Below are 144,179 nucleotides of genomic sequence, written 5' to 3'. Positions count from 1 at the left end.
AATTTACACAATATGTGAAAATTTTAAGAAAATCGGTTCAGCCGTTCTTGATTCTACGGAACAAACAAACCGAGTCCCATTTGGTCATGATGGGTGATATGCCCCTGAATACCTTTTATTGGGTAATACTTTTGGGGTAAGGGGGGGCGTCCGCACCCCTTCCGATATCAACAAATTATAAAGCCTATTCCTCCTTCCCGACCATTTTCGCAATCTAATCTTGAATACCTTTAATGTGAGTCCCATATTGTAATGATGGTCTAATCAACCTTTTTTAGGGGACTTTGGGGCTGGGCGGGCTCCCAATTACTTGGACCCAATATCTAATAGGAAATTTGTACTCTACTCCTGAATACCTTTCGTTTGAGTCCCATATTGCCCTGATCGGTATACTTTTATTATTGGGTAGTACTTTTGGGGCAAGATGGAGGGTCCGCCCCCCTTCCGATATAAACAAATTATAAAGCCTATCCCTCCTTCCTGACCACTTTCGTAATCTATTCCTGAATACCTTTAATGTGAGTCCCATGTTGTAATGATGGTCTAATAAACCTTTTTTAGGGGGCTTTGGGGCTGGGGCGGTCTCCCAGTTATTTGGACCCAATTTTTTATAAGAAATTCGTACTCTACTCCTGAACACCTTTCGTTTGAGTTCCATATTGCCCTGATCGGTACACTTTTATTTTTGGGTAGTACTTTTAGGGTAAGGGGGAAGGTCCGCCCCCTTCCGATATCAATAAATTATAAAGCCTATTCCTCCTTACTGACCATTTTCGCAATCTACTCCTGAATACCTTTAATTTAAGTCCCATATTGTAATGATGGTCCAATAAACCTATTTTAGGGGGTTTTGGGTCTGGGGCGGTCCCCCAGTTACTTGGACCCGATTTATAATATAAAATTCTTACTCTACTCCTGAATACCTTTCATTTGTGTCCCATATTGTCATGATCGGTACAATTTTATTTTTGGGTAGTACTTTTAGGGTAAGGGGGAGGGTCCGGCCCCCTTCCGATATCAAAAAAATTATATAGCCTATGTTTTCTTCTAGTCCAACATACACAATCTGTGAAAATTTCTAGGTAATCGGATCAGCCACAAATACAAATTCATTTTAATATATAAGAAGATATGCGACCTTAGATACCCCGATAAGATATCTTAAGACCATAGAAGTCTCAATCGATTCCCGATTTGACTGTTAGGTTGAAATGAGGGTAAGCCAGTAATCGGCTTCTTGTGCGCCCTAATTACTGAAAACTAACCTCGAAAAATAAATCTAATTCAGGAATTCCGTGCTTCTTACAAAATCCCTAATGGTTCTCTATACTACGCTCCTAAGTTGGTTCATGTCTGATATTGTGTCCACACTTAAGAGCCGGTGCCTGTACCTGTTAGCCGCGAAAGCGGGGCAATGACATAGGAAATGCTCCAACGTCTCATCATCTTCCCCACATGCTCTGCACATGCTTTCACTAGCCGCACCGTTGAGAGCTAGTAGTCCTGTGTGTTCCGTTATGATACCGAAAGCTATACTGACCTCCTGCTTACTTTCTTTCAAATAGTCTCTTCTTCTAACAATCCGGATCTACTCATAGGATTTTCGTCGTCTTAGCGACCATTTCGCTGTTCCATAAGGTTACATGCGCATTCATCGCCCACGCCCTTAACTCGGACTGCGTCGATCCGAAAGCCTTCGGGTTAACCAAGTTTACTAGAGGCAGTCCTCTGGTTTTCACCGCCAAATCATCTGCCCTTTCATTTCCCCTTACTCCGTTATGATCCGGCACCCAAACGATGCGGATTTTGCCATCCTCAGAGAAGGCATTAATCTGCTTTTTACACTGCAAGACTGTTCGTGATCTTACCGTCCTGGATGTTATTGCCCTTATGGCAATTTTACTGTCGGTAAAGATGTTCACACTCGATGTCCTCACGTTAGCACCACACCACCTCACGCATTCCGTGATCAAGCAGTCTAAAACAGATCTTAGTTCCTGGGTTCTCAATATAAACCCCCAGACCCACTCTAGCTTTGATCCATCCGTGTGAAATGATCATCCAGATGGCAATACTAGGGTTCCGTCAATCGAAGACTGTGCCGATGGCAGCAGTGCCTCGCACTCGACTTCAAGGTTCATCTCAGGTATCCGATCGGAACCCTCCTCCCTTCTTTCCAGGTTTCCTATCGTCGCCCCGATTATACCGCGATGGTATGAGCTGCTCCTATCCTCAATCCATTCTCCCATCGCTTTAAGTCTCATAGCCGCAATGGCTGCCTCACACTTAATCTGAATGTCAATGGGCCGGATATCTAGAATAGTCTGCAATGCCCTAGTGGGCGTGGTGCTTATCGCTACGGCTATGCCAAGACAACATGTTCTCTGAACCTGTTGTATGATCATTATGTTACACTTTTTCTCCATAGCAGTCCACCAAACTACTGAGGCGTAAGTATTGGTCTAATCACGCTCCTGTAGAGCCAGTGGACTATCCTCGGATTCAGGTCCCATTTCGAGCCTACGGGCCATCTACGGGATTTGAACCCGTCTGCGTAGTGGTGGTCATTCATAGGATTGGCGATAAAATGTCCCCCTGTAACGTGCCTTGTGCCACTTTCTCCCTTATGTGTATACATAGTGCCCAACATTTGTGAGCCTTCTCAGTACGCTCCTGAATGTGACACTTCTAATTCAAATTCCTGTCCACGATCACACCTAAGTATTTGACCTTGTCAGATATCGAAATGGTCTTATTGAGGAAACGTGGTGCGTTAAATTCGCCCACCTTCGTCTTCCTCGTGAACAGGCATATTTCAGTCTTCTCTGGGTTAACATTGAGCGCACTGGGTCTAGCCCAGTCATATGCCATATGCAAGACCATTTCGGCCCTTCTGCATAGCTCGTTCGGATCCTTAGCCCTTAGAAGTATTATAACATTGTCTGCATAGCAGACGGGTTCAAATCCCTCCTCAGTTAGCATCTGTAATAGGTCATTAATTGTGGTCATCCATAGGATTGGCGGGGACATTTTATCGCCAATCCTATGGCTGACCACAATAAATGACCTATTACGGATGCTAACTGAGGAGGGATTTGAACCCGTCTGCTGTGACGTACCTTGTGCCACTTTCTCCCTTATATTTATGCCATGGGACACACAATTTATCCACCATATGGCATATGGTTTATCCAGTCTCTAAGGACCGGATCCACCCGGTACTGGTCTAAGGATTGGATCAGTGTGTCGGTCCACACATAGTTAAAAGCCCCCTCGATGTCAATGCATACCGCCAGGGTGTACGTTTTGGCATCGAAGGATTCTTCTATTTTATGCACAACCTAGTGCAGGGCAGTCTCCACCGACCTTCCCTTGACATAGGCATGCTGTTTATATTTGAGCAGTTCTCTGAATATCCCATCATTGTGTCCACAATACCTTCCATGGTTTTGAGTAGAAAGGACGTAAGGCTTATGGCTCTGTAGGCCTTTGGTTTCGCATAACTGCCCTTGCCGGGTTTGCGTATAAACACCACCCGTGCCTCTTGCCAGACTTTCGGAGTATATGCAAGTCCTATTCGTAAAGATAGATAGAGTGTGAACTCTATGTCTTCGCGTTAACACCACACAACCTCACGCGTTCCGTGATCGTCCGGATCTCCGCTTGCAGGACCGTATTATGGTCAGGTAGTCGAAAACAGATCTCAATCCCGGGGTTCTCAATGTAGACCCCCAGGCCCACTCTTTTCTCTAGCTTTGATTCATCTGTGTAGCTTGATCTTCCCGTTTTGATCGTTACAAAATAATTCAAATATAAACCAAGCTAATAAGGATACATGGGTTGCCCAAAAAGTAATTGTGGATTTTTCATATAGTCGGCGTTGACAAATTTTTTCACAGCTTGTGACTCTGTAATTGCATTCTTTCTTCTGTCAGTTATCAGCTGTTACCTCAAGCTTGCTTTAGAAAAAAAGTGTAAAAAAGTATATTTGATTAAAGTTCATTCTAAGTTTTATTAAAAATGCATTTACTTTCTTTTAAAAAATCCGCAATTACTTTTTGGGCAACCCAATATTTTTATCCGAATCTATTGTGATTGGTACCCAAGCGTGGACCCAGCTAAACTTAGCACGTCTTTACATGTTTTTCTTCTTCTCATGTCTTTGTTCCTCTTTCATCGTTGGTTTACAGCATTGCACTTTTCTTGAAGAAAAAATAATTTCTTTTCTTACATGTACTTGATATTTGAAGGCTAGATTTCCCTTGCATTATTTGCTACTCAATGACAAGTGGCATTAGTTGTTCATTCATACTCCTCATTGTAATGTATTACAATTTTTTCTTTTGCCAAGACCAAATAAGGGTCAAGTAACATACACACACACACACACACAAACGATAACGTCATTCAGTTTCACTTCGAAGTTGTTCTTACATACAGCGGAACTAACTGAGACGAACACAGTCTAACTCATATCTATTCCATTCACTTCATTCTGATGATGGTTAGAGTAATTTTGTTATGCATGAAATGAAACACGGGGTTTGGTCATTTAGTTTGGTGTTTAAATGCAGGCAGGTACATATGGTTCATCTTTCGACCATAGTCATCAGCATTTTTAAGTGGTTATGAGTGATAGAGGAGTGAAGTTTTGATACGCTTCTTAGTTAATGTGCCTAACAAAAACAGCTGACGTCTGACTCAGTTTAGACAAAGAGTCAAAGAAACGCAATACCAACTTGTTTTTGTTTTAAAGTACGTTATGGTAGAGTATGTGAATTTTTTATATGCAAGTGTATCGGATTGCTTTATTGTTTTTTTTTTTTTGAATCACGCAAATTAGTAAACATTTTTTTTTGTCAAAACATCACCTGCAGATATCGGTGTTTTAAATTACCATACTTCAAACTCACTTTGGAGATTAGGAAAGAAGTTAACATGCCTAATTTTATTACAAGTCAAGGCGGATGAGGCTTCTAAGGCTAAGGATTCGCATCAGCTGCCCAGAAGCGCCGAAAGGGTCTTGCAGATGGCATATGACTGGACTAGACCTAGGGGTCTCACTGTTAGTCCAGAGACGACTAAAACCTGCCTGTCCACAAGAAAAACGAAGGTGGGCCAATTCGACACATCACGATTCTTCAATAGAACGATTTCGATATATGACAAGGCCAAATACTTAGGAGTAAGCTTGGGCAGGAAACTGAATTGGAAGTGTCACATTCCGGAGCGTACATGTTGGGCAGTATGTTCTCGGGACATAGGCTCTAAATGGAGCCTGAGTCCGAGAATAGACCACTGGCTCTACAGGAGTATGAATAGACCAATACTTGTTTACCTTGGCATAGGCAAATGCGAAGTTGCTCATGAACATTCCATTAAAGAACAGGGGCAAACTGCTCACATATCAATGCAGTACAGTCCTAATCAAGTTTAAGCGCAATGTTAAGGGTTCTCCTTTTAATCAATCCCATGGCAGCCGGTTGTATGTACCGGATTGACCCGATGGAGTTCTTCATCGGCAAGGGCTGCCGCCCCAGTGTATAAAACACTGTTACAACAACAACCTCCTTTTAATAGCCGAGTCAGAACGGCGTGCCGTAGTGCCACACGCCTTTGGGGAGAAGTTTTACGGGGCAAAGTACCACACAAATGTCCCCGCAAAATTTTGATACCCTCCACCATAGGATGGGGGTAAACTACTGGGTTGCCCAAAAAGTAATTGCGGATTTTTATACCCTCCACCATAAGATGGGGGGTATACTAATATCGTCATTCTGTTTGTAACTACTCGAAATATTCGTCTGAGACCCCATAAAGTATATATATTCTTGATCGTCGCGACATTTTATGTCGATCTAGCCATGTCCGTCCGTCTGTCCGTCTGTCCGTCCGTCTGTCCGTCCGTCCGTCCGTCTGTCTGTCGAAAGCACGCTAACTTCCGAAGGAGTAAAGCTAGCCGTTTGAAATTTTGCACAAATACTTTTTATTAGTGTAGGTCGGTTGGTATTGTAAATGGGCCATATCGGTACATGTTTTGATATAGCTGCCATATAAACCGATCTTGGGTCTTGACTTCTTGAGCCTCTAGAGTACGCAATTCTTATCCGATTGGAATGAAATTTTGCACGACGTGTTTTGTCATGATATCCAACAAGTTTGCTGAGTATGATTCAAATCGGTCCATAACCTGATATAGCTGCCATATAAACGGATCTTGGGTCTTGACTTCTTGAGCCTCTAGAGTGCGCAATTCTTATCCGATTGGGATGAAATTTTGCACGACGTGTTTTGTTATGATATCCAACAACTGTGCAAAGTATGGTTCAAATCGATTCATAACCTGATATAGCCGCCATTTAAACCGATCTTGGGTCTTGACTTCTTGAGCCTCTGGAGTGCTCAATTCTTATCCGATTGGAATGAAATTTTGCACGACGTGTTTTGTTATGCTATTCAACAACTGTGCCAAGTATGGTTCAAATCGGTTAATAATCTGATATAGCTGCCATATAAACCGATCTGGGATCTTGACTTCTTGAGCCTCTAGAGGTCGCAATTATTATCCGATTTGCCTGAAATTATGTACTACGGATCCTCTCATGACCATCAACATAGGTGATTATTATGATCTAAATCGGTCTATAGCCCGATACATCTCCCATTTTTTATTTTATTCTATTTTACTTCTTGAGCCCCCAAACGGCGCAATTCTTATTCGAATTGGCTGACATTTTACACAGGTCTCCAACATGTAATAATATAATAATAGCAGAGCAAATCTTTTCTTATATCCTTTTTTGCCTAAGAAGAGATGCCGGGAGAAGAACTCGGCAAATGCGATCCATGGTGGAGGGTATGTAAGATTCGGCCCGGCCGAACTTAGCACGCTTTTACTTGTTCATATAGTCGGCGTTGACAAATTTTTTCACAGCTTGTGACTCTGTAATTGCATTCTTTCTTCTGTCAGTTATCAGCTGTTACTTTTAGCTTGCTTTAGAAAAAAAGTGTAAAAAAAGTATATTTGATTAAAATTCATTCTAAGTTTTATTAAAAATGCATTTATTTTCTTTTAAAAAAATCCGCAGTTACTTTTTGGGCAACCAATAATTTCGTCATTCTGTTTGTGACACCTCGAAATATGCGTCTAGGTCCCCATAATGTGTATATATTCCTGATCGTCATGACATTTTAAGTCGATCTAGCCATGTCCGCCCGTCTGTCAGTCCGTCAGTCTGTCGGCCGAAAGCACGCTAACTTTCGAAGGAGTAAAGCTAGACTCTTGAAATTCTACACAAATACTTCTTATTAGTGTAGGTCGGTTGGGATTGTAAATGGGCTATATCGGTCCATGTTTTGATATATCTGCGGTCTTGACTTCTTGAGCCACTAGAGGGCGCAATTATTATCCGATTTTGCTGAAATTTTCCATGAGGTGTTTTGTCATGACTTCCAACAACTGTGTTAAGAATGATTCTCATCGGTCCATAACCTGATAAAATCTATCTGCGGTCTTGACTTCTTGAGCCGCTAGAGGGCGCAATTCTAATCCGATTTGGCTAAAATTTTGTACGAAGTGTTTTGTTATGACTTCCAACAACCGTGTTAAGAATAGTTCAAATCTGTCCATAACCTGATATAGCTGCCATATAAACCTATCTTGAATTTTGACTTATTCAGCCACTAGAGGGCGTAATACTTATTCGATTTGGCTGAAATTTTGCATGAGATGTTTTATTATGACTTCCAACAACTGTGCTAAGTACAGTTTAAATCGGTCCATAACCTGATATAGCTGCCATATAAACCGATCTTGAATTTTGACTTATTCAGCCACTAGAGGGCGTAATACATATTCGATTTGGCTGAAATTTTGCATGAGGTTGTTTTGTTATGGCTTCTAGCAACTGTGCTAAACATGGTTCAAATTGATCCATAACCTGATATAGCTGCCATATAAACCTATCTTGAATTTTGACTTCTTGAGCCACTAGAGGGCGTAATTATTATCCGATTTGGCTGAAATTTTGTAGAACGGCTTCTTCAATGACCTTCAACATACGTGTCAAATATGGTATTAGCTCCCATATGAACGGTTCTCTCTATTTTACTTCTTGAGCCCCTAAAAGGCGCAATTCTTACTCGAATTGTTTGAAATTTTACACAATGACTTCTACTATGGTCTTCAACATTCAATTCAATTATGGTCCGAATAGGACCAAAACTTGATATAGCTCCAATAATATAGCAATTCTTTCCTTTTATCCATTGTTTGCCTAAAAAGAGATATCGGGAAAAGAACTCGACCAATGCGATCTATGGTGGAGTGTATATAAGTGGTAGTCATCGAGGAAAGCGTTGTGCAAAATTTTGGCAAGATGGGTCAATAAATGTGCTTGCAGTGGCTCTTGGAGTTAAAATCGGGTGAGATAGATATATGGCAGCTATATCTAAATCTGAACCGATTTCTTTGAAGTTCGCAGTTAATGAAAAGAAATCGAAAAGAGTGAAGAGAAAATCCTTCATACCGAATTTTAAGAGAATTTGTTAACAAATGACCATTTTATTGCATTATTACTGCAAATCGGACGAACATATATATGGGAGCTTTATCCAAATCCGCACTGATTTTTTTTTTCAATTTCAAGAGACTTCGTCTCTAGGTTTAGGAAAACATGCCTGTACCAAATTTGAAGACGATCGGATGAAAATTGCGACCTGTAGTTTGTACACAAATTAACATGGACAGACGGACGAACATAGCCAAATCGAATCAGAAAGTGATTCTGAGTCGATCGGTGGACTTATCAATGGGTCTATCTCTCTTCCTTTTGGGTGTTACCAACAAATGCATCAAGTTGATCGGTGGACTTATCAATGGGTCTATCTCTCTTCCTTTTGGGTGTTACCAACAAATGCATCAAGTTAATAATACCCTGTACCACAATAGTGGTGTAGGGTATAAATATGCCATTTGAGAAACGATGGAGATAAATCTAGAAAATTGTAAATGGTTAGAGCTGAGGTGCTATCGAAATTACGTGTAAAATTTCAAGACCCGAGATGGTACGGGCGCCTTTTGGCAGGCCTCGGATTTTCGAAAAATTGTTCGGGTTGCCAAATCTTAATTTATGGTCAACTTGAGTTATACAATATCTTGAGTTATACAATACAATATCTCGGGGATATCCCCGATATGCGCCAAAAGGCGCCCGAACAACCTAGGGCCTTGAAATTGTTATACTAGTATCCATCCGTTCTCAAGTGGCATAGCCTATTGTTTTTCTATTCTCTCCCACTGTGCGATGGCAGAAAGTAGAGATGATAAAAGCTGATCACACCTTCGCGCTAAAATCGAGGCGACGATGAGAAGCCTGAAAGGAATGGAAGATGTTTCCAATCGAATGTCTGAGACGATAATTTAGGTCGACTGCGAAGCACTGCTGCCAGCGGTACAGTCTAGGAATGATGGAATTCTGATATTGCCATCTGAAATTTCACGCTACACGAACGAATCAAAGCTAGAGGACAGAGTGGGCCTGGGGTTGTATATTGAGAACCCATGGACTGAGATCTTCGACATCCTTCTTTAATTTGACCCAGATCGGTTCAGATTTGGATATAGCTGTCATATAGACCGATCGGCCGATTTAGGGTCTTAGGCCCACAAAAGCCACATTTATTATCCGATTTTGATGAAATTTGGAACAGTGAGTTGTGTTAGACCCTTAGACATATATCTTTAATCTGGCCCAGATCGGTCCAGATTTGGATATAGCTGCCACATAGACCGATCTTTCGATTTAAGGACTTGCCCCCATAAAAGGCGCATTTATTGTCCGATTATGCCAAAATTTGGAATATTGAATTGTGTTAGGCCCTTCGACATATTTCTTCAATTTGGCCAGGATCGGTCCAGATTTGGATATAACTGTTATATAGACCGATCCGCGGAGTTGGGGTCTTAGCCCCATAAAAGCCACATTTATTATCCGATTTAGCTGAAATTTGGAACAATGAGTTGTGTTAGGCCCTTCGACATCCTTCTTTAATTTGGCCCAGATCGGTTCAGATTTGGATATAGCTCTCATATAGACCGATCCGCCGATTTAGGTTCTTAGGCCCATAAAAATCACATTTTTATCCGATTTTGATGAAATTTGGGACAGTGAGTTGTGTTAGGTCCTTAGACATCTTTCTTCAATTTGACCCAGATCGGTCCAGATTTGGATATAACTGTCATATAAACCGATCCGCCGATTTAGGGTCTTAGGCCCATAAAAAACACATTTTTTATCCGATTTTGATGAAATTTGGGACAGTGAGTTGTGTTAGGTCCTTAGACATCTTTCTTCAATTTGGCCCAGATCGGTCCAGATTTGATTATAGCTGCCATATAGACCGATCTCTCGATTTAAGGTCTTGCGCCCATAAGAGGCGCATTTAATGTCCGATTTCGCCAAAAATTGGGACAGTGAGTTGTGTTTGGCACTTAGACAACTTTCTTCAATTTGGCCCAGATCGGGTCAGATTTGATTATAGCTGCCGTATAGACCGATTTCTCGATTTAAGGTCTTGCACCCATTAAAGGCGCATTTATTGTCTGATGTCGCCGAAATTTGGGACAGTGAGTTAAGTTGTGACCCTCGACGTATTTCTGCTATGTGACCTAGTTCGATCAAGATTTACATATAGCTGCCATATATACCGATCTCTCGATTTTCCCAAAATTTGGAACAGTGAGTTGTGTTAGGCCCTTCGACATCCTTCTTCAATTTGGCCCAGATCGGTCCAGATTTGGATATAGCTGCCACATAGACCGATCTCTCGATTTAAGGTTTTGGGCCCATAAAAGGCGCAGTTATGCAACACATCGAAATATCAATTTCCGAAGAAGTTTGCCCTTGTTCCTTAGTTCAATGTTCGTGGGAAGAATTTGCATTTTACGGTACAAATCGGTCTTTAATCTGATAAAGCTCACATATAAACCGATCTCTCGATTATCTTTGTTCGGTTCCTAGAAGCTTCAATATTTGCCTGGTTTGCCAGAAATTTGGTATATAGGGTAAAATTATGCCCTTCTACTACATTTACGTTGTGTACATTTTTAGCAGCATCCATGGTGGTGGGTTCCCAAGAATCGGCCAGGACGAACTTAGCACAACAAGCCGATTACTGGCTTAGGTTTATGTCCATGGTGAAATGGGGCAGATTAATACCCTCACGCTATTTTCAACCAAACCCAACCTACTCATAGACTGTCTAAGTCATCTCAAATAACCCTTTCAACAAACAGGCTGGGATCTCTTTCCCGGTGGGGTAAGAGGTCACATTTTCCAATTAAATATACAGGGTGGCTGATGAAAGCCGCTACCAAAAAAAAATGTAATAACTTTTTTTCTATTTAATAATAATAATTTAATAATTAATTTAATTAATTAATTAATTAATTTAATTAATAATAATTTAATAATTAATTTAATAATTTAATTTAACATGAATAAAAGAAAAATGTATTCCATACACCGAAAAAAAAATGTAGCAATATTCATCATTGTAGCAATATTCATCAGCCACCCTGTACTTCTCTTATTAAAACAAAAGATCCCATAACCTACAGTGTTTTTCTTATGAAATATTCTTTTCCAGTCTTCGTATAAAAACATTTGCAATGACAAAATACTTGGGGTAATGTGTAATTATAATTGCTGCAGAGTTTATTTTCTTTTGTTAAATGACTTTTCAAATGAAATCATCGTCACTTGGGGGGCCATTTGCTCTGTCAGCCTAACTAAAAGTATGGCCTGAAATCATGAAAGCCGCCCTTTTGTTGGTCATGGTGGAATATCTAAAGGCAGTGAATGTGAAGAAGAGAGGAAAAAAGTGACAAATGATCAAAGCGAAAATCTCATTAGGAAAATTGAGGAAAAAAAAAATAAACACACGCATTGTCTCTAAACGAACAAAGGCAAAGACATGTTGAGTTGCAATTGAAAAAAATTAAGTATGTGATGAAATAATACTTAAAGATTTGTTATTCATCCATTAATTGAGTAATAACATAAAAAATATTAAATAATTAAAGCTGTAGATAATTAGAAAAAACAAAACTTGGAATAACAAATGAAAGAAAAACAAGTAAAAACGCGTTATGTTAGGCTCTATTGAATGTGGAACCACATTAACATGGATATGTTGCCAAGTCTTTACAAATATATGTAAGTGATTATTGTTGCATAGTATCAACTATAACCAAGTATGACAGCTAAAACAGAACTCCTTTTTCCAAACTCCAACGAAATCGTCCTCTTGTAGCGTAAGAAATTGCTTAAGAGATTTGGAACAACTGTTGTGCACTTTATTTTGACGCTTAATGTATATGGCGTACAAAACAGAGTTGTTCAGTGAATTTTACAGTTAAGCAATCGGTATTTTAAGCCAATTTCATATGGAGGTACAAGCAAATGTCGCCATCATTGGGATTGGCTAGGTTAGGTTAGGTTGAAAAGAGGGTGCAGATATTAATCCGCCCCATGACACTATGGACATACACCTAACCCCGTAATCGGCTTGTTGTGCGCTCTAAAAACTATTAAGTAACCTCTAACCTCTAAACAGGTGTAAGTTCGGCGGGGACGAACTTTGTATACCCACCACCTCGGGTATATATGTAAACCACCTTTTGCCAAAAAAATCTGGACCGATCTGGGCCGAATGGAAGAAGAATGTCGAAGGGCCCAACACAACTCACTGTCACAAATTTTGGCAAAAACGGACAATAAATGCGCCTTTTATAGGCCCAAAACCTTAAATCGAGAGATCGGTCTATATGGCAGCTATATCCAAATTTGAACCGATATGTGCCATATTGCAGAAGTATATCGAGGGGCTTAACTTAACCCACTGTCCCAAATTTCGGCGACATCGGACAATAAATGCGCCTTTTATGGGGGCAAGACCTTAAATCGAGAGATCGTTCTATATGGCAGCTATATTAAAACCTGGACCGAATTGAAAAAGGATGTTGAGTAGCCAAACACAATTCACTGTCACAAATTCCAGCAAAATCGTATAATAAATGTGCCTTTTATGGGCCTAAGACCCTAAATCGGCGAATCGGTCTATAAGACAGCTATATCCAAATCTGGACCGATCTGGACCAAACACAACTCACGGCCACAAATTTCAGCAAAATCGAATGATAAATGTGGCTTTTATTGGAATATTGCCTATAGACCTATATATAGGTCTATTAATCCTAAATCGGCGGATCGGTCTATATGACAGCTATATCCAAATCTGGACCGATCGAGGCCAAATTGAAAAAGGATGTCGAAGGGCTTAGCACAAACCTGTATCCCAAATTCTGTATCCAATCCGATGATAAATGTGGCTTTTATGGGCCCTAATAAATCGGCGGATCGGTCTATATGGGGGCTGTATCAAGATATAGTCCGATATAGCCCTACTTCGAACTAAACCTGCTTATGGACATAAAAGGATCTGTGCAAAGCTTCAGCTCAATATCTCTATTTTCTAAAGACTTAATTGTTTTCAATACCACTCCCCTAATTTGGTTCATGTCTGGTATTGTGTCCCCACCTAAGTGCCGGTATCTGTTAGACGCGAAAGCCGGGCAATGACAAAGGAAATGCTCTAACGTCTCGGCATCTTCCCCGCATGCCCTACACATGCTATCACTTGCCGCACCGATTTTACATAAGTGAGCTCGTAGTCCTATGTGTCCCGTTATGATGCCAATAGCTATACTGACCTCCTTCTTGCTTCCTTTCAGTAATAGCCTCGTCTTCTCACGATCTGGGATCATAGGATCTTCGCCGTCCTACCCACTGTTTCGCTGTTTCCCAATGTTGAATGCGCATTATTCGCCCACTCCCTTAACTCGGACTGCGTCGACCCGAAAGGCTTCGGGTTCACCAAGATTATTGTGTAATCCTCTCGCCTTCACTGCCAAATCGTCTGCTCTTTCAGTTCCTCTTGCTCCGTTGGGGCCCGGCACCCAATCGATTCGGATTTTGCCATCCTCAGAGAAGGCGTTAATCTCCTTCTTACACTGCAAGACTGTTCGTGACCTTACTTTTCTGGTTGTTATTGCCCTTATGGTACTTCACGAATTCCGTGATCGCCCGGATCTTCGCCTGCAGGACCGTATTATGGTCAGACAGTCTAAAACAGATCTCAGTCCCTAAATTCTCAATGTAAACCCCCAGGCCCATTCTGTCCTCTAGCTTTGATCCATCCATGTTACATGATCTTCCAGATGTCAATACTAGGGTTCCATCAATCCAAGACTGTGCCTATGGCTGCAGTTCCTCGCACTCAACTTCAAGGTTCATCTCAGGTGTTGAGTCACCTGCCGCTGCACGGCCTGATGTCTCAAAATGAGAATGTCTGCCTATCCTAGACTTCCCAATATTGAAAAAGACTGCTTTGCTCCCGTAGTGCGCCATGCCTTTAGTCTTAGCCAATCTCGGCACGGAGACTTGATCAATACCAACCACAAAGAGAGTTCCTACCTCCTTCTACTCCCTGCAGAAGACCTCCCACTTCTCAGCGACCAAACCTTAGATTTGCTTGCCCGAGAATCCCAACATGCGTTCCGTCACAAATTTACTGCCCCATCCCTTGATGAAGACCGTCACCTTTGTGAGCTGGGAGATATCCATCTTTCTCACCAGGTCGAACTTTGCGCCCTCCCAGAGAGCTTGAATATCTCTGACGAGCTGTTTGACGGTATCAATACATTCCACCGACGCAAAACGCAGCGCAAAGATGTCGCCTCTAAACTCGCAGCTCATCATTTATATGGCTGGACCCTTTGCAGAGTTCCACACATGTTCAAAAATCCGATCGTTAACCAGATCCTCCACTTGGGACCTATGATCTGGTGGAATCCTACCGGATGCACTGCTGATATTAAAGACTGCATAAGTCGTTGTTGTGCTTTCTTGCCACTCTGGCGTAAGAGGGCGGCTCCGCACCATTCTCAGCAACCATCTTCCCCTTTCGTGATGGCTATGGCCTCAGTTTGGAAGTCATGAAGTCTCAGGGTCCGTGCGCGCTTCCTTCGTTCCTGTTCCGACTTTGTATACCTCCGCAGGACACTGTCTGGGGTCTCCATTGCGGGATGGCTGGCTTGGTTTTCCCAGTGTACTTGAAAGCGGTGAGCTCTTTCACTTCTTCAGTATTTTAGCAGCGTTATACTCTTCGGGAGATCTCATTCTTTTTCAAGCTTCCGAAGAAGTGCTTGGAATGTCAGTTCTATCCCTTTCAGCATCCTGCGTTTTCGCCCGGTTGCGCTGCCGATACATACACCTCTGTCACCTTCGTCGTGCACCGGATCGCTTTCACGGTTTGCTTTCGACCTTAACAAAGCCATCGCTCACTTCTGCCGTCATCCCGATGACCTCATCTCTCGATTCGGCTGCGATGACTGTTTCATTGACACCATCGCTGTCTGAATCCGAGTCAGAAACAACACCTTAACTTACAGGCTGGGGACGAACTGTGCATCCCTCTGGTTTATCCGTCTCTACCTGACGACTAGTTGTGCGCTTGAAGCATTACTCTCGACCACAGGTGTCAAGGCACCCACACCTATAGGAGGGGAAGACAACACGCTACGATCTGACGCCACCACTGCAGATGTTGAGTCTTTGGAGTGAGTCCATTTCTAGCCTACTCCAAAAGGCTTTACATTTTTTCGTAATGGGTAGTACCTATTCCGAGATACGGATATATATTTTTATACCCTCCACCATAGGATGGGGGTATACTAATTTCGTCATTCTGTTGGTAACACCTCAAACTATGCGTCTGAGACCTCATTCTTGATCGTCATGCCATTTAAAGTTGATCTAGCCATGTCCGTCTGTCTGTCGAAATCACGCTAACTTTCGAGGAGTAAAGCTAGGCGCTTGAAATTTTGCACAAATACTTTTTATTATTGTAGGTCAGTTGGGATTGTAAATGGGCCAAATCGGTCCATGCTTTCATATAGCTGCCGTTTAAACCGATCTTGGGTCTTGACTTCTTGAGCCTCTAGAGGGCGCAATTCTCGTCCGACTAGACTGAAATTTTGCACGTAGTGTTTTGGTATCACTTCCAACAACTGTGCACAATATGGTTAAAATCGATCCATGTTTTAATATAGCTGCCATATAAACCGCAATTCTCGTCCGACTTGACTGAAATTTTGCATGAGGTGTTTCGTTATGACTTGCAACAACTGTGCTAAGTATGTTTCAAATCGGTTCATGTGTTGATATAGCTACCATATAAACCGATCTTGGGTCTTGAATTCTTGAGCCTCTAGAGGGGGCAATTCTCGTCCGACTTGACTGAAATTTTGCACGAGTGTTTTGTTATGACTCCCAACAACTGTGCTAGGTATGATTCAAATTGGATCATAATCTGGTATAGTTGTCATATAAACAGATCATGGATCTTGACTTCTTGAGCCTCTAGAGGGCGCAATTCTCGTCCGATTTGACTTAAATTTTGCACGTGGTGTTTTGGTATCATTTCCAACAATTGTGCACAGAATGGTTAAAATCGGTTCATGCTTTGATATAGCTGCCATATAAACCGATCTTGGGTCTTGACTTCTTGAGCCTCTAGAGGGCGCAATTCTCGTCCGACTTGACTGAAATTTTGCACGTAGTGTTTTGGTATCACTTCCAATAACTGTGCCAAGTATGATTCAAATTGGATCATAATCTGGTATAGCTGCCATATAAACCGATCTTGTGTCTTGACTTCTTGAGCCTCTAGAGGGCGTAATTCTCGTCCGACTTGACTGAAATTTTGCATGAGGTGTTTTGGTATCACTTCCAACAACTGTGCTATATATGGTTCAAATCGGTCCATGTCTTGATATAGCTGCCATATAAACCGATCCTGGGTCTTGACTTCTTGAGCCTCTAGAGGGCGCAATTCTCGTCCGACTTGACTGAAATTTTGCAAGAGGTGTTTTGTTATGGCTTCCAACAACAGTGCTAAATATGATTTAAATCGGATCATAATTTGGTATAGCTGCCATATAAACCGATCTGAGATCTTGACTTCTTGAGCCTCTAGAGGTCTTTTGGAGTCTCTATAGGGCGCAATTCTCATCCGATTTGGATAAAATTTTGCCTGAGGTGTTTTGTTATGACTTCCAACAGCTGTGCTTAGTGTGGCGCAAATTGGTACATAACCTGGTATAGCTGCCACATAAACCGATCTGGGATCTTGATTTCTTAAGCCTCTTGAGGGCCAAATTCTTAATTTTATACAACGGCTTCTCTCATGACCTTCAACAGACGTGTCTAATATGGTCTGAATCGATCAATAGCTTGACACAGCTCCCATATAAACCAATCTCCCAATGTTTCTTCTTGAGTCCCTATAAGGCCCAATTCTTATCCGAATGGACTGAAATATTACACAATAACTTCTACAATGTTCAGCATTCATTTATGGTCCGAATCGGACTACAACTTGATATAGCTCCAATAGCATAACAGTTCTTATTTAATATTCTTTGTTTGCCTAAAAGGAGATACCGCGCAAAGAACTCTACAAATGCGTTCCAAGGTGGAGGGTATATAAGATTCGGCCCGGCACTCTCTTATTGGTTTTTTCTTTGAGGAGCGAAATAAAAACACGTTCGCTCCACTCAACGGCTACAGTAATTGGTGTTTTGAACCAATTTCATATGGAATGCAGCTGAGGTACTACCAATTAACGCAATCATTGCTTTTGTGCACTTTAATTTGACGCTCACTGTATATGAATATATATAGGCAACTGAGTTACTACGAAATGTGGTCATCATCTAAAAAAATTTTTTGTAGTTCTCTCCTCTATTTGCTACTAGGTATTCTGCGAACATGTGAATATTTGAATTTGTGATCACTTCAAGTTAGTTGGGACATTGACATTTATATTTCTTAGTAACAGAGAAAAATGTTTATCTTGGAGTTATTAGGGTTGGTAACTTTACAACAGTTACGGTTATAAAAAATCATTAAGAAAATCCTGAATTTCATCCCATATTTCTACTCCTTTAGATTTGATTGTTATAGAATCCCATTCTTAGGTAATCCTGGCTCTTTATACCACCATGATTATGATTTAAAAACCACCCCTGTTTGGTTTTTAGGTCCTTCATACTTTGTTCACTCTTTTATTTTCTTCAGCTCAAGTTCAGGGCTAATATGGTGTTGCGTCCGTTCCGAATATCGCAATATGGGGGTTCAGTAACATTTTTTCATTTCTTTGCAAAAGAAAACAAAAAAAAAGTATTCAAAATAAAGACGTAATTTGCTGTTGTTGTTGTTGATTATGATGACGTGTTATTTCATCAACAAGCGTTCCCATTATTTCCTGAATATATTTTTTTTGGGGATATCTTTTATTACGTCGTCTTGCGACTATGGCGTTTTGGTCGAGACCATGACACACTTGTAAAATTTGTAAGCAACGCATTATCATCAACTAGTACTACGTTGGAAAATCATACAGTGTGAGTTTAAAGAATATGGGGCAGAAAAGACTTTATATGCATAGCTGTACGGGCTATTGAACTCCATATGGAATATGCGTTATTTCGAAAAGAATACAAAATTTATGGAATTGTTGATTTGAAATATTTTTAAAGGAAACGCAAAAGATTTTGCCTTTGTATTTATTTGGGAGATTTCTAATGAAAGAGTTTTAAGACAATTTGAAAAGAAATTTTTATTTGAAATATTTGTTTGCGTTTTTTGTTGTTTGGTTCTAAACTCTTTGTGGAATTTCATACTGAATGTGGTTCAATTGTTTTATTCAAAGAATGGCACATCAAAGAACTCGTGGGCAAGTAGGTGTTGTTGTTAAAGAATTTGATATATTTCTCCAATCGAAATTTCTTGTCAACCAAATTGTTTCCAACTAGTGCATACAAGTACACAGAAAGCAAGTAAAAAGGCGTTAAGTTCGGCCAGGCCGAACTTTGGATACCCACCACCTCCTGTATATGTGTAAACCACCTTTCGTCATAATCCGGTGAAAAATGCATAATTTATGTCCCATAGCAGCTACATCAAAATATGGTCCGCTTTGGCCCAAATTCGATCGATCTGAACCATATACGACACGGATGTCGAAAAGCCTAACATAAGTCACTGTGTCAAATTTTACCGAAATCGGATTATAAATGCGCCTTTTATGGGCCCAAGACACTAAATCGAGAGATCGGTCTATATGGCAAATATACCCAAATCTGGACCGATCTGGGCTAAATTGAAGAAGTATGTCGAAGAGCCTAAAGCAACTCACTGTCCCAAATTTCCGCGATATTGAACAATAAATGCGCCTTTTAATGGGCCCACAATCGTAAATCGAGAGATCGCTTTATATGGCAGCTATATCCAAATCTGCACCGATCGGGGCCAAATTGAAGAAGGATGTCGAAGGGCCTAACGCATCTCACTGTTCCAAATTTCAGCAAAATCGGATCTTAAATGTGGCTTTTATGGATGACTTTAATGTGTCTTAGACCCTAAATCGGCGGATCGATCTATATGACAGCTATATCCAAATCTGGATCGGTCTAACGCAACTCACTATCCCAAATTTCGGCGACATCGGACAATAAATGTGCATTTTATGTGCCCACAACCTTAAATCGAGAGATCGGACTATATGGCCTCTATATTTAAATCTGGACCGATCTGGGCCAAATTGGAAAAAAGATGCCGTTGAGCCTAACACAACTCACTGTCCCAAATTTTGGTAAAACCAGACAATAAATGCGCCTTTAATGGGCCCAAGACCTTAAATCGAGGGTCGGTCTATATGGCAGATATATCCAAAACTGAACCGATCGGAGCCAAATTGAAGAAGGATGTCGACTGACCTAACACAACTCACTGTCCCAGATTTTGGCGAAATCGGACAATAAATGCGATTTTTATGGGCCCAAAATGTTCAATCGAAGGTCGGTCTATATGGCAGCTATATCCAAATCTGAACCGATCTGGGCCAAGTTGAAGAAGGATGTCGATCGGTCTAACACAACTCACTGTCTCAAATTTTTGCGAAATCGGCTAATAAATGCTTCTTTTATGGGTCCAACACCATATCCAAATCTGAACCGATCTAGGCCAAATTGAAGAATGATGTGTGAAGGGCCTAACAAACTCTCTGTCCCACATTTCGGCGAAATCGAATAATATATGCGCCTTTTATGGGTCCAAGACCTTAAATCGAGACATCGGTCGATATGGCAGCTATATCCAAATCGAGACCGATCTGGGCCAAATTCAAGAAGGATGTCAAAGGGCCTTACACAATTCACTGTCCCAAATTTTGGCAAAATCGGACAATAAATGCGTCTTTTATGGGGCCAAGACCTTAAATCGAGAGATCGGTCTATATGGCAGCTATATCCAAATCTGGACCGATCTGTGTCATATTGCAGAAGTATGTCGAGGGGCTTATTTTAACTCATTGTCCCAAATTTCGGCGACATCGGGCAAGAAATGCGCCTTTTAGGGGCTCAAAACCTTAAATCGAGAGATCGGTCTATATGGCAGCTATATCCAAATATGGATCCGATTTCGTCGAAATTTGGGACAGTGAGTTGTGTTAGGGCCTTTGACAGCCCTCTTCAATTTTGCCCAGATCGTTTCAGATTTGGATATAGCTGTCATATAGACTGATCCCTCGATTTGAAATCTTAGCCCCATAAAAAGCACATTCATAATCCGATTTCGCTGAAATTTGGGATAGTGGCTTATGTTTGGCTTTTCGACATCCGTGACGTATTTCGTCCAAATCGAACCCTATTTGGATAAAGCTGCTATGGGGGCATAAATGATGCATTTTTCACCGGATTATGACGAGGGGTGGTTTACATATATACCCGGGGTGGTGGGTATACAAAGTTCGGCCCGGCCGAACTTAACGCCTTTTTACATTGTTTTTTTTTTTATCAAATTAGTACTCCACTCCCGAATACCTCTCATTTGGGTCCCATTGGTACACTTTTTGTTTTGGGTGGTGCTTTTGGGGTAAGGGAAAAAGAGAGTCCGCCCGCTTATGATATCAACAAATTCTATAGCCGACTGCTCCTTCCAGACCGTATTCGAAATATTCTCTCCATTAACATTCATTTGAGTCCCATATTGTCCCGGCCGGTCCACTTCTATGTTTGGTTTGTGCTTTCGGGGCAAGGGGGAAGTTCTGCCCCCCTTCCGATATCAACAAATTATATAACCTTTTGCTGCTTCTACACCATATTCGTAATCTATTCCCTAATACCTTTCACCTTTGAATCCCATATTGTCATTATCGTCCGCAATATTGTCTATTTGAGGGGGTTTTCGGTCTGATCGGCCCTTTAGGTACCTGGACCAAATGTTTTTTTTTTCGAATTAGTACTCTAATCCCAAATACCTTTCATTTGAGTCCCATATTGTCCCGATCGGTCCACTTTTATTTTTGGGTGGTGCTTTTGGGGTAAGGGAAAGAGAGAGTCCGCCCGCTTATGATATCAACAAATTCTATAGGCTACTGTTCCTTCCAGACCGTATTCGAAATATTTTCTCCATTAACATTCATTTGAGTCCCATATTGTCCCGGCCGGTCCACTTTTATTTTTATGCGGTGCTTTTGGGGTAAGAGGGAGGGTCCGCCCCCTTCCGATATTAACAAATTATATAACCCATTGCTGCTTCTAGACCATATTCGTAATCTATTCCCTAATATATTCCATTTGAATCCCATATTGTCATTATCGTCTAATATGTCTATTTGAGGCGGTTTTGGGTCGGGTCGGCCCTCTAGGTACCTGGACCCAACGTTTTTTTTTTTCCAAATTTGTACTCCACTCCCGAATACCTTTCATATGAGTCCCATATTGTCCCGATCGGTCAACTTTTATTTTTGGATGGTGCTTTTGGGGTACGCGAGAGAAGAGAGTCCGCCCCCTTATGATATCAACAAATTCTATAGCCTACTGCTCTTTCCAGATGACATTCGAAGGAGACTCCCCAATAACTTTCAATTGAGTCCCATATTGTCCCGATCGCTCCACTTTTATTTTTGTGTGGTGTTTCTGGGGTCAGAGGGAGGGTCCGTCCCCTTCCGATATTAACAAATTATATAGCCAATTGATCTTTGCAGTTCATTTTCGTAATCTACTCCCTAATACCTTTCATTTGAGTCTGGTGTTGATATTATTGCCCTCAATGTACCTGGATCCAATGTTTGTTTTTATCAGTTTAGTACTTCCGAATACCTTTCATTTGAGTCCCATATTGTCCCCATCGGTCCACTTCTTTTGGGGTAAGGGAGAGAGTCCGTCCCCTTAAGATATCATCAAATTCTATATCTTACTGCTCCTTCCAGATCATATTCGTAATCTTCTTCCTAATACCTTTCATTTGAGCCCCGTGTTGATATTATCGCCCAATATGCCCATTTGAGGGGGTTTTGGGGTTGGTGTCAGGTACCTAGGGGCCGTACCTGGACCCAATTTTTAATATCAAGTTTGTCTACTACTCTCTCGAGGCCATCGTATCGCAGAGGTAAGCATATCTGCCTATGACGCTGAACGTCTGGGTTCGAATCCTGCCGAGAACATCAGAAAAGAATTTCTCGGCAGTGGTTATCCACTCCTAATGCTGGTGACATTTGTGAGATACTATGCCATGTGAAAACTTCTCCTTAAAAGGGGTATTGCACTGCGGCACGCCGTTTGGACTTGGCTATAAAAAAGAGGTACTTGAATCGGCCTGCACTCATTGATATGTGAGAAGTTTGCCCCTGTTCCTTAATGGCATGCATCATGGGAAAATTGCCCATGATACATTCCTACACCTATCCGCACACGGCATATTTTTTTTTCGCACTGTGCAATGTCTCATCATCTTCGCCACATTCCGTCTACATAGGCTTGTCAGATGGCCGGAACTGGTCGGGATTATCTTGACTTTCTGTGGCTGTTATGGCAAAGTCTCGACCTTTGGTCTACACAAATATTGCACGATTTGGAAGTTCAGATATGATGGCGCATTGTCAGTTACAGTTCATGCTATGAAGTGCAAGTGCAAGCAATTTCGAATATCTTGAAGCAGCTAAGTAAGATTTGTCTGTCCATCAGTGTGCCTATCTGACCTCCGTCCGTCTGCCTGTCTGTTTGCTTTCAGAACACTACTGCTTTCACAAATAATGCTATCCGATTACGAAGTTTGGAATGGTGAGTTGTATTAGCCGCTTGTAAATAAGGAAGCATGGGACACTTCGGCAGTACGGGATACATAGATTTAACTTTCGGTATGGTTTCGGATATAGAGTCTTTTCCAGATGTTAACCCTTCATTATATTGGGTAGTCCAAAAAGTAATTTTTCATATAGTCGGCGTTGACAAATTTTTTCACAACTTGTGACTATGTAATTGCATTCTTTCTTCTGTCAGTTATCAGCTGTTACTTTTAGCTTGCTTCAGAAAAAAAGTGTAAAAAAAGTATATTTGATTAGAGTTCATTCTAAGTTTTATTAAAAATGTATTTACTTTCTTTTAAAAATCCGCAATTACTTTTTAGGCAACCCAATAGATTTAATCTTGAGTTGTTTTCCATACACTTTTCTTCGCTTTTCTACGCTTATATAAATCGAATTTTTTAAACCCAAAAATACTTTAGCCCCAAGCCAAGAAGCACATTTATTTTAATGAAAAAATAAATCCCAATTTATTATTATGATAGTCTAAAGTGGAAAAAAATGATTGACAGATATCCTTTGTTTTCAAAAAATCTCCTCCTTTAAGTCTACTTTATGGTTTAAAGGCTTAAAAACTCAATGAAAATGGTAGACAGCTATAATTTCTGCTCATACATCATCTCAACGCAATCATTGTACATTTTTAGCCAATCGCTCGTACTGCCCTTTCCCCCCCTCCCCCGGCCCCTCTTCCCCACAGCAAAAGAAAGAAAAAAAGATTTTTGTTTAACTTCCTGTTGAAATGTATGCTGCTACTATACCTCCCACTTTGCAAGTTCACACACAAACAAGTTGAGTGACCCTTCTTTCACCTCCAAGTGGGGAAGAAAACATAAAGAAAGTAAAACAAGAAAACATCCCCTATACGCTCGATTAACACAGAACAAAACCCAAGTTATGCAAAAGTTACAAAATTCTGCATTTAATTTCCTGGATCATAAAACGAAAAAATGAGCAAAAAAAAAACATAAGAATAGACCCAAAATGTGTGTTATGATGTAAAACTCTACAAAAAGTACTTGCTGCTCACCTCGAAGACTCTCTCAGTAAGGATACTCAGCTGTTTGGTGTGGTGACTTGCATTCGTGTAGACTGAGAAACCTTACAAAGAGAAATTACCACTGCGCAGAGACTGCGTGAGAGTTGAAGGGACATTAGAATGAGTAACTGAAGAAAAGAGAAATGTGAATAAAGAAAATAAACCTTACGATGGAGAGTTGAGCATTAAAATGGAAATAGGGTATAAAAAGAAATGAGGGTTACATCGTTGCCCAAATGGCCTCTGTACAGGGAAGCAATGAAACACAACCGGAGTAGGACGATAAGAAAATGAAAATGTTAATGTAGAAATTAAATTTGATATCGTTAATATTTAGGTTCTCACATATGCATTGAAGTACCTACCTAACACACAGTCCTTGAGTTGAATTGTTTCCAAAGGTGCTATAATTTTTCACATTTAGAATGTCCAATTTCTACAACTCCAGCCTTATTATTGTATCAATATGCAGGCAATGATGATGACTCACGTCATAATTCCCAACAAAAAACAAATGAACTCACATTTAGGAAATTCCCAATGGAGGTGTTTTTTCTCTCTCTCTCAGTGTTTACAAATCGAATATAATAAAGAACTAATTTATGGTATGCAATGTCATACACATTCAGACAGGATATTAATTATCCTTAAGCATGTAATGCCACCGACAAAGGATGCAATACATCTACACTAGATTGCATGCAACAGAAATCGCGTGAATGGTTTTATCACCATGTAGTACAAGAGATTTATTGGAGGGAAAACAGTGGATAATATCGGCGAGAAAATTTCATTTCCATATAAATTTGTAGAAAATTCGAGTATAGCTTGATTTTAATAAAAACATAGAAAGGAGAAACAAACAATAAAATTTGAAATTTAATGATCTTCGCCCTAAAAAAAGGCAAAACAATTGAAATGAAAAAAAATTCGGGATTTGAACCTAGGCACACGGAGCTACAGCAAGAGACATTGACGTTATCTAGCGTTCGAAGCCATCAATACAACTTCCAAAAGATGCATTAAATCATTTGCTACCATGGAAGTGGTGTAATTGTAGCAGACAAAAAATCTGTCATTATGCGAACACATGCATTGGGAAAAGTACAGCTAATAGGGGTTATGGAGCGTGGTTAATGGGGTATTTGTATCATAGAGGCGTTTTCGCAATAAATACGATACAAATGCAACATATCAACGTACGGCCCTTGAAGACATCACACCTAATATGGTTGAAAAGTCTTCTAACCAAAGACGAAACGCGTCTCAGAGTGGTTGGTGTGTGTGTTGTTATCTCTGGCTTTCCTTTTCCATTTTCAAAGAAAATCTCTGATCATTGAACACGTCGCGAAAGAAAAACCAACAAAAAATTTAAATTTAATAATCTTCGTCCTAACAGGCAAAAACTTGAAATGAGAAAAAAAATAATTATCAGAAATTTGCCCTTTTGAAAGAATTCTCTATAGAATCGAGAAGTAAATTCAGGAGATTGGGTTATATGGGAGCTTTATCTAAAGATGCACCGATCCGGCCTATTTACAATAACAACATACCTATTATACGAGCACATCAGTCATACTGGATAGACGAATGAATTGACATGGCTTAAACAACTTAAAATGAGAATCAACAAGTAAACGCGCGCTAAGTTCGGCCGGGCTTGGATTCCTGGGAACCCACCACCTTGGAAAATTTACACAAAATGAAAGTCATAATTTTTCTCAGCGTACCAAATGACTGTCTTACCTTTACTTTGCTTTGCTGTGTGTTGCGATCTCTGGCTTTCCATTTGCAAAGAAAATCATTGAGATCGCCTCGAAAGACGTACAAACAAAAAATTGTGAAATTAAATGATCTTCGCCCTAACAGGCAAAAAAAATTGAAATGAGAAAAAAAAAATAAATATTCGATTTTTGTCCTTTTTAAAGAATTCATTAATCCTTTCCTTTCCTTTCCTTTCCTTTCTTTCCTTTCCTTTCCTTTCCTTTCCTTTCCTTTCCTTTCCTTTCCTTTCCTTTCCTTTCCTTTCCTTTCCTTTCCTTTCCTTTCCTTTCCTTTCCTTTCCTTTCCTTTCCTTTCCTTTCCTTTCCTTTCCTTTCCTTTCCTTTCCTTTTCCTTTCCTTTCCTTTCCTTTTCCTTTCCTTTCCTTTCCTTTCCTTTCCTTTCCTTTCCTTTCCTTTTCCTTTCCTTTCCTTTCCTTTCCTTTCCTTTCCTTTCCTTTCCTTTCCTTTCCTTTCCTTTCCTTTCCTTACCTTTCCTTTCCTTTCCTTTCCTTTCCTTTCCTTTGCTTTCCTTACCTTTCCTTTCCTTTCCTGGAAGGAAGGGAAGAGGTTTCCTGGAAGGAAGGGAAGAGGTTTCCGAACGGATACCTGTGATGAAACTAGAAGTCGAGTGCGAGGCACGGATAGATCAAAGCTAGAGGACAGAGCGGGCCTGGGGTTTACATTGAGAATACAGAGACTGAGATCTGTTTTAGACTGCCTGACCATAATACGGTCCTGCAGGCGGAGATCCGGGCGATCACGGAATGCGTGAAGTGGTGTGGTGCCATACGGGCAATTACAACCAGGACGGTAAGGTCACGAACGGTCCTGCAGTGTAAGAAGGAGATTAACGCCTTCTCTGAGGATGGCGGGCCATAACGGAGTAAGGGGAAATGAATGGACAGACGATTTGACGGTGAAAGCCAGAGGACTGCCGTCAATAAACTTGGTTAACCCGAAGCCTTTCGGGTCGACGCACTCCGAGTTAAGGGAGTGGGCGAAGAATGCGCATAAAACATTGTGGATATTCGCCGTCCTACCGAAACGGTCGGTAGGACGGCGAAAATCCTATGGGGGGATCCAGATCGTGAGAAGACGAGGCTATTACTGAAAAGAAGCAAGGAGGAGGTCAGTATAGCTATTGGTATTATAAAATCGGTGCAGCAAGTGATAGCATGTGTTGGGCATGCGGGGAAGATGATGAGACGTTGGAGCATTTCCGTTGTCATTGCCCGGCTTTCGCGGCTAACAGATACCGGCACTTAGGTGGAGACACAATATCAGACATAAACCCGCCAAGGGGAGTGGTATTGAAAACAATTAGGGATTTTGTCAGCAGCACGGAATTCCTAACTTAAAATTTTCTTTTTAGATGTTAGGCTTAGGTGTATGTCCACAGTGTCATGGGACGGATTAATATCTGCACCCTCTTTTCAAACTAACCTAGCCTAACCATATCTGTATCTGAACCGATTTCTATCAAATTCACCAGTAATGACGAGACTCAAAGGAGACTTTCTTGTGTCAAATTTCGTGAGAATCGGTTCACAAATGAATTCCAAATCGAAATCGACGAATATGTATATGTTTCTAGGTCAAAAAAGGTGCACGTGCCAAATTTGAAGACGATCGGATGAAAATTACGAACTGTATTTTGCACACAAATTAAAGTAGACAGACAAAAGGACATAGCTGAAGCGAATCCTGATTCGATCGGTATACTTATCTTATAGACTTCAAGTCTATAAGTCCAAAAGTTATCTATCTTACTAAAATGCAATTCGAATTTTATAGCTTTTTAGTACAAAATTCCTTAATAACACCTTGCACTTTTCAAAAACACATCAATGCTTGTCTCTCACCAGTTTAATGAACTTTTCTAACCAATCTCTAGCAATTCCAATATCAAGGCCTTAGGCAATAACAATTTTATTATGTGCAAAAAACAAAAAAAAAAAAACGGCGACCAAACATAAGAAAATAATGCCGCTGTCTAACACCGACACCCTCTGGTAGGGGTCTTCGACAAAATTTTGATTTTCAAAACAAAGAAAGGTGCAACGCTCGTACAAACTCAAGAATTATTTTCTAAATGCCAAACGAAACTTGTATAAAAATAAAAATTTGTCATTAAAAAAGAAAGAAAAAACACCGAACAGGCCAAACACAACAAGACCAAATTTCTAGATAAGAAGTAAAATATTCATACTATTGTGTTGCCCAAAAAGTAATTGCGGATTTTTCATATAATCGGCGTTGACAAATTTTTTCACAGCTTGTGACTTTGTAATTGCATTCTTTCTTCTGTCAGTTATCAGCTGGTACTTTTAGCTTGCTTTAGAAAAAAAATGTAAAAAAAGTATATTTGATTAAAGTTCATTCTAAGTTTTATTAAAAATGCATTTACTTTCTTTTAAAAAATCCGCAATTACTTTTTGGGCAACCCAATACATGTGTATATCGGCCATAGGCTGACTGCACTACGTCAGAGGCGGGCAATTATTTGTGCCATTCGCTCATCTTTAGATTTTGTTTTGAATTTTTGTTTGGCTTTTTTGGGATAAACAAAATGTTCTTTTTTTTCTTAGAATTTTAATGCGCAGTTAATTGTTATGAAAGAAAAATTTTGTCCAATTTTCTTTACAAAAACAACAAAAGAGAAATTAAATCAACAAATAGAATTTTTAAAATCTGCCAACTAACTGAAAGACAAGGTTATGTAATTTTGGGGAAGATAAAAGATTTTCCTTCTCTTGCCAGCATTTTCTTTATTTTTTTTTTTTTTGACCAGAAAGAACATTTGTTTTTGCTAGAAAATTAAGTAATTTTGCAATTCTTGTTAAAAATAAATTATTTAATTTTTTTTAGTTCATTAACAATAACAAAGAAAAAAGAAAATCCAGCTGATGATGTGCAGATTCAGTTGCCAAAACAGTTATTAACATGTTGGGGGAGGGTTTATAAAATGTTTTTATATATATTTTTAGTAATAGGTAAAAAATAAAGATTAAAAAAGTCTGGAGCAAAGTTAAAGGTTATTGGCTTACGGGGTTGCTTCGCAAGACAGATTTTGTGATTTTTTGTTTAGGGGCCCCATATTGTAATCAGATTCGCAATCAACTTCCAAAGACATTTTATTTAGGTCTCATTTTGTATTGGAAGACTCACATGTAGAGCGAGCAAACTATCGATAATCACAACATTCGATATTTCTAATAATAAATATCGGTAATATCGATACTATCGATTATTTGCCATCACCTATATTTCAAACGAAAATGAGAAGTAACCAGTAAGGAAAGGCAAGAGTCGGGCGGTGCCGACTTTATAATACCCTACACCTACCCTATAAACACAAAAGGGGGGCTACAACTAATTTCGAAACAATATTGATGAACCTCGTCGAATGTTCCAGATAGATTCTTAAAATTCCTGTATCAAATTTCGAGCAAAGCAAATATGTTCAAAAAGGAATAACTACGGTTGACAAATGACAACAAATTACCCAAAATCTGACGAACATATACATGGGAGCTATATCTAAATTTGAACCGATTTCGATCAAACTTTACGGATATTGTGGAATACGTCCAGAAAAGCGTTATACAAAATTTTGGGAAGATTGAGCAATAAAAGCGCTTGCAGTGGGTCAAGGAGGGAAAATCCGGTTATATATATATATATGAGAGCTATATCCAAATCTGAACCGATTTCTATGAAATTCACTAGTTATATCGAGAGGCATAAGAAAATCCTTCCTGCCAAATTTCGAAAGAATCGGTTAACAAATGACCATTTTATTGCTGTATTACTGCAAATCGGACGAAGATATATATGGGAGCTATATCCAAATCTGAACCGATTTCTATGAAATTCACTAGTTATATCGAGAGGCATAAGAAAATCCTTCCTGCCAAATTTCGAAAGAATCGGTTAACAAATGACCATTTTATTGCTGTATTACTGCAAATCGGACGAAAGTATATATGGGAGCTATATCCAAATCTGAACCGATTTCTATGAAATTCACTAGTTATATCGAGAGTCATAAGGAAATCCTTCCTGTCAAATTTCAAGAGAATCGGGTAACAAATGACCATTTTATTGCTGTAGTACTGCAAATCGGACGAACATATAGGTGGGAGCTATAGCCAAATCTGAACCGATTTCTATGAAATTCACTAGTTATATCGAGAGTCATAAGGAAATCCCTCCTGTCAAATTTCAAGAGAATCGGGTAACAAATAACCATTTTATTGCATTATAACTGCAAATCGGACGAAGATATATATGGGAGCTATATCCAAATCTGAACCGATTTCTATGAAATTCACTAGTTATATCGAGAGTCATAAGGAAATCCCTCCTGTCAAATTTCAAGAGAATCGGGTAACAAATGACCATTTTATTGCTGTATTACTGCAAATCGGACGAACATATAGGTGGGAGCTATAGCCAAATCTGAACCGATTTTTATGAAATACACAAATAATATTGAAAGTCATAAGAAAATCCTTCCTGCCAATTTTAGAGAGAATCGATTAACAAATGACCATTTTATTGCGGTATTACTGCAACTCGGACGAACATATATATGGGAGCTATATCGAAATCTGAACCGATTTTTTCCAATTTCAATAGGCTTCGTCTCTAGTTCGAAAAACTTGCCCATACCAAATTTGCAGACGATCGGATGAAAATTGCAACCTGTAGTTTGTACACAAATTATCATGGACAGACGGACAGACAGACGGACGGACAGACAGACAGACGGACGGACGGACAGACAGACGGACGGACAGACAGACGGACGGACGGACAGACAGACGGACATAGCTAAATCGAATCAGAAAGTGGGTCTATCTCTCTTCCTTTTGGGTGTTACAAACAAATGCACTAAGTTATAATACCCTGCACCACAGTAACCGTGTAGGGTATAACAAGTAAAAGCGTGCTAAATTCGGCCGGCCCGAATCTTATATACCCTCCACCATGAATCGCATTTGTCGAGTTCTTTTCCCGGCATCTCTTCTTAGGCAAACAAGGAAATAGGAAAAGATTTGATCTGCTATTAGAGCGATATCAAGATATGGTCCGGTTTGGACCACAATTAAATTATATGTTGGAGATCTGTGTAAAATGTCAGCCAATTCGGTTAAAAAAGTAAAATAGAGAGATCGATTTATATGGGAGCTGCATCGGGCTATAGACCGATTCAGACCATAATAAACACGTATGTTGATGGTCATGAGAGGATCCGTCGTACAAAATTTCAAGCAAATCGTATAATAATTACGATCTCTAGAGGCTCAAGAAGTCAAGATCCCAGATCGGTTTATATGGCAGCTATATCAAGTTATGAACCGATTTGAACCTTATTTGACACAGTTGTTGAAAGTAAGAATAAAATACGTCGTGCAAAATTTCAGCCAAATCAGATAGGAATTGCGCCCTCTAGAAGCTCAAGAAGTCAAGTCCGCAGATCTTTTTATATGACAGCTATATCAGATTATGGACCGATTTGAACCATACTTAGCACAGTTGTTGGATATCATAACAAAACACGTCGTGCAAAATTTCATTCCAATCGGATAAGAATTGCGCACTCTAGAGGCTCAAGAAGTCAAGACCCAAGATCGGTTTATATGGCAGCTATATCAAAACATGGACCGATATGGCCCATTTACAATACCAACCGACCTACACTAATAAGAAGTATTTGTGCAAAATTTCAAGCGGCTAGCGTTACTCCTTCGGAAATTAGCGTGCTTTCGACAGACAAACGGACGGACGGACGGACATGGCTAGATCGACATAAAATGTGGCGACGATCAAGAATATACAATATATACTTTATGGGGTCTCAGACGAATATTTCGAGTAGTTACAAACAGAATGACGAAATTAGTATACCCCCCATTCTATGGTGTAGGGTATAAAAATCAGGAGTTCGATTAAGGTTGCACCAATATCAATACAAAGACCGAATAAAACCAAGTCAGCTGGAAGCTATGAGAAAACATCATTGTACAAAATGTTAGCACAATCGGTTGATAATTGCGTCCCTCTATGAGCACAATGTATCTTATGGTATACATTTAGTGTAAAATCAATAAGAGAATACCCACCACGGTAGAATAGGGGGTATATTAATTTAGTCATTCCGTTTGCAACACATCCCATCCCACCCAGCATAATATAAAATTTCGGATAGTCGTAAAATTCTAAGACGATTTAACGATGCCCAATGTCCGTGTATTCGTCTATCTGTTGTACTCACTCTACAGGCTTCAAAAATTGAGATATTGAGTTGAAATTTGGCGCAGATATGTCTTTTTGATGCACGCTGGCTTAGTTCTTGAACGGTCCAAATCGGACCATACTTGGATATAGATGCTATATAGACCGATCTGCCGATAAGAGATCTGAAGCCCATAAAAGCTTTAATTTTTATCCGATTTCGCTTTAATTTAAATCGGTAAGTTGTTTTGAGCATCTCAATATCCGACCTTAATATGGTTCAAATCGGACTATATTTAGATATAGCTGCCATATGGACCGATCTGCCGATAAGGGGTCTGAAGCCCATAAAAGCTTCATTTATGTTCCGATTTCGCTGAAATTTTGAACAGTAAGGTTTTTTGAGCCTCGCAATATCGGGCTCTAATTTGCTTCAGATCGGACTATATTTAGATATAGCTGTCATATAGACCGATCTGCCGATAAGGGGTCTGAAGCCCATAAAAGCTTCATTTATGTTCCGATTTCTCTAAAATTTTAAACAATAAGTTTTTTTTTGAGCCTCCCATTATCCGACCCTAATATACTTCAGATCGGACTATATTTAGATATAGCTGTCAATTAGTCCGATCTGCCGATAAGGGGTCTGAAGCCCATAAAAGCTTTATTTTTTACCCGATTTCGCTGAAATTTGAATCAGTGAATTGTTTTTGACCCAAATATAGTAAATATCGGAATGTAGTTAGATATAGCTGTCATATAGACCGATATGCTGAGTAAGGGTCTGAAGCTCATAAAAGCTTTATTAATTACCCGATTTCGTCGAAATTTTAAATAGCGAGTTGGTTTAAGCCATGCCGAATTTTTTGTGCCGTTCGGCTGAAAATTGTAGTTACTGCGGCCATTTTAGTGCAAATCGGGCGATAAATATAGATGGGAGCTATATCCATATCTGAACTGATATTGATGAAATCTTGCAGATATGTTGAGATCAGTAACAAAACAATCCGTGCCAAATTTTGTGCAGATCGGTTGAAAATTGTAGCTACTACGGCCATTTATGTGCAAAACGGGCGTACATATATATGGGAGCTATATCTAAATCTGAACCGATTTTTACCAAAATCAACAGCATTTGTTCTCTAGCCAAATAAGTGGCATGTGCAAAATTTCGTGACGATTGCACCTGTAACTTGATTGCAAGAATACATGGAGGGACAGACGAAACAGAAAGTGATTCTGAGTCGATCGGTATACTTATCAATGGGCCTAGCTCTTCTCCTTTTTAGCGTCGCAAGCAAATGCAGAAACTTATAATACCCTGTATAAGAGTGATGGTGTAGGGTATAAAGATTTGAATTGCGTTTAGAAAGTTAACAAATAAAAGCGTGTAAAGTTCGGCCGGGCCGAATCTTGGAAACCCACCTCCATGGATTCTGCAAAAAATTTACACAAAATGAATTCAAGGGCATTAGTTTTTCCTACATACCAAACTTTTGTCAAATCAGCAAAAATTAAAGCTTCTAGGAACCGATTAAGGATAATCGAGAGATGACCGGGAGCCATATCAGTATATGGACTGATTTGGACTGTACTTGGAGCTGTTGGAAGTCGCAACAGAACACCGCATGAAAAGTTTCAGCCAAATCGGAAAAACACTGCGGCTTGCAAGGACTCAGGAAGACAAATCGGGAGATCGGTTTATATGGGGGCTATATTAGGTTATAGACCGATTCGGACCAAAAATGCAAATGCAAATTTTGTCCATGAACATTCCACTAAGGAACAGGGGTAAACTTCTCTCATATCCATGAGTGCAGTCCGATTCAAGTTTAAGCTCAATGATAAGGGGCCTCCTTTTTATTGCCGAGTCCGAACGGCGTGCCGCAGTGCGACACCTCTGTGGAGAGAAGTTTTACATGGCATATTACCTCACAAATGTTGCCAGCACAAGGAGGGGAAAGCCACCGCTGAAAAATTTTTCTGATTGTCTAGCCAGAATTCGAACCCAGGCGTTCAGCGTCATAGGCGGACATGCTAACCTCTGCGCTACGGTGGCCTCCGATTCGGACCATACTTGTCACGATTGTTGGATGTCGTAACAGAATATTACATGCACAATTTCAACTGAATCGAACAACAATTGCGGCTTCTTGGCGCTCATGAAATCAAATCAGGAGATCAGTTTATATGGGATTTGGACTGTACTTGGACAGAATACTATGTGCATAGTTTCAGCCAAATCGGACAAAAATCGCTGCTTGCAAGGGCTAAAGATGTTAAATCGGGAGAACGGTTTATATGGGAGCTGTATCAGGTTCTTCACCGATTTTCAGCGTACTTGGCACAGCGTACGACGGCTTCCAGGGGCTCAAGATGTCAAATCAGGAGATCGGTTTATATGGGAGCTATATCCAAAACTGAACCGATATGGCCCATTTGCAATCCCCAATGAACTACAGCAATAGAAAGTATCTGTGCAAAATTTCAAGCGTCTAGCTTTAAGCGTTCTATAGCTACCAACCAAATTGGATAAACTTTGCACCCTCCAAAAGCTCTAGAAGTCTAATCGGAAGATCGGTTTATATAACGGCTATATCAGGTTATGAGCCGATTTGAATCATACTTAACACAGTTGTTGGAAGTCATAACAAAAGAACTCGTGCAAAATTTCAGCTAAATCGGATAATAATTGCGCCCTCTAGAAGCTCAAGAAGTCAAGACCCAAGATCGTTTTATATGGCAGCTATATCAACACATGGGCCGATATGGTCCATTTACAATCCCAACCGACCTACACTAATAAGAAGTATGCGTGCAAAATTTCAAGCGGCTAGCTGTACTTCTTCGAAAGTTTGCGTGCTTTCGACAGACGGATGGACGGACAGAAGGACGGACGGACAGACGGGCGGACGGACTTGGCTAGTTCGACTTACAATGTTATGACATTCAAGAATATATATACTTTATGGGGTCTTAGACGAATATTTCAAGGTGTTACAAAGGGAATGACTAGATTAGTATACCCCCATCCCATGGTGGAGGGTATAAAAAATAGCATTTTTCTATTGTCTTTTATTTATGAATGCCAATCAAAAATAAAACGAATCAAATCACAAAGAAAATTGACGCTTCTTTTTTCATCTTTGCTTTGTCTTTCAACAAAGACAGCCAAGTATATTCTGTAAAAAAAAAAAAACAATAAAACCCACAAATGACTAACTAATTTAGTAGTTCGATTGTGGTGGGGGCTTTTTTAATTCTTCTTTGATTGTCTTTAGAAAATAAGACAACAAATTTTAAAAACAATATTTAAATTAGCACTAAATCGTGTTTTTGTTTTTTTTTGGGGGGAAGGAGGTATCTTCTCTATTCGCTCCATTAAGACCAATGACGTAGACAACCAAATTTCGTTGAAATACAAAATAAAGTTGTTTATCTTGGCTATCTATTGAATTTGTATACTTATCACACTTATCTGTCTGTCCGTCCGTCTGTCTGACTGGTTCCTTGCCTGCCATTCAATGTGTCTACTTATTCATCTCTTTGGCAGAGGTACAAAGTCCAATTCAAGTTTAGTTTTGTATTTTTGTGTGCGATTTTTATTGAGCACTAAAAAAAAAACAAAACAAGAAAGAGCGTTCTAAGTTTGGCCGGGCCGAATCTTATATGCCCTCCACCATGGATGGCATTTGTCGAGTTGTTTGCGCAGCAAGCAATGCTTTAGGCAAACAATTGAATGCTGAACATTATAGAAGTCACTAGCCAAACCGGGCCCGCTCCGCTGCGCCTTCTTTAACTCTCAAATATCTTTTTAGGGTGTGGATACTGCGCCCTGAATGCGGATATTCGTGCTATGGTAGCCTATGATGCTGAACGCGTTCGAATGCTGGCGAGAACATTGGACAAAGCGGTGTTTATCCCCTTCTAATGTTGGCGACATTAGGAGGCCACCGTAGCGCAGAGGTTAGCATGTCCGTCTATGACGATGAACGTCTGGGTTCGAATCCTGGCGAGACCATCAGAAAAAATTTTCAGCGGTGGTTTTCCCCTCCTAATGCTGGCAACGTTTGTGAGGTACTATGTCATGTAAAACTTTTCTCCAAAGAGGTGTCGCACTGCGGCATGCCGTACGGACTCGGCTATAAAAAGGAGGCCCCTTTATCATTGAGCTTAAACTTGAATCGGACACCACTCATTGATTTGTGAGAAGTTTGCCCCTGTTCCTTAGTGGAATGTTCATGGGCAAAGTTTGCAGTTTGCAATGTTGGCGACATTTGTGAGGTACAATGACATGCATGGTCATTTAAAAAATGTTCCCCAAAGAGGTGCCACACTGCGGGATGCCGTTCGGACTCGGCTATAAAAAAAGGTCCCTCATCATTGAGTTTAAACTTGAATTGAAAAACACTCATTGATGTGTGAGAATTTGCCCCCTCTCGGTTCCCGGTGGTACCGGATGTTCCTCCTTAGGGGAGGGATGGCATCTCAAACATTTCGACTCAAATATGGATATAAAATTCGTGATGCTCTTGCAAATCCCTTTAATTTGAGACCCATATTGCCATGGCCGGTTAAAATGAAGGGTGTTTTGGGGATGGGGCGGCCACCAGCACTTTGCACTGAAAATAGATTTCAAATTTGTTCTTTATTCCCAACGAAAATGAAGTTCAGTTTACGGGGGTGCTTTAGGGCGTACCCCAAAACACTTGGCTCCAAAATTGGATATCAAATTCGTTTTCTACTCTCAAATACCTTTCATTTGAGTCCTATATTGCCATAATGGGTCAAACAACCCATTTGACGTATCTTTAGGAGGAAAAGCACCACCTAGACTTGAACGCAATGTCATATTCGTAATCCACTCCCATATACCTTTCATTTGAGTCCCATATAGCCATGGTCGGCTAATATGCCCATTTGGAGTTATTTGGGGCTGGGCGACCTCCCATTACTTGGACCTAATGTTTTATGCCATATTTGTAATCTACTGCCTAATACTTTTCATTTGAGTCCCATATTGACATGAACTTCGAATATATCTGTTTAGAAGAGTTTTGGGGTTGGGGATGGCCCAGGTATTTGAACCCAAATTTTAATTCCATATTCGTTTTCTGGTCTCCAATACTTTTCATTTGATACCCATATTGTGCCCACCGGACCACTTTCAGATACGGGTGGCGTTTTGGGGGTAAGGGGGAGGGTTCGCCTCCACCCGAAATCTAAAAATTATATAGCCTATGTTTTCTTCCAGACAAACGTACATAACCTATGCAAATTTTAAGAAAATCGGTTCAGCCAAGTATCATATACTTATAATGGGTCTAATGGTGGGGGTGGCGTAATACCCTATACCCCCTATAAAGGGGTGGCGTAACCCTCTATACTTCGAAATGATTTTGTATGCCAGATTCGAAATCTATTCCCGAATACGTTTCATTTAAGCCCCATATTGAAATGAACGTCGAATATGTCCATTTGGGGGAGTTTTGGGGTTGGGGGGGGCCGATGGGTTCTTATACTCAAATTTTAATACCATATTCGTATTCTACTCTCCAATACCTTTCATTTGATACCTATATTGTCCCTATGATTTTGGGTTGTGTATTTGGCATAAGGGGGAGCGTCCGTCCCCCTTCCGATATGGAAAAATTATATAGCCTGTGTTTCCTTCCACAACAACCTACACAATATGCGAAAATTTCGAGAAAATCAGTTCAGCCTTTTCAGTCTATACGGAACAAACAAACCGAGTCCCATATATCCGTGATTGGCTAATGTACCCATTTTGGGCGTTTTGTGGGTGTGGGTTATACTTTGACATGGATTTATATGCCAGATTCGGTATCTACTCCCGCATACTTTTCATTTGATACCCATATTATCCTTATCGGTCCACTTTTGATTTTGGGTTGTGTTTTTGGCATAAGGGGGAGCGTCCGTCCCCCTTCCGTTATTAATAAATTATAAAACCTATTCCTACTTCCTGACCATATTCGTTATCTACTCCCGAATACCTTTCATTTGAGTCCCATATTGTCATGATCGTCAAATAAACCTATGTTAAGGTGTTTTGGGGCTGGGGCGGGCCCCCAGGTACTTGGACCCAACTTTTATTATGAAATTCGTATTCTACGCTTGAATACCTTTCATTTGAATCCCATATTGTCCCGATCGGTCCACTTTAATTTTTGTGTAGTACTTTTGTGGTAAGGGGGAGGGTCCGCCCCCCTTCCGATACCAAAAAATATATAGCCTATGTTTCCTTCCACAATCTCTGAAAATTTCAAGGTAATCGGTTCAACCGTTTTTCAGTCTATACGGAACAAACAAACCGAGTCCCATATATCCGTGATTGGTCAATGTGCCCATTTTGGGCGTTTTTGTGGGGTGACCCCCTATACTTCAACATGGATTTGCATGCCAGATTCGTTATCTACTCCCGCATACTTTTCATTTGATACCCATATTGTCCTTATCGGTCCACTTTTGATTGTGGGTTATGTTTTTGGGGTGGAGGGCCCGCCCCCTTGCGTTATTAATAAATTATAAAACCTATTCCTACTTCCTGACCATATTCGTTGTCTACTCCCGAATACCTTTCATTTGAGTCCCATATTGTCATGATCGTCAAATAAACCTATGTTAAGGTGTTGTGGGGCTGGGGCGGTCCCCCAGGTACTTGGACCCAACTTTTATTATGTAATTCGTACTCTACTCTTGAATACCTTTCATTTGAATCCCATATTGTCCCGATCGGTCCATTTTTATTTTTGGGTAGTACTTTTGGGGTAAGGGGGAGGGTCCGCCCCCCTCCCGATATCAAAAAAATATAGCCTACGTTTCCTTCCACAATCTTTGAAAATTTCAAGTTAATCGTTTCAACCGTTTTTCAGTCTATACGGAACAAACAAACCGAGTACCATATATCCGTGATTGGGCGTTTTTGTGGGGTGACCCCCTATACTTCAACATGGATTTGTATGCCAGATGCGGGAGTAGCACACTTTTCATTTGATACCCCTGTTGACCTTATCGGTCCACTTTTGATTTTGGGTTATGTTTTTGGGATGGAGGGAAATAATATAAACCGGGAGATCGGTTTATATGGGAGCTGTATCAAGCTATGGATCGATTCACACCATATTAGACACGTATGTTGAAAGTCATGGAAGAAGCCATTATACAAAATTTCAGCCAAATCGAATGAAAATCGCGCCCTCTAGAGGCTCAAGAAGTCAAGATCCCAGATCCATTTAAAAGGCAGCTATATCAGGTTATGCACGATTTGCATCATACTTAACACAGTTGTTGGACGTTTTAACAAAACACCTCATGCAGCCAAATCGGTTGAGAATTACGCTCTCTAGCGGCTCAAGAAGTCAAGACGCAAGATCGGTTTATGTGGCAGCTATACCAGGTTTTAGACCGATTTGAACCACACTTAGCATAGTTGTTGGGAGTGATACCAAAACACCACGTGCAAAATTACAGTCAAATCGGACGAGAATTGTGCCCTCTAGAGGCTAAAGAAGTCAAGACCCAAGATCGGTTTATATGGCAGCTGTATCAAAACATGGAGCAGTCTGGGCCATTTACAAGCCCAACCGACATATTCTAAAAGAAAGTATTTGAGGAAAATTTCAAGCGCCTAGCTTTCCTCCTTCGAAAGTTAGCGTGCCTTCGACAGACAGACGGACGGACGGACAGAATTCAGCCCTCTAGAGGCTGAAGAAGTCAAGACCCAAGATTGGTTTATGTGGCAGCTATACCAGGTTTTAGACCGATTTGAACCATACCTAGCACAGTTGTTGGAAGTGCTATCAAAACACCACATGCATAATTTCAGTCAAATCGGACGAGAATTACGTCCTCCAGAGGCTAAAGAAGTCAAGACCCAAGATCGGTTTATATGGCAGCTATATCAAAACATGGACCGATTTGGCCCATTTACAATCCTAACTGACCTATGCTAATAGAGAGTATTTGTGCGCCTGGCTTTACTCCTTCGAAAGTTAGCGTGCTTTCGACAGACAGACGGACCGACGGACAGAATTCAGCCCTCTAGAGGCTGAAGAAGTCAAGACCCAAGATTGGTTTATGTGGCAGCTATACCAGGTTTAAGACCGATTTGAACCACACTTAGCACAGTTGTTGGAAGTGCCACCATAACACCACGTGCAAAATTTAAGTCAAATCGGACGAGAATTACGTCCTCCAGAGGCTAAAGAAGTCAAGACCCAAGATCGGTTAATATGGCAGCTTTATTAAAACATGGACCGATTTGGCCCAATTACAATCTCAACTGACCTATGCTAATAGGAAGTAAAATTTCAAACGCCTAGCTTTACTCCTTCGAAAGTTAGAGTGCTTTCGACAGATAGACGGACGGGCGAGACGTACGGACAGATTGACGGACGGACAGGTGGACGGATTAACAGGCGGACGGACGGATGGATGGATCGACGGACGGACACGGCTTATGGGGTCTTAGACACATATTTCGAGGTATTACAAACAGCATGACGAAATTAGTATACGCCCATCCTATAGTGGAGAGTATAACAACAACACTTTCTTCCAGACGGACGGACGGACAACAGACGGACGGACAGACGGATGGACAGACGGTTTGGACGGACGGATGGACGGACAGATGGACGGATTGACAGACGGATGGACAGATGGAAGGATCGACGGACGGACGGACAGACGGACAGACGGACAGACAGATGGACGTACGGACACGGCTTATGGGTCTTAGACCCATATTTCGAGGTGTTACAAACAGCATGACGAAATTAGTATACCCCCATCCTATGGTGGAGGGTATAACAACAACACTTCTTTCCAGTACTTAAGCCATTTGATTATGGGTTGTTAATGAATTTCTTAATGTGTCGTTTTGCAGATTTTCAATTTCTTCAAAGTTAGGCAAATAATTTTTTTTTTTACTTTATGTATGATTAACGTTTGTTTGTAGTTATTTTTAACTTTAATTGGCTGTTTTTTTTTTGCATTGTCATTCCATTTTTGTTTTCAATTTTGTGAAAATTCTAAAATAGTTTGGTCTACAATTCGTAGGAATTTTATTACGGGGCATTGTTGTTGTATTGTTTGTGAATTTTTGAAAACATGTTTAGAGTATTTACGAATTATTTGGACGTGTGTTTTGTTGTCAAACTTTTGCGTAAATATTTTGATATTTTCGTATACGTAATTAATTTCGAAACGACGAATTTCATTCGAAATTTATAAACAGGACTGGCAACACGTGCCCCAGATTTTTAAGGCGTATAAGCGGAAATTGTCATACATTTATCCATAATTTATTGTCAAATGTCGAATAACCTATGAAAAAGTCGCAATACCCTACATTAGGGGGCCTACTGGAGGTATCAGATTCAAATTGTGACTACCATGGCCTGAACCGATTTCTTTCAAAGTACATAAATTTCCTACTTAGCCCAAAAAGTCGATACTGCAAAGCTTGATGACAATGGTATCACAAGAATGCATGGACAGGCAAATAGAAAGACGGACATGGTTTATTTGATTCACAAAGTGAATATAGATGGATCGGTTTATATACTTAAGATACATGGGCCCAGATTTTCTTCTCGCATTGCAAACATAAGTAAGTTGCCTATAAGTAAATGCAAATTTTGGCCATGAACATTCCACTAAGGAACAGGGGCAAACTTCTCACATATCAATGAGTGCAGTGTCCGATTCAAGTTTAAGCTCAATGCTAAGGGGCCTCCTTTTAAAAGCCCAGTCCGAACGGCGTGCCGCAGTGAGACACCTCTTTGGAGAGATGTTTTACATGGCATAGTACCTCACAAATGGTGCCAACATTAGGAGGGGAAAACCACCGCTGACAATTTTTTCTGATGGTCTCGCCAGGATTCGAACTCAGGCGTTCTGCGTCATAGGAGGACTTGCTAACCTCTGTGCTACGCTAGCCTCCCATATAAGTACTTTTTCAAAAACAAGTTGAATGCGCCCCCGCTGCACTGCGCCTTCGTTAACTCCACGAGAAAAATAGGTTTTTTATACCAATCATCGAAGAATGGGGGTATATTCATTTTATCACTCCGTTTGCAACACATCGAAATATCCATTTCCGACCCTATAAAGTAGGGTAAAAATCTAATACCATCTAGCCATGTCCGTCCATCTGTCTGTTGACATCAAGCTGCAGTCTTTAAAAATAGAGATATTGAGCTGAAACCTTGCACAGATTATTTTTTTGCCCTTAAGCAGTCAAGTTCGAAGATGGGCTTTATCGGATTATATCTTGATATGGCCCCCATATAGACCGATCCGCCGATTTAGGGTCTTGGGCCCTAAAAATGCCACTTTGATTATACGATTCTGCTGAAATTTGGGAAAGTGAATTAAGTTAAGCCCATCGACATACTTCTGCAATATGGCACAGATCGGTCCAGATTTGAATATAACTGCCATATAGACCGATCCGCCGATTTAGGGTCTTTGGCCCATAAAAGGAGCATTTATTGTCCGATGTGGCCAAAATTTGGGACAATGAGTTATGTTAAGCCCAACGACATATTTCTGCAATATGGCACAGATCGGTCCATATTTGAATATAGCTGCCATATAGACCGATCTCTCGATTTAAGGTTTTGAGCCCATAAAAGCCCTTTTATTGTCCGATTTTGCCAATATTTGAGACAGTGAGTTAAGTTAAGCCCAACGACATATTTCTGCAATATGGCACAGATCAGTCCAGATTTGGATATAGCTGCCATATAGACCGATCCGCCGATTTAGGGTCTTTGGCCCATTACAGGCGCTTTTATTGTCCGATGTCGCCGAAGTTTGGGTCAGTGAGTTAAGTTAAGCCCCTCGATCTCCCAATTTAAGGTTTTGAGCCCATTACAGGCGCTTTTATTGTCCGACGTCGCCGAAATTTGGGTCAGTGAGTTAAGTTAAGCCCTTCGACATCCTTCTGCAATATGGCACAGATCGGTCCAGATTTGGATATAGCTGCCATATAGACCGATCCGCCGATTTAGGGTCTTTGGCCCATTACAGGCGCTTTTATTGTCCGATGTCGCCGAAGTTTGGGTCAGTGAGTTAAGTTAAGCCCCTCGATATACTATTATAATATGACACAGATCAGTCCAGATTTGGATATAGCTGCCATATAGCCCGATCTCTCGATTTAAGGTCTTAGGTCCATAAAACGCACATTTATTGTCCGATTTTGCCAAAACTTGGGACAGTGAGTTAAGTTAAGCCCCTCGACATCCTTCTGCAATATGGCACAGATCAGTCCAGATTTGGATATAGCTGCCATATAGACCGATCTCCCAATTTAAGGTTTTGAGCCCATTACAGGCGCTTTTATTGTCCGATGTCGCCGAAATTTGGGTCAGTGAGTTAAGTTAAGACCTTCGGCATACTGATGTAATATGGCACAGATCGGTCCAGATTTCGATATAGCTGCCATATAGACCGATCTCTCGATTTAAGGTCTTAGGTGCATAAAAGGCCCATTTATTGTCCGATGTCGCCGAAATTTGGGTCAGTGAGTTAAGTTAAGACCCTCGACATACTGCTGTAATATGGCACAGATCGGTCCATATTTGAATATAGCCGCCATATAGACCGATCTCTCGATTTAAGGTTTTGAGCCCATAAAACGCGCATTTATTGTCCGATTTTTCCTAAACTTGGGACAGTGAGTTAATTTAAGCCCCTCGACATACTTCTGCAATATGGCACAGATCGGTCCATATTTGAATATAGCTGCCATATAGACCGATATCCCGATTTAAGGTTTTGAGCCCATAAAAAGCGCATTTAATATCCGATGGTGACGAAATTTGGGATAGTGAGCTGTGTTAGGCTAGTCTACATCCTTCTTCAATTTGGCCTAGATCGGTTAAGATTTGAATATAGGTGACATATAGACCGATCTCTCGATTTAGGGTCTTGGGCCCAAAAAAAACGCATTTATTGTCCGATGTCGCCGAAATTTGGGACAGTGAGTTAGGTTAAACCCGTCGACATACTTCTGCAATATGGCACAGATCGGTCCAGCTTTGGATATAGCTGCCATATAGACCGATCTCTCGATTTAAAGTCTTAGGCCCATAAAAGGCGCATTTATTATCCGATTTTGCCAAGCTTTGTGATAAGGAGTTGCGTTAGTTCCCTTGACACTTTTTTGCAATTTGGCCCAGATCGGTCCAGATTTGGATATAGCTGCCATATAGACAGATCTCTCGATTTAAGGTTTTGGGCCGTTAATTTATTAACTCCACAGAAACGAAATTTCTATACTCAACTTTGGCATGTTATGTTAGTGCATTTTGAAAAACAAATTTCTTCTTTGTTTTAACATTGTTTAAGAATTTCATCACATTAAAAAAAATTGCTTTTATTTTTGTTTTTACTTTCACACTTTTGTATTTACCAATCTGTTGTGGTTATATAATAAAGATTGGTGCAACCACAAACAAATATGGGTTACTTATTCTTGTGAAATACTGGGCAATGAAGTCAGTCAGTGTAGTGTTTCATTGCAAGTAATATTTCACAACAAAATTAAATTCTCATTTCATTTTTAATGCAGTTATTTCACATTAAGTTTAACGACATCGGTATAGGCAAAAATTTAAGAATTTTTAGATAGTTTAATGACAATAGAGACTTTGGGGTTTAAAAATTGTTTTATTTCAAATCGGGAAGCCGGTTTATATGGGAGCTATATGAGGTTCTTGACCGACTTGGACCGTACTTAACGCAGTTGTTGGTAGTCATAGCAAAAGACTATGTGCAAAATTTCAGCCAAATCGGACATAAATTGAGGTTTCAAGGGGCTCAAGAAGTCAAATCGGGAGATCGGTTTATATGGGAGCTATATCAGGTTCTTAACCGATTTGGACCGTACTTAACGCAGTTGTTGGAAGTCATAACCGAACACTACGTACAAAATTTCAGTCAAATCGGATGGAAAGTGAGGCTTGCAGGGGCTCAAGAAGTCCAATCATGAGATCGGTTTATATGGGAGCTATATCAGGTTCTTGACCGACTGGCACCGTACTTGGCACTGTTGTTGGTAGTAACAACAGAACACAATGTGCAAAATTTCAGCCAAATCCGATGAAAATTGCGGTTTCCAGGGACTCAAGAAGTCAAATCGGAAGATCGGTTTATATGGGAGCTATATCCAAATCTGAGCCGATATGGCCCATATGCAATCCCCAACGACCTACATCAATGTTAATTATCTGGCCGAAATTTCAAGTGGCTAGTTTTACGCGTTCAATCGCTAACGTGATTTCGAACGACGGACGGACGGACATGGCTAGTTCGACTCCGAATGTCGAGACAATCAAGAATATATATATATTGTACTTTATGGAGTCCTAGATCAATATTTCGAGATGTTACAAACGGAATGACTAGATTAGTATACACCCCTCCTATGGTGGTGGGTATTAAAATGGAGCTGTTGAGCTGAAACTTTGCACAGATTCTATTTTTGTTCATAAGAAGGTTAAGTTCGATGATGGGCTATAGCAGACTATATCTAGATGTAACCCCCATATAGACCGATCCTCCGATTTAGGGTCTTAGGCCCAGAAAAGCCACATTTATTATCCGATTTTGCTCAAATTTGAGGGTGAGTTGGCCCTTCGACATCCTGATGGCCCAGATCGGTGCAGATTGTGATATAGCCACATATAGACCGATCTCTCGATATAAGATTTTGGGCCCTTAAAAGGCTCATTTATTGTCCGATTTCGCCGAAATTTGGGACAGTGAGTTGTGTTAGGCCCTTCGTCACCTGTCTTTAATTTGGCTCAAATCGGTTCTGACTTGGATATAGCTGCCATATAGACCGGTCTCTCGATATAAGATTTTGGGCCCTTAAAAGGCGCATTTATTGTCCGATTTCGCCGAAATTTGGGATAGTGAGTTGTGTTAGGCCCTTCGACTGCCCTCTTTAATTTGGCCTATATTGGTCCAGATTTGGATATAGCAGCTATATAGACCGATCTCTCGATTTAAGGTTTTTGGCCCTTAAAAGGCGGGCCCGATTTCGCCAAAATTTGGGACAGTGAGTTTTGTTAGGCTCTTTGACACCCCTCTTTAATTTGGCCCAGAACGGTTCTGATTTGGATATAGCTACTATTTAGACCGATCTCTCGATTTAAAGTCTTGGTGCCATAAAAGGCGCATTTGTTGTCGGATGTCGCCAAAATTTGGAACAGTGAGTCAGCTTCGATGTTCTTTTCCTAAATCAGATTTTCGTTCGAGGTTACTTTTTAGTGTTTAGAGCGCACAACAAGCCGATTACTGGTTTAGGTGTCCGTCCATTAGATGTCCATCGAGGCATGCGGCAGATTAATATCCGCACCCTCTTTTTAACCTAACCTAACCTAGCTCTACTCTTCGTTTATAAGTGTCATGTGCGTGTCTCTGCTACTAATGCCGAAACAAAATTAGCGCGTTGAGGAGCGTCGCGTTGAAAAATGCAACTCTGCCAACAAATGTCAAAAAATCGCATCGCAAGAGTTAAACAGTTTTTAACGTTGACCACCAAAAACACTACTTCACGTGTGACAGCACAGAATGACGCTGGCTTCCAAGCGTCAAGTTGAAAATGTTTCCACTTTTCCGACTTGTTTTTGTGGGTTTGTTGTACAGAGTTGCATTTTTGCAACGCAACCCTCAAAAACAAAGCACAATGCGTTCCAAGAGCACGTTTCCATGAATTAGTTAACCTTTTCTGTTGTTGTTGTTGTTGTATCTGGGTGTTGTGCACTGAGGCGGAAGCTCTTGCCAATGAAAGACTCAATCAGGTCAATCCGGTACATACAACCGGCTGCCATGGTACGTACAACTGGCTGCCATGCCTTTTCTTAATACCGGTTTGCCCGCCCCTTTCATTTTTTCCTATCCCACTGTAGCTCAGCATCCAGATGATGCGGACTGTACCATTTGTAGTGTAAGCATATATCGCTTGCTTTCCAACCAGCACAGTCTGTGACTTTAGTGTCCTGCTTGTCTTCCCCCTTCTAGAATTTTCATTATTCGTGAGCACGTTCACAATTGCAGGTTTCATGCTAGCGCTATAAAAGTTCATGTACTCCGTTATCACTGGGATCTTTGCCCCGAAGGACCATTTTATGATCAGGCAGGAGATAAAGGAGCTCGATCCCAGGATCTTTAATGTAGACACCCATACTTATCCCTCGTGTGCGACACTCGACATCAACCGTCGTTTCAGGTATCCAGTTTGAAATCTTTACGGTTTTATTCAGTTCTCCTACGGACACATCGAGCTTATTCCACTATAAGACTTGGAAGTACTTGAGTATGAATACTTCTTCTTGCCAGCCTTTGGATGTATATGCTGGTCTTAGACGTGCCGTCAATATCATGTAAATCTATCGTAATTTCGGCAGACGGACGGATGGACATCGCAAGAACAAATTTGCCCATACACTTTCCAATTAGGAATAGGGGGGAACTTGTCACATATCAATGAGTGCAGTGCGATTCAAGTTTAAGCTCAATGGTAATATAGCCGAGTCTGAACGGCGTGCAGCAGTGCGACACGTCTTTGGAGAGAAGTTTTTACATGACATGGAACCTCACAAATGTCGACAGCCTAATCCTCTAGAAGGCACAATCTGTTCATATCTTTGTTTCAAACCGAAGATTTTGAAAGATTTACATGAATTATCGTCAATTAAGAAATATCTTTCAAAGCAGCAATCCAATGCTTAAGCGGACATTGAGATAAAGCCTCTCAATGTGGCCAACAGATATTGGAAAGCACAAACTCCATGCACAATATAAACATTCTGGTGAACATATTAAAAGACCGCTAACCCTTTTGTAGCTTTACAATAAACAACAGAAAGAGTCATTCGATTTCTTTGTTGTTTACAAAAAACAGCTGTTTTCTAGTTAAGACACACTCTTCAGTTGTATCTTTGGGATTTAAATTGTAGTCTATGTCATTGTTGTTTTTGTTTTCTATTCTACAACATTCAACTGACTAACGTTGTGGCTTGGCTGTGCGATTGTGAGTACCTCCTCCATATGTTCAACAACCACACACGCAGTAACCCAGTGCGAGGCAAAGACCAACTAACCAATGTGAATGTGTGAATGTGTGTCATAAGCCTCATCCGTTGGATTCCGTCATTTTGCTGTTTAGTCGCTTGGTTAGTCGGTCGAATTGTCGTCTGCTTTGTTGTTGTTGTTAGCGAGCCAGTGATGATGAGCGACGATGGTGCTAATGTCGAAAGCGCTAGCACACATATGCATACATATCTACCCCCACTCCGTGAACACACACACATACGCGTACACGCAGGCTGCTACACTTCATAGGTGTCAGACAGATACTTTTCGTTTGTTTACAAACAAAAACTGCCAGTAAAAACAAAAGATGAAACGACAAACACAAAAAAAATCAAAACGAAAATGAAAACAAAAAGATTAGATAGATGACAGAGAGAGGTAGCAAGAATATGAGGTATAAACTGTTTCAAGTGAAAAAGAAGATATAAAATAAAAACAAAATCAGAGACTGGTTGATCAGTGGCTTGAAGAGCTAAAAAAAAAAAACAAAAAACTCTGTTGGAGATACGCATTCGCACAGAGAGAGAGAGGGAGATGAGAGAGATGTCGTTAAATGCAGGGTTGCCGTTTCAACAAAAAAAAAGCTATATATATAGAAATGAGTCGTTAAAAAGTGGAATAAAACGCCTTTTAACTTGTTATGTTTAGCCATCGACATATTTTTGATGGTCATGATATTTTAAGTCAATTTCGCCTTTACCGTCAGTCAGTAGTTCGTTGGGATTGTAAATGGGCCAAATCGGATAATGTTTACATATAGCTCCCATATAAATCGATTAGCCAATTATATAACTTAAGCCTATAGAGGGCGCAGAAAGTTTGCACGATGACTTCGTCTGCGACCTCCAATATCGAAATTGTTTGGGGTTGGGACGGTTCCCCAGATCTTAGATTCTTTATAAGGGAGGGTTCGCCAACATTGAAAATCGAGTGTGTCTCGCTGCACCCTTAAATTATTTGTAGACATTGACGGTTTTTAATCACTTCATTAACCATGAGTTGTTTCCGGACTTCCCGTCAGGGGATTAGGGGCTTTGGGCGGCTTACTCTATTCACTTGAGCATTAATGCCAAATTTGTTTTGTACCCCCAAATGAGTTTTATTTGAGTCCTATATTGCACTGGCCAGTGAAATTATCCACAAGCGAAAATGACTCCCAGTTTGATTGTCAGATTCGCACTCTACTCCCAAATACCTTTATTGATCGATCGTCCTATTATGGTCTGATCGATTGTCATATTATCTATTCTTACAGGTTTAGGGGTGGGGCGACCCCAGTTTACTTGGATATTTAAATTTCATATGATCCCGATCTATTTAAGTGTGTCCTTCGGAGGATTTTATGCGAAAGGAGGACCTTTCTGCCGTTTGAATTCAAAGTTTGATGTCAGATCGGTTCTCTGCTGCTAAATATTTTCCACTGAAATTCCGTATTGTACCGCTAAGTCTACATTTCTGTTCATGAGTAAGTGAAGTGGTGTGGCACATATTTGGCTCCAATTTGTGTCAGATTCGTAGTCAACGCCCCAATATTATCTCGAGCGGTCGACAGGCTGGATTGTAAGGAAAGGAAGTTTTTTTTTTCATTTAAATAACCCCAATTTTGGATAGTACCTTTGACCGTTTGCCCCTTTTACACAAAATTTTGATGTAAGATTCATCCTGTATTGCCAAATTCTCTGTACATAAGTTTTTTTTAGCGCCTCCTGGGGTATGGTATGTCGATTATGTAAACCACATCTTCTCACTGTCGATTTATCTGAGGTGGTTACCAAATGATACACACACGAGGTCAACCATGCTAGAGAAATACCGACTCGCAGCTTGTAAAGCTTAAAGTATTTTCAGTGAAAACCCATGACAGAGATATAAGGTTTTTCTCATACCTTGCAACTGAATCATAATATATTATGTTGATGTGTCAGAACTCGTTGTGATTTAGCTGCCATATAAACCAATGTCCCGATTTGACGCGATTTTAGCTAATTTTTATATCCTACTAGCCGAACCGTGCCCACTCCGCTGCGCCTTCTTTAACTCTCTAATAACTTTTTAGGATTATGCGGACATCGAATTCGTGCCATTGTAACCTATGACGCTTTAAAACTTGAATCGGAAAGCACTCATTGATGTGTGAGAATTTACCCCTTCTCGATTCTTGGTGGTAATGTTCTTCTATAGGGTAATGTTCACATTAAGGGAGGAGATCGCACCTCAGACATTTCGACTCAAATATGGATATCACATTCGTTCTTTATTCCAACGGAAATTAATTTCAGTTTAGGGGGTGCACTTGGCTTCAAATTTGGATATCAAATTCGTTTTCTACTCTCAAATATCTTTCATTTGAGTCCCATATTGTCCTAATGGCTCAAATAACCCATTTGACGTATCTTTAGGAGGAAAAGCGCCACATAGAACGCAAATTTTAATGTCATATTCGTAATCTACTCCCTAATACCTTTCATTTGAGTCCCATAAAGCCATGGTCGGCTAATGTGCCCATTTAGGGGTATGGGCAACCTCCGATTACTTGGACCTATTGTTTTATGCCATATTTGTAATCCACTGCCAAATATTTTTAATTTGAGTCCCATATTGACATGCACTTCCAATATATCTGCTTGGTGGACCGCAGGGTACTTGGACCCAAATGTTAATACCATATTCATTTTCTGGTCTCCAAAACCTTTTATTTGATACCCCTTTTGTGCCCATCGGACCACTTTCGGATATGGGTGGCGTTTTTGGGGTAAGGGGGAGGGTTCGCCTCCACCCGATATCTAAAAATGATGTAGCCTATGTTTCCTTCCAGGCAAACGTACACATTCTATGAAAATTTTAATAAAATCGGTTCAGCCTTACCATCGGTTTTCGAGGGTTAGCGTGACCCCCATACTTCGATCTGATTTTGCATGCCAGATTCGAAATCTACTCCCGAATACCTTTGATTTAACCCCCATATTGAAATGAACGTCCAATATGTCTGTTTGGGGAAGTTTTGGTTTGGGGTTGGGGCGGTCCGATGGGTACTTAGACTCAAATTTCAATACCATATTCGTATTCTTCCCTCCAATACTCTCCTCTCTCTCCTCCTCTTTTGATTTTGTGTTGTGTTTTTCCCTAAGGGGGAAGGTCCATCCCCCTTCCGATATCGAAAAAATATATAGCCTATGTTTCCTTCCAGACCAATGCGAAAATTTCGAGAAAATCGTTTCTACCGTTTTTGAGTCTATACGGAACAAACAAACCGAGTCCCATATATCCGAGATTGGCTAATGTGACTATTTTGGGCGCTTTTGGTGGGGGTGGATGATCCCCTTTACTTCGACATAAATTTTTAAGCCAGATTCGTTATCTACTCCTTCATACTTTTCATTTGTCGTAATCGGTCCACTTTTGATTTTGGGTGGTGTTTTTGGGGTAACGGTGGAGAGTCCGCCCCTTCTGTTATCAACAAATTATTAAACCTATTCCTACTTCCTGACCATATTCGTAATCTACTCCCGAATATCTTTCATTTGAGTCCCATATTGATCGTCAAATAAACCTCTTTTAAGGGGTTTTGGGGCTGGGGCGGTCCCCCAGGTACTTGGACCCAACTTTTATTATGAAATTCAAACTCTACTCTTGAATACCTTTCATTAGAATCCCATATTGTCGCGATGGGTCCACCTTTAATTTTTTGGTAGTACTTTTGGGGTAAGGGGGAGGGTCCGCCCCCCTCCAGATATAAAAATATTATATAGCCTATGTTTCCTTTCAGACCAACCTACACAATCTGTGAAAATTTCAAGGTAATCGGTTAAGCTGTTTGTGAGTCTATGCGGAACAAACAAACACAAATTGAATTTTATGTGGTACAATTTCATTGAAATCGGCGCAGATTTAGATATAGCTCTCAATTTCCACTTATAGGGTAGATGTAGGGTATTATATTTTCGGCACCACAAGAGCCTTTCCTTATTTATTAATAGCAACTTGTAAGAAACTCGGCAACAGGCATTCAATTAAACGGATAAGGCTATATTGCTAATAATAAATGCCTTTGGCAACCCTATTCCTATGGTTATTGTTTTGTTGAGAAGAGCCAGTGGTGAATTAACAGCTGTGTAGAGTTAACGCTACTCTCTCTCACAACTCTTTGTTTTGAACTCTACTCTCGCTTTTGGCTATTGGTTTTCTTGTTCGTTTTGGCTTTAGTTTCTGTTTTGCTTATTGCTTCCTTACCAATTACGTTTTACCACATCTATATATGTTTATGTATTATACATACATACAGATGTATGTTTGAAAATGTGTTGCTGTGTTGCTTCTTCTTCTTTGAGTATACATTTGTGTGTAAGTCGGTATGTCGTCGTCTATAGGCAGTGCTGTGCTGGTAAATATGTATGTAGCATTATAATGCTAGCTACATTGTGTGTATAGATTCATTTTGTACGCTTGCCAGCTTAGAGATACTGGCAAAACCATTCCCCTTGACATTCATAAACAAAACTTTGTAAAGCATACAACACTCGCATTGAAAAAGGAAGCAGGAACCGCTGGCCTGAACAAGGAAAATACAAATTATTAAAGGATATAACACAAAAAGTACGTTCACAATGAAAATTAAACGGGGAAAACAGAATTCTAATGTAAAAAGAGTATATATTATTCATAAAAAATTAATAGAACAGTGCAAGTGCAAAGAGATGAAAATGAAAAAAAAAAACAATTTTTATTTTTACAAAAAAAAAAAAGAAAATAAACAGAAATTTAAGTGAAAATCAAAACAAAAGCAAGATTAGAAGTGTTTTGAAAAAAAAAAACAAATAGAAACTAAAAGACAAAAAAAAGTGAAAAACTATAATTATTTTAAATTTCACTAACAAAAGTTCAAAGCTCGAAAAATTATATGATATAGCAGAAAAAGTTTAATAACCAAATTTAAAAAAAAAAATATGCTAATCTTTGTATAAAAAAATTTGCAACTATGGGACATTAAAAAATTCAAATAATATAAAACAAGTCAATTTTATTTTTTAATAATAATTATGAAAACAAATTATAAAATTTTTTTCCGCAATTCTCTTTGATTTTTTTTTTATAAAAAAAAATATTTTTTTTTTTGTAACACTAAAACTTTTTGGGAAAAGTTTCTGCCAATTAATTTTTTTTTATTTAATTTGTTTTCTTACGCATCTCAGTACTTAAATTTTATAATACTATTTAAATAAACACCCTTATATTGCTTGGAAACTCACCCCAACAGAATGTAGAAGAGCAACTCCCCCCCAAAAAATCTCATTGGCCCTTGCTCCACCTTATGAGGTTAACAAAAAGGATATAAGATTAACTTTTGTGTTTTGGAGCCAAAAGAAAAAAACACTGGCTAATAATATAGAATTACAGTGTGCCTTGCAAAAACAACAAAAATAGTGTAGGGGCATTGATTATAGCCACTATGAAAAAATATACACTTACCAAAAAAATTCTTGAAAAATTTTTGGCTAATAGGAGTGGACTGAAGTGAAGTTTACGGGGAAAATCGCAAGAAAATCAAAATTTTACCAAAAATTCTTGAAAAATTTTTGGCTAATAGAAATTTTGGGCTTAAGTGAAGTTTACGGGAAAAATCGCAAAAATATCAAAATTTTTTAATACACCCCTCAAAAGGCCCCAGTTATACGAATATGAAGTCCATTTGTTGGGCTCGGGCCTGGGGTGCCCCCAAACGGGCTTTCCCCCCCTTCAAGCGAATTGACGACGAATATAGGCAATACGGTATTCAAATTAAAGGAATTTGGGCATAGAATACGAATATGAAAAGATGTCGGGAGCCTTAAAATAACCCACTGTTGCAAATTTCAGCAAAATCGGATAAAAAATAAAGCTCTTATGGTCTTCAGACCCTTCATCGGGAGATCGGTCTATATGGCAGCTATATCTAAATATGGACCGATCTAATCCATATGTAGGTCGGATGTTAGGAGGTCTTAAAATACTTACTGTTTCAAATTTCATCGAAATCGGGGAATAAATAAAGCTTTTATGGACTTCAGACCCTTTATCGGAAGATCTGTCTATATGACAGCTATATCTAAATATGGACCGATCCAACCCATATTTAGGTCAGATGTCGGAAACCTTAAAATAACCCACTGTTGCAAATTTCAGCAAAATCGGATAAAAAATAAAGTTCTTATGGTCTTCAGACCCTTCATCGGGAGATCGGTCTATATGGCAGCTATATCTAAATATGGACCGATCTAATCCATATTTAGGTCGGATGTTAGGAGGTCTTAAAATACTTACTGTTTCAAATTTCATCGAAATCGGGGAATAAATAAAGCTTTTATGGACTTCAGACCCTTTATCGGAAGATCTGTCTATATGACAGCTATATCTAAATATGGACCGATCCAACCCATATTTAGATCAGATGTCGGGAACCTTAAAATAACCCACTGTTGCAAATTTCAGCAAAATCGGATAAAAAATAAAGTTCTTATGGTCTTCAGACCCTTCATCGGGAGATCGGTCTATATGGCAGCTATATCTAAATATAATCCGATCTGTACCATATTTGGGTCGGATGTTGGGAGGCTTAAAACTGCGCACTATTTCAAATTTCAGCGAAATCGGGCAATAAATAAAGTTTTTATGGTCTTCAGACCCTTCATCGGGAGATCGGTTTATATGGCAGCTATATCTAAATATGGACCGATCTAATCCATATTTAGGTCAGATATCGGGAGCCTTAAAATAACCCACTGTTGCAAATTTCAGCAAAATCGGGTAATAAATAATATTGGCTTCAGACTTCTTATCGGCAGATCGGTTTATATGGCAGCTATATCTAAATATGGACCGATATAAATCATATTTAGGTCAGATATCGGGAGCCTTAAAATAACCCACTGTTGCAAATTTCAGCAAAATTGGGTAATAAATAAAGCTCTTATTATCTTCAGACCCTTTATCGGGAGATCGGGAGATGGCAAACAAATTACAAATTCTCACCTATCAATGAGTGCAGTCCGATTCAAGTTTAAGTTCAATGATAAGGGGCCTCCTTTTTATAGTCGAGTCCGAACGGCGTGCCACTGTGCGACATCACTTTGGAGAGAAGTTTTACATGGCATAGTAGCCCCACAAATGTTGCCAGCATTAGGAGGGGAAAACCACCGCTGAAAATTTTTTCTGATGGTCTCGCCAGGATTCGAAGCCAGGCATTCAGCGTCATTCACTTTGAAAATTTTTAAATGGCTTTATCTCCTTAACTTTGCGATATAGAGGGAAATGGACCATAATTCGTGACTCCACCAAAATTTAAAAATTTCATTGAATATCCATCAAAAATCGATTTTTCACTTTGAAAATTTTTAAATGGCTGTATCTCCTAAACTTTGCGATATAGAGGGAAATGGGCCATAATACGTGACTCCACCAAAAATTTCAAAATTTCATCGAAAATCTATAAAAAATCGAACTTTCGCTTTGAAAAATTTTAAATGGCTGTATCTCCTAAACTATGCGTGTTAGAGGGAAATGGACCAAATTTTCACTTTGAAAACTTTAAAATGGCTGTATCTCCTAAACTATGCGTCCTAAAGGGGAAATGGGCCATAATTCGTGACTCCACCAAAAATTTCAAAATATCATTGCAAATCCATCAAAAATCGAATTTTCAATATGAAAAATTTAAAATAACTGCATCTCCTAAACTATGCGTCATAGAGGAAAATGGAGCAAAACTCGTGACGACACCAAAAATTTAAACAGAATCAGAAAGTGATTCTAAGTCGATCGGTATGTAGGGTATAAAAATGTTTAATGGAAAATTGGCTTGTCGGAGTCAGCAATTTTTGTACCCATCACCGAAGGATGGGGGTAAATTCATTTCTTTTCAAAATATCCATTTCCTACGCTATTGGGTATATATATTCTTGATCGTCGTAAAAACCTAGGCTAGATCCATGTCCGTCCGTCTGACCGTCTGTGGTCTGTTGAAATTACGCTACAGTCTTTAGAAATGGAGATTTTTAGCTAAAACTTTGCACAGATTCTTTTTTTTCTCCATAGGTTCGAAGATAGGCTATTTCGGACTTTATCTTAATATTGCCCCTGATCTTTCGATTTAAGATCTTAAGCCCATCAAAGCCACATTTCGCTGAAATTTGGGACAGTGAGTTGTGTTAGGACTCTCAACATCCTTGTTCAATACGGCCCGGATTGGTTCAGGTTTGATCATAGCTGCCATATATACCGATCTCTCGTTTAAGGGCCTTGGGCCCATTAAAGGCGCATTTTCTATACTCCCTCCTGAGGAATTAGGTTAAAAATTTTATAAAGTCTTTGGTTAGAAGACTTTCAACCATATAAGCTGTGATAGCTACAAGGGCCGTGCGTTGATATGTTGTATTTGAATCGTATTAATAGCGAAAATGCATCTATGATACAATTACCACATTGATCACGCTCGACAACCCCGTCTATCAGCTGTACATTTTCCCAATGCATGTGTTTTTGTGTAATGACAGATCTTTTTTTCTGTGGCAATTACACTTCTACCGTAGTTCACATGATTTTGTGCATCTGTTGGAAGTTGTATTGATGGCTTCGAATGCTAGACAACGGTAACGGCTCTCGCTGTTGCTCAGGTTCGAATCCCGGTCGGGCTCTGTCGAATTTTTCATTTTTCAAGTTTTTTGCCTGTTTGTTTTTGTTTCTTTCTCTTTTGAGACGAGCTCAATGATCGCAGATTGCAAATGGAAAAGTAAAGCTAAAGAGAGCAACACACACCAGCCACTTTCGTCCTTGGTTAGAAGACTTTTCTTTTGAAAATTTTCATTTAAATTCATTTTCATATGTATTTTCTTTTTGGTAAACTAGTTTGGTTTCCATATCGAAACATGTCGTTATTTATTTCCTACCATTTTGGGAAATATTTTACACATGCCGCAAAAAGGGATGTAAAACTTAACACATATATCATTAGTTATGGTATTGAAATGTATAAAATCACCTCCACAATTTCAAAAAAAACGCCAACAAAATTCAAATTTAACCCTTATATGTACTACAAATATAACATACACTTCATCATAGTATGGCACTTGTAAAACCATTTTATACACTCATACATACCTACCTATATTATATCCATAAGGGTGGTGAAAAAAACCTCCCATACGACCACAATTGTTCTCTAAAATTCATACCAGGGGGGTAAATGAACCTGGTGTGATACAACGCAACGTTACACAGAAACAGGTCACTGGAACACGATTCAATTACCAAGAGTGATAATCAATTGGCGTTAATAAAATCCACAAAAAAAAAAAAAACACAAACCATAAAAATGTTCCCGGAAAGTGGGGATGGATTAAAGAAATTAATCGATGTAAATGTAACGCTGTTGTTGAACAACAAACCCATGTTAAGGAAATAAGTAACGAAAGACTTAAAGACCGAAGATTAAAAACTGGCTGATATGGGACTTGCTATTAAGCGAATTGGAAGGGTGGCAAAGAAATTGTTCTTTAAAGCTTAAGAAATTCCCATTGCCACATTTTATTAATAGTTTGGAGAAAAGAAAAGCTATGTAGAATAATAATTTGTGAAAATAATTGGTTTATAATCCGAGAAAAAATTACTAACTTCAAAGAAATTGTAAACTTAATTTAAAGATACCAAATTTTACAACTTTATGATTATTTTCAATAAATTGGTTTCTGATCCGAGAAAAATTTACTAACTTCAAAGAAATTGTGAACTTTATTTAAAGCAAAATTTTACAACTTTTGAGGAAACATTTCTTTTGGAGAAAGATTTTTTTCTTAATATTAAGACATTTTAAACTTCAATTGTAGTTGAATAGCTCCCTATAAATTGGTTTATAATCCGAGAAAAAATTACTAACTTCAAAGAAATTGTGAACTTAATTTAAAGATACCAAATTTTACAACCTTATGATTATTTTCAATAAATTGGTTTCTGATCCGAGAAAAATTTACTAACTTCAAAGAAATTGTGAACTTTATTTAAAGCAAAATTTTACAACTTTTGAGGAAACATTTCTTTTGGAGAAAGATTTTTTTCTTAATATTAAGGCCTCTTTAACTAAAAGTTTAGTTGAATAGCTCCCTAACTTTACGTCTCATTACTAAGTGAAGATCAAAATATCGCTGAAGGCTGGGGAATTAGCGTAAGAAAAGAAACAGAAAAGCCTTAACAGGTAAAAGCGTGCAAAGTTCGACCGAGCCGAATCTTGGGGAACCCACCACCACGGATTCTACTAAAAATTTATACAAAATAAATTTGATTGAAGGGCATAATTTTATACTACCGGCCAAACTTCTGTCAAACCAGCAAAAAATAAAGCTTCTAGAAATCGAACAAGAATGATCGAGAGACCGTTATAAAAGAGCACTACATGCCTAATTTCCGCAAAATCGGACAAAAATTGCGGCTTGTAAAAGCTCAAGATCGGGAGATCGCTTTATAAGGGAGCTATATCAGGTTCTTGACCGATTTCGACCGCACTTGGCACCGATGTTGCAAGTCATAACAGAACACTATATGCAAAATTTCTGACAAATCGGACAAAAATTGCGGCTTTCAGGGGTTCAAAAAGTCTAATCGGGAGATCGGTTTATATGGGAGCTATATCAGGTTATAGAACGATTTGGCAGAGTCGTTGAAAGTCTTAAAAGAACACCACATGATGAATTACAGCCAAATCGGACAAAAATTGCGGCTTGTAAGGGCTCAAGAAGTCTAATCGGGTGATCGGTTTATATGGGAGCTATATCAGGTTATAGAACGATTTGGACCGTAGTTATAGGAAGTCGTAATAGAACATCGCATGAACAATTTTAGCTACATCGGACAAAAATTGCGGCTTATAAAGACTCAAGGAGTCAAATAGGGAGATCGTTTTATATGGGAACTATATTAGGTTATAGACCGATTTGAACCGTACTTGGCACAGTTTTTGGAAGTCACAACAGACAATGATCGGTCTAGATTTGTATACAAGTGCAATATATACCGATCCTCCGATTTGGAGTCTTAGGCCCATAGAAGCGACATTTATTACCCGATTTTGCTGAATTTTTGGACAGTGAGTTGTGTTAGGCCCTCCGACATCCTTCATCAATTTGACCCAAATCGGTCCAGATTTGGATAAAGCTGACCGATCTCTCGATTTAAGGTTTTGGCCCCATAAAAAACGCATTTATTGTCCGATGTGCCCGAAATTCGGGACAGAGAGTTGTGTTGGGCCCTTCGACATCCTTCGTTAATTTGGCCCAGATCGGATCAGATTTGGATATAGCTGCCATATAGACCGATCTCTCGATTTACGGTTTTGGCCCCATAAAAAACGCATTTATTGTCCGATGTGTCCGAAATTCGGGACAGAGAGTTGTGTTGGGCCCTTCGACATCCTTCTATAATTTGGCCCAGATCGGTTCAGACTTGGATATAGCTGTCATATAGACCGATTCGCCGATTTAGGGTCTTAGGCCCATATAAGCCACATTTATTATCCGATTTTGCTGCATTTTGAGACAGTGAGTTGTGTTAGGCCCTTAAACATTTTTCTTCAAGTTGGCCCACATTGGTCCAAATGTGGATATAGCTGTCATATAGACCGATTCGCCGATTTAGGGTCTTAGGCCCATAAAAGCCATATTTCTTATCCGATTTTGCTGAAATTTGCGACAGTGGATTGTGTTAGGCCCTTCGACGTCCTACTTCAATTTGGCACAGATCGGTTCAGATTTGGATATAGGTGCCATATAGACAGATCTCTCGATTAAAGGTTTTGGGCCCATAAAAGACGCATTTATTGTCTGATTTTGCCAAAATTTGGAAAAGTGAGCTGTGTTAGGCCGTTCGACATCCTTCGTCAATTTGGCTCAGATCGGTCCAGATTTGGATATAGGCGCCATATAGACCGATCCTCCGATTTAGGGTCTTAGGCCCATAAAAGCCACATTTATTACCCGATTTTGTTGAATATTGGGACAGTGAGTTGTGTTAGGCCCTTCGGCATCCTTCTTCCATTAGGTCCAGATAGTTCCAGACTTGGATATAGCTGTCATATAGACCGATTCGCCGATTTAGGGTCTTAGGCCCATAAAAGCCACATTTCTTACCAGATTTTGCTGAAATTTGGGACCGTGGGTTGTGTTAGGCCTTTCGACATTATTCGTCAATTTGACCCAGATCGGTCCAGATTTGGATATAGCTGCCATAACCGATCCTCCGATTTGGGGTCTTAGGCCCATAAAAGCGACATTTAATACCCGATTTTGCTGACAGCGAGTTGTGTTAGGCCCTTCGACGTCCTTCATCAATTTGACCCAGATCCGTCCAGATTTGGATATAGCTGCCATATAGACCGATCCTTCGATTTAGGGTCTTAGGCCCATAAAAGCCACATTTATTATCCGATTTTGCTGAAATTTGGGACAGTGAGTTAAGTTAAGTCCCTCGACATATTTCTGCAATTTGGCCTAGATCGATCAAGATTTGTATATAGCTGCCATATAGACAGATCTCTCGATTTAAGGTTTTGGGTCCATAAAAGGTGCATTTATTGTCCGATTTCGCCGAAATTTGGGGCAGTGAGTTGCGTGAGGCTCTTCGACATTTTTCTGCAACTTGGTCCAAATCGATATAGATTTGGTTACAGCTGCCATATAGACCAAAATCTCGATTTAAAGTCTTGGCCCCATAAAAGGCGCATTTATCATCCGATTTCACTGAAATTTGACACAGTGACTTATGTTAGGCTTATCGACATCCGTCTCGTACATGGTTCAGATCGGTTTCTTTTTAGATATACCTACTTAAAAGACGAATATTTCGTTATATACTGGTGAAGAATGACTTGTACTTTTAAGTATTTGGTCCAAATCGGAACATATTTCGATATAGCTGCTATGGGGTATGAGGTATGCATTTTTCACTGGATTTTGACGAAAGGTGGTTTACATATGTACCCGGGTTGGTGGGTGTCCAAAGTTCGGCCCGGCCAAACTTAACGCTTTTTTACTTGTTTTATATTGGTGATCTTTGTATGCGATCAATAGATGTATAAACAAATCTCATGACTACATCCAATTAGCAACTATTTCCTTAGTTAGGAGTATTTAAAAAAAGAGGATTTTTAAGTATTTTAATAAATATTCCGTTGAGATTTAATCACAAGTCAATCCTTAATAACAATGCTAATAGTAAAATCTCTGATTTTCAGTACTACCTTCTCGAAAGCTACTAATGTTTTCAATCTATAAATTGTTGAACTGTGAATGACGTTATTAAAATGTCATTTTAAGTATTTATTTTTAAATAAACTTTCATTTTTTTTTTTTAGAAATATTGTAAACAACTTTTAGCAAAACAAAGAAATTTTGTTAGAATATCAACGTTTTGCAAACAATTGAATACCTTCATAAATTTCAATTATATTAAATACCTAAAAAAATGATTAATCAAAAATCAGCACAGTCAGTGAACTTAAGCCCCTACTGATCAGCTGAGAGTACACAAATTATAAAAACAATAGCTGTTTTTTTTTTAACTGCATTCATAACAATAGAGAGCTGATAAACCATTATATGAGTGAGGAGATTACATTCATATACTAACTGATATACAGGTATTGCTTGATAGCAAAGAGTACCATGGGGTACTCACCGGACCATAGGCAGGCCATTTGAAAATTCTTCATGTGGGACAATGACTTTTTGGGTTTATGGCAAAATAATAACATTGTAACTTATCGATCGCATGAAAATGCATGTCAAAATGTCAAAATTTATCCCAAAAGATTTATTTGGAATCAGATAATTGTTGATAACATTCAATGACCCCATGAGTTAAGTTTGACCTGGAAGAATTTTATATAGCCTTCCTAGAAATAGAATGGTCAAAATTATTGATATGAGTGCTCCTTCAAGAATGCTCCTTCAAGATTTTTTGAAAAAAAAGAAGTTCGAAGTTTTATATACAGTTTAACGATATTCAGTAACCAAGTAAAAGTCGAAGTTAAAGGTTGTGACCCTTAAATATACAAGCAAGTGTTTCAAGATGAGATCTTTTATTTTGAAATCTTGCTTCATAACCCAAATCTTTGGGCGATATTCAACATACAGTTGCAGAGGTCTATCAAAACTCAATGTTTCAAATTTCATCAAAATCGGATGAAAAATGCTCGTTTAATAGGCTCAATACTCCATATCGGGAGATCGGTCTATATGGCAGCTATATCCAAATATGGTACGATTTGGACGATATTCAACAAAAAGGTTTAGAGGGGTACCGGAACTCGCCGTGCCAAATTTCATTGAAATGGGATGAAAAATTCTCCTTTTATAGGCTCAATACTCCATATCGAGAGATCGGTCTATATGGCAGCTATATCCAAATATGGTCCAATCTGGACGATATTCAACAAAAAGGTTTAGAGGGGTACCGGAACTCGCTGTGCCAAATTTCATTGAAATAGGATGAAAAATGCTCCCTTTATGAGAACAATACTCCATATCGGGACATCGGTCTATATGGCAGCTATATCCAAATATGGTCCAATCTGGACGATATTCAACAAAAAGGTGTAGAGGGGTACCGGAACTCACTGTGCCAAATTTCATTGAAATGGGATAAAAAGTGCTCCTTTTATAAGATCTATACTCCATATGGGGAGACCGGTCTATATGGCAGCTATATCCAAATATGGTCCAATCTGGACGATATTCAACAAAAAGGTTTAAAAGGGTACCGGAACTCATTGTGCCAAATTTCATCAAAATCGGATGAAAAATGCTTGTTTTATAGGCTCAATACTCCATGTCGGGAGATCGGTCTATATGGCAGATATATCCAAATATAGTCCAATCAGGACGATATTCCACAAATAGGTTTAGAGGGGTACCGAAACTCGCTGTGCCAAATTTCATCGAAATAGGATGAAAAATGCTTTTATGAGATCAATACTCCATATCGGGAGATCGCATATTTCAGTCTTCTCTGGATTAACATTGAGACCCCTGGGTCTAGCCCAGTCATATGCCATATGCAAGAGCCTTTCGGCCCTTCTGCATAGCTCGTTCGGATCCTTAGCCCTTAGAAGTATTATAACATCGTCTACATAGCAGACGGGTTCAAATCCCTCCTCAGTCAGCATCCGTAATAGGTCATTTATAGTGGTTACCCATAGCAGTGGCGATAAAATGCCTCCCTGTGGCGTGCCCTGTCCACACAATTTATCCACCTGCTCCTTAGCATATGGTTTATCCAGTCTCTAAGGACCGGGTCCACCCAGTACTGGTCTTTTTGTGAGTAACTATGCCATATGTTAACCCAATACACATTATTAACTTGTATACCCAATACCTATAAACCCTATAAAAACCGACAAGCCCTAATGACCTGCTTTATAAAGAAGTAACTGCGCAAAATTCTAAACGAATTAGTCTACACGTTCGTATTCGTAATCATAGATCGATTTTAGACATCAATATTTTTAGTGATTAACTTTCGCATGTCATATGTATCAAGTACTAAGTTATAATGGATAGTTATCGATATTATGCGATAACAACCGATAATACTATTAGGAATGTATGTATTTATTAGGATCATATAACACGTTTACATTGATTTTTTTTTTAAATCTGGATTTAGCTAAATCCAAAAACAAACCTTTTCCGTTAACACTGCGTTTGTGGTATGCACATTCATGCGTATACATGAATGTGCATACCACACACAACCATACACAAACAGTTGCATAATTTGGCACTTTTATCGATTATTCAGCCATGAAATCGTGTCTGCAACAACAAGTCTGCAACAAAACACAGGATTTAGCAGTTAAATCTCGGAAAGGCCATAAATCCGGATTTAGTGGCGAATGTAAACATAAAGGGTGATTTTTTTGAGGTTAGGATTTTCATGCATTAGTATTTGACAGATCACGTGGGATTTCAGACATGGTGTCAAAGAGAAAGATGCTCAGTATGCTTTGACATTTCATCATGAATAGACTTACTAACGAGCAACGCTTGCAAATCATTGAATTTTATTACCAAAATCAGTGTTCGGTTCGAAATGTGTTCATTCACCGTAACGTTGCGTCCAACAGCATCTTTGAAAAAATACGGTCCAATGATTCCACCAGCGTACAAACCACACCAAACAGTGAATTTTTCGGGATGCATGGGCAGTTCTTGAACGGCTTCTGGTTGCTCTTCACTCCAAATGCGGCAATTTTGCTTATTTACGTAGCCATTCAACCAGAAATGAGCCTCATCGCTGAACGGTGAATGAACACATTTCGAACCGAACACTGATTTTGGTAATAAAATTCAATGATTTGCAAGCGTTGCTCGTTAGTAAGTCTATTCATGATGAAATGTCAAAGCATACTGAGCATCTTTCTCTTTGACACCATGTCTGAAATCCCACGTGATCTGTCAAATACTAATGCATGAAAATCCTAACCTCAAAAAAATCACCCTTTACTTATAGATCAATACTTTGAGTTGATACAAAAATATTGAAGAAATTAGTTCACCATCGTCTATGGTGTTCTTTCTGTAGTACGCAACATATTATGAACCTTATAGTTCGCAGTTAGCTTTCAATAAAGATATGGTTTAACGGTTTAAATCGGGTTTTAGCTTTTGATAGTTTAAATAAAAAGTTGTTAGCTTTTGATTGCTATCCATTTCGACTTTCTGCTGGATATCTAAGTATACAGCTTATATGAGTGAGGCCCATGGTAGTATGGGAAGAAAATCTCTAATTACTGTCATTCAGTACAACCTAAGGTACTATAATTTGTTACATGTAACCATTAGTATAAATATATACACACACATTTGTGTACATACATATGTATAAATGTTGGCATGTATGTATGTTCATATATCGTTGCCATCATCACACACTTTACACAAATTATTTCTATACATACAGATATATTTCGTTCTTTTGTTTAACTCGGGAGCAACAGCAATAGCAAAAGCAACAACCATCTAAAAGCAAAACCCCTACCAACAAACAATTGATAATTTCGCTGCTTGCGTACATATGTGTGTTTGAGTGTGTGTGCCCGACGATGGACGATGATGATGATGATGATTGCTTGCATTTTCTGTTTGGTGTGTTTACATTTTCTTGTATTTGTTGTGTGTAGTTGTTATTGTTTTTGCTGTGTTTGCTTGCTATTGTATTTGGGATTTCATTATTTTATTTTGTTTTGTTTTTGTTGCTTGACTTGAATAATTCTGCTGTGGCTGATGTCAATTTAGTTGGCAACTTAGTGTCGACTTTGCAATATCGCTTGTGATATTTTCATTCTTGCTCGTGCTCTCTCGTACTCTTTCTCCGCGTGTGTGTTTCTTTTGTGTGTGGTGTAGCTACTCCAACAAAAAAAAAAAATTGTCAGAATTTTTGGTTCTCATCATCTTGATATTGAAGAGTTATTTATCCCAGAAGTTACAACAATAACAACATCATCTGTTCTCATCTCAACTACGTTTTGTTTGCAGTTAGAAACAAATTGTGTGATTTTGTGTGGCAATTAGATAGAGATAAAGTAGGTACATAGTGAAATAGAACTGACTACCTATCTACCTAACTACAAAATTAAAGAAAAGAGGAAAATAAAGACTGACTCTGTGATATGGATTTTGTAATAAGAGAAGAAATTTGTAAAATTTATTTACTCCTAAAAAAAAGAAAGCAATAATTTATAAAAATATGTGATATGCACAACTGAAATAAATTTGTCAAATATTGACAACGGAGGCCACCGTAGCGCAGAGGTTAGCATGTCCGCCTATGACGCTGAACGCCTGGGTTCGAGGTGATCAGAAAAAAATGATCAGTGGTGGTTATCCCCTCCTAAGCTGGCAACGTTTCTGAGGTACTACGCCATGTAAAACTTCTCTCCAAAGATGTGTCGCACCGCGGCATGCCGTTCGGACTCGGCTATAAAAAGGAGGCTACTTATCACTGAGCTTAAGCTTGAATCGGATTGCACTCATTGATATTTGAGAAGTTAGCCCTGTTCCTTAGTGGAATGTTCATGGGCAAAATTTGCATTTTAAAGGAATTCTTTAAAATGAACCTATTTGGTGTTAATAAAGATTTGAAATAGGTTTAAATGACAAATTTCCTTTATAGAACTGTCAAATAAACCAATTCTAAGGTCTCATTAATTTTTGTGAATATGGCCGTAAATAGGTTTCTAACTTGGTTTTTATCGAAAACCATTATCAATTTTTTGGAAAACCCAATCTTTAACTTCAAAGTTTAAAATACCAAAATTTTAAAACTTGAGCACAGTGGTCCTGTTTGAAAAAAATATAATCACAATGAAAAAAGTGTTGATCTGAGCACTATAATGTGGCTAAAACATTTGAAGAGTAGGGCACAGAACATTAGGCAACGACATTTAATGGCTACCCCACTCAATACAGGGAGCTAAAGTTGATTTCTATTGACCTCTTCCGCCTATAGCAGCTATAACTTGTAAACTATTGAGACGACTTATCCAATTTTTATACTCACCACCGAAGAATGGGGGTTTATTCGTTCCGTTTGCAACACATCAAAATATCCATTTCCAACCCTATAAAGTTTATAAATTCTTGATCAGCGTAAAAATCTAAGACCATCTAGGCATGTCCGTCCGTCTGTCTGTTGAAATCACTCTACAATCTTTAAACATAGAGATATTGAGCTGAAACTTTGCACAGACTCGTTTTAAGTTCATAAGCAGTTTAAGGTCGAAGATGGGCTATATGGGACTATATCTTGTTATAGCCCCCATATAGACCGATCCGCTGATTTAGGGGCATAGGCCCATAAAAGCCACATTTATTATCCGATTTTGCTGAAATTTGGAACAGTGAGTTGTGTTAGACCAGCCGACATTCTTCTTCAAATTGGCCCAGATCGGTATAGATTTGGATATAGCTGCCATATAGATCGTTCCGCCGATTTAGGGTCTTGAGCCCATAAAAGCCACATTTATTATACGATTTTGCTGAAAATGGGGACAGTGAGTTGTGTAAGGCCAGTCAACATTCTTTTCCAATTTGGCTCAGATCGGTACAGATTTGGATATAGTTATCATATAGACCGATCTCTCGATTTGAGGTTTTGGGCCCATAAAAGGCCCATTTATTGTCCGATGTCGCTGAAATTTGGTACATTGAGTTAAGTTAGGCCCCTCGACATCTTTCTGCAATATGGCCCAGATAGGTCTAGATTAGGATTTAGCTTCCATATAGACCGATCCGCCGATTTAGGGTCTTGGGCCCATAAAAGCCAAATTTATTATCCGATTTTGCTGAAATTTTTGACAGTGAGTTGCGTTAGGCCAGTCAACATCCTTTCCAATTTGGCCCAGATCGGTCCAGATTTGAATATAGCTGCCATATAGACCAATCTCTCGATTTAAGGCTGTGGGCCCAAAAAAAGGCGCACTCATTGTTCGATATCGCTGTAATTTGGGACAGTGAGTTAAGTTAGGCCCCCCGACATCTTTCTGCAATATGGTCTAGATCGGTTCAGATTTGAATATAGCTGCCATATAGACCGATCTCTCGATTAAAGGTTTTGGGACCATAAAAGCCAAACTTATTATCTGATTTTGCTGAAATTGTTGGCAGTGAGTTGCGTTAGGCCAGTCAACATTATTTTCCAATTTGGCCCAGATCGGTCCAGATTTGGATATAGCTGCCATATAGACCGATATCTCGATTTAAGGCTATGGGCCCATAAAAGGCGCATTTATTGTTCGATGTCGACGAAATTCGGTACATTGAGTTAAGTTAGGCCCCCCGACATCTTTCTGCAATATGGCCCAGATTGGTTCAGATTTGAATATAGTTTCCATATAGACCGATCTCTCGATTAAAGGTTTTGGGACCATAAAACCCAAACTTATTATCCGATTTTGCTGAAATTTGTGACAGTGAGTTGTGTTAGGTCCCTCGACATCTTTCTGCAATATGGTCAGGATCGGTCCAGATTTGGATATAGCTGCCATATATACCGATCTCCCGATTCGAATTCTTGAGCTCCTGGAAGTCCCAATTTTTATACGATTTGGCTGAAATTTTGCACATAGTGTTCTGTTATGACTTCCAAAAACTGTGCACGGTACGATCCAAATCGGTCAATCACCGACCGATATAAACCGATCTCCAGGTTTGACTTCTTGAGCCCTTACAAGCCGCAATTTTTGTCCGATTTGGCTGAAATTTTGCATGTAGTGTTCTGTTATGACTTCCAATAACTGTGCCAAGTACAATTGCAATCGGTCTATAACCTGATATAGCTCCCATATAAACAGATCTCCCGATTTTAATTCTAGAGCCTTTAAAAAGCCGCAATTCTTGTCTGATTTGGGTGAAATTGAACATGTAGTGTTTTGTTGTGAGTTTCAATAATTGTGCCAAGTACCGTTTAAATCGGTCTATAACCTGATATAGCTCCCATATAAACCGATCTCCAGATTTGACTTTTTGAGCCCCTGGGTGCCACAATTTGTGTACGATTTGGCTGAAATTTTACATGAAGTGTTCTGATATGACTTCCAACATCTGTGCCAAGTTGAAAATTTGTTAACTTTTGCGAGATAATTTTTTAACATTTATTTGCAAGGTTGCATTTTTCAATGCAACACTCCTTAACTCGCTCATTCTGTTGAGTCCTTTAGGGCGAATATCATTTTATTTCACAATTTTTCGTTTGTTTTGTCTTTTGAGACGAGCTTAATGATCGAAGATTACGAAAAACAAAAAAAAAACTAAAAAGATGTACCAATTTTGTTATTTCTTAAAATTACAATACCTTCCCAACGAGTTATTTCATTTTATTTCGGACTATTACTTAAGTGTACCAACCACTTGTTCAGTGAATAACTATAGCTTCCACCAAAACTATTTTGTAATCCATCCTATCTTCTACACCTTTTATGAAGCTTTCCACTCAATAATAACACTGCAATACAATTGTACCACAAAATCCTTTCTTCACGGGTGTTGAATGTTGGTCTCTGGTTAAAAGCCTTCCCATTAAATCTCCAAGCAACCTGTTGTTGTTTTCAACAGTCGATAAGCGACAGAGTAGGCATTACTTCACGGTCCAAAGGATTTTACCTACTCCAGCTCCAAAGAACTTTCTGTTTATACGTTGCCAATGACAACGAAGAAATTATTTATAGATGATTTGCCAGCAAAGAAGAAACACCTTCTCATCATCACCAACTTCATCATTGTTAGCTTTGTGTTTAGATTTGAACTCAATGATTAAACCGCTATCCATTAAGGCTTAATGGGAAGCGTTTCGTTGGTCTCGTAGGTAGCTGTTGTGTTTAACCGCTCGGTTGGTTGGTTGATTGCATTTCTATTCTGCTATTCTTGGATATGAAGGCGAGGATTACTTTGTTATTTTTTTGTTTTTGTTTTATTTGGTTTTGTGGAAGGTGCATCACACACTCTTACACACTCACACATGAATTCATATTTAAACATTTTTGATATCATCCATATATAAACAATTTTGCACTCTTGCATATCGTACACATGTCCTCAGGCCAAAAACAACTACAGCAACAACAACTACAAATGGCCATACAAGCGAAACAGATGCTTTTTTTTTTGGGGGGCTTTAAAAATTAATTTTGTTTTAGCTAAAGCTGATGTGATGGTTCTTTTAGTTGGTGTTGTTGTTGTTGTTGTTGGTAGTAGTATTGTGAATGGTCTCTTGTTTCAAGGTTAATATTGACGTAAGCATTAGAGAAGAATACTCTATGCTGAGCAACGACACGTGCACACACACATACTCACATTTATACACTCTACCCATCATATGGCCATTAACACTAGCATTCCCATTGACAGCAATAGCAACAACAACAGCAGCAGCAGCAGCAACACATTCTTTTAAGGCATAAATTTATTATTTTTGTTCTTGTTGTTGCTGAATTGTTTTTGGGTTTTTCTGTTTGCCTTGTTACATAATTTGAACGAATCTTTCTACTGTTGCTGGTTTTGTTTTGTTTATGTCTGACAACGGCAACAATAACAAACAAACAAACAATCCAACAAAACATTGACCACAAACATAACAGCCAAAGGCAAAATGTCATTCAAGAAATGATGCATTCGCTCATAAAGTACCTACCTACTAAAAAAATAAACCAAAGACTTAATATCTTACTACCTAGTAAATCTGTTGTGTATATGCATCGTATGTTTGATTATGTATTCTATTTATTAAAGAATTTGTAAAGAGTGGAGATGGTGTACAGTAGTTAACAAAAGTACGGAACATTGTTATAATAAATTTGAAAAAAAAAAAAATAAAATAATAAATTAAAATAAAAATAACTATTTTAAATAAAAACAAGTAAAATTTCGGTCGGGCCGAATTTTGGGTACCCACCACCATGAATTCCGCTAAAAATGTTCCCATATTAACTTGTTTGCATTTCAATTATCTTGGTCTCAAGAAGTCATATCGGGTTATCGGTACTTAGGGGAGCCCATATCACCATACTGACCGATTCGGATAATACTTGGTACTGATGTTGTAAGTCATATGATGGGGGTTGTAAGTCATATGATGGGGGTTTTTGGCCAAATCAGGTGAAAATGTGGACTTCCATAGGCTGAAGAAGTCAAATCAAGGGATCGGTTTATAGGGAGGCTATATCTGTTTATAGACCGATTCGGATCATAATTTGCAGGGATATTGAAAGTCATAACTCAAGACTTTTTCCCGAATTTCAGCCAAATCGGATGAAAATTAAAGCTTCAAAGAGCTCAAGAAGTCAAATCAGGGTATCGGTTTATATGGAGGCTATATCTGTTTATAGACCGATTCGGATCATAATTGGCAGGGATATTGAAAGTCATAACTTAAGTCTTTTTTTCCGAATTTCAGCCAAAGCGGATGAAAATTAAAGCTTCAAAGAGCTCAAGAAGTCAAATACGGTGATCGGTTTATATGGGGGCTATATCTGTTTATAGACCGATTCGAATCATACCCGGCAGGGATGTTGGAAATTTTAACACAAGTCTTTATTCCAAATTTCAGCCAAATCCGATGAACATTGAGGCTTCTAAGGGCTCAAGAAGTCAACTCCGCGGATCGGTTTATATGGGGGCTTTATCTGTTTATGGACCGATTTGGATCATACTTGGCAGGAATGTAGGAAGTCTTAACACCAGTCCTTGTTCCAAATTTCACCCAGATCGGATGAAAATTGAGTGCTCAAGAAGTTAAATCCGGGGATCGGTTTATTTGGGGGCTTTATCTGCTTATGGACCGATTTGGATCATACATTGCATGGATGTTGGAAGTCTTAATACCAGACCTTGTTGCAAATTTCAGCCAGATCGGAGGAAAATTGAGACTTCTAAGGGCTCAAGAAGTCAAATCCGGTGATCGGTTTATATGGGGGCTTTATCTGTTTATGGACCGATTTGGATCATACTTTGCATGGATGCTGGACGGTCTTTTAGGCAAAGGTCTGTGCGATTGCAGTAGCCGCAAGAGAAATTCTGGCAAGGAGCTTACCGCTCTCGAAACTCGGAATTATTTGGACAGTATGGTGGCGCCAATAAAAACCACATTTATTATCCGATTCTGCTGAAATTTGGTACAGTGAGTTGGGTTAGGCCAATCGAAATCCTTGTTTGATTTGGCCCAGATCGGTCCAGATTTGAATATGGCTGCCATATAGACCGATCTCTCGATTTAAGGTTTTGGGCCCATAAAGGGCGCATTTATTGTCCGATGTCGCCGAAATTTGGGACAGTGAGTTAAGTTAAACCCCTCGACATATTTTCGCAATATGGCACAGATCGGTCTAGATTTGGATGTAGCTACCATATAGACCGATCTCTAGATTTAAGGTTTTGGGCCCATAAAAGGAGCATTTGTTGTCCGAAGTCGCTAAAATTTGCGGCAGTAAAATGTGTAAGGCCCTTCGACATTTCCCTTCAATTTGGCTCAGATCGGTTAAGATTAGGATATAGCTGCCATATAGACCGATCCGGCGATTTAGGGTCTTAGGCCCATAAAAGCCACATTTATTATCCGATTTTGCTGAAATTTTTTACAGGGTGTTGTATAAGGCCCTTCGACATCCTTCTTTAGTTTGGTTTAGATCGGTGCAGATTTGGATATAGCTGCCATATAAACCGATTTCTCGATGTAAGGTTTTGGGCCCATAAAGGGCGTATTTATTGTCCGATGTCGCCGAAATTTGGAACAGTGGGATATGATAGGCCTTTCAACATTCTTATTTAATTTGGCCAAGATCGGTTCAGATTTGGATATAGCTGCCATATAGATCTTTCTCTCGATTAAAGGTTTTGGGCTCATAAAAGCCGCATTTATTATCCGATTTTGCTGAAATTTTGTATAGTGAGTTGTGTTAGGCCAATCGACATCCTTGTTTAATTTGGCCTGGATCGGTTCAGATTTGCATATAGCTGCCATATAGATCGATCTCTCGATTTAAGGTTTTGAGCCCATAAAAGGCACATTTATTGTCGGATTTTGCTAAAATTTGGTACAGTGAGTTGTGTTAGGTCCTTCGACATACTTTTTCAATTTGGTCCAGATCGGTTCAGTTTTGGATATAGCTACCATATAGACCGTTCTCTCGATTTAAGGTTTTGGGCCCATAAAAGGCGCATTTATTGTCCGAATTCGCCGAAATTTGGGAAAGCGACTTGTGTAAGGCCCCTCGACATCCTTCTTCGATTTGGTCCAGATCGGTTCAGATTTGGATATAGCTGCCATATAGACCGATATCTCGATTTAAGGTCTTGAGCCCATAAAAGGCGCATTTATTGTCCGATTTCGCCGAAGATATGTTAGGCTTTTCGACATCCGTGTCCCTGCCGAACTTAACGCCTTTTTACTTGTTCGAAGTTTGTTTAGAATAAGGGAAAAGGGAGTAGGGAAAAAAAATCGCAGGCAATTGTTATTCAGAATAGGGCTAAATGTAGTAGGGAAAAAACTCGCAGGCAATTGTTATTCAGAATAGGGCTGTATTTCTAATCCATAACTCTCTCCATAGGCTGCATCGATTCTCCCAAGTTTAATTAACATAAAGAACAAATATTACACCACCTTATCTTTTCTCCAGTAATTTTCTTTGTTTACCATTGTATATAGGACATTAAAATTGTTTATTTAGTTCTAAAAACTACATTAACAATTGACTTTTAATAATGCAAACTGTTGTGTCACATACCTATCGTGCAACACCTTTGTTCATGCAATCTTATCTCTATGATTTAATTTCACAATAAGACCTTAGACACTTGAATAAAATAAAATCCACTCTGGCATATAAGTTGAATTTTAAACAAGTGTGAACTTCACAATAACAATGGAAATGCAATAACAATATTAAAAGTTGTCTCGACATAATGTCTAGCTGTTTAGCCTTATCACTATAAATGAAACTACAAGTAGTTAAGGCAAATGTAATAATTTCTATTTATATATTTTTTATATGTGCAATATTCTAATCATTTGTTTATTTTCTTTACTTGTCTCATTTTAGGTAAGTCCAAGTCCAAGTAAAGAGGAGGATTATTTTTTCAACTTAAAGTGATATGTGACAGTAAGTTGAGTAATTGATAGTACCTAGAGCGGAAAGGAAAGTCCATAGAGATACAAGGAATATTCAAATTTTGGTTACCATGGGGATAGATAGGATGGATTACAATAGAGATATATATCAAATGTTCCGTAAATCTGAAACATTAACTGGTACAACCCGTGGCCTTAGCGGACTTTACGCCTATACTTGTTAGTGTGTCTTGAAAGCAGAATTGAATGGTCTTGCGCGGGCCTTTGGTTGCGACCCGTACTATGGTATATGATATTGTGCTCTGGTGGACGGTGCTTCAAAAATCCGCCTTATATTCAATACTAAGGCCAATTTAAGCAATGGGTTGTTTGTGCTTCACAGCCGCAAGTTATTAGATTGATAATTGATAATGATTGGAACTTAGGTCATCACTGTTACCAACACCGTCTATAATGGCTTTATAGACAAAGAAGTCTAATAGATCTGGGATAGCGAAAAACATGTGTTTTCAATACAGTTTTGTATTGAAATTAATACCGTAATACAGCTGTTATTTGAGGTTAATCTGATTAATAACATCAACTGCTTTTGAAAAAGCAATGTCTAATGATTTTTTTTATACCCACCACCGTAGGATAGGGGGTATATTCATGTAGTCATTGCGTTTGCAACACATCCAAATATCTATTCCCGACCCTACAAGTATATATATTTCGGATCGTCGTAAAACTCTAAGGCGTTGTACGAGTGTCTGTCCGTCCGTCTGTTGTAATCACTCTACAGGCTTCAAAAATTGAGATATTGAGCTGAAATTTGGCACAGATACGTCTTTTTGATGAACGCTGGTTAAGTTCTTGAACGGGCCACATCGGACCATATATGGATATAGCTGCTATATGGACCGATCTCCCGATAAAGTGTCTGAAGGCCTTTAAAAACTTTATTTTTCATCGGATTTCATCCGATAAGGCTTCCCGACAACTGACCCAAATATAATTCAGATCGGACTATATTTATATATAGCTTCCATATATACCGATCTCCCGATAAAGGGTCTGAGGACAATAAAAGCTTTATTTTTTATCCGATTTCGCTGAAATTTAAAACTTAAGGTTTCCCGGCAACTGACCCAAATATGGTTCAGATCGGACAATATTTAGACCGATCTGCCGATAAAGGGTGTGAAGACAATAAAAGCTTTATTTTTTATCCGATTTTGCTGAAATTTGAAACAGTGAGTAGTTTAAGGCTTCTCGACAACTAACCCAAATATGGTTCAGATCGGACTATATTTAGGAATGGCTGCCATATAGACCGATCTCCCGATAAAGGGTCTGAGGCCCATAAAAGCTTTACTTATTACCCGATTTCGCTGAAATTTGGAATAGAGCGCGGTTTTAGGCCTCCCAACATCCGACCCAAATATGGTACAGATCGGACTATATTTAGATATAGCTGTCATATAGAACGATCTGCCGATAAAGGGTCTGAAGCCCATAGAAGCTTTATTTAGTACCCGATTTCGCTGAAATATAAAACATTGACTATTTTAAGGCTTCTCGACAACTAACCCAAATATGGTTCAGATCTGACTATAGTTAGATATAGCTGTCATATAAACCGATCTCCCGATAAAGGGTCTGAAGCCCATAAAAGCTTTATTGATTACCCGATTTCGCTGAAATTTGCAACAGTGGGTTATTTTAAGCCTCCCGACATCTGACGTATTTATGGTACAGATCGGACTATAGTTAGATATAGCTGTCATATACACCGATCTCCCAATAAAGGGTCTGAAGCCCATAAAAGCTTTATTTTTTAACCGATTTCGCTGAAATTTGCAACAGTGGGTTATTTTAAGCCTCTCGACATCTGACCTAAATATGATTCAGATCGGACTATGTTTAGATATAGCTGCCATATAGACCGATTTTCCGATAAATGGTCTGAAGGCCATAAAAGCTTTATTTTTTAACCGATTTCGCTGAAATTTGGAATAGTGCGCAGTTTTAGGCCTCTCAACATCTGACCTAAATATGGTTCAGATCGGACTATATTTAGATATAGCTGCCATATAAACTGATCTCCCGATAAAGGGTCTAATGGCCATAAAAGCTTTATTTATTATCCGATTTCGCTGAAATTTGCAACAATGGGTTATTTTAAGCCTCACGATATCCGACCTTAATATGGTTCAGATCGGTTTATAATTGGATAAGTCTGCCAAAAAGACCTATATTTTGTTCTACAAAATTGAACAGTGACTTATGTATTAGACCACTCAATGCAACGTGCCGAATTGGGGTGCTTAAGTTATCCAATTTTCACCGGATTGTGACGAAATGGGGTTTACACATATACCCGAGGTGGTGGGTATCCAAAGTTCGGTCCGGCCGAACTTTAAGCCTTTTTACTTGTTTTTCTTCAAAATAATTGCCATATATTAAATTAATCTGTAGTGTAAACTTTTGAAAAATGATATTGGTTATCGTTATTATTCGAATTACAGCAGCTTAATGAGTCACTTACACCAGCAACACAATTGAGTGCTTTTGCTCTGGGGGCGATTATAGCGCCAATGTTAAATCTTAATTTTCTCAGTAATTGACAACAATGTTATGTGATTTCGTTTTCTTGCTAAAATCTTTGTGGTTTACACATCACAAATAAAAAAAAACAGAAAAAAGTGATACACGTATGCCAAGTTTATTTATTTTTTGTTTGCCCCCCCCAAGAACACAACCACAACCAGTTGTAATTATTCTTGATCAACAATATGCAAAGTCATATAATGCATATAATACTGTCGCCCCTTGTCTTCTCACACGTCTAATTGGTTGAACAAAAAAAGAAGAAAAAAAAAATGGAAAAGACAACAATACAAAAAACAACAGCAATACACGTAAAAGCGAATGATTATTACAATGCAAAATCGAAACGAGTTTCTTATTATGGCCCAAGAATGGCCAATAAATTTCAATGTGAACAGATTTAGATTTAGTTAAGAATAGTATAAAAATCTAAAGTAAACAAAAAAATTAATTAAAATTCAAAACATACGGTGGCAGAATTAATGGCACTGAAGGTAATAAAATATGATAATAATTAAGTATTGTTATCGCTGATTGTTGTGGTTGTTTTCAAACCAAATAAACAGAAGGTGGTATAATAACTTGGAGAAAAAACAAGTAAAAAGGCGTTAAGTTCGGCCGGGCCGAACTTAACATCTGTCCCAAATTTCGGCGACATCGGACAATAAATGCGCCGTTTATGGGCCCAAATCCTTTAATAGAGAGATCGGTCTATATGGCAGCTATACTCAAATTTAGACCGATCTGGGCCAAATTGCAGAACGATGTTGAGGGGCTTAACTTTACTCACTGTCCCAAATTTCAGCGAAATCGGACAATAAATGTGCCTTTTCTGGGCGCAAGACCTTAAATCGAGAGATCGGTCTATATGGCAGCTATATCCAAATCTGGACCGATCTGAGCCAAATTGTAGAAGGATGTCGAAGAGCCTAACACAACTCACTGTCCCAAATTTCAGCGAAATCGGACAATAAATGCGTCTTTTATGGCCCCAAGACCTTAAATCGAGAGATCGGTCTATGTGGCAGCTATATCCAAATCTGGACCGATCTGTGCCAAATTGCAGAAGCATGTGCAGGGGCTTAACTTAACTCACTGTACCAAATTTCGGCGACATTGGACAATAAATGGGCCTTTTATGGGCCCAAGACCTTATACCGAGAGATCGGTATATATGGCAGCTACATCCAAATCTGAACCGATCTGGGCCATATTGCAGAAGGCTTAACTTGACTCACTCCCCCAAATTTCGTCGAAATCGGACAATAAATGCGCCTTTTATGGGCCCAAAATCTTAAATCGAAAGATCGGTCTATATAGCAGCTATATCCAAATCTGGACCTATTTGTGCCATATTGCAGAATTATGTCGAGGGGCTTAACTTAACTCACTGTCCTAAATTTCGGCGACATCGGACAATAAGTGGGCCTTTTATAGGCCCAAGACATTAAATCGAGAGATCGTTCCATATGGCAGCTATATGCAAATCTGGACCGATCTGGGTCAAATTGCAGAAATATGTCGAAGAGCCTTACAAAACTCACTGTCCCAAATTTCAGCAAAATCGGATCGTAAATGTGTCCCAAATTTCAGCAAAATCGAATGATAAATGTGGCTTTTATGGGCCTAAGACCCCAAATAAGCGGATCGGTCTATATGGGGGCTATATCAACATATAGTCCGATATAGCTCTTCTTTGAACTTAACCTGCTTATGGACAAAAAAAGAATCTGTGCAAAGTTTCAGCTCAATATCTCTATTTTTTAATACTGTAGCGTGTTGTCAACAGAGAGACGGACGGACATGGCTAGATCGTCTTAGATTTTTACGCTGATCAAGAATATATATACTTAAGGGTCGGAAATGGATATTTCAATGTGTTGCAAACGGAATGACAAAATGAATATATCCCCCTCCTTCGGTGGTGGGTATAAAAAAATAAGGTTGAATATATAAAAGAAAGATTTAGCTTGCTGGAATGAGTATGGAGCATTTTTGGCAAGGTCTTCAAATGAGTTTTTCCAAAGGATAGGTTTATTAAGGCCATAACTGTAACTGTTTGAAAGATTTTTAAACTAAATTTAAACATTCTTTGTTCTCCAACTTTCTTTTTAAGGGGAAATATAGGTTTATTAAAGCCATAACTGGAACAATTTTTTCTTAATTATAAAGATTTTTGAAACTAAATTTAAATATTTTCAGTTCTTCATTTTTTTTAAGGAAAACTTCCGCCTGCTGAAAATTTTTTTACTTGATTTAAAGAATCTTTTTCTCAAACGTTAGTAAAACAGATTTTCAACTATGTGTCCTCTTATTATTTAAGACGGAAATCATTTAATCGAGGTTAACAAATATCGTTGAAAGTAAGAAAATGTACTTTGAGAGAAGTACAATATTGTACCGTAAGCTATAGAAACCGGAAAGCCTTACAACAAGTTCCCTAGCGATTTTTCCATGCGGCCCTATTTAAACCATATGCTGAAGAGCATTGGTGCTTTAACTTAAAAGGATTGCTTCGCTAATCTGAAAGATTTGGTGAACAACGTTTACTTAATATTAGGGAATTTTCGTCTTGAATGGTAGTATTATAGATCTTTAACTCTGCGTCATCCTATTATTAAAACCCAAAATCATTTCAGCAAAATCAACATACCGTTGACCCGATGAAGTCCTTCATTGGCAAGGGCTGCCGCCTCAGTGTACAACACACTGCTACAACAAAAACCGTTGAAAGTAAGAAAATTTACTTTCGAACAAGTGCAACATGGTACCTTAGTTAAAGCCTAAAAAACTATTTTTTCAGTTTTTTTTTTGTTAGAACAAAGATCATTAATCAATTTAACAAGTTTTGTTTGTTTCTCTTTCGAGACGAGAGATTTCTAAACATTGAGCATGTTTAGAAATTTTCTTTGTAATTGTAAAAGGAAAGCCAGAGATGGCAACACACACCAACCACTATGGGACGCGTTTCGTTTTTGGTTAGAAGACTTTTCAACCATATTAGGTGTGATGGCTTCAAGGGCCGTGCGTTGGTATGTTGTATTTGAATCGTAATTATTGCACCGTATTGGAGGTCACTGTAGCGCAGGGTTGGGTTCGAATCTTGGCGAGACCATCAGAAAAAATTTTCAGCGGTGGTTTTCCCCTCCTAATGCTGGCAATATTTGTGAGGTACTATGCCATGTAAAACTTCTCTCCAAAGAATTGTCGCACTGCGGCACGCCGTTCGGACTCGGCTATAAAAAGGAGGCCCCTTATCATTGAGCTTTAACTTGAATCGGACTGCACTCATTGATATGTGAGAAGTTTGTCCCTGTTCCTTAGCGGAATGTTCATGGGCAAAATTTGCAATTTGCAATTATTGCGAAAACGCCTCTATGATACATTAACCACGCTCGACAACCCCGTCTATTAGCTGTACTTTTCCCAATGCATGTATTTTTGTGTAATGACAGACTTTTTTTCTGCGACAATTACACTACTTCCATGGTACACATGATTCTGTGCATCTGTTGATGGCTTCGAGCGTTAGACAACTGCAACGGCTCTCGGCCAGATTTGATGACGTCATTGTGGTCATATACTAAGAAATGTTTCTTAAGTTTAACAATTTGTTAAACTAAATTTAAAGATGCCCAAATTTCCATGTTCTGCGCTAAATGTTAAGGAAACTTTCCCTTGTAAGTAAGTTTTAACTGATATTAAGGAACATTAAACTGAAAAGGTAGTATAATGTATTGTCTGCTTATTATTAAAAAAAAGCTCAAGATATTGCTGAAAGTCAGAAAACAAGCAAATGGGAGACAGACAACGAAATGAACCAAATATTAACTTTGCTTAGTATATGAACTGATTTTTCCATTACTTTCAACCTAATTTTTCCTTTTCTTTAATTCCGCTGCCCTTCTATTATTTTTCCTTCCTTAGGTAATTAATAATATGTTTTACTATACTTTGCCGAACTAATAATTAAAACCATATTCCGTTCAAACCCTGTTCCCATTGAAGTTAATTAAGCTGTATGTACATCATCAGATTATAGATTATTACAAATGGCAGGCATATTTAATTATATGCTTAACATGTTGAATGTGTACTGAATACAAGGCGTTACGAGAAAACACAATAAATTACATATAAATAATGTCAATAAATAAATTAGACAACATCCGTAAAATGCGAATTATGTATGCCGTAATGTATAGCATTTTTAAATTAACATTGATATATTTATTAGAAATATAGATAATGGATAATGAGATGAACGTCAGCAAATTTTGTAGAACAAATAACAAAAAAAATGATAATTATTCATATGAGGCAGCTTTGGTGGGGCCAAAATCCTAGGATACTATCCCATAGAACTATCTCAATAAGGTCAATTGTGGTTTATGGTGCTCTTTGATGGTCTAGGGTGCTCTTTTATGGTCCATGGTGCTTGGTGATGGTCTATGGTGGTCTATGATAGTCTATAATGGTCCATGGTTGTCTACGATGGTCTGTGAAATCCAAGCTGTTTTTCGCAAGGCTATGGTATTCTTTGAATCATATGGTGGTCTGTAGTGGTCCATGACCCATGACATTCCATGATGGCACACAGTGCTTCTTGCTTGTCCATGGTAATCTAGATATACAGCGGTGTATGGCGGTCTCGTAATCTATGGTCTATGGTTGTCCTAGGTGATCTATGGTGGTTTGAGGTTGGCCAATGTGGTTTTTGGTGGTCCATAGTGGTTCAAAGTGGTGTAAGGTGCTTTAAGGCAATCTTAGGTATTCTAAGGTTGTCTAAGGTTCTCTTAGGTGTTCTATGATGATATGTGGTGGTCTAAGGAGGTCTAAGTTGATCTATGGTGGTCTAAGGTAGTCAATGGTAGTCTAAGAAGGTCTAAGTTGGTCCAAGGTAGTCTAAGGTGATCAAAGATGGCCCAAGGTAGTCTAAGGTGGTCTTAGTTGGTCTAAGTTGATCTAAGGTGGCCTAAGGTAGTCTTAGGTAGTCAAAGGTGGTATAATGTGGTCTAAGGTGGTCCAAGGTGGTTTAAATGCTGAGGAGATCTAAGGGGGTCTAAGGTGGTCTATGGTGGTCTAAGGAGGTCTAAGTTGGTCTAAGTTGGTCTAAGGTGGTCGAAGGCGGTCTAAGGTGGTTTAAGGTGGTCTAAGGTGGTGTAAGATGATCTTAGGTAGTCTAAGGTGGTCTAAAGTGGTTGAAGGTGGTCTTTGGTTGCTTAAGGTTGTCTAAAGTTGCCTAAGGTGGTCTATGGTGGTCTAAGTTGGTCTAAGGTAGTCTAAGGTGGTCTAAAGTGGTCAAAAGTTGATGGTGGCCTAAGGTGGTCCAAAGTGGTCTAAGGTGGTCTATGGTTGTCTAAGGTGATCTAAGTTGGTCTAAGGTGATCTGAGTTGGTCTAAGGTGATCTGAGTTGGTCTAAGGTGGTTTTAGGTTGTCTAAGGCAGCCGAAGGTAGTCTAAGGTGGTCTTAGTTGGTCTAAGGAGATCTAAGGCGGTCTTAGGTAGTCTAAGGTGGTTTAAGGTGCTCTAAGGTAGTCTATGGTAGTCTATGGTGGTCTAAGGTAGTCTAAGATGGTCTGAGTTGGTCTAAGGTGGTCTAAGGTGATCTAAGGCGGTCTAAGGTAGTCTAAGGTGGTTTAAGGTGGTCTAAGGTAGTCTATGGTAGTCTAAGGTGGTCTAAGGTAGTCTAAGGTGGTCTTAGTTGGTCTAAGGTGATCTAAGGCGGTCAAAGGTAGTCTAAGGTGGTTCAAGGTGGTCTAAGGTAGTCTAAGGTGATCTAAGGGGGTCTGAGTTGGTCTAAGGTGGTCTGAGTTGGTCTAAGGTGGTCTAAGTTGGTCTAAGGTGGTCTTAGGTGGTTTCATGTAGTCTAAGGTGGTCTTAAGTGGTCTAAGGTGGTCTTAGGTGGTCTCAGGTGGTCTCAGGTGGTCTAAGGTAGTCTAAGGTGGTCTAAAGTGGTTTAAGATGGTCTTTGGTGGTTTAAGGTTGTCTAAAGCAGCCTAAGGTGGTCTATGGTGGTCTAAGTTGGTCTAAGGTAGTCTAAGGTGGTCTAAAGTGGTCAAAAGTTGATGGTGGCCTAAGGTGGTCCAAAGTGGTCTAAGGTTGTCTAAGGTGATCTGAGTTGGTCTAAGGTGATCTGAGTTGGTCTAAGGTGATCTGAGTTGGTCTAAGGTGGTTTTAGGTTGTCTAAGGCAGCCGAAGGTAGTCTAAGGTGGTCTTAGTTGGTCTAAGGAGATCTAAGGCGGTCTTAGGTAGTCTAAGGTGGTTTAAGGTGGTTTAAGGTGCTCTAAGGTAGTCTATGGTAGTCTATGGTGGTCTAAGGTAGTCTAAGATGGTCTGAGTTGGTCTAAGGTGGTCTAAGGTGATCTAAGGCGGTCTAAGGTAGTCTAAGGTGGTTTAAGGTGATCTAAGGTAGTCTATGGTAGTCTAAGGTGGTCTAAGGTAGTCTAAGGTGGTCTTAGTTGGTCTAAGGTGATCTAAGGCGGTCTAAGGTAGTCTAAGGTGGTTCAAGGTGGTCTAAGATAGTCTAAGGTGATCTAAGGTGGTCTGAGTTGGTCTAAGGTGGTCTGAGTTGGTCTAAGGTGGTCTGAGTTGGTCTAAGGTGGTCTTAGGTGGTTTCATGTAGTCTAAGGTGGTCTAAAGTGGTCTAAGGTGGTCTTAGGTGGTCTCAGGTGGTCTCAGGTGGTCTCAGGTGGTCTAAGGTAGTCTAAGGTGGTCTAAAGTGGTTTAAGATGGTCTTTGGTGGTTTAAGGTTGTCTAAAGTAGCCTAAGGTGGTTTACGGTGGCCTAAGTTAGTCGAAGGTGGTCTAAGGTGATTTAAGGTTGTCTAAGGTGGTCCAAAGTGGTTTAAGGTGATTTAAGGTGCTCTAAGGTGGTCTAGGGTAGTCTAAGGCGGTCTGCGGTGGTCTTTGGTAGTAGAAGGTAGTCTAAGGTGGTTTAAGGTGGTCTAAGGTGGTCCAAGGTGGTTTAAAATGTTCTAAGAAGATCTAAGGGGGTCTAAGGTGGTCTAAAGTAGTCTATAGAGGTCTAAGTTGGTCGAGGGTGACCAAAGGGCTGTCTAAGGTGGTCTTAGTTGGTCTAAGGGGGTCCAAGGTGGTTCGAAGTGGTCTGAGGTGGTCTGAGGTGGTCTAAGGTAGTCTAAGGTGGTCCGAGGTGGTCCGAGGTGGTCTATGGTGGGCTAGGGAGGTCTAAGGTGGTCTGAGTTGGTCTAAGGTGGTCTTAGGTGGCCTCAGTTGGTCTAAGTTTGTCTAAGGTAGTCTTTGTTGGTCTAAAGTGATCTGAGTTGATTTAAGGTAGTCTTATGTAGTTTAAGGTGGTCTAAGGTAGTCGAAGGTAGTCTTAGGTGGTCTAAGGTGGTATTTGGTGGTTTAAGGTGGTATTTAGTGGTCTAACGTGGTTTAAGGTGATCTAAGTTGTTCTAAAGTAGTCTAAGGTGGTCTAAGTTTGTCTAAGGTAGCCTTTGATGGTCTGAAGTGATCTGAGTTGGTTTAAGGTAGTCTTATGTGGTTTAAGCTGGTCTTTGGTGGTTTAAGGTGGTCTAAGGTAGTCGAAGGTGGTCTTAGGTGATCTAAAGTGGTCTTTGGTGGTTTAATGTTGTCTAAAGTTGCCTGAGGTGGTATGTGGTGGTCTAAGTTGGTCTAAGGTAGTCTACGGTGATCTGAGTTGGCCTAAGGTAGTCAACGGTGGTTTAAGGTGGTCGCTCTAAGGTAGTTAAAGGTGGTCTTAAGTTGTGATAATCGATTTCGTTTTGATAATCGTTTTCAATTTGATAACCGATTTTTTCAATAACCAGTTTCCTTTTGATAATCGTTTTCAATTTGATAATCGTTTTCAATTTGATAATCGATTTCGATTTAATAACCAGTTTCGTTTTGATTTCATAACCGATTTCGATTTTTTAATAGTGGAATTGTTTAATATTCGATTTTAACATTATGGATTTTTATTTGGTAAATGATTCCGATTTTGTAGTCGTTTTCAAAATAAAAGTCGATTATAGGGCTCGATTTTATAATCAATTTCTATTTATTAGCCAATTTTGATTTCTTAATCGATTTTAATTTCTCAATCGATTTTGATTTTTTAATCAATTTTGATTTTTAAATCGATTTTGATTTCTTAATCGATTTTGGTTTTTTAATTGATTTTGATTTCTTAACCGATTTTGATGTCTTAGTCGATTTTGATTTCTTAATCGATTTTAATTTCATACTCGCATTCGATTGCTCAATTGATTTCGATGAAGAAAATGCCTAAATCGATTCCGAATTGCAAGTCGATTTTCAATTTAATGCAAGGTTTTGATTAAATAACAATTTCGATTTAATTATTGATTTCAATATTTCCATAAATTTCGATTTTGTCATCGATTTCGAATTTTTAATAGATTTTAATTTCTCAATCGATTTTGATTTCTTAATCGATTTTGATTTCCTAATCGATTTTGGTTTTTTAATTGATTTTGATTTCTTAACCGATTTTGATGTCTTAGTCGATTTTGATTTCTTAATCGATTTTAATTTCATACTCGCATTCGATTGCTCAATTGATTTCGATGAAAAAAATGTCTAAATCGATTCCGAATTGCAAATCAATTTTCAATTTAATACCAGGTTTTGATTAAATAACAATTTCGATTTAATTATTGATTTCGATATTTCCAGAAATTTCGATTTTGTCATCGATTTTGATTTTCTCATCAATCTCGATTTTTAATCGATTTTAATTTAAAAAGTGATTTAGTTTATCGATTTTCGACAAATTCTAATTTTTCATCAGTTTAGAATCCGAATTAATAATCGATTTTGATTTAAAAAGTGATTTAGTTTATCGATATTCTACAAATTTCGATTTTTCATCAACTTAAAATCCGAATTAATAATCGACTTTGGTATAATAATTGATGTTCATAATTGAACATTCAATTTTGAGTTTAAATCGTAACCGATAGTAACTCGAAATCGATTACGCTTTTATAATCGATTTCAACTTGTTAATCGATTTCAACTTGTTAATCGATTTCGATTTAATAATCGATTTCAACTTGTAAATCGATTTCGATTTTATAATCGATTTCAACTTGTTAATCGATTTCGATTTTATAATGGATTTTGATTTAAAAATTAAATTTTACTACAACAGATTTCTAAACTGAACATTTTTTGTCGATTGAAATTCTCTTTCGAATTTTGGAGATTTGTACAAAAAGTCACAATTGATTATTTAATCAAATATTGAATTACAAAACCCCATCAATGAACAAAAATAAGATTTAACATGTATTAGACTCCTTGTTTGTGTATGTATTTCCCTCATACTTAATTTTTTTTTACCTGGTGCTTATTTTTTTCTCTCAAGTGTATTTAATAAACTTCAGTTTTGAGGTACTACAGGCTAATATAGTTTCTAATCAATTTTTGTTTTCTATATCAACATGTATAACAATACGTGCAATTATCAAATTATACAGTTATTTAATTCATTGTTCAATTATTCGGCTGTTTTATTGTTTAATTATATGATTAATCTGCAGCAAATGAGAAACAATTTGAGGGAACAGTGGGAATAGATTGCACACAGAGAACTGATAATAGTGTATCATATGGGAATTTCATCTCAATAGAATTGAAACAAATTTGAAGAGGGGGCTTTCAAATGCTGTCTATAAACGGTGTCTGTTTTCTCTAGTTTTTTTTTTAAGTTAAAAAAAAGCTTTATGTCCTCCCACTTTGCCCCCTCCAACAGCTCAGTTTCAAAACGATTTCGCTATGTTACATGCCTCTACTCAGGCTGATGTTATTCTTTTCTATTCGAATGGGAGCAATTATATTGACGTGAATTTATTTTATATTCTAGATAGGAATAGACAAATAGCTCCCTCTGTCCATCAACAACAATGGGTTCATGTACAATTTTCAAATGTCTGGTCATTCAATGATCATGCGAAGATCACGTGTATATCAGTTGGCGTTTACTGGGTGAAGGCAGGCATTTGAAATAGAGCGAACGAACAAAAACAAAAATCATTCAATTGACCATTAAGCGATTTATGGCGAATTAATACAAAGTTCAACTAAAAGTTTTTCTTTGCTATGGAAGCGACATTGAGAAAGTTTTGCGGGAACAAAACAAAAGCTAACATTTTAGCCAATTGTCATTTGTTGAATGTTATAAAATGCATGGATTTAACCTAGAATTTTAAAATTTATGTTTTGATTTTCAAATAAAGATTTGAAAAAAAAAAACAACAAACGGCTAGAGAAGCAGAAGCCTGATCTGCTAGTGGTTCACATACCGCGATCATTAAATGATCTTAACAAAATGTGGCTCTTTGTGATGCTGCTGTTTTGGGGGTCTCTGCTAGGCAACGGTCTTATGCATGTAGGCAATCTCTGGTGTATTAATCGAAATTTATGATTATTGCCCAGCCATGCCAGGCAATTGACACACATCGTACATTGGCTAGTTCAATTGCAAAGTAGTCATGAGACTGACAATGTCTTTGATGGTGTCTTTTCAGATTTTAAACTAACAAAAAGCTCTACAGTCACTCTGCTAGCCTGACCGTAGCCAACCAAATTGACTGCCTGCCACCACAAAATAATCTGGCTAAATGATTTCCCGCCAAATTGTCTTAGGCCATTACTTCTTGTGTTTATTTCAGTTTAAGTTATCATGGCATGGCATTTAGTGTTGCTAAACTACCGAATACCGAAATCTAGCCTTAGCATAGAGTCATACACAGGGAGAAAAATTATAGCATGTATTATTTTTATAAGAAAGGTACAAGTACCACCAATTAGCTAAGTATGATCTGTGAGCTAGCAAGTCGACCCACCAACATCAGACTAGTGAGTTTTTTGAAACCTCGGAAAAAACGGATTTTAGTTTAAATGTAAGAGAAGAAAAGAATATTTTATTAAAATTTCAGTTAGTTCATCAATTCGTTGAGTTAGCTTTTTAGAACGTTCAGTAGATAATCGATTTTGATCAAATATTGGTCGGTATACATATTCGGTTCGGATGTCGATGGACTTAATAACACTCACTCATCTAAATTTCAGCGAAATAGGGTAATAAATGCGGTTTCTAAGGACTTAAATCCCTAGTCGGCAGATCGGTCTATACAGCTATATGTAAATATGGCGCAATATGGACCATATTCGGTTTGATATCCTAACCGAACCGTGAAATCGGACTATTAATGCGCTTGCTATGGGCTTAAGACCCAAAATAGGCAGATTGGTTTATATGGCAAATATACCCAAATATGGAAATCAGACAACAAATGCGCCTGTTATGGGCTTAAAATCCTTAACCAGCAGAGCGATCCAAATGGCAACTATATTCAAATATGATACCATCTGGAACATATTTGGCACGAATATCGGGGGCCTTTGTAGAACCCGCTGTGTTTATTTTCAGTAAAAACTGACAACAAATGCGTCTTTAATGCCCTTAAGACCCTAAATTGTCAGATCGGCCTATAGGGCAGCTATATCCAAATATAGTCTGATTCAAGAACTTAACCTGCGTATGAAAGAAATACGTCTCTGTGACAAATTTCAAGTCAATATCTCAATTTTTGAATCGATTTCAATTTTATAATCGATTTCGATTTAATAGTCGATTTAGATTTAATGGTTAAATCGAAATTGGACTATTAAACCAAAGTGGGTGTTTCATCTTTTTCGATGTAACAATCGATTTTATGATCGAGTTCGATTTAATAATCGATTTTGATTTTGTAATCGATTTCAATGCCTAATCAATTTCGATTTAATAATCGATTTCGATTTAATAATCGATTTCGACTTAATAATCGATTTCGATTTAATAATCGATTTCGATTTAATAATCGATTTCGATTTAATAATCGATTTCGATTTAATAATCGATTTCGATTTAATAATGGATTTTGATTTAATAATCGATTTCGATTATATAATCGATTTCGATTATATAATCGATTTCGATTTAATAATCGATTTTGATTTTGTAATCGATTTCAATGCCTAATCAATTTCGATTGAAATCGATTTCGATTTAATAATCGATTTCGATTATATAATCGATTTCGATTATATAATCGATTTCGATTTAATAATCGATTTCGATTTAATAATCGATTTCGATTTAATAATGGATTTTGATTTAATAATCGATTTCGATTATATAATCGATTTCGATTAAATAATCGATTTCGATTTAATAATGGAATTCTATTTAATAATCGATTTCGATAAAGTGATTAATTTCAATTTAATAATCGATTTTGATTTTGTAATCGATTTCAATGCCTAATCAATTTCGATTTAATAATCGATTTCGATTTAATAATCGATTTCGACTTAATAATCGATTTCGATTTAATAATCGATTTCGATTTAATAATCGATTTCGATTTAATAATCGATTTCGATTTAATAATCGATTTCGATTTAATAATGGATTTTGATTTAATAATCGATTTCGATTATATAATCGATTTCGATTATATAATCGATTTCGATTTAATAATCGATTTTGATTTTGTAATCGATTTCAATGCCTAATCAATTTCGATTGAAATCGATTTCGATTTAATAATCGATTTCGATTTAATAATCGATTTCGATTTAATAATCGATTTCGATTTAATAATCGATTTCGATTTAATAATGGATTTTGATTTAATAATCGATTTCGATTATATAATCGATTTCGATTAAATAATCGATTTCGATTTAATAATGGAATTCTATTTAATAATCGATTTCGATAAAGTGATTAATTTCAATTTAATAATCGATTTTGGTGTAGTAGTCGCTTTCTACTGAATTTTGATGTTACAAACGATTACGAAATCGAAATCTATTATAAAATTGAAATCGATTATAAAATTATAAACTTATAATCTATTTCATTTTAATAATAAATTTCGATTTTGTAATCGATTTTAATGTCTAATCAACATCGATTTAATAATCGATTTCGATTAAATAATCGATTTCGATTAAATAATCGATTTCGATTAAATAATCGATTTCGATTAAATAATCGATTTCGATTAAATAATCGATTTCGATTAAATAATCGATTTCGATTAAATAATCGATTTCGATTTAATAATCGTTTTCGATTAAATAAAGGAGTTCGATAAAGTAATTTATTTCACTTTAATAATCGATTTCGGTGTAGTAGCCGCTTTCGACTGAATTTTGATGTTACAATCGACTTCGAAGTTATGCTTAATTCGATATGCTTAATCCATTTCGGCTTGAAAATCGATTTTAATCTGTTAATCGATTTCGATGGAATAATCGATTCCTATTTAATAATAGTTATAATAATCTTAAAAATTTTCGATTCCGATATAATAATTGATATCACAAATACGTCGAAATATGAATTTAAATTTCATGATCGATTTCGATTCAATAATCGATTTCAGTTTAACAGTCGATTTCGATAGAATTTCGATATTATAATCGATTTTGAAGTTATACTTTATTCGATATGTTAATTTCAATTTAATAGTCGTATTTGAAGAAACGCATACCAAATGAAGAATCGCATACCATAGTGAGCGTTTCCTCATTTGTTTAGAATAACTCACAGGCCATACTACGTGTGGAGGCTTCAAGGGCCATATATTGGCCATACATTGATATGGCCCTTGAAGCCTCCACACCTAATATGGCTGTTGAGTTATTTTAACCAAATGACAAAACGGGTCCCATAGTGGTTGGCGTGTGTTGTGATCTCTGGCTTTTCTTTTCCATTGCAAAAATTTCCGATCATTGAGCACGTCTCGAATGAGAAACAAAAGGAAAAATTTTATTTTTTCAGAATTTTTTTTCGAATATGTGCCGAATAAGAAAATTCCATAAAAATATTGTCGTTATTTCACTACTTTGTGTACTAGTTCATTCAGTTAGTTCACCAGAGGGTTTCCTAAATCACCCAGTTTGTCAAGTTTGTTTGTACTTCAAATCGTTTACTTTGTTCTCTAGTTCGTTCACTTAGTTCAGTTTGTTCAATGATTTGTTTGTGGGCACTCTCTTTCATGGTTTCACTTCCCAAACTTTTAGACCAATATACTTGCTTCTATTATTTCCAACCCACTTTTTTCGCAGTGTATCTACAATTGCCATAGATTGAAGCTCATATGTTGTTGGTGCAAAAAACAACAAAACAAACAACGTGAAGCTTTTGTTTTCATTGTGTTGTTTTTATTAGCAATTGTTGTATAGTACCTCTATTGTTGCTGTTGCTGTGCAAGAGCAAGAGTCGTAAATAGATTTTAGTTTTCCTTTTGTTCTTTTCAATGCTCCCATTCCCTCCCCCCTTCGAGTAGTCTTTGTTAGACCATAATTGCCTTTGTACAATCACGTTTTTGACTCCAATTCTTAAAAGCTATTGCATGGCATCAGTTGCACTAAGCTCGCACTTCCATTGTACTATGCAGCAGCAGCAGAAGAGGCGGCGGCATATCTATGAGATTTGTTTTTTTGTTTTAAATTTTTTTTCTTGCTTATCTTTGCTTTTTTTCTCTTTAGTATCAATTTCACTGAGTTTTTTCTATTATGGTTTTGTTTTCAACTACAATGACCCATATTGTAGAAAAAATAATGTGGCAACTAAGAAAAGGGGGGAAAACTTTCGAAGAAAAAAAATCACAAAAAATGGAAAACAAATTATGTGGTTGCCAAATTGAGAGCTGTGTATATATGAGGGAAGGGTTAATAAATTAAGTTGATTTGATAAGGTTGATAGAGAGCAAAAGGTTGAAGGGTATCAAAAGTTATTAAAATAATGTAGTTGGTCATGGAAAACAAAAATTTTGCTCGACATCTCTTTGAAGGCAAACAGAGGCTAATGGATAAGAAAAGCTATGCCATTGGAGCTACATCCAGATATGGTCCGATTCAGGCCATAAATTAATTGAATGTTGTAGACCATAGTGCTAGTCATTGTGTAAAATTTCAGCCAATCCGGATAAGAATCTTAAGCCCTTTAGGGAGTAGTAAAAGTAGTAGTAAAATCGGGAAATCGGTCAATATGAGAGATGTATCAGGCTTTAGACCTATCCCGACCATATTTGACACGCATGATGAAGATTATGGGAAAAGCCGTTGTACAAAATTTCAGTCAAATCGCATAACAATTGCGCCCTCTATCGGCCAAGTATTAGGCCGATAAAGGGGGAGATCGATTAATATGGGGGCTATATCAGGAAATCGGGAGATCGGTTAATATGGGGGCTAAATCAGGAAATGAACCGGTTTAGACAGTTTACGCAATTTCGATGTCTTATTAATTTCTATTAAATAATCGATTTCGATTAAATAATCGATTTCGATTAAATAATCGATTTCGATTAAATAATCGATTTCGATTAAACAATCCATTTCGATTAAATAATCGATTTCGATTAAATAATCATTTTCGATTAAATAATCGATTTCGATTAAACAATCCATTTCGATTAAATAATCGATTTCGATTAAATAATCGATTTCGATTATATAATCAATTTCGATTATATAATCGATTTCGATTAAATAATCGATTTCGATTAAACAATCCATTTCGATTAAATAATCGATTTCGATTAAATAATCGATTTCGATTAAATAATCGATTTCGATTAAATAATCAATTTCAATTAAATGATCGATTTCGATTAAATAATCTATTTCGATTAAATAATCTATTTCGATTAAATAATATATTACGATTAAATAATCGATTTTGATTCAATAATCGAATTCGATTTCATAATCTATTTCGATTAAATAAACGATTTCGATAAAGTAATTAATTTCAATTTAATAATCGATTTCGGTGTAATACTTGCTTTCGACTGAATTTTGATGTTATAATCGATTTCGAAGTTATACGTAATTCTATAAGTTTATCGATTTTGATTTGTTAATCCATTTCGGCTTGAAAATCGATTTCAATCAGTTAATCGATTTCGATGGAATAATCGATTCCTAGTTAATAATCGTTATAATACAATTTTCGATTCCGATATAATAATCGATAATCGATATCATACATTTTTAACGATTTGCAAATTAAGTGCGAACCAAGCGCAGATGCAACTGGGTGCGGATACAGGCTAAGTGCGGATGCGAACTAAGCGCGGATACCTGGGTGCGGATGCAACTAAGTGCAAATGTTGGGTAAGTTTGGATGCGAGTTAACCGCGGATGAAACTGAGTGCGAATGCAAGCTAAGTGCAGATGCGTACCAAGCTCAGATGGAATTGGGTGTGGATACAGCCTAAGTGCGGATTCAAGCTAAATGCGGATGCGAACTAAGCGCAGATGCAACTGGGTGCGGATGCAGACTAAGTGCGGATACGATCTAAGCGCGAATCCAACTGGGTGCGGATGCAATTAAGTGCAGATGCAGGCTAAGTGCGGATGCAAGCTAAGCGCGCTACAACTGAGTGGAGATGCAGGCTAAGTGCGGATGCAAGCTAAGCGCGCTGCAACTAAGTGCGGATGCGAGCTAGGTTATGTTAGGTAAGAGTCGCAGTCCTTTACAGACGGATCATCTAAATCTGAACCGATTTCTATGAAATTCAAGAATAATGTCGAAGGTCATTAGAAAATCCTTCCTGCCAAATTTCGAAAAAACGGTTAACAAATGACCTTTTTATTGCATTATTACTGCAAATCGGACGAACATATATTTGGGAGCTATATCCAAATCTGATCCGATTTCAAGCAAACTTCTCAGATATTGTGGTAGTGGTCGGGGAAGGCGTTGTACAAAATTTTTTGAAGATTGGTCAATAAATGCGCTTGCAATGGCTCTTGGAGTGAAAATCGGGCGATAAATATATATGAGAGTTATATCTAAATCTGTACCGATTTCTATGAAATTTACCAATAATGTCGAGAGTTAAAAGAAAACCCTTCCTGCCAAATTTCGAGAGAATCGGTTAACAAATGACCTTTTTATTGCATTATTACTGCAAATCGGACGAACATATATATGGGAGCTATATCCAAATCTGATCCGATTTCAAGCAAACTTCTCAGATATTGTGGTAGTCATCGATGAAGGCGTGGTACAAAATTTTGTGAAGATTGGTCAATAAATGCGCTTGCAATGGCTCTAGGAGTGAAAATCGGGCGATAAATATATATGAGAGTTATATCTAAATCTGTACCGATTTCTATGAAATTTACCAATAATGTCGAGAGTTAAGAGAAAACCGTTCCTGCCAAATTTCGAGAGAATCGGTTAACAAATGACCTTTTTATTGTATTATTACAGCAAATCGGACGAACATATATATGGGAGCTATATCCAAATCTGATCCGATATTTTCCAATTTCAATAGGTTTCGTCTTTAGGCCGAAAAACATCCCTGTACCAAATTTGAAGACGATCGGATGAAAATTGTGACCTGTAGTTTGTACACAAATTAACATGGACAGACGGACGGACAGACGGACATAGCTAAATCGAATCAGAAAGTGATTCTGAGTCGATCGGTATACTTGTCAATGGGTCTATCTCTCTTCCTTTTGGGTGTTACAAACAAATGCACTAAGTTATAATACCCTGTACCACAGTATTGGTGTAGGGTATAAAGATTGCAAAAATTTTTAAGCCATAAAAATTTTTGCAATCGTTATACCCTGATGAGACCTGATGAGTTTCATTTAAGGTTTGAAAACAATTAAATTTCCTACAAAAGTTGTCGTTAACAATTTTTGATTAATATTCTCCCTCCTTAATAAACCAACCACACCTTAGAAATTATTACACATCTAGTACCAATACTCTTACATACATACACTATGTATGTAGTCATACATATACACCATATTAATATTGTAATGTATTTTTAATTTATTTGTATTTTCTTGTTTGGCGTTTTCACTAAAGTTTACACTGTTCACATGGGGCTGTTGGTGGGTCGGTCGGTCACTTGGTCAGCTGCATCATTGTGGTCATTAGTAATAATGAAAATTTCACTTTATTTTCATGTTGTGTTAAATGAAGGTGAAATTGTTTTCTATTTTATGACCATGCATGCATTAGTTCACAATAGCCCCAAACAGATACGCTGAGATCATCATCAAGTGCAGAACAAAGGAAATTAATTTTCATAAAAGATTGATATACTATAATAAATAGACACACATACATATGTACTGACACACACCGACATACCCATCAACTCAGCTAGCGAATGCATTTGAAAGGCTCAACAATATTTGATTTTAAAATAGCAAAAGGAAAAAAATCCAAGTAATCGAAATGCAAATCGAAGTGGAATATAGTTGTGAATTATTGTTATAAATTTTTTATTATTTTTTTTTTTAATTTTGCTTTTGTTTATACGAGCAGAAGAAACATCGAAGGAATTTCATATTATATACGTTGTTGTTTTGTTTAGAATTTATTTAGTATACATTTAGAGGAACTAATAACAATAAATGGGCAAATGATGGCAAACAAAGAAAAAATAAACAAACCAGTTGAAATAGTTTGGGCAAAAATAGATTTTCGTAAATAGAAAAGTTGAATAAACTGAGAATTTTACACTATGCTGCCAGAAAAATTAAGGATAAGAAGAGGAATTATTGAGTTGCCCAAAAAGTAATTGCGGATTTTTCATATAGTCGGCGTTGACAAATTTTTTCACAACTTGTGACTCAGTAATAGTACTCTTTCTTCTGTCAGTTATCAGCTGTTACTTTTAGCTTGCTTTAGAAAAAAAGTGTAAAAGGAGTCTTTTTGATGAAAGTTCATTCTAAGTTTTATTAAAAATGCATTTACTCTCTTTTAAAAAATCCGCAATTAGTTTTTGGGCAACCCAATATTAAAAAAAACTTCAAAGGTTTGCAAATATTCCATACATTCCGTTCAGCGATGAGGCTCATTTCTGGTTGAATGGCTACGTAAATAAGCAAAATTGCCGCATTTGGAGTGAAGAGCAACCAGAAGCCGTTCAAGAACTGCCCATGCATCCCGAAAAATGCACTGTTTGGTGTGGTTTGTACGCTGGTGGAATCATTGGACCGTATTTTTTCAAAGATGCTGTTGGACGCAACGTTACGGTGAATGAACACATTTCGAACCGAACACTGATTTTGGTAATAAAATTCAATGATTTGCAAGCGTTGCTCGTTAGTAAGTCTATTCATGATGAAATGTCAAAGCATACTGAGCATCTTTCTCTTTGACACCATGTCTGAAATCCCACGTGATCTGTCAAATACTAATGCATGAAAATCCTAACCTCAAAAAAATCACCCTTTATGAACATTTCATGCCCATGAACATTCCTCTAAGGAACAGGGGCAAACTTCTCACATATCAATGAGTGCAGTCCGACTCAAGTTTAAGCTCAATGATAAGGGGCCGCCTTTTTATAGCCTAGTCCGAACGGCGTGCCGCAGTGCGACACCTCTTTGGAGAGACGTTTTTACATGGCATAGTACCTCACAAATGTTGCCAGCATTAGAAGGGGAAAACCACCGCTAAAATTTTTTTTTTCTGATGGTCTCGCCAGTATTCGAACCCAGGCGTTCAGCGTCATAGGAGGACATGCTAACCTCTGCGCTACGGTGGCTTCCACACCATAGGATGGGGGTATACTAATTTCGTCATTCTGGTTGTAACACCTCGAAATGTGCGGCTAAGACCCCATAAAGTATATATATTCTTGATCGTCGTCACATTTTATGTCGATCTAGCCATGTCCATCTGTCTGTCTGTCCGTCCGTCCGTCTGTCTGTCGAAAGCACGCTAACTTCCGAAGGAATAAAGTTAGACGCTTGAAATTTTGCACAAAATACTTTTTATTAGTGTAGATCGGTTGGGGTTGTAAATGGGCCAAATTGGTCCATGTTTTGATATAGCTGCCATATAAACCCATCTGGGATCTTGACTTCTTGAGCCTCTAGGGGGCGCAGTTATTATCCAATTTACCTGCAATTTTGCCTGTTTTTATACCCTCCACCATAAGATGGGGGGTATACTAATTTCGACATTCTGTTTGTAACTACTCGAAATATTCGTCTGAGACCCCATAAAGTATATATATTCTTGATCGTCGCGACATTTTATGTCGATCTAGCCATGTCCGTCCGTCTGTCCGTCCGTCCGTCCGTCTGTCTGTCGAAAGCACGCTAACTTCCGAAGGAGTGAAGCTAGCCGCTTGAAATTTTGCACAAATACTTCTTATTAGTGTAGGTCGGTTGGTATTGTAAATGGGCCATATCGGTCCATGTTTTGATATAGCTGCCATATAAACCGATCTTGGGTCTTGACTTCTTGAGCCTCTAAAGTGTGCAATTCTTATCCGATTGGAATGAAATTTTGCACGACGTGTTTTGCTATGATATCCAACAACTGTGTCAAGTATGGTGGAAATCGGTACATAACCTGATATAGCTGCCATATAAATCGATCTTGGGTCTTGACTTCTTGAGCCTCTAGAGTGCGCAATTCTTATCCGATTGAAATGAAATTTTGCACGACGTGTTTTGTTATTATATCCAACAACTGTGCCAAGTATGGTTCAAATTGGTCCATAACCTGATATAGCTGCTATATAAACCGATCTTGGGTCTTGACTTCTTGAGCCTCTAGAGGGCACAATTCTTATCCGATTTGAATGAATTTTTGCACGAAGTATTTCGTTATGATATCCAATAACTGTGCCAAGTATGGTTAAAATCGGTCCATAACCTGATATAGCTGTCATATAAACAGATCTGGGGATTTGACTTCTTGAGCTTCCAGAGGGCGCAATTCCTATCCGATCTGGCTGAAATTTTGCATGACGTATTTTATTTTTACTTTCAACAACTGTGTCAAATAAGGTTCAAATCGGTTCATAACCTGATATAGCTGCCATATAAACCGATCTGGGATCTTGACTTCTTGACCCCTAGAGGTCGCAATTATTATCCGATATGCCTGAAATTTTGTACGACGGATCCTCTCATGACCATCAACAAACGTGTTTATTATGGTCTGAATCGGTCTATAACCCGATACAGATCCCATATAAATCGTTCTCTCTATTTTACTTCGTGAGCGCCAATGGGCGCAATTCTAATACGAATTGGCTGAAATTTTACACAGGTCTCCAACATATAATTTAATTGTGGTCCGAACCGGACCATATCTTGATATCGTTTTAATAGCAGAGCAACTCTTTTCTTATATCCTTTTTTGCCTAAGAAGAGATGCCGGAAAAAGGACTCAACAAATGCGATTCATGGTGGAGGGTATATAAGATTCGGCCCAGCCGAACTTAGCACGCTTTTACTTGTTTCTGTTATGACTTTCAACGACTGTTTTAAGTATGGTTTAAATCGGTTAATAACCTGATATAGCTGCGATATAAACCGATCTAGGGTCTTGACTTCTTGAGCCTCATCCGATTTGACTGAAATTTTGCCTGTTGTGTTCTGTTATGACTTCCAACAACTGTGTTAAATATAGTTCAAATCGGTTCCTAACCTGACCGATCGACCGATCTCTTGATTTAAGATTTTGGGCCCATAAAAGGCGCATATATTGTCCGATTGCGCCGAAGTTTGGGACAGTGAGTTGTGCTTGGCCTTCGTCAGCCCTTTTGAATTTGGCCAAGATCGGTTTAGATTTGGATATAGCTATCATATAGACCGATCCGCCGATTTAGGGTCTTAGGCCCATAAAAGCCTTATTTACTATCCGATTTTGCTGAAATTTGGAACAGTGACTTGTGTTGGGCCCTCCGACAACCATCTTGAATTTGGCTCAGATCGGTTTAGATTTGGATATAGCTGCCATATTGACCGATCTCTCGATTTAAGGTTTTGGGCCCATAAAAGGCGCATTTATAATCCGATTGCGCCGAAATTTGGAACAGTGAGTTGCGTTAGGTTCTTCGATAACATTCCGCAATTTGCCCCAGATCGGTTCAGATTTGGATATAGCTGCCATCTAGATTGATCTCTCGTTTTAAGGTCTTGGGCCCATAAAAGGCGCATTTATAGTGCGATTTCTCCAAACTTCGGAACAGTGAGTTGTGTTAGGTTCTTCAACATTCTTCTTCGATTTGGCCCAGATCAGTCCAGATTTTGATATAGCTGCCATATAGACCGATCTCTCGATTTAAGGTCTTGGCCCCATAAAAATCGCATTTATAATCCGATTTCGCTGAAATTTAACACAGTGACTTAGGTTAGGCTATTCGACAGCCGTGTCGTTTATGGTTCAGATCGATCCTTATTTGGATATGGCTGCCAAAAAGACCAGTATTTGGTTCTACAAAATTGAATAATGCCTTGTACTTCATAGACCACTCAATATCCGTGTCTAATTTGGTCGAAATCGATAAAGCTGCTATGGGGGCATAAATTATGCATATTTCACCTGATTATGATTGAAGGTGGTGGGTATCCAAAGTTTGGCCCTGTCAAACTTAACGCCTTTTTACTTGTTTTGATTTTAAAGAGTTTATCAAAGAGATTCGATTACATTTTGTAATTTGCCCCGTTAGCCGAGTTGGTGGCGTGCTCGGATTACCAGTGCGTAGGTCATGGGTTCAATTCCCATCAGAGGTCTGTTCTGTCACCACTGTGGTATCACAAGGGGCAAACATTTTCGAAGTCAGAAGTTGTTTAAAATAAAAGTGCATGCCTCTCTAATCCAACCCAACCATTTCGTAGCAATTAAAGGCTCATCAAGTGCATATTTTTTTACGTTTTCGCAACACTGTTCTTTATGGCCATAGAAAAACAAAAACACCAAACCAGAAGCCTAGCTAGACACAACGACGACTGTTTTTGTGCCTCACAAAAACCAGAGAACAAAGCAAAAGCTCTGTTACGGCATTCATTGGTTATGAAATGACAACCAAACAAAAAAAAAACCCATAAATGTATGAGGGTATATTTATGCAAAATAAGTGCGTCACTAGTCCAGTCCAGCAGCAGAAATATTGTATCAAGCATTTGTGGGACACGTGACCAAGAAATGATATATGAAATAGATTTTGTGGGGGGGGGCCCTGTTGGCCCCCCATTTAGCTCAGCTAGATGCGATGGGGCTGGGTGTTGATGTTTGGGGCCAAATTCATATGAGACCCCATGAATATGACATTTGGGAATACATGTGCCCGTAATGGAGTGAAGTGTGCTGTGCTATGCGGCCATGGCAAGCCATTTGTGCTGAATGGCCAAACATCTGTGACAACGAAACCGAATATTAATATTTATGACACATTATTGTGCCATTGTTGTTATCAAAAGTGCTCAACGACAACGATTTGGTTTGAATTACACATACGTATAATTGAGGTTATATTCTGTATAAATATGTCAACATACACAACACAATACAATTTATGTAGCAATTAATTCAAAGCTGGCAAAAAAAAACTAATTTCTGTATATTTTGTTTTTCTTCTATTTTCATTGCAGTCGACTTGTTGATTTTTTTTTTTAAATAAAGAGAAACAAGGTTACAAAAGTTCAAAAGACTGAGACCAATAATTGATTGTTAAGCAATTCCTGTTTTAAAGGATTTTTAAGAAAATAAAGCTCTAACAGCCTAAGCCCTTCCTCCCCACCCTAGAACAAAACTAAGTGATCTCAACTTAAGCCTAGCAATATAAGCCAAGAACTCTTCAAAGTGATATCAAGCTAAGAATAAGAAGAACAACAAAACAGAAAAGAGAACCAACAACTAGATCTGCCCGCCTCCAATAGCAATAGCAACAGCCACCAGGACATTGCACTTTCAAGCTTTTGAAAGCTTCTAGCTCACTCGTCGTATAATGTTGAGTAGTATTGCATCCTATCTATTTGGTTCGAATACTACTACAACTACACCGGATAAGGAAACGCTAACAGCAACCGGCATAGGCAGTGGCGTTGAGGAAATTATCGATGCACCCCCCTCTAATACGGTTGATGTTGATAATCTCATAGAAGTAACCTCACTGACCCCATCGGTAACGGGCTCTGAATCTTTGGATAAATCTTCGGCGGTAGCAGCAGCCACAGCACGTGCCATTAGACGTGGCAAGAATAAGCGCAACAATACCCGTCAGCAGAATAAACGTAAAGCTGGAGTTAAAGGTGGCAACACCAAGGAGACTGGCAGTACATCGGGCAAGCAAATAACGAAATTATCAACTACTTCATCGCCCAGCGATAGTTGTGACGAAGATTTCGACGAAGACGAGTGGTTCATTGTTGAAAAGGAAGGTGAGTGCATAGAGAAAAAAGTATTCATTTGTAGAAAATTTTCTATAATGAGTGTTCAGTAACTAAGGGGAACGCCCCCTCATAAGTCCCTCCGAGCGGGCATGGTACCAAATTTGAACAATATGGAACTCCAAAGAAAGGTGTTTGAAAGCTGAATTCAAATCTGGTAGCAATATTTGTGGCCAAGTAACTGGGAGCCGTCCAGCTGCCCAAAATATCCTCCAAGCGATTGCATAGAAAAATTCTGGATAATAAGGTAAACCCGAAACACGAATCGCACAATCGAAATGGGGGTAATTTTGAGACAAAAATTTTAAAGAAATGTATGATGAGTAATTGGGAAATACACCGCCTCAAAAGTTCCTCTGAGCGAACATAGTTATGGTTACACTCGGAGAAATTTGTTAGTAAAAATAGTAAAAATGTTTGCTGTAACAGCAGAAAGTCTGCTGAAAATGAGACAGCAGTAATTTTTTGCTTAAACAGCAAACATTTGCTACTGTTTTCAAATCGTTAAATGTTAATACAAGTAAAAGTATGCCAAGTTCGGTCTGGCCGAACCTTATATAACCTCCACCATAGATCGCTTTTGTCAAGTTTTTTGCCCGGCATCTCTTTATAGGCCAACAAGGGCTAATGGATAAGAGTTGCTATGCTACTGGAGCCATGTCAGCGATTCGAGTGGCAGTTCTTTACAGACTCACTTAGACAATTTTCAGTCCATTGTGATACCACAGTAGCGACAGCGCAAGGCTTCTGGCGGGAATCGAACCCAAGACCCCTGCACAGGTAATCCAAGCGCACTACCAACTCGGCTACCGGGGCGCCCTAGCGCCATACTTGGCTTGGATGTTAAAGGCAAAAGTAGATCCCACAAAGCAAAATTTAAACCAAATCGAATAAAAATTGCGCCCTAGAGGGTCTTATGAAATAAAATGAGGAGATCGGAGATCGGCATGCATATTAAAAGGCATAGAAGAAGTCACTGTGCAAAATTTCAGTTAAATAGGATAAGAATTACGCCCTCTAGAGACTCAAGAAGTAAAATCTCGAGATCATTTTATATGGAAGCTATATTAGGTTATGGACCGATTCAGACCATATGTGGGACGTATTTTAGAGGTCATAGATACAGTGACGTTGCAAAATTTCAGCCAAATCGGATAAAAATTATTTCCTCTAGAGGCTCAAGAAGTAAAATCGGGAAATCGGTTTATATGGGAGCTACATCAGGTTTAAAATCGATTCTAGCCATACCTGGTCCATCTTTTAAATGTGATAGAAGCCGTCATAGTTTAAGATTTCAGCTAAATCCGATAAGAATTGGGCCCTCTAGAGGCTCAAGAAATCAAATCGGGAGGTCGGTTTCTATGGAAGCTGTATCTGGTTTTGGGCCCATTTGAACCATATTTGACACGTAAGTTGAAGGTAATGGGAGGATTCATTGTGCAAGATTTCAACAAAATCGGATACGAATTGCCCCCTCTAGAGACTCAAGAAGTAAAATCGCGAGATTGGTTTATATGGGAGCTATATCAGGTTTAAGACCGATTATAGCCGATTATATAGATAGAAGACGTCATAGTTCAAGATTTCAGCTAAACCCGATAAGAATTGCGCCCACTAGAGGCTCAAGAAATCAAAACGGGAGGTCAGTTTATATGGGAGCTGTATCATTTGTATACCCCCAGCCACATTTATTATCCGATTTTGCTGAAATTTGGGACACTGAGTTGTGTTGGGCCCTTCGAGATCTCTCTTCAATTTGGCCCAGATCGGTCCAGATTTGGATATAGCTGCCATATAGACCGATCTCTCGATTTAAGGTCTTGCGCCCATAGAAGGCGCATTTATTGTCCGATGTCGTCGAAATTTGGGACAGTGAGTTAGGTTAAGCCCCTCGACAGACATCTGCAATATGGCACAGATCGGTCCAGATTTGGATATAGGTACCATATAGACCGATCTCTCGATTTAAGGTTTTGCGCCCATAAAAGGCGCATTTATTATCCGATTTTGCCGAAATTTGGGACGGTGGGTTGTGTTAGGCCCCTCGACATACTTCTGCAATATGGCATAGATCGGTCCAGATTTGGATATATCTGCCATATAGACCGATCTCTCGATTTAAGGTTTTGGGCCCATAAAAGGCGCATTTATTGTCCGATGTCGCCGAAATTTGGGACAGTGAGTTAAGTTAAGCCCCTCGACAACATTCTGCAATATGGCACAGATCGGTCCAGATTTGGATATAGCTGCCATATAGACCGATCTCTCGATTTAAGGTCTTGCACCCATAAAACGTACATTTATTATCTGATTTTCCCAAAATTTGGGACAGTGAGTTGTGCTAGGCCCTTCAACATCCTTCTACAATTTGGCCCAGATCGGTCTAGAATCGGATAAAGCTGCCATATAAACCGATCCGCGGATTAGGGGTCTTAGGCCCATAAAAGCCACATTTATTGACCGATGTCGCCGAAATTTGGGACAGTGAGTTGAGTTAGGCCTCTCAACATACTTCTGCAATATGGCACAGATCGGTCCAAATTTGGATATAGCTGCCATATAGACCGATCTCTTGATATAAGGTTTTGGGCCCATAAAAGGGGCATTTATTATCCGATGTCGCCGAAATTTGGGACAGTGAGTTAAGTTAAGCCCCCCGACAGACTTCTGCAATATGGCACAGATCGGTCCAGATTTGGATATAGGTGCCAGATAGACCGATCTCTTGATTTAAGGGTTTGGGCCCATAAAAGGCGCATTTATTATCCGATTTTGCCGAAATTTGGGACAGTGAGTTAAGTTAAGCCCCTCGACATACTTCTGCGATATGGCACATATCGGTTTACATATATATCCGAGGTGATGGGTATCCAAAGTTCGGCCCGGCCGAACTTAACGTCTTTTTACTTGTTTTTACTAATTTCCTTTTCCCTTTAATCTTCTTCCAGACGACGACAACGACGTCTCCTCACCTCGCAACGAGAACGAGGCTGACAACAATAGCACTACAACCACTATCGAGATCGTCAAATCGGTCAAACCCACTATCGCTCCCAGTCCATTGGCGCAACAGAGGCGCCTTCAACATATCAATTCGCATTCCCTTTACAGTGGACCAAGGCCACAAAAGCAACGCAACTATTTGCAAAAATCACGCGGCAACAACAACAATAGCTCCCGCAATAGCGGTCTAAGTGTCTCAACATTAAGTCCATCCCGCACAGTAAACGAAAATCGCAATGCCCCTCTGGGCAATGGGCCCTCCGGGGTAACAGCTGATGGCGGTATGACCCGTTCGCTGTATGTGGTGTCATCATCGGCATCGGCTCATCAGGATGTCGCAGCGAACGGATCATTGGGAAATTTGAAGAAAATGGACGAATCATGGTTCGTAACACCACCACCATGTTTCACCTCCATTGGACCCATCAATATGGAAGCTACACCCTATGAGAACCTATTGATTGAGCATCCAAGGTGGGTGAAGTGGCATGGTGTAGCTAAATGTTGTTTGAACTGTTGTACTTGAAATTTTGGAAAAAAAATAAGTTTTCGAATAATGGAATACATTTTTTAATTTTAATTTTTTCTGTTTTTTTTTTTTTGTTCTTCACGTCAGCATGTCTGTGTATCATAGTATTAAAACGGCCCAAGCTGCCACTGAGAGTTTTGTTAAACTCGATCTCGGTATTAAGGAGCCCAAAGAAAAGCGGCCAGCTAAGGAGAATGTACAACGCAAGGTATATATCATAAATGTTTTTTTTTTTTCATTGTTGACCAAGGTGTGGTTATTGAATTTTTTCTGGTCATTTTTTTTTTATTACAGAATTCCCAAGCTGTCCAACAGCGATCATCGGCTGGCTTCCGTTTGGATCGCCAAAGCGTTGCTCAATTGAAGCAGGAATTGTTGGAACGCACTGTACAGAAGGTAAGCTGATCAATGTGAAAATGAAGTTTGTAATCTCAGCATTACCATTGTTATGGAAATTCTCCCATGAACATGCCATTTTAGAACAGGGACAAACATCTCACTGAGTGCTGTCCGATTCAAGGGATCAAGATAAGGAATCTACGTTTCATAGCCGAGTACGAACAGAGAGCTAAAGTACGACCTCTCTCAAGGGATAGAAGTTTTAGATATCATAGTACAGGGTTCGAATACAACTCTATTTCCCAATCCCATGGCAGCCGGTTGTATGTACCGGATTGACCCGATGAATTCCTTCATCGATAAGGGCTGCCGCCTCAGTGTACCACACACTGCTACTACAACAACAACAACAACTCTATTTCCAAATTTCAGCGAAATTGGGTTGTAAATGCCCCATTTTTGGGCTTTAGAACTTGAAACGGGTGATCGTCTTTTAAAACATCTATGTCCAAATATGGATCTATTAGGTCTGCTCAAGAACCTAACTTGCGTATGGGCAAACAAAGAAATGTTCAAAATTTCAATATTCTTAAGACATATTCATGGACGGCGGAGTTAGTGTTTCATTCGTAGATATGAGACTCCCATCTCTGAAAAGGGTTACTCTGCAGCATACGAAGGCGTCAAAAGAACTAGGTCTAGTTCTCGAAGTTGCCCTGGAGGAGGAATATGGGGATAGTGGCGCATTCTATATCTGCAGTATGAGGTTCGGTAAGAATTGGGTAGTTAGCCAAAGGACGATCTACCGAAAATTAACATACATCAGACAGAAGGAATCGTATTAGGAAGATTAAAAGTTCCAAAAACTGGTCTGCGTCGAAATCACGGGATTGCAGAGCCTTACACTGCGGGCTGGTGGGAAACAATGCTGAATATTCAGTCAATTGAGATCTATGATAAATTAGGCTGTAGAAGACCGTTAATATGTAAGGCGGAGTTAGTGTTTCATTCGTAGATATGAGACTCCCATCTCTGAAAAGGAAACAATGCTGAATATTCAGTCTATTGAGGTCTATGATGAATTGGGCTATGGAAGACCGTCAATATGGAAGGCGTAGTTAGTGTTTCATTCGTAGATATGAGACTCCCATCTCTGAAAAGGAATCAATGCTGAATATTCAGTCTATTGAGGTCTATGATAAATTGGGCTGTAGAAGACCGTTAATATGGTAGGCAGAGTTAGAGTTTCATTCGTAGATATGAGACTCCCATCTCTGAAAAGGGTTACCCTACAACATACGAAGGCAGCAAAATAACTAGGTCTAGCCCTAGAAGTTCTCCCGGAAGAGAAATATGGGGATAGTAGCGCATTCTATATCTGCAGTATGAGGTTCGGTAAGAATTGGGGAGTTAGCCAAGGGACGATCTACAGAATATTTACATACATCATCAAACTAGTGCTAGTGTATGGGGCAGTGGTGGGAATGATGAAAGGCCGATGACAGAAGGACTCGTATTAGAAAGATGAAAAGTTTCAAAAACTGGTCTGCGTCGAAATCACGGGATTGCAAAGGTATACACTGCAGACTGGTGGGAACCAATGCTGAATATTCAGTCTATTGAGGTCTATGATGTATTGCGGTGTGAAAGGCCGTTAATATGGAAGGCGGAGTTAGTGTTTCATTCGTAGATATGAGACTCCCATCTCTGAAAAGGGACCAATGCTGAATATTCAGTCTATTGAGGTTTATGATGAATTGGGCTTTGGAAGACCGTTAATATGGAAGGCGCGGTTAGTTTTTCATTCGTAGATATGAGACTCCCATCTCTGAAAAGGAACCAATGCTGAATATTCAGTCTATTGAGGTCTATGATGTATTGCGGTGTGGAAGACTGTTAATATGGTAGGCGGAGTTAGTGTTTCATTCGTAGATATGAGACTCCCATCTCTGAAAAGGGTTACCCTACAACATACGAAGACGGCATAATAACTAGGTCTAGCCTTAGAAGTTGTGCCGCCGGAGGAATATGCGGATAGTAGCGCATTCTATATCTGCAGTATGAGGTTCGGTAAGAATTGGGCAGTTAGTCAAAGGACAATCTATCGAATATTTACATACATCATAAAACTAGTGCTAGTGTATGGGGTAGTGGTGGCAATGGTGAAAGGCTGAGGATAAAAGGACTCGTATTGCAAATGCAAATTTTGCCCATGAACATTCCACTGAGGAACAGGGGCAAACTTCTCACAAACTATGAGTGCAGTCCGATCAAGTTTAAGCTCGTATCAGGAAGATGAAAAGTTCCAAAAACTGTTACGCTTTGAAATCACGGGATTGCAGGGGTTGGGTATTCAGTCTATAGAGGTGGGTATTCAGTCCATTGAGGTCAATGATATATATGCAGTGCGGAAGACCGTTAATATGGAAGGCGGTGGCTAGCAAGACTTATCGTTCGAAGTTCGAACGGATTCAAAGAGTGGCTTGAGCCAGAATCTCGAGATTGCTGAGTTGCACTCTGCAGCCTGGATTGGAATCAATGTTAAATATAAAGCCTATTAGGGTGTATGACTTATGGGAAAGTGGAATGTTGGAAGGCTAGACTTGTCTTGGCTGTAAAGATCTAATGAGCGGCTAGAGTCAGAGCCACGGGATTGCCGAGGTCTATTCTGCAGGGTGGGTGGAATGCGTTGTAGAATATGAAGCTTACTGGGGTATGTATGCGCTTCTGTGGGGCCTAGATCGCGCTCAGGTTAAGCGAATTCAGAATGCTGAAGGAGGATGGGTAGGGCAACAGGGCAGAGGCCACCGTAGCGCCGAGTCTAGCATGTCCGCCTATGACAGCGAACGCCTGGGTTTGAATTCTGGCGAGATCATCAGAAAAAATTTTCAACGGTGGTTTTCACCCCCCCCCCCCCCCCCCATAATTTGCATTTGCCCATAAAAGACGCATTTATTGTCTGATGTCGCCGAAATTTGGGACAGTGAGTTAAGTTTACCCCTCGACATATCTCTGCAATTTGATTCAGATCGGTCCAGATTTGGATATAGCTGCCATATAGACCAATCTCTTGATTTAAGGTTTTGGGCCCATAAAAGGAGCATTTATTGTCCTTTGTCGCCGAAATTTGGGACAGCGAATTAAGTTAGGCCCCTCGACTTCTTTCTGCAATATGGCCCTGGTCGGTCCAGATGTGGATATAGCTGCCATATAGACCGATCTCCCGATTTATGGTTTTGGGGCCATAAAAACCGCATTTATTGTCCGATTTCGCCGAAATTTGGGACAGTGAGGGCCCAGTTGGGAGCTTCGACATTCTTCCGCAATTTGGCATAGATCGGTCCAGATTTCGATATAGCTGCCACATACACCAATCTCTCGATTAAAGGTTTTGACCCCATAAAAGGCGCATTTAGTGTCCCATGTCGCTGAAATTTGGGACAGTGAGTTTAGTTTAGCCCCTCGATATACTTCTGCAATATGGCCCAGATCGGTTCAGATTTGGTTTTAGCTGACATATAGACCAATCTCTCGATTTATGGTTTTGGGGCCATAAAAGGTGCATTTATTTTCCAATGTCGCCCAAATTTGGGACAGTGAGTTAAGTTTAGCCCCTGGACATATATTTGCAATTTGGGCTAGATCGGTCCAGATTTGGATATAGCTGTCATGTAGACCGATCTTTCGATTTAAGGTTTTGAGCCCATAAAAGGCGCATTTATAATCAAATTTTACTGAAATTTGAAACAGTGACTTATGTTAGGCCCTTCGACATCTTTCTTTTATTTGGCCCAGATCAGTCCAGATTTGGATATAGCTGCCATATAGACCGATCTCTCGATTTATAGTTTCGGGCTTATAAAAGGTGCATTTATTGTCCGATGTATCCAAAATTTGGGACAGTGAGTTGTGTTAGGACCTTCGACATCCTTCTTCAATTTAGATCAGATCGGTCCAGATTTGGATATAGCTGCCATATAAACCGATCTCTGGATTTATGGTTTTGGGCCCATAAAAGGCGCATTTATTGTCCGATGTCGCCGAAATTTGGGACAGTGAGTTGTGTTAAACCCCTCGACATACTTCTGCAATATTGCCCAGATCACTCTAGATTTGGATATAGCTGCCATGTAGACCGATCTTTCGATTTAAGGTTTTGGGCCCATAAAAGGCGCATTTATTGTCCGATGTCGCCGAAATTTCGGACAGTGAGTTAAATTAAGCCCCTCGACATACTTCTTAAATATGCCCCAGATAGGTTCAGATTTGGATATAGCTGCCATATAGACCGATCTGCCGATTTATGGTTTTGGGCCCATAAAAGCCGCATTTATTGTTCGATGTTGACGACATTTGGGACAGGGAGTTGTGTTGGGCCATTTGACATTCTTCTGCAATTTGGCTTAGATCGGTTCAGATTTGGATATAGCTGCCATATAGACCGATCTCTAGATTTATGGTGTTGGGTCCTTAAAAGGTGCATTTATTGTCCGATGTCACCGAAATTGGAGATAATGAGTTGTGTTGGGCCCTTTGACATTCTTCTGCAATTTGGCTTAGATCGGTCCAGATTTGGATATAGCTGCCATATAGACCGATCTCCCGATTTATGGTTTTGGGCCCATAAAAGGCGCATTTATTGTTCGATTTTTCCAAAATTTGGAACAATGAGTTGTGTTAGGCCCTTAGACATTCTTGTTCAATTTGGCTCAGATCGGTCCAGATTTGGATATAGCTGCCTTATATACCGATCTCTTGATTTAAGGTTTTGGGCCCATAAAAGGTGCATTTATAATCCAATTTTATTGAAATTTGAAACAGTGACTTATGTTAGGCCCTTCGACATCCTTTTTCAGTTTGGCCCAGATCGGTCCAGATGTGGATATAGCAACCATATAGACCGATCAGCCGATTAATGATTTTAGGGCCATAAAAGCCGTATTTATTGTCCGATTTTGACGAAATTTGGGACAAGGAGTTGTATAAGGCCCGGCCTAACTTGACGCCATTTTATTTGTTGTGTTTATTTTTGGCTATATCCCTGGTGCTGCTTATCCAAGGCTCGGCCTGTTCAAACTAAACCCATTTTCACTTGTTTCCTTAAAAATGGCCTTGTCATTCCTTTTTTGCATGTAAAATTAATTGGACAATTTTTTTTTTGTTCTTCTCTTTCAGACCCAAACCAAAAAGGATCGTCGTGACATCTGTCGTTCGGCCATCAAACGGGCCAATAAGGTACGTGATGTTCAATCCAAGAACCATACTTCCCGTCGTTCCGACAGACAACACTTCAAGGTTGTAAGCAGTGCCAACAACAACCGCAAATCCTGCTTCTAAATGGCGAAAATCCCAGCCGAATCCCTTCATAGGAGATAAATGGCTTTCAGAAAGGATATATGATTGAAACAGAGAAAGAAGAGGGAGGAACATGAAAACCAATTATTTTTGGAAAATAAATGAGGCCAACAAATGCTCTCTTTATTTATGCAAAACAAAGTAAAAAACCAACAACAACAAAAAACACCACTAATACAAAACAACAACAAGAAAAACAATCACAAGAGATACTAATAAAATTTGAAAATGAAAAATTAAAATTCTAAAATTTTAATTTGAAAAGCTGAAAAAAACACACACACACACACACAAACAAAAAAATTAAAACCAAAAATTAAGAAAAATTAAAAAAAAAATCCAGAAACTTAAAAATAAAAAACAAAATTAAAAAATTATTTGTAAAATTAGATATATATGAGTGAAAAACAAAAAAGGAAAATTGTATTAAAACTTTGAGATATGTATTTTTAAAGGATAAAACTAAGCAACAAGTAGAAGAAAAAGGAAAAACAGAGAAATCCCAGAAGAAAAAAACAAAAAAAAAAAAAAATAACAAACACTCAACAAAATCATGATTAAAAAAAAAAAAAGAAATGGTAGATTTTAAAAATGTTCTCACAATCTTAAGGATACATATACCACATAAGTACATATTTTTCCAATTTTAATCAATCTTTTAATCTTAGAATAACAATGTCAAGAGCAACAACAACAAAAAGTAACAAAAAAAAAAGTAAACTGTGAAAGCAATTTCAGACCAAGAATGAAAACGCCAGCAAGCGATTTGCATAAAACCATACCCCCCTCCCCCCACAATGTAAAGCCCCACACAAAGAATTCGGAAATTATATATTTTTAGAAAGTTTTTCTGAATTTGCGCGAGTAGGTCCACCATACATCGTGTGTTTATGTGTGCGAGTGTGGGGTTTTTTCTAAGTAATTTTTTAAACTTATTAATTTATAATTTATTTTTAAATGTGTTACATATATGTTTTTTTTTTCTTTATATTTTTTCCTAATTTTTTTTTTAAAAACTCATTTGTATTATTACTATTATTATTTGTATAGAAGTAAACTACAACTCGTTTTCTTAATGTATTATTTTTGATAACTTCTCTTTGGTTATGATTTTTTTTTTTTTTTTGAGAATGGAAATGAGTTTTGTATGACTTTGTTGTATGTCAACAATGGCCGAAAAAAAAAATTATTAAAAAAAAAGATATGTGAAAAGATGATAATAAAAAAAAATAATAAAGAAATATTTTAATGTTTAATGCAACAAATATGAAAGGCATTTTTCTTGTAAGGGGTGGCTTACAATAAATGATCCATACGAGGGTTGGCTTTTATATTTCGCGATGAGAGAACAAAAACAAATATTAATCATCAAAAAACGCTTTAATGTTTTTCAAAATAATCCCCATTGAGATCTATACACTTTTGCAGGCGTTTAAACCAATTGTCGAAGTCCTTTTGCCACTCTGATTGAGGTAACTCCAAAACGTGCATTCTGAACGCCGCTTCAACCGCTTCTTCAGCTGTTGAAAAACGTTGACCTCCCATTTTATTTATACCCTACACCACTACTGTGGTACAGGGTATTATAACTTACAGCATTTGTTTGTAACACCCAAAAGGAAGAGAGATAGACCCATTGACAAGTATACCGATCGACTCAGAATCACTTTCTGATTCCATTTAGCCATGTCCGTCTGTCTGTCTATCTGTCCGTCTGTCCATGTTCATTTGTGTACAAACTATATGTCACAATTTTCATCTGATCGTCTTCAAATTTGGTATGGGCATGTTTTTCGGCCTAGAAACGAAGCCTATTGAAATTGGAAAAAATCGATTCAGATTTGGATATAGCTCCCATATATATGTTCGTCCGATTTGCAGTAACACAGCAATAAAATGGTCATCTGTTAACCGATTCTCTGGAAATTTGGCAGGAAGGATTTCCTTACGACTCTCGATGTTACTGGTGAATTTCATGAAAATCGGTTCAGATTTGGATATAGCTCCCATATATATGTTCGTCCGATTTGCAGTAATACAGCAATAAAATGGTCATCTGTTAACCGATTCTCTGGAAATTTGGCAGGAAGGATTTCCTTACGGCTCTCGATATTACTGGTGAAATTCATAAAAATCGGTTCAGATTTGGATATAGCTCCCGTATATATGTTCGTCCGATTTGACGTAATAAAGCAAAAAAAAAAATGGTCATCTGTTAACCGATTCTCTGGAAATTTGGCAGGAAGGATTTCCTTACGGCTCTCGATGTTGCTGGTGAATTTCATAAAAATCGGTTCAGATTTGGATATAGCTCCCATATATATGTTCGCCCGATTTGCAGTAACACAGCCATAAAATGGTCATCTGTTAACCGATTCTCTGGAAATTTGGCAGGAAGGATTTCCTTACGACTCTCGATGTTACTGGTGAATTTCATAAAAATCGGTTCAGATTTGGATATAGCTCCCATATATATGTTCGTCCGATTTGCAGTAACACAGCAATAAAATGGTCATCTGTTAACCGATTCTCTGGAAATTTGGCAGGAAGGATTTCCTTACGACTCTCGATATTACTGTTGAATTTCATGAAAATCGGTTCAGATTTGGATATAGCTCCCATATATATGTTCGTCCGATTTGTAGTAATACATCAATAAAATGGTCATCTGTTAACCGATTCTCTGGAAATTTGACAGGAAGGATTTTCTTATGACTCTCGATGTTACTGGTGAATTTCATGAAAATCCGTTCAGATTTGGATATAGCTCCCATAAATATGTTCGTCCGATTTGTAGTAATACATCAATAAAATGGTCATCTGTTAACCGATTCTCTGGAAATTTGGCAGGAAGGATTTCCTTACGACTCTCGATGTTACTGGTGAATTTCACAAAAATCGGTTCAGATTTGGATATAGCTCCCATATATATGTTCGTCCGATTTGCAGTAATACAGCAATAAAATGGTCATCTGTTAACCGATTCTCTGGAAATTTGTCAGGAAGGAATTTCTTATAGCTCTCGAATTACTGCTGAATTTCATAGAAATCGGTTCAGATTAAGATATAGGTCTCCTATATATATATATATTTATCGCCCGATTTTCACTCCTAAGCCCACTGCAGGACTATGCGGCAGATGACTCATCAAATCGATGTTTTGAGTGCTCAACAAGTAAGAGCGTACTAAGTTCGGCCGGGCCGAATCTTATATACACTCGACCATGGTTCGCATTTGTCAAGTTCTTTGCGCGATATCTCTTTTTAGGCAAACAAAGAATATTGAATATGAATTGTTATGCAATTGGAGCTATATCAGGTTATAGTCCGATTCGGACCATAAATGAATTGAATGCTGAACATTGTAAAACTCATTGTGTAATATTTCAGTTCATTCGGATAAGAATTGCGCCTTGTAGGGACTCAAAAAGCAAAATCGGAAGATCGGTTTATATGGCAGCTGTATCAAGCTATAGTTCGATTCAGATCATATTGAATACGAATATTGAAGATCATGAGAGAAGCCGTTGTACAAAAGTTCTGCCAAAACGGATGAGACCTGCGCCCTCTAGAGGCTCAAGAAGTCAAGACCCCAGATCGGTTTATATGACAGCTATATCAGATTATAAACCGATTTGTGCCATACTTAGCACAGGTATTGGAAGACATAACAAAACACCTCATGCAAAATTTTAGCCAAATCGGACGAGACCTGCGCCCTCTAGAGGCTCAAGAAGTCAAGACCCAAGGTCGGTTTATATGGCAGCTATACCAGATTATGATCCAATTTGAATCATACTTAGCACAGATGTTGGAGGTGATACCAGAACACCACGTGCAATATTTGAGTCAAATCGGACAAGAATTGCGCCCTCTATTGGCTCAAGAAGTCAAGACCCAAGATCGGTTTATATGGCAGCTATATCAAAACATGGACCGATTTGACCCATTTACAATCCCAACCGATCTACACTAATGAAAAGTATTTGTGCAAAATTTCAAGCGGCTAGCTTTACTCCTTCGAAAGTTAGCGTGCTTTCAGACAGACAGACGGACGGATGGACAGACGGACGGACATGGCCAGATCGACTTAAAATGACATGACGATCAAGAATATATATACTTTATGGGGTCTTAGACGCATATTTCGAGGTGTTACAAACAGAATGACGAAATTAGTATACCCCCATCCTATGATGGAGGGCATAAAAATGCAGTTGTTTGAGCCGATGTGTGAGAGCTCGCATTGCCGTGTTGAAGAGTGATCCGTCTTCGGCAGTTGGTTTTCCTCATTTCTTGGAAGACAACTCGCAAGCAAATGGTTGTGTACAACTCAGAATTGACTATGCTGCTTTGTTCTAGTGGCACGATGGCGACATGTCCAGTTTTTCCGAAGAAACAGGCGATTATTTGCTTGGTAGTGCTTTTAGTGTGAAACACCCATACAGTCGACAGCTGTTTACTTTCGGGTTCATACGCGTAAATCCGCGATTCATCACCTGCACCCATAGAAAAAATCAAGCACGGCGTTGAAAAAGTGACCACATTCGTTTATAAAAGTGAATCAACACACAGATGTTATTAGATCAACTACAAATATTTGTAAACCAACAGCAGTTATGTTGAACAAAACGTCCACAGACGTTCACATTCTGACAACCTCTTGTGCACAGTTTATTTAAAGATTACAAAAAGACTTTGTGTGCCGATGAGTATCGTGTTCCATTAGTCTCATTGTGTGTTTACAAACGCCTTACCACATTGCACCACGGCCGGTGTCCGTTGACCGTTGTCATTGCATGAATCGACAAGGCTTGTTCACAAAATCATTCACGCTTGTTGACAATATTTCCAGCAATGACCGTGTATGATAATGATAATCACAAGATTTTGCAACATATTTTTCCCATCTGTGTGTCACGATGTCATAGAAGTGTTTCGAAGCACCACGATCGTATTTTTGGAGCATTTCATTCGACCAATCGACACGAACCTTTCTTTTTTGAGCGATTGACAAATTGTGTGGCATCCAAAGCGGATCAAAATTTTTTTGACGGTCAAATATTCATGCAATGTTGAATGTATGCTGGTCCCACTAATGCCTAAGGTTGTCTCAATCTCACGATAGGTCACATGAGGATCTTGCAATATCAGTTGGCGCACAGCATCAATGGTTTTTGGAACAACAACTGATTTTGGACGACCTTCACGAAATTGGTCTTGGAGTGAACTACAACCTCGGTTGAATTCAACATACCATCGATAAACACTGGTCCTTGACGGAGCTTCATCGCCAAAAATTCAATAGAATTTAGATCATCGATGCACTTGTTGTTGAATTAATCCTCGTCGAAAGTTGTAAAAAATAATCGCACGAAAATGTTCACGATTTAATTCAATTTTTTGGGTGAGATGAATCTTTTTAGGCATTGTAAGCAACACAAATAGCGCTCGTATGTCAAAACGTACGTACCTGAGTACGTATAACCTCAACAATGTCAAGCTTTACAACAGAGGAAAATGAACGATCGCCGCGGGAACAGGATGGCCATTGATTATTTAAAGGCGCCAATAACTCGCCTTGTCACATCGAGCATCGTAGGCACTCAGTATTTGTTAAGGGCCTGCGCCTCCCGACCTCTCATTGAGACTCTCCGCTCGATACCGCTGATTGTCCGCGACTATAATTACAGTTACTCCGGATGGAGCATTCCACTATCCGCACACTGTGGATGAGCCCGGTAGCTCGCAGGCTAGCTACGCGTTCGACCTCTATCGTGATTTCGACAGACGGACGGACATGGCTAGTTCGACTCAGAACGTCGCGACGATCAAGAATATATACAGTTTATAGGCTCTTAGACGAATATTTCGAGGTGTTACAAAGGAATGACTAGATATACCCCCATTCTAAGGTGGTGGGAATAAAAATTGGTTCAGATTTCGATATAGCCCCCAAATATATGTTCGTCCGTTTTTGAGAAATAGTGCCGATTTTCTCAAAATTTGGCAGGAATGATTTTCTCTTGACTCCGGTGAATTATTGGTGAATTTCGGTTATTTAGAAACGAGCTACCGTAGCGCAGAGGTTAGCATGTCCGCCTATGACGCTTAACGCCTGTGTTCGAGTCCTGGGTTCCCTCCTAATGCTGGCAACATTTGTGAGGTACTATGCCATGTAAAACTTCTCCCCAAAGAGGTGTCGTACTGCGGCTCGCCGTTCGGACTCGGCTATAAAAAGGAGGCCCCTTATCATTGAGCTTAAACTTGAATGGGACTGCACTCATTGATATGTGAGAAGTTTGCTCCTTAGTGGAATGGTCATGGTCAAAATTTGCAATTTACAAAGGAGCTGCAGCATTTTAAATCTGGGTAGAAAATAGTATTTAGCCTATTTTTCGAAACATTTTACTCGCAAGTGAGCACCAATATGGCAAGACCTTGACTTCTTCAATCAAATGGTGTTTTTAACATTTTGAAGTTTGAAAATCTCAGTTTGTTTGTTGTTGTAACTTTAAATTATCACTGATGGTCCATAATGATCCCGTGGTGAAAATAGGAAACTAAATTTTTTGATATCTGAAGGGGAAGCGGACCCTCCCTCTTACTCTAATTTTCAGAAACGCCAGATCTCGGAGATGGGTGGTGTGAAAATTTTGTGTGCTCTCTTATAGTAACAAACAAAAATTTGGTATCCAAATTTCGGATGGGGTACCCAGGGGGACCGCCCCACCCCAAAACCTACCAAATATATATATATACACCAATCACGACAATATGGGACTCAAATGAAAGGTATTTAAGATTAGAAAACGTATCTGATATCAAATTGTCGGAGCAAGTGTTTGGGGGACCACCCCAATCCCCAAAACACCCCTAAATCGGAAATTTAACTTACCGACCATGGCAATATGGGACTCAAATGAAAGATATTTGCGAGTAAAATACAAATCTGATATCCAAATGTGGGACCAAGTTTCTGGGGGTCCACCCCTTCGCCAAAACACCCCCTAAACAGGACTTATTTTCTGACCATGGCAATATGGGGTTTAAATAAAAGGTATTTGAGTGTAGAATACGAATCTGATATCCAGTTGTGGGGGCAAGTGAGAACATACCCCAAAGAAGAAAAATTTAAGACCATAGCAATATGGGACTCAACTGAAAGGTCTTTGGAAGTAAAGCACGAATCTGATATCAATGTTCAGGAAGAGTGTCCATGGGGGCCCGGTTCCACTAGTTTACCATAATGTTGTCATTTGTCAACCGCTGTTATAACAATTTAAACATATTTTCTCGAAATTTTATTCGGATTGATTAATAAGGTGTGGGGTTTAATACAGTCGGCAACGCCCGACCTTTGGCTTTCCTTACTGGTTTTATTTTACATTCTCTTTCACTCCCATTTTTATACCCTCCACCATAAGATGGGGGTATACTAATTTCGTCATTCTGTTTGTAACACCTCGAAATATGCGTCTGAGACCCCATAAAGTATATATACTCTTGATCGTCATGTCATTTTAAGTCGATCTAGCCATGTCCGTCCGTCTATCTGTCCGCCCGTCCTTCCGTTTGTCTGTCTGTCGAAAGCACGCTAACTTTTGAAGGAGTAAAGCTAGCCGCTTGAAATTTTGCACGCACACTTTTTATTAGTGTGAGGCCACCGTAGCGTAGAGGTTAGCATGTCCGCCTATGACGCTGAACGCCTGGGTTCGAATCCTGGCGAGACCATCAGAAAAAATTTTCAGTGGTGGTTCTCCCCTCCTAATGTTGGCAACATTTGTGAGGTACTATGCCATGTAAAACTTCACTCCATAGAGGTGTCACACTGCGGCACGCCGTTCGGACTCGGATATAAAAAGGAGGTCCCTTATCATTGAGCTTAAACTTGAATCGGACTGCACTCATTGATATGTGAAAAGTGTGCCCCTGTTTCTTAATGGAATGTTCATAGGCAAAATTTGCATTTTAACTTTTTATTAGTGTAGGTCGGTTGGGATTGTAAATGGGCCAAATCGGTCCATGTTTTGATATAGCTGCCATATAAACCGATCGTGGGTCTGGACTTCTTGAGCCTCTAGAGGGCGTAATTATCATCCGATTTGACTGAAATTTTGCACGTAGTGTTGTGGTATCACTTCCAATAACTATGTTAAGTATGATTCAAATCGGTTTATAATCTGGTATAGCTGTCATATAAACCGATCTGGGATCTTGATTTCTTGAGCCAATAGAAATTCTTGAGCCAATAGAGTTCTCATCCGATTTGGCTGAAATTTTGCATGAGGTGTTTTGTTATGTCTTCCAATAACTGTGCCAAGTATGGCACAAATCGGAACATAACCTAATACGGCTGCCATATAAACCGATCTGGGATCTTGACTTCTTGAGCCTCTAGAGGGCGCAATTCTCGTCCGATTTGACGGAAATTTTGTACAACGGCTTCTCTCATGACCTTCAACATACGTGTCTAATATGGTCTGAATCGATCAATAGCTTGATACAGCTCCATGTTTTGATATAGCTGCCATATAAATCGATCTGGGGTCTTGACTTCTTGAGCCTCTAGAGAGCGTAATTTTTATTCGATTTGACTGAAATTTTGCACGTGGTGTTTTGGTATCACTCTCAATAACTGCGCTTAGTATGGTTCAAATTGGTTCATGTTTTGATATAGCTGCCATATAAAGCGATCTTGGGTCTTGACTTCTTGAGCCTCTAGAGGGCGCATTTCTCATCCGATTTTGCACGTAGTGTTTTGGCATCATTTCCAACTACTGTGTTAAGTATGATTCAAATCGGTTCATAATCTGGTATAGCTGCCATGTAAACCTATCTGGGATCTTGACTTCTTGAGCCTCTAGAGGGCGCGCAATTCTCATCCGATTTGACTGAAATTTTGCATGAGGTATTTTGTTATGTCTTCCAATAACCGAGCTTAGTATGGCACAAATCTGAACATAAGCTGATATAGCTGCCATATAAACCGATCTTGGGTTTTGACTTCTTGAGCCTCTAGAGGGCGCAATTTTTATCCGATATGACCGAAATTTTGCATGAGGTGTTTTGTTATGTCTTCCAATACCCGTGCTAAGTATGGCCTAAATCGGAACATAAGCTGATATAGCTGCCATATAAACCGATCTTGGGTCTTGACTCCTGAGCCTTTAGAGGGTGCAATTTTTATCCGATTTGACTGAAATTTTGCACGTGGTGCTTTGGTATCACTTCCAATAACTGCGCTAAGTGTGGTTTAAATCGGTCCATGTTTTGATATAGCTGCCATATAAAGCGATCTTGGGTCTTGACTTCTTGAGCCTCTAGAGGGCGCAATTCTCATCCGATTTGACTGAAATTTTGCACGTAGTGTTTTGGTATCACTTCCAACAACTGCGGTAAGTATGATTCAAATCGGTTCATAATCTGGTATAGCTGTGATATAAACCGATCTGGGATCTTGACTTCTTGAGCCTATAGAGTGCGCGCAATTCTCATCCGATTTGACTGAAATTTTGCATGAGGTGTTTTGTTATGTCTTCCAATAACCGTGCTTAGTATGGCACAAATCGGAACATAACCTAATATGGGTGCCATATAAACCGATCTTGGGTTTTGACTTCTTGAGCCTCTAGAGGGCGCAATTCTAATCCGATTTGACTGAAATTTTGCACGTGGTGCTTTGGTATCACTTCCAATAACTGCGTTAAGTATGGTTTAAATCGGTCCATGTTTTGATATAGCTGCCATATAAACCGATCTTGGGTCTTGACTTCTTGAGCCTCTAGAGGGCGCAATTCTCATCCGATTTGACTGAAATTTTGCACGTAGTGTTTTGGTATCACTTCCAACAACTGTGCTAAGTATGATTCAAATCGGTTCATAATCTGGTATAGCTGTGATATAAACCGATCTGGGATCTTGACTTCTTGAGCCAATAGAGGGTGTAATTCTCATCTGATTTGACCGAAATTTTGCATGAGGTGTTTTGTTATGTCTTCCAATACCCGTGCTAAGTATGGCATAAATCGGAACATAAGCTGATATGGCTGCCATATAAACCGATCTTGGGTCTTGACTCCTGAGCCTTTGGAGGGTGCAATTTTTATCCGATTTGACTGAAATTTTGCACGTGGTGCTTTGGTATCACTTCCAATAACTGCGCTAAGTGTGGTTTAAATCGGTCCATGTTTTGATATAGCTGCCATATAAACCGATCTTGGGTTTTGACTTCTTGAGCCTCTAGAGGGCGCAATTCTTATCCGATTTGGCAGAAATTTTGTATAACGGCTTCTCTCGTGACCTTCTACAAACGTGTCTAATATGGTCTGAATCGATCAGTAGCTTGATACAGCTCCCATATAAACCTATCTCCCGATTTTGCTTCTTGAACCCCTACAAGACGCAATTCTTATCCGTTCAGCATTCACTTATGGTTCGAATCGGACTATAACTTGATATAGCTCCAATAGCATAACAGTTCTTATTCAATATTCTTTGTTTGCCTATAAAGAGATACAGCGCATAGAACTCGGCAAATGCGATCCATGGTGGAGGGTATATAAGATTCGGCCCGACCAAACTTAGCATGCTCTAACTTGTTTTTTCTTTCAAATCTGCTCTAATAAAAATATAAGACGTTTGTTTTCCTTGATTGCTACTTTCTTATTTAGTTTCTTTCACCTGTCATTTTGTGGAAATTATATGAAACTCTTAGAGAATAATCTTCTTATCTTATTACATTTTCCAAACAAATCCACAAGAAGGAAGTCATTGAGCTGATGCAGAGCTATGCTCATGGATACATTCAACCCATTGTGCCTAAGAACTTGAACATGTTTAACGAGAGTTTAAAAAACATTATTTAGAGCCGATTTGAAACATGCCGTACCCTTTGGGGCATAATTTAAAGCCATGCCACACAGTTATTTGCTGAATATAACTTTACAAACTAGAATTAAAAAAAAAAAAAAATAAATAAATAAAGAAAAACAATTCCCAATCAAATGACAAATTGTTCACCATAAATCTCCCACATTGTCCTTGAGCTTCAGTTAGTGGGTTGTGTGTAGGGTTGGTTGGTAAGTTGGTGGGTGGTTGGGTCGCTCGAATGTTGCCGGGTGGTTGGGTTGTTTGGTTACTGAGCTGCTGGCTTGCTGGCTTTTTGTGTTTGGGTTGTTCCGAAAAGTGACATATCTGGGCGGGGTAGGTATTTAATCTGATACTCTGAGCGGTGTTCCATTTTTAATAAGAGAACAGAAAAATCCTACGTTTTTATGACTTCCTTAGCACAACATTACCATTAAATCTTCTCTGGCGTTTTATTGTTTCTTCCTACTTTGCCGTTGAACATACAAATAATTCTTGGAATATCGTACGTTGGTGATATGTCCCATTGTTGGTGGCTGGCTTGGTTTACTGACTCTGATATACACTATAGAATAGCATCTAAGGTGGCAGCCATTAGGTTTTTGGTGTGTTTTGTTGCCGCCGCCGCCGCCACTGCTGTTATTGCTACTACTTGGCTTGGTTTGGCTTTTTCCCGATACGATTACCATTACCATCGCCACCTCCACCACTTTGGATTCGCATTTTATTTATTTGATTTTATTGTTCTCTAGTCTCCGGTATCCACACATACACACACACACACACACGAATACACTAACACACTCCCAGCAGCTAACGGACGGAAGTGAAGCTTTGTCGTATTTTCTTCTTCTTTTTCTTCATCTTTTTGTTTATGATTGTATTCGGGAAATACTACTTGGGGTAAGTAATAAAAACAATACGTATTAGTCGTCATTGAATGCCAAAGCTGCTGCTGCTGCTGTCGCTGTTATTCCTCTAACTGCTCAATGCTTTAATCTGCCATCACCATCACCATCATCATCATTGTATTCGCATTGGCTTGTACAGCAAGCAGACAACGAACGCCGCGGAATTGTGGATCTCTTCCTGATGTAATCAATCAATACGAGCATGAGTGTGTGGATAGATGGATGGTGCCCAGGTTAGATGATGACACTTAGAAAAAAAATCCAAGAACTGAAAGCTAAAATGAAGTTAAAATGAATTGGAAAATTGCAAATTTGTTTACAAATAAGCCTTTTAGGAACCAATCAATCAGGTCGTTCAAATTATAGCTCAAAAACAAGGTAATATTGGGTTGCCCAAAAAGTAATTGCGGATTTTTCATATAGTCGGCGTTGACAAATTTTTTCACAGCTTGTGACTCTGTAATTGCATTCTATCTTCTGTCAGTTATCAGCTGTTACTTTTAGCTTGCTTTAGAAAAAAGTGTAAAAAAAGTATATTTGGTTAAAGTTCATTCTAAGTTTTGTTAAAAATGCATTTACTTTCTTTTAAAAAATCCGCAATTACTTTTTGGGCAACCCAATATTTAGTTGGTAGCCAAGTCAAAATGGTGAGCCGCTGAACGATACTTATCGCTAAGTAGGGAAGTTTTATGGAACTGAAATACCTATGAATGTTGCCAGCATTTAGTGAGGAGGCGAACATCTGCGAAAGATTTTCCTCAGAAGTCGTACCCAGGCATTCAATGTCATAGGCAGTCATAACCTTTTCCCAACAGTGGGAAATTCCAACCAGGGAGCAGGTTGTACGTATCGTAATGACCCGATGAAATCCTTCATCGGCAAGGTCTGACGCCTCGGTGTACAATACACTGCTACAACAACGACAACCCAACAGTCACCGCGGTGTACAATACACTGCTACAACAACAACAACCCAAGAGTGGATTTTGAAGAAATTTAAATACAGAGGGTTAAAGCCTCATTACATTATGGATGTACGCTGATTATACATTAGGTCGCAGAGACACAGATGTTACAGAAACCGCAATGCATAGAAATGACACAAGAAATTACGACAGAATCGAAAAAATTGTTTAACGAAACTTGACAAAATTTTCTGTAAAAATCAGAATTATGGAGTCGAGCAATTTTAACTTGATTCCGACTTAGACTCCAGAGTCGACACCGGGCCCTTAAAAATGTGATACCCAACCTTGGGCATTATGGGTATCAAATGAAAGGTATTAGCGAGTAGATTACGAATATGCAAAAACAACAAAAAACAAGTAAAAGCGTGCCAAGTTCGGCCGGGCCGAATCTTATATACCCTCCACCATGTATTGCATTTGTCGAGTTCTTTTCCCGGCACCACTTCTTAGGCAAAAAAAGCATAAAAGAAAAGATTTGCTCTGATATTAGAGCCAGATCAAGATATGGTCCGGTGCGGACCACAAACAAATTATATGTTGGAGATCTGTGTAAAATGTCAGCCAATTCGAATATGAATTGCGCCGTTTAGAGGCTCAAGAAGTAAAATAGAGAGATCGAATTATATGGTAGCTGTATCAGGCAATATACCGATTCAAAACATATTAAACATGTATGTTGATGGTCATGAGAGGACTCATCGTACAAAATTTCAGGCAAATCGGATTAGAATTGCACCCACTAGAGGCTCAAGAAGTCAAGACCCAAGATCGGTTTATATGGCAGCTATATCAGGTTATAAACCGATTTGAACCATACTTGACATAGTTGTTTGAAATCAACAAAACATAGTGTGCAAAATTTCATTCCAATCGGATAAGAATTGTGCCCTGTAGAGGCTCAAGAAGTCAAGATCCCAGATCGGTTAATATGGCTGTTATATCAGGTTGTGGACCGATTTGAACCATACTTGGCACAATTGTTAGATAGCATAACAAACCACGTTGTGCAAAATTTCAGGCAAATGGGATAAGACTTGCGCCCTCTAGAGGCTCAAGAAGTCGAGACCCCAGATCGGTTTATATGGCAGCTATATCAGGTTATGAACCGATTTGAACTTTATTTGGCACAGTTATTGGATATCATAACAAAATACGTTGTGCAAAATTTCATTCCAATCGGATAAGAATTGTGCCCTCTAGAGGCTCAAGAAGTCAAGACCCCAGATCGGTTTATATGGCAGCTATATCAGGTTATGAACCGATTTGAACCTTATTTGGCACAGTTATTGGATATCATAACAAAACATGTTGTGCAAAATTTCATTCCAATCGGATAAGAATTGTGCCCTCTAGAGGCTCAAGAAGTCAAGACCCCAGATCGGTTTATATGGCAGCTATATCAGGTTATGGACCGATTTGAAATATTCTCGGCCCAGTTGTTGGATAGCGTAACAAAACACATTGTGCAACATTTCATTCCAATCGGATAAGAATTGCGCCTTCCAGAGGCTTAAGACCCTAGATCGGTGTATATGGCAGCTATATGTCAAGAATTCAAGAACCAAGATCGGTTTATATGGCAACTATATCATGGGCCGATTTGAAATATTCTTGGCCCAGTTGTTGGATATCATAACAGAACACGTTGTGCAAAATTTCATTCCAATCGTTCTTATGCGCCCTTCTTGAGCACCCTCTAGAGGCTCAAGAAGTCAAGACCCAAGATCGGTTTATATGCCAGCTATATCAGGTTATGGACCGAGTTGAACAATACTTGGCACAGTTGTTGGATATCATAACAAAACATGTTGTGCAAAATATCTTTCCAATCGGATTAGAATTGCGCCCTCTAGAGGCTCCAGAAGTCAAGACCCAAGATCGTTTTATATGGCAGCTATATCAGGTTATGATCTTTTTATACCCACCATCGAAGTATGGGGGTGTATGCATTTTGTCATTCCGTTTGCAACACATCGAAATATCCATTTCCGACCCTAAAAAGTGTATATATTCTTAATGAGCACAAAAATCTAGGAGGATCTAGCCATGTCCGTCAGTCTGTCCGCCTTCCGTCCGTCCGTCTGTCCGTCTTACTGTTGAAATCACTCTACAGTCTTTAAAAATAGACATATTGAGCTAAAACACAGATTTTTTTGTCCATAAGCAGGTTAAGTTCGAAGATGGGCTATATCGGACTATATCTTGATATAGCCCCCATATAGACCGATCCCCCGATTTAGGGTCTTAAGCCCATAAAGGCCACATTTATCATTCGATTTTGCTGAAATTTGGGACGGTGAGTTGTGTGGAGCCCTTCGACATCCCTCTTCAAATTGGCCCCAATCGGTCCAGATTTGGATATAGCTGCCATATAGACCGACCCACCAATTTAGGATCTTAGGTCCCTAAAAGGCGCATTTATTGTCCAATTTTGCCAAAATATGGGACTGTGAGTTGTGTTAGGCCCTTCGACATCCCTATTTAATTTGACCCCGATTGTTTCAGATTTGGATATAGCTGCCATATAGACCGATCCGCCGATTTAGGGTCTTAAGCCCATAAAGGCCACATTTATCATCCGATTTTGCTGAAATTTGGGACGGTGAGTTGTGTTAGGCCCTTCGACAACCTTCTTCAATTTAGCCCAGATCGGTTCAGATTGGAATATAGCTGCCATATAGACCGATTTCTCGATTTAAAATCTTGGCCCTATAAAAGACGCATTTATTGTCGGATTTCGCTCAAATTTAGGACAGTGATTTGTGTTACGCCCTTCGATATCTTTCTTCAATTTGGTCCAGATCGGTCCAGATTTGAATATAGCAGCCATATAGACCAATCTCTCGATTTGAGGTCTTGGCCCCATAAAAGGCGCATTTATTATCCGATTTCGCTGAAAATTCACACATTGGTTTATGTTACTCCTTTCGATATCCGTGTCTCATGTGGTTCAGAACGGTCTATGCATGGATAAAGCTGCCAAAAAAAAAACAATATTTAACCAAAATATAACAGTGACTTGTATGTATTAGGCCTCTTAATGTCCGTGCCGAATTTGGTCCAAATCAGACCATACTTGCTATGGGTGCATAAATAATATCTTTTACCGTATAAAGACGAAAGGTGGTTTACACATATGCCCGAGGTGGTGGGTATCCAATGTTCGACCTGCGGTCCCTGTTCTCCATACCACGCCTGTAAGCTGTTTTGTGTCTGGTACTGTTTCCCCACCTAATTACCGGTGTATGTTAGCCGCGAAATCCGGGTAATACCATCTTCCCCACATGCCCTACACTTGCTATTACATGCCGCACCGACTTTTATTTATACCCACCATAATAGGATGGGGGTATACTAAACTAGTCATACCGTTGATAGCACCTCAAAATATTGAGCTAGGACCCCATAAAGTATATATATTCTTGATCGTCTCGACATTCTGAGTCCAACTAGCCATGCCCGTCCGTCCGCCCGTCTGTCGAAATCACGATAGTGGTCGAACGCGTAGAGCTAGCCGCTTGAAATTTTCCACAGATACTTTATATTGATGTAGGTCATTGGGGATTGCAAATGGACCATATCGCTTCAGATTTGAATATGGCGCCCATATAAACCCGATCTCCCGATTTGACTTCTTGAGACCCTGGAAGCCGCAATTTTTGTCCGATGTGGTTGAAATTTTGCACATTATGACTTCCAACAACTGTGCGAAGTACCCGTCCAAATCGAGCTATAACCTGATAAAGCTCCCATATAGACCGATCTCCCGATTTTCCTTCCTGAGCGCCTGGAAGCATCACTATTCATCCGATTTGGCTGAAATTCTGGACGTAGTGTTCTGACTATGACTTTCAATAACTGCACCAAGTATCCTCTAAATCGGTCAAGAACCTGATATAGCCCCCATATAAACCGATCTGCCTATTTGACTTCTTGAGCCCTTACAAGTCGCGATTTTTATCCAATTTACCTGAAATTTTTCACATAGTGTTTTGTTATGACTCTCAACAACTGCGCCAAGTACGGTCCACATTCGGTCTTTAACCAGATATAGCTCCCATATTTTACAAGAATCAATGGTAGTGATTTCCCAAGATTCGGCCCGGCCGAACTTAGCACGCTTTTAATAAGTGAGCTCATATTCCTATGTGCCCCGTTATGATACCGAAAGCTATGCTGACCTATTTCCCCATAGCATTGTTGCCAACCTACCGACGATTTTGATTTTCCACATTGTTACATGCGCGTCAGTCGACCACGCCCTTAATATGGAATGTGTCGAACCGAAGGACGGGTCAACCAAGTTTATCGACGGCAGTCCTCTGACCTTCACTGCCAAATCATCTGAGGATGACACAAGCCGCATGGTTTGGGTGCCGCGTCATAGCCTAACATAATTCTATCTAAGAACAGTGGGTGGTTAACATGAAGATCTGTCTCTGCCTTTCCAGAGTAGAGACTATGCCCACAATTGTAAATGTCCGTCCATCCACCCGTCCTGGCATGATGTGCGGAAACTGCTTGCCTGGCTTTCGGTTGAGAATTTAAAGCACAAATTTGAACCCAAGTTCTAATGATATGCCCTTTCGGATAGTATTTTTCTTTCAGTGCACTTTCATCATCCGAATCGAACTTGGAGATGTTGATGTTTTTCTTTTTTTCGTTTTTTTGTTACTCATGTGCCACCATGAAGGTGATGAATATATCGTTGGGAGTCATTGAATTAACCTTAGCTACCGCGAAAACAAGAAGAACATGGCATGGGGCACCGAGTGTGCGGAATGCTTCTGAATGTGATGCCATGAAAAACTTATTCCCAACCAGGAAGTTCATTCAATGGCACGCAACAAAATATGCTAACTGCAAGAGTTGAACTCGTAAAATGATATATGGCCAAGAGCCGACAGTGCCATCAACTACCAACCAATGTGGTTGTGTTGTTGTTGTTGTTTTTCTTGTAGATGTTAGTGTGTGATTAGTTTTTATCATCCGACTGATAGCACTTCCCTGCACATAATTAAGATGTCACATAACTTTATAGCCCAATGGGCAGGTGGGTGGCAGATAGAAGATTTGTTTTTATTGCCTGCAGGAAACTTATAAGTGGAGGCAGGTGGCCGTTGACAGGTGGGTGGCATCTTGTGCGTCTGTGTGTGTGTGTGGCTGAAGGAAATATGTAATAATAATAATAATCATCAATGATGAAGAATTTCTTGTTTTACAATATTATTGCCGACACTTGGCGTTTGTGCCCCTCTCCGCCTGATGTCAGACGGATATTATTATTCAAGAATCTTGTAATTGAAATAATGATAGGCAAATATGTATGAAGGAATTTCGCATGTCATTCTGTTGAAAAGGTTGTTGTTCGCAAGCTACAAGAAGAGGATAAGGGTCCACAAACATTGGCATTCCTTTGGCATGACCTTGAATAGTAGATTTAAAGTAAGGCATTTTGCAGAATGTCCTTGGCTTATAATTAAAAATCTCAATTGTACGCAACACTAAGACTGTGGTAAAATTTTTGGGTAAATGTGTGCAATGCAAATAGGAGCTAAATTTGAGTACAGTTGATAGTTAAGAGTTATAAAGGACTAGAAATATTGGGTAGCCCAAAAAGTAATTGCGGATTTTTCATATAGTCGGCGTTGACAAATTTTTTCACAGCTTGTGACTCTGTAATTGCATTCTTTCTTCTGTCAGTTATCAGCTGTTACTTTTAGCTTGCTTTAGAAAAAAAGTGTAAAAAAGTATATTTGAGTAAAGTTCATTCTTTTTTATTAAAAATGCATTTACTTTCTTTTAAAAAATCCGCAATTACTTTTTGGGCAACCCAATATATAGGCCCGGATAACGTCAACGACTTTTAAATTGCGAACATAAGGGCTTACATTGGAGCCATCAAACTGGTAAAATTCCTTGGGGTAAGCAGAACAAGGGCTAAAATAGAATGGATCCTGTTCTTAGGATTACTTCAAGACATTCTTGTCATTGAATCAAGGAAAAATATTTTCAGTATAAAAGAAGTAAAAAGGCGTTAAGTTCGGCCGGGCCGAACTTTGCATACCCGCCACCTCGGGTATATACGAAAACCACCTTTCGTCAAAAACTGGTGAAAAATGCATACCTTATGCCCCACAGCAGCTATAAACGAAACATGTCAAGTCATTACTTAATCGTGTATAACAAAATATTAGTCTTCTTAGTAGCTATATCTAAAAATAAACCGATCCGAACCATATACGATACGGATGTCGAAAAGCCTAACATATGTCATTGTGTCAAATTTCAGAGAAATCGGACAATAAATGCGCCTTTTATGGGGCCAAAACCTTAAATCGAGAGATCGGTCTATATGGCAACTATATTAAATCTGGACCGATCTGAGACAAATTGAAAAAGGATGTCGAAGGTCCTAACACAACTCACTATCCCAAACTTCGGCAAAATCGAACAATAAATGCGGCCAAAACCTTAAATCGATAAATCGGTCTATATGGCAGCTATATCCAAATCTGGACCGATCTGCGCCAAATTAAAGAAGAATGTCGAAGAGCCTAACACAACGCATCTTCCCAAATTTCGGCAAAACCGGACAATAAATGCGCCTTTTATGGGCCCAAGACCCTAAATCAGCGGATCGGTCTATATGGCAGCTATATTCAAATCTGGACCGATCTGGGCCAAATTGATGAAGGATATCGAAGGGCCTAACACAACTCACTGTCCCAAATTTCGGCAAAATCTGACAATAATTGCGCGACTTTTATTGGACCAAGACTTTAAATCGAGAGACCGGTTTATATGACAGCTATATCCAAATCTGGACCGATCTGTGTCATATTGCAGAAGTATGTCGATGGTCCTAACACAACTAACTGTCCCAAATTTAAGCAAAATCGGATAATAAATGCGCCTTTTATGGGCGCAAGACCTTAAATCGAGAGATCGGTCTATATGGTAGCTATATTCAAATCTTGACCGATCTGGGCCAAATTGGAGAAGGATGTCGAAAGGTCTAACACAACTCACTGTGCCAAATTTCAACAAAATCGGATAATAAATGTGGTTTTTATGGGCCTTAGACCCTAAATCGGCGGATCGGTCTATATGGCAGCTATATCCAAATCTTGACTGATCTGGGCCAAATTGAAGAAGGCTGTTGAAGGGCCTAACACAACTCAATGTCCCAAATTTTGGCAAAATCGGACAATAAATGCGCCTTTTATGGGCGCAAGACCTTAAATCGAAAGATCGGTCATATGGCAGCTATATTCAAATCTGGACCGATCTGTATCATATTGAAGAAGTATGTCAAAGGACTTAACTTAATTCACTGTTCCAAATTTCGACGACATCGGACAATAAATGCGCCTTTCATGGGCCCAAGACCCTAAATCAGCGGATCGGTCTATATGGCAGCTATATCCAAATCTGGACCGATCTGTGTCATATTGCATAAGTATATCGAAAGTCCTAACACAACTCACTGTCACAAATTTTGGCAAAATCGGACAATAAATGCGCCTTTTATGGGCGCAAGACTTTAAATCGAAAGATCGGTCTATATGGTAGCTTTATTCAAATCTAGACCGATCTGGGCCAAATTGGAGAAGGATGTCGAAAGGTCTAACACAACTCACTGTGCCAAATTTCAACAAAATCGGATAATAAATGTGGTTTTTATGGGCCTTAGACCCTAAATCGGCGGATCGGTCTATATGGCAACTATATCCAAATCTGGACCGATCTGTATCATATTGCAGAAGTATGTCAAAGAACTTAACTTAAAACACTGTTCCAAATTTCGACGACATCGGACAATAAATGCGCCTTTTATGGACCCAAAGCCTTAAATCGAGAAATCGGTCTATACGGCAGCTATATCCAAATCTGGACCGATCTGTGTCATATTGCAGAAGTATATCGAAAGTCCTAACACAACTCACTGTCACAAATTTTGGCAAAATCGGACAATAAATGCGCCTTTTATGGACCCAAAGCCTTAAATCGAGAAATCGGTCTATACGGCAGCTATATCCAAATCTGGACCGATCTGGGCCAAATTGAAGAAGGCTGTTGAAGGGCCTAACACAACTCAATGTCCCAAATTTTGGCAAAATCGGACAATAAATGCGCCTTTTATGGGCGCAAGACCTTAAATCGAGAGATCGGTCTATATGGTAGCTATATTCAAATCTGGACCAATCTGAGTCACATTACAGAAGTATAATGAGGGGTTTAACTTAACTCACTGTACCAAATTTGGCAAAATCGGACAATACATTTGCTTTTTATGGGCCTAAGACCCTAACTCGACGGATCGGTCTATATGGCAGTTGTATCCAAATTTGAACCGATCTAGGCCAAATTAAAGAAGGATTAAGAAGGGCCTAACATAGCTAACTGGCCCAAATATCAGATAATAAATGTGGCTTTTATAGGCCTAAGACCATAAATCGGCGGATCGGTCTATATGACGGCGGATCGGTCTATATGACGGTCCAAATCTGGACCGATCTAGGCCAAATTAAAGAAGAATTTAGAAGGGTCTAACATAGCTAACTGTCCCAAATTTCAGCAGAATGGGATAATAAATGTGGCTCTTATGGGCCTAAGACCCTAAATCGGCGGATCGGTTTGTATGGGGGCTATATCAAGATATAGTCCGATATAACCCATCTACGAACTTAAACTGCTTATGGCTAAAAAAAGAATCGGTGCAAAGTTTCAGCTCAATACCTCTTAAACACTGTAGCGTGATTTCAACAGACAGATGGACGGACAGGTCTAGATCGTCTTAGATTTTTACTCTGATCAAGAATATATATATATATACTTTATAGGGTCGGAAATGGATAATTCGATGTGTGTGCAAATAGAATGACAAAATGAATATACCCCCATCCCTCGGTGGTGGGTATGAAAATGTGTTGGATAGAATTGGTAACATTTCGTGCCGGCCGGCCTGTATATATCACTATATATATATATAGCTGGCTATTAACTGGCCACTGCTGCAATCTCATGCATGAACATTCCATTAAGTAACAGGGGCAAACAGGGCCCCGGGGCGTTCAAAAGTTCTACAATTATTTCCAAGATTGATCGACTTGGCAACACTGTGCGCTGGTAGTGAGCACGACATCGAAGAGGCCTGAAATAAAGTAAGGACCGCCACACTGGTCTATCCCTAAGACCAATACCAAGTGGACAGCGTCCCTTATGACTTATGATACGCTATATGGAAAATTTGAGCCAAATTGGAAAAAAATTGCGATTTGTAAGGGCTCAAGAAGTAAAATCGGAATATCGGTTTATATGGGAGCTATATTAGGTTATAGACCAATTTAGACTGTACCTGGCACAGTTGTTGGAAGTTGCATAGGAACACCATGTGCAAAATTTTACCCAAATCGAAAAAACTCAAGAAGTCAAATCGGTTTATATGGGAGGTATATCAGGGCGCCACGGTAGCCGAGTTGGTAGTGTGCTTGGATTACCAGTGCAGGGGTCGTAGGTTCGATTTCCGTCAGAAGCCTAGCACAATTTTCTTACAATTGCCTAAGAGAGTATATAAAGGACTGCCACTCTTACCTATATAAGGTTATAGACCGATTTTAATAGTACCTAACACAGTTGTTTGAAGTCGTCACAGAACAATTCATGAACATATTCAGCTAAATCTTATGTAGAAAGGCCGAAAGTGTCTTGGAGATGGCATACGACTGGACAAGAGTCTGAGTGGTGGTCTGAATGGTAACCCAGAGAAGCCCGATATATGCCTGTTCCCGAGGAAGACGAAGGTGGGCCTATTTGGCGCGCCACATTTCCTCAACGGAACGATTTCGATATCCGACAAGGTCGAATGCTTAGAAGAGGCATGTAGGGCATTGTGCAGACAAGCCAAAGGCTCAAACTGGGGCCAGAATCCGTTAGTAGATCAATGACTATAAACAAGCCTGATTAGACCAATGATAACTAGGTTAGGTTAATTTATATTAGGTGAAAAAGAAGGTGCAGAGAACACCGCATGGAAAATTTGAGCCAAATCGGAAAAATTGCGACTTGTAAGGGCTCAAGAAGTCCAATCAGGAGATCGGGTTATATGGGAGCTATATCAGGTTATAGATCAATTTAGACCGTACTCGTACTCAGCGTAGTTGTTAGAAGTTTAACCAAACACCATGTGCAAAATCTTACCCAAATCGAATAAAAATTGTGGCATCCAGGGGCTCAAATCGGTTTATATGGTTTATATCGGTCTAAGCGTGCTTGGATTACCAGTGCAGGGGGTCTTAGACGAATATTTCGAGGTGTTATAAACGGAATGACTAGGTTAGTATACTCCCATCCTATGGTGGTGGGTATAAAAATCATTCCGAGAGACAAGTATAGAGTTTGATAATTTTTTTTTTTGGATTCTGAAAACCTGAAGTTCAAAGCTCTATATTAAAAAACTAAATTTGTTTTCGTTTTCATACCCTTCACCATAAGACGGGAGCATACATATTTCGTCATTCCGTTTGTAACACATCAAAATATTGACCTGAGACCCGATGAAGTATATATATTCTTGATCGTCTTTACGTTCTTAGTCGATATAGCCATGTCCGTCCGTCCGTCCATCTGTCTGTAGAAAGCACGCTTACTTTCGACGAAGTTAAGCAAGGTGCTTGAAATTTGGCATAAATACTTCCTATAAATGCTGGTCGGTTGGGATTGTAAATGGGCCAAATCGGTCCTTGGTTTGGTATAGCTCCCATAGAAACCGATCTCGGATCTTAGCTTCTTGAGCCGCTAGAGGGCGCAATTGTCATCCGATTCGGCTGAAATTTAGCTTGGGGTGTTTTGGTTTGACCGTTAACAAATGTGCTAAGTTTGGTTCAAAACGGTTCATAACGTTATATAGCTCTCATATAAACCGATTTCGGATCTTGAGTTCGTGAGCCTCTAGTGGGCGCAATTATTAACCGATTTGGCTGAAATTTTGCATGATTTGGCTGAAATTTTGCATGTTATATGGGAGCTATAACATGATATAGCTCCCATCCGATCTCGGATCTTGACTTCTTGAGCCGCTAGAGGGCGCAATCGTGATCGGATTTGGATAAAATTCAGCATAAAGTTTTTTGTTTTAACTTCAAACAACTGCGCCAAGTATGGTCTAAATTGGTTCATAACCTGACATATCTCACATTTAATCCGATCTCGGATCTTGAGTTCGGGGGCCTCTAGACGGCGGAATTATTACCCGTTTTGGCTGAAACAACTGCACTAAGTATGATCGAAATCGGTTCATAACTTGACGTGGCTCCCATATAAACCGATTTCGGATCTTGACTTTTTGAGCCAATAGAGGGCGCAATTATTATCAGAATAAGCTGAAATTTTGCATGAACGGTCTTGGTTTGACCATCAACAATTGCGCCATGTATGGCTCAAATCGGTTCATAACCTGATATAGTTCCCATATTGTCCGATATCCAATCTTGAGCCGCTAGAGGGCGCAATCAGTACCCTATTTGGCTGAAATTTTGCATAAAGTGTTTTGATTTGAACATCAACTACGGCGCCAAGTATGGCTCAAATCGGTTCATAACCTGATATAGCTCCCATGTAATCCGACCTCGAATCTTAAGTTGGTGAGCCTCTAGAGGGCGCAATTAGTAACCGATTTGGCTGAAATTTTGCATGAAGTGTTTTGATTTGACCATCAACTACTGCGCCAAGTATGGCTTAAATCGGTTCATAACCTGATATAGCTCCCATATAAACCGATTTCGGATCTTGACTTCTTGAGCCACTAGAGGGCGCAATTATTATCGGATTTGGATGAAATTTTGCATGAACGGCCTTGGTTTGACCATCAAAAATTGCGACCAAGTATGGCTCAAATCGGTTCATAACCTGTTATAGCTCCCATATAGAGTAGTAGAGTACGAAATTCATAATAAAAGTTGGGTCGAAGTACCTGGGGGGCCACCCCAGCTCCAAAACCCCTTAAAATATTTTTATTTGACGATCATGACAATATGGGACTCAAATGAAAGGTATTCGGGAGTAGATTACGAATATGATCAGGAAGTAGGAACAGGCTTTATAATTTATTGATAATAGAAGAGGCCGAACCCTCCACCGTTACCCCGAAAACATCGCACAAAATCAAAAGAGGACCGATAAGGACAATATGGGTATCAAATGACAAGTATGAGGGGGTAGATGACGTATCTGGCATACAAATTTATGTCGAAGTATAGGAGGTCAAACCCACCCCCACAAAAACGCCAAAAATGGGCACATTTCCCAATCACGGATATATGGGACTCGGGTGGTTTGTTCCGTATAGACTGAAAAACGGCAGAAGCGGTTTTCTCGAAATTTTCACAGATTGTGTAAGTTAGTCTGGAAGGAAACATAGGCTATATAATTTTTCGGTAGCGGAAGGGGGATGGACCCTCCCCCTTACCCCAAAAGTACTACCCAAAAATAAAAGTAAGCCGATCGGTACAATATGGGATTTAAATGAAAGGTATTCAAGAGTAGATTACGAATTTCAAAATAAAAGTTGGGTCCAAGTACCTGGGGGGCCATCCCAGCTCCAAAACCCCTTAAAATATTTTTATATGACGATCATGACAATATGGAACTCAAATGAAAGGTATTCGGGAGTAGATTACGAATATGATCAGGAAGTAGGAATAGGCTTTATAATTTATTGATAATAGAAGAGGGCGGACCCTCCACCGTTACCCCAAAAACATCGCCCAAAATCAAAAGTGGACCGACAAGGACAATATGGGTATCAAATGAAAAGTATGAGGGAGTAGATGACGTATCTGGCATACAAATTCATGTCGAAGTATAGGGGGTCACACCCACCCCCACAAAAACGCCAAAAATGGGCACATTTCCCAATCACGGATATATGGGACTCGGGTGGTTTGTTCCGTATAGACTGAAAAACGGCAGAAGCGGTTTTCTCGAAATTTTCACAGATTGTGTAAGTTAGTCTGGAAGGAAACATAGGCTATATAATTTTTCGGTAGCGGAAGGGGGATGGACCCTCCCCCTTACCCCAAAAGTACTACCCAAAAATAAAAGTAAGCCGATCGGTACAATATGGGATTTAAATGAAAGGTATTCAAGAGTAGATTACGAATTTCAAAATAAAAGTTGGGTCCAAGTACCTGGGGGGCCATCCCAGCTCCAAAACCCCTTAAAATATTTTTATATGACGATCATGACAATATGGAACTCAAATGAAAGGTATTCGGGAGTAGATTACGAATATGATCAGGAAGTAGGAATAGGCTTTATAATTTATTGATAATAGAAGAGGGCGGACCCTCCACCGTTACCCCAAAAACTTCGCCCAAAATTAAAAGTGGACCGATAAGGACAATATGGGTATCAAATGAAAAGTATGAGGGAGTAGATGACGTATCTGGCATACAAATTTATGTCGAAGCATAGGAGGTCAAACCCACCCCCACAAAAACGCCAAAAATGGGCACATTAGCCAATCACGGATATATGGGACTCGGGTGGTTTGTTCCGTATAGACTGAAAAACGGCAGAAGCGGTTTTCTCGAAATTTTCACAGATTGTGTAAGTTAGTCTGGAAGGAAACATAGGCTATATAATTTTTCGGTAGCGGAAGGGGGATGGACCCTCCCCCTTACCCCAAAAGTACTACCCAAAAATAAAAGTAAGCCGATCGGTACAATATGGGATTTAAATGAAAGGTATTCAAGAGTAGATTACGAATTTCAAAATAAAAGTTGGGTCCAAGTACCTGGGGGGCCATCCCAGCTCCAAAACCCCTTAAAATATTTTTATATGACGATCATGATAATATGGAACTCAAATGAAAGGTATTCGGGAGTAGATTACGAATATGATCAGGAAGTAGGAATAGGCTTTATAATTTATTGATAATAGAAGAGGGCGGACCCTCCACCGTTACCCCAAAAACATCGCCCAAAATCAAAAGTGGACCGATAAGGACAATATGGGTATCAAATGAAAAGTATGAGGGAGTAGATGACGTATCTGGCATACAAATTCATGTCGAAGTATAGGGGGTCACACCCACCCCCACAAAAACGCCAAAAATGGGCACATTTCCCAATCACGGATATATGGAACTCCGTTTGTTTGTTCCGTATAGACTGAAAAAGGGCAGAACCGATTTTCTGGAAATTTTCACAGATTGTGTAGGTTGGTCTGGAAGTAAACATAGGCTATATAATTTTTCGGTAGCGGAAGGGGGATGGACCCTCCCCCTTACCCCAAACGTACTACCCAAAAATAAAAGTAAGCCGATCGGTACAATATGGGATTTAAATGAAAGGCTTTCAAGAGTAGAGTACGAAATTCATAATAAAAGTTGGTTCCAAGTACCTGAGGGGCCGCCCCAGCCCCAAAATCCCTTAACATAGGTTTATTTGACGATCATGACAATATGGGACTCAAGTGAAAGGTATTCGGGAGTGGATTACGAATATGATCAGGAAGTAGGAGTATAATTTATTGATAACAGAAGGGGGCGGACCCTCCACTGTTACCCCAAAAACATAGCCCAAAATCAAAAGTGGACCGATAAGGACAATATGGGTATCAAATGACAAGTATGAGGGGGTAGATGACGTATCTGGCATACAAATTTATGTCGAAGTATAGGAGGTCACCTCACCCCCACAAAAACGCCAAAAATGGGCACATTAGCCAATCACGGATATATGGGACTCGGTTTGTTTGTTCCGTATAGACTGAAAAAGGGCAGAACCGATTTTCTGAATATGTTCGCATATTGTGTAAGTTAGTCTGGAAGGAAACATAGGCTATATAATTTTTCGGTAGCGGAAGGGGGACGGACCTTCCCCCTTATGCCAAAAACACAACCCAAAATCAAAAGTGATCGTGTGACCGATTCGCACAATATTGGTATCAAATGGAAGGTATTGGAGAGTAGAATACGAATATGGTATTAAAATTGGAGTCAAAGTACCCAGCGGGACCCCCACCGCCAACCCCAAAACTTCTCTAAACAGATATATTCGAAGTTCATGTCAATATGGGACTCAAATGAAAGGTATTTGGGAGTAGATTACAAATATGGCATAAAACATTAGGTTCAAGTAATGGAAGGGTCCCCCACCCCCAAATACCCTCAAATGGGCATATTAGCCGACCATGTCTATATGGGACTCAAATGAAAGGTATTTGGGAGTAGATTACGAATATGACATAAAAATTTGCGTTCAAGTCTAGGTGGCGCTTTTCTTCATAAAGATAAATCAAATGGGTTATTTGACCCATTATGGCAATATGGGACTCAAATAAAAGGTATTTGTGAGTAGAAAACGAATTTGATATGCAATTTTGGAGCCAAGTGTTTTGCGGTTTGCCCTAAAGCACTCCCTAAACTAAATAAATACTTGGCTGAACCGATTTTCTTCAAATTTTCATAGATTGTGTACGTTTCTCTGGAAGGAAACATAGGCTATATAAGTTTTAGATATCGGGTGGAGGTGGACACCCTCCCCCTTACCCCAAAAACGCCACCCATATTCGAAAGTGATCCGATGTGCACAATAAGGGTATCAAATGAAACGCATTGGAGACCAGAAAACGAATATGGTATTAAAATTTGGGTTGCAAGTACCCAGCGTGCCCCCCAACTCCCAATCCCAAACCTTCTCAAAACAGTTATATTCGAAGTTCATGTCAATATGAGTCTCAAATGAAAAATATTAGGCAGTACATTAAAAACATTAGGTCCAAGTAATGGAAGGTCGTCCACCCCCAAAATACCCACAAATGGGCATATTAGCCGACCATGGCTATATGGGATTCAAATAAAGGTTCTTAGCGAGTAGATTACGAATATGACATTAATATTTGCGTTCAAGTCAAGGTGGCGCTTTTCTTCATAAAGATAAGTCAAATGAGTTATTTGACCCATTATGACAAAATGGGACTCAAATGAAAGGTATTTGAGAGTAGAAAACGAATTTGATATCCAATTTTGGAGCCAAGTGTTTTTGGATACGTCCTAAAACACCCCCTAAACTGAACTTCATTTCCGTTGGGAATAGAGAACGAATTTGATATCTATTTTTAGTGCAAAGTGCCGGTGGCCGCCCCAACCCCAAACACAAACGGTTCATATTTACCGGCCATGGCTATATGGGACTGAAAATAAAGGGATTTGGAAGTACAGCACGAATTTGATATCCTTATTTGAGTCGAAATGTCTGAGATGCCATACCTCCACTAAGGAAGAACATTACCACCAGGAATCGTGAAGGGGCAAATTCTCACACATCAATGAGTGCTTTCCGATTCATGTTTAAACTCAATGATAAGGGACCTTTTTTTATAGCCGAGTCCAAACGGCGTCCCGCAGTGCGGCACCTCTTAGGGGAACATTTTTTCAATGACCATGCATGGCATTGTACCACGCAAATGTCGCCAACATTAAGAGGGGATAAACAACGCTTTGTCCTAAGTACCTCGCCAGGATTTGAACGCGTTCAGCGTCCCGCAGTGCGACACCTCTTTGGTGAACATTTTTTCAATGACCATGCATGGCATTGTAAATACCACGCAAATGTCGCCAACATTAAGAGGGGATAATTACCGCTTTGTCCTATGTACCTCGCCAGGATTTGAACGCGTTCAGCGTCATAAGCTACCATAGCATGAATATCCGCATTCAGGGCGCAGTATCCACACCCTAAAAAGATATTTGAGAGTTAAAGAAGAGGCAGCGGAGCGGGCTCGGTTCGGCTGGTATATTATAAAGTAATGCTAGGAAACTATCTTTCGCCTCTTTCATTATATCTCACAATCTCGACTTATGTCATTGAATGCTCATTTGCAATGAAATTGACATAATTAGGCTTGCATAACGATTAAAAAAACCCATTTCTTTGAAGATGAGACGGTTTTTTTTCAGCCTATGTTGCTTTGCCAGCATTAAAATAAATGAGTTCGAGTTTGTCTCAAGAAATGCCTCGTTAGGTTGCATGTTCTTTGTAGCAGGGAAAATACTAAGTTGCAAACATGATCGTGTGACATATACTGTCATGCTACACTCTTAAATAGTTCCGATATGAACATCATCGCCATCTCCATCATCATCGTCTTCATTGGCAACGTCAGCATCTGTTGTGTGTGTCCCATTAAATGGCCTGACAATATTGCAAATTAAATAATTATGTATTTGCCGTATGAATTTTAGCATAACTTAGATATGTGGCGAATGCATTGTGGATGGGTAAGTAGGCCTGAAATCATTCCTTTTACAGGCAGACAGGCAGGCAGGCAGGCCGGTGAATTTAGGTTGGCTAAAATCATTGAAATTTTGTGAATGTGAATGGGGAAAATTAGAACGCACTGCTTGAAATGCCTTTGCAACTCACTCAGCTAAGTCACAATCATGCGACGACCATTTTTCATGCATTTTAATTTGGAACAAAAGATGGTGTTGAGTATGGTTATGGGTGCTGGGCGGATGGGGGGACGACAAAGCCGACGACTCAGGTGAAGCAGCCGTCTACCATGGTGATGATGGATGCCCCATGTGGTAAAGGTGCAGCTGCTACTGCCATTGGCGTTGTAGTTTTTTTTTTTTTTTTTGATTTGGGTCAGAGTTTTAGCTTGAAATTGAAATTGTTTGTCATTTGTTTATGTGTCATAGTGAGGGAAGAGGACTAGCTGTAGCGTTATCAAACCTGGGTCACTTTTTCCCCTTCATTGCTGCTGCCGCCAGCAATGCTTCAGCAGTTGTCATCCAGAGCTTGCTGGTCAATTTAATGCAGATTTAAATTTGAATTTCAATGAATTTTGTGTCGGCCTTTCATTTTTTTTTCCCACTCGGCTGTATGGTTCATATGAAACATGTCCATATTCATGTATGGCCAAAGGGGTTAAAGTGCTGGGGACCAACATGTGTTAGCGGTTATTCATATCAATTCAAAACTTGACAAACATAATAGACGATCGATCGGCGTTTTTTTTTTTTTTTTTGGAAATTTTTAGGTTTGAAATAAATCCCATTCGCATGTCTATTGATGAGTGTTTTTCAAAGTCTTCATCATCATCCAAATGAATAGCAACAACCAAAATTTATTTCGTTTATTGTTAATTTTCATTTTCACACCGCATATATTCTCGATGGAGAGTGGTATCCCAGTACTGTTGTGACTGTGCTGGATGTCCTATTAGAATTGTCAGGAGAATTGAATTGAAAACAATGCTAGCAAGCACAATTGCTGTGTTTTTCTTCCACTATGCTAAACACAGATACAACTTAAATGGGAACGGGTGAACTTATGCAGATGAATTGTATCTTCGTTTTTCATACATATGGATGTGAGTGTATTGGGTTGAATAATGTGTAGTGCGAGTTTAAACTAAAAGCTTGTTTCACAATGGTTTGCATTAAATTGAAAAGTAAACAAACAAAAAAAAAAAAAAAAAACAAGTAAAAGCATGCTAAGTTTGGCCGGGCCGAATCTTATATACCCTACACCATGGATCGCATTTGTCGAGCAAACAAAGGATAAAAGAAAAGAATTGGCATGTTATTGGAACCATAATTGAATTAAATATTGGAGACCATAGTAGAAGTCATTGGGTAAAATTTTAGCCAAATCTAGTAAGAATTACGCACTTTAGTGGCTTAAGAAGTAAACTAGGAGATAGGTTTAAGAGGGAGATGTATAGCTCCCATATTCGACACGTATGTTAAAAGTCATGGGAGAGGCCGTTGTACAAAATTTCAACCAAATCGGATAATACTTTCGCCCTTTAGAGGCTCGAGAAGTCAAGATCCCATATCGGCTTATATGGCAGCTATATCAGTTTATGAGCCGATTTGAACTATTTTTAGCACAGTTGTTGGAAGTCATAACAAAACACCTCATTCAAAATTTCAGCCAAATCGGATAATAATTGCGCCCTCTAGTGGCTCTAGAAGTCAAGACCACAGATCGGTTTATATGGCAGCTATACCAGAATATGGACCGATTGGAACCATAATTGGCACATCTGCTTAAAGCCATAACAAAACACGTCGTGCAAAATTTAAGCCAAATCGGATAAGAATAGCGCCCTATAGCGGCTCAAGAAATCAAGAACCCAGATCGGTTTATATGGCAGCTATATCAGGTTATGAACCGAGATCAACCATACTTAGCAAAGTTATTGGAAATCAAAACAAAACACCTCATGCAAAATTTCAGCTAAATTGGATAATAATAGCGCCCTCTAGTGGCTCAAGAATTCAAGATCCCAGATCGGTTTATATAGCAGCTATATCAGGTTATAAACCGATTTTAATTATTCTTAGCACAGTTGTTGGAAGTCATAACAAAATAGTTCGTGCAAAATTTCAGCTAAATCGGATAAAAATTGCGCCCTCTAGCGGCTCAAGAAGTCAAGACCCCAGATCGGTTTATATGGCAGCTATAACAGGTTATGGACAGATTTGAACTATTCTCAACACAGTTGTTTGAAGTCATAACAAAACACTTCGTGCACATTTCAGCCAAATCGGATAAGAATTGTGCCCTCCAGTGGCTCAAGAAGTCAAGACCCCAGATCGGTTTATATGGCAGCTATATCAGGTGATGGACCGATTTAAACAATTTTTAGCACAGTAGTTGAAAGTCATAACAAAACACCTCATGCAAAATTTCAGCAAAATCGGATAAGAATTGTGCCCTCTACCGGCTCAAGAAGTCAAGATCCCAGATCGGTTTATATGACAGCTATATCAAAACGTGAACCGATATAGCCCAGTTACGATCCCAACCGAACTACGCTAATAAAAAGTATTTGTTCAAAATTTCAAGCGGCTAGCTTTACTCCTTCGAAAGTTAACAGGCTTTCGACAGACAGACGGACGGATGGTCATGGCTATATCGACTTATGGGAGTCTTAGACAAATATTTCGAGGAGTTACAAACAGAATGACAAAATTAGTATACCCCCATCCTATGGTGGAGGGTATAACAAGTAAATAGGCATTTGGTTCGGCCCAGCCGTACTTTGGATACCCACCACCTCGGGTATATATAAATAACATTTCGTTAAAATCCGGTAAAAAATATACGATTCTGAGCCTATAGTAGCTATATCCACATATGGTCGGATCTGAATCAAACTAGCCACAACTCAATGTTCAAAATTTTAGCAAAATTGGATAATACGAGTCAATGAGACTTGTATGGGTTCAAGAACTTTAAGTATTCGATCCAGGTATGCAGAACGGCCGAAAAGGTCTTGCAGACGGCATACGACTGGGCTAAAACTAGGGATATCAAAGTTAACCCAAAGAAGACTGAAATCTGCCTGATCACGAGGAAGAACGTTCAATGGAACGATTTCGATATCTGATAAGGTCAAATACTTAGGAGGAGGGATCTTGAACAGGAAACCAAATTCGAAGTGTCACTTCAGGAGCGAACCGAGAGGCTCACTGATGTTGGGCATTATGTAGACGGGCTATAGGCTCAAAAAGAGGCCTGAGTCCGAGGAGAGTCCACTAGCCCTACAGGAGCGTGATTAGACCATTTACTTTTTTTCTGTCAGCCAACTCGCAGGGGATGCCCCCTATGAATGCAGTGCATTGCGTTGGCAAGAGGAAATTAGGAATTGGAGGGGGCGAATTTTCAAATCACTTTGGATGTCAAAAACATTAGCCGGAAGGCGATTCCACATACGAACGGTTCGGGCGAAATAAGAATTCAACTCTACTATGCATTGTGCGATCCGCTGGCCATTCAATTACAAACGGATGTGAGTTCCTGGAATGTCTAGTATCCCTGACATACATCCTTATATCAGGAATAAGAAGACGAATATCGGACGAACACACGCCATAAAAGTACCGATAGAACAGTGCCAAACAACCCACATTGCGACGATGATGAAGGGAGGCAATTGAGTTGAATACCCCACAGTCCCCAATCAACGCCATCGCTTTCCTCTGTACACGGTCCAGTAGCTCCAGGAATGATTTTGAAGGTCCAGCCCATACATATGAGTTGTACTCTATTTTCGGCCTTATGAAAGTGGTGTAGATGTTAAGAAGATCAGACGGAGTGAAGTAATTCTTACACCGTTTAGTGAAGCCTAAACACTTGAATGCTTCTTTCGACATGTCCAACTGACATTACTATGTATTTTCCTGCCCAGAACATCAAGAGCTTCTGATTTCTCAATAACTACACCGTTGATAGACAAAGACGAACGTAATGGGTCAACGAATCGTTTG

The 144,179-nt window shown here is 39.1% G+C and overlaps 1 protein-coding gene across 3 annotated transcripts; it reads left to right on the top strand.

The window, feature by feature from the left end:
* Positions 1–52,939: 52,939 nt before the first annotated feature.
* On the top strand, positions 52,940–110,678 carry LOC106092057 (uncharacterized). 3 transcript variants are annotated; one of them, XM_059361967.1, is made up of 6 exons: positions 52,940–53,043; positions 100,116–100,904; positions 103,862–104,390; positions 104,533–104,653; positions 104,740–104,841; positions 109,960–110,678. In XM_059361967.1, the coding sequence occupies exons 2-6, from the start codon at positions 100,472–100,474 to the stop codon at positions 110,119–110,121; spliced, it is 1,347 nt and encodes a 448-aa protein (XP_059217950.1). In that variant the 5' UTR covers positions 52,940–53,043; positions 100,116–100,471; the 3' UTR covers positions 110,122–110,678. The 3 variants fall into 3 exon arrangements, with proteins under 3 accessions (XP_059217950.1, XP_059217955.1, XP_059217944.1); XM_059361972.1 differs by lacking the exon at positions 52,940–53,043 and adding an exon at positions 65,750–66,052 and having other exon boundaries at positions 103,862–104,300; XM_059361961.1 differs by lacking the exon at positions 52,940–53,043 and adding an exon at positions 65,750–66,052.
* The last annotated feature ends 33,501 nt before the right edge of the window (positions 110,679–144,179 follow it).

Source organism: Stomoxys calcitrans, chromosome 1 (assembly GCF_963082655.1).
Source record: "Stomoxys calcitrans chromosome 1, idStoCalc2.1, whole genome shotgun sequence".
NCBI classification, from domain to species: Eukaryota; Metazoa; Arthropoda; class Insecta; order Diptera; family Muscidae; genus Stomoxys; species Stomoxys calcitrans.
Note: the sequence above shows the minus strand (reverse complement) of the source record. Positions and strands in the feature narration are given on the sequence as shown.

What these genes read in the sequence shown, in the direction of transcription:
- LOC106092057 (XM_059361967.1), top strand. Translation starts at nt 100,472, where the DNA reads ATGTTGAGTAGTATTGCATCCTATCTATTTGGTTCGAATACTACTACA. An exon ending in GTTCATTGTTGAAAAGGAAG is followed by an intron (nt 100,905 to 103,861) that starts GTGAGTGCATAG and finishes ATCTTCTTCCAG; the next exon opens with ACGACGACAACGACGTCTCC. An exon ending in CTATTGATTGAGCATCCAAG is followed by an intron (nt 104,391 to 104,532) that starts GTGGGTGAAGTG and finishes TCTTCACGTCAG; the next exon opens with CATGTCTGTGTATCATAGTA.